The sequence below is a fragment of the Buteo buteo genome, chromosome 11, assembly GCF_964188355.1.
Source record: "Buteo buteo chromosome 11, bButBut1.hap1.1, whole genome shotgun sequence".
NCBI lineage: Eukaryota > Metazoa > Chordata > Aves > Accipitriformes > Accipitridae > Buteo > Buteo buteo.
The window spans coordinates 28,526,378-28,640,261 of NC_134181.1; the positions used below are offsets into that span (position 1 = coordinate 28,526,378).

At 56.6% G+C, this 113,884-nt stretch overlaps 7 protein-coding genes across 16 annotated transcripts; 4 read left to right on the top strand and 3 right to left on the bottom strand.

Moving 5' to 3' along the window:
* Positions 1-37,686: 37,686 nt before the first annotated feature.
* CRYBA4 (crystallin beta A4) lies at positions 37,687-50,408 on the bottom strand. Of its 3 annotated transcripts, none has more exons than XM_075041126.1 (6): positions 50,019-50,408; positions 39,007-39,052; positions 38,773-38,891; positions 38,407-38,548; positions 38,121-38,263; positions 37,687-37,948 (listed from the first exon to the last, which is right to left on the bottom strand). In XM_075041126.1, the coding sequence occupies exons 2-6, from the start codon at positions 39,043-39,045 to the stop codon at positions 37,801-37,803; spliced, it is 591 nt and encodes a 196-aa protein (XP_074897227.1). In that variant the 5' UTR covers positions 39,046-39,052; positions 50,019-50,408; the 3' UTR covers positions 37,687-37,800. The 3 variants fall into 3 exon arrangements, with proteins under 3 accessions (XP_074897227.1, XP_074897228.1, XP_074897229.1); XM_075041127.1 differs by having other exon boundaries at positions 39,007-39,055; XM_075041128.1 differs by lacking the exon at positions 50,019-50,408 and adding an exon at positions 39,260-39,848.
* On the top strand, positions 44,127-48,537 carry CRYBB1 (crystallin beta B1). The gene is made up of 4 exons (XM_075039584.1): positions 44,127-44,296; positions 45,209-45,327; positions 47,087-47,494; positions 47,776-48,537. The coding sequence occupies exons 1-4, from the start codon at positions 44,156-44,158 to the stop codon at positions 47,954-47,956; spliced, it is 849 nt and encodes a 282-aa protein (XP_074895685.1). The 5' UTR covers positions 44,127-44,155; the 3' UTR covers positions 47,957-48,537.
* TPST2 (tyrosylprotein sulfotransferase 2) lies at positions 48,996-68,344 on the top strand. 6 transcript variants are annotated; one of them, XM_075041120.1, is made up of 8 exons: positions 48,996-49,072; positions 58,430-58,498; positions 61,061-61,251; positions 61,543-62,450; positions 64,088-64,286; positions 65,566-65,616; positions 67,277-67,325; positions 68,091-68,344. In XM_075041120.1, exons 4-7 carry the CDS (start codon positions 61,615-61,617, stop codon positions 67,304-67,306), a joined length of 1,116 nt encoding a protein of 371 aa, XP_074897221.1. In that variant the 5' UTR covers positions 48,996-49,072; positions 58,430-58,498; positions 61,061-61,251; positions 61,543-61,614; the 3' UTR covers positions 67,307-67,325; positions 68,091-68,344. The 6 variants fall into 6 exon arrangements, with proteins under 6 accessions (XP_074897221.1, XP_074897219.1, XP_074897222.1 ...); XM_075041118.1 differs by lacking the exon at positions 61,061-61,251; XM_075041121.1 differs by lacking the exons at positions 48,996-49,072; positions 61,061-61,251 and adding an exon at positions 49,228-49,268.
* Positions 68,345-68,716: 372 nt separating this feature from the next.
* TFIP11 (tuftelin interacting protein 11) lies at positions 68,717-77,529 on the top strand. Its single transcript, XM_075041113.1, has 12 exons — positions 68,717-69,085; positions 69,332-69,485; positions 70,184-70,340; positions 70,877-71,004; positions 71,483-71,635; positions 72,461-72,970; positions 73,693-73,799; positions 74,031-74,199; positions 74,404-74,647; positions 75,302-75,444; positions 75,722-75,887; positions 77,080-77,529. The coding sequence occupies exons 1-12, from the start codon at positions 68,889-68,891 to the stop codon at positions 77,433-77,435; spliced, it is 2,484 nt and encodes an 827-aa protein (XP_074897214.1). The 5' UTR covers positions 68,717-68,888; the 3' UTR covers positions 77,436-77,529.
* An 826-nt stretch (positions 77,530-78,355) lies between these two features.
* Positions 78,356-80,251, bottom strand: SRRD (SRR1 domain containing). Its single transcript, XM_075041125.1, has 7 exons — positions 80,118-80,251; positions 79,992-80,032; positions 79,775-79,911; positions 79,597-79,695; positions 79,318-79,472; positions 79,054-79,099; positions 78,356-78,790 (listed from the first exon to the last, which is right to left on the bottom strand). The coding sequence occupies exons 1-7, from the start codon at positions 80,240-80,242 to the stop codon at positions 78,566-78,568; spliced, it is 828 nt and encodes a 275-aa protein (XP_074897226.1). The 5' UTR covers positions 80,243-80,251; the 3' UTR covers positions 78,356-78,565.
* A 63-nt stretch (positions 80,252-80,314) lies between these two features.
* HPS4 (HPS4 biogenesis of lysosomal organelles complex 3 subunit 2) lies at positions 80,315-97,478 on the top strand. Of its 3 annotated transcripts, none has more exons than XM_075041114.1 (13): positions 80,315-80,468; positions 81,019-81,109; positions 81,671-81,814; positions 82,872-82,979; positions 83,369-83,485; positions 83,614-83,708; positions 85,336-85,408; positions 86,122-86,155; positions 86,805-86,901; positions 87,417-88,329; positions 91,475-91,607; positions 92,516-92,624; positions 94,154-97,478. In XM_075041114.1, exons 1-13 carry the CDS (start codon positions 80,428-80,430, stop codon positions 94,323-94,325), a joined length of 2,127 nt encoding a protein of 708 aa, XP_074897215.1. In that variant the 5' UTR covers positions 80,315-80,427; the 3' UTR covers positions 94,326-97,478. The 3 variants fall into 3 exon arrangements, with proteins under 3 accessions (XP_074897215.1, XP_074897216.1, XP_074897218.1); XM_075041115.1 differs by having other exon boundaries at positions 81,686-81,814; XM_075041117.1 differs by having other exon boundaries at positions 81,689-81,814.
* Positions 97,479-97,500: 22 nt separating this feature from the next.
* ASPHD2 (aspartate beta-hydroxylase domain containing 2) lies at positions 97,501-107,867 on the bottom strand. Its single transcript, XM_075041124.1, has 4 exons — positions 107,746-107,867; positions 103,386-104,503; positions 100,573-100,686; positions 97,501-99,370 (listed from the first exon to the last, which is right to left on the bottom strand). The coding sequence occupies exons 2-4, from the start codon at positions 104,269-104,271 to the stop codon at positions 99,261-99,263; spliced, it is 1,110 nt and encodes a 369-aa protein (XP_074897225.1). The 5' UTR covers positions 104,272-104,503; positions 107,746-107,867; the 3' UTR covers positions 97,501-99,260.
* Between the last annotated feature and the right edge of the window lie 6,017 nt (positions 107,868-113,884).

Consider the following 113,884-nt stretch of genomic DNA (forward strand, 5'->3'; position numbering starts at 1 on the left):
CTGGGCTGCGCTGCTGGGCTGCTCTTTGCTGAAAACAAAGGCAGATGCAATTTGGAAGCCACCACTGGTGAAAGAGTTAACACCCGGCGCCCGATGGATGTGGTATAAACCGCAGTGGGTGAAGAGTGTAATTGCAAACACACTCTGGCTGTCCCGAAGAAAGGGCTTCCTTCATCCCGCCTGCCTCTCCGGCACCCAAGCCCGCGCTCGGTCCTCTGCCGAGACTAATTTCATCGACAGTTCGTAGCCCCAGATGCCATCACCATCCTGGGTTAAGAGCAGCCACTTGCTGCTCTCAGCAGCTGCATCTCACCCTGTTGCTCTCATTAAAGCTCCCGTCAAGTAGCTCCCGGTGCCCCGGTCCCGGTGCCCTGTGCTGGGCAAGCACGCCAGCTCACGAGCCGCGCAGGCGCCCTGGGATGCTTCTGGGAACGCCGGAGCCATTGAAAGTCGGCAGTGATCCAAACGCAGAACCACTGAAGTTTGCAGAGTTCTAAGCAAACCAGTGATGCTACTTGCAGCCTGAAGCACCGCGTGCCTAATGGCACTGCCACAGCCACACCGCGTCACCGCTGTCCCCATGTGCTTACGTGTCACTGCCCTCGCTGGTCTTGGTGCCGCTCTCGCTGCTGCCACGGCCCCTGTTCCTGGCACGGGCACCAGCACGCGGCTCCCACCTCACCTGCTGCCAGGCGAGAGCCAGCTGCCCGGTGCATGCTTGGCGCTGGCCTGTCCTGCACCCAGCTGGGGACGAGAGGGCTGCAGTCTGTGTCCCCAAAGCCCCGGGGCAGAACGGTCTGCACCAGTGGTGCCCTGGCCACCTCCATCAGCTTGTGGCCGCATGCCTGGGTCGGGCTGCAGTGGGTGCTGGTGATAATGGACATACCCAACCCACTGCCACTTTAACCCTTTCTTCTGGCCCTGCAGCTGGAGGCAGCTGGCCTGAGGGGGCGGCTCAGCAGGGCTCTTCTCCCAGCCCAGCTTGCTGGAGCCCCGTGCCAGACCAGAGCCCCCAGCTTCAGTTCGCCCAGCTGGCCCTGGGGCTGGGCTAGGCTGAGGGCTGAGGAGCTCTCATGTGAGATAAAGCGCAAGTGATGACTTTTTTTCCTGCAAATGATAAGTGCCGCTGAGGACTGTTTCCATTAGGAAAAACCCGCACAGGTACATATGCCCCCCAGAGCTGTGTGCCCGGCAGAGCCAGAGGCGGTTTGGGAGCAGTGGCAGCAGCACCAGAGCCGGGGCTGGGCTGGAGCCAGTTAGTGCAAATTATGCAGCAAGCCCCAGAGCATCTGTGCTTTTACACTCTTGTCTCTTGTATTTTTTTTTTAGTGGCAAAAACTAAATCCAATCAGAACAAAAGGCCAAGGCAGCATCTAAACAACAGCCAGTGCTCTGCAAGGAGGGCTAATAACTGTGTGCGGGGATCCTGGCGCTGGTTAAATGAGGAGTTTTCAGCCTCTGGCTTCACCCAGGGCCATGAAGATCAGCAAATCGCTAATAGGGCTGAACCTCTGCAAGCAGCTGAAGGGAGAAAATGTGCCAGAGGCTGCTCCTGCGCTGTGCCCCAGCCCCGGCAGCATCCTGGGTAGTGGCCAGCCAGATCCCCTAAACCCTGCTAGCTCTGAAGTGACAGCAGCACAGAGCAGGAGGTGAAGTTGTGAATAAGCTGAGATACAAACTGGGCAGAGGGACTTTGCAATACTGCAAGGTTAATACTGCAATTAACAGACTTTGTCTATTTAGTATGAATAATAATCATAGTTGGTTTTTCTATGGATGCCTCAATCTGTCCATCTCGCCACACATCCACGTTTGCACTGTCTCTCTCCTTCTCCTCGGACTATCCGAGTTCATCGCTCTTGCAGCAGAGCAGTGCCTTGCAGAGGGGTTCGTTAGCACAAATGGATTGTGATGCTGCATCTGATGAATAGTATCTGTAGCAGCTGCCGAGGGTATGGCACAAACAGGAGCAATTAACACAGCTTCTGAATAAAATGGTAAGCTGGGACTGCCAAAGTGAAGCTCTCCCCATGCCCTGCAGCAAAGCTCCCTCCAGCCACGCAGGATGTATTGAAGCAAGGAGAGTGGGTCACTCTTCCTCCCTCCGGGCTGCCAACTCGGCCCTCTGAGCTGCTCACCCCTGGTGTCCCCAGCCCCTGCTCCCTGGCATCTCCCAGCCGCTTCTCCGCAGCCCCACACTCCTCTCTCCCCTTTTCCCATGGTCACTCCTTGTCCATGCACCTGCGGAGGCTGAAGCCAGGTTCCATGGCCGAGCAGCCCAGCTGCCACCTCGGGGACGGACCCGAGCACCAGCGTGGCATCTGGGACCGGCTGGCTCCTGAGACGCACTGCAAGCCTGGTTAGGACTTAGGTGTCTTTAGGCAGTTGGCAATTAATTGCCAGGCTGAGGGGCACGGACACATCCCAGACAGAGCAGGTACAGACCTGCTCATCCTCATGGCCAGCATCGCTGGTTCTGCTGCACCACTGCTGGGCAGGGTCTGTCCCCCGCAGCCACCAGCAGCCTCCAACAACACAGCCCCAGGATCCTTCCAGGGGCGTTTCTGGGGCTCGTCTGCACAAGCTTTAGTAGCAGCAAGCGTCCTCCCTGCTCCCCAGGGTGAGGGAGGACAGCAGGGTGGCCTGAGGACGCGCTGGACCTCTCAGCAAATGGCCGCGAGAGCTGCGGTTCTTCCACGCGAGGGGCCGGGAGAGGCGCCTGCAAGATGAATGCCTGCTGGGGCGGGCTTCGACAGTCATGTGTCTCCATTTCATCACTAATATACACAATTAATAAACTTAATTACACGTAAAATTGCGGCAGCTGAAAAATGAGTGCAATTCTTTCTCCTCCAGCTTTGCACAAGGCCTTCGCCGAGGACGAGGGATGCAAAGGCATCACCACAGCAGCCAGCCCTCCCCCAGCCCCCGGCCCCCATCCAGCCACGCGGCCGGCAGCCGAGAGGCGAAGCCCAGGTGCTTGCGGGAGCTTGGCACGAGCTCTGCGCCCGGAGGTGGTGGGAGCTGTGCAGAGAGCCGCGCGGCAGAGCTTTTCCCTTCCTTTATACCGTGCCCTGTGTTTGGAAACCCTCCCTGGGGCCCCCTTCATCTTCGGCAAACCTCTCCCACAGGGCCCGTTTGCCGGGTCCTCAGCACCGGCACAGGCACGGAGCTGCCTCGAGTCTCTAATTTAGACTGGGCAGGGACGTTTCTTTGTGTCTGCGATGTGCTGCTTGCTGCGCAAAGTAATCAATCCCTGTTTGCTGGAGGATTAAATGAGTCCACAATGCAGAACATCACCCTGTGCAGGCAGCGCTGATCCCTGACACCCTGCGCTGATCGCTGGGGGATAGGGAGAGGAGAGGCATGTCTGTCCCGGAGACGGATGGGTGCACGTGGGGACATCGGGGCTCACCCTCTTGCAGGGCTACGATGCGGCCCAGCTCCCTCTGGGTGGGCTGTCGTGGGAATGCAAGGGGGATGCGCGGTTGTGTCACTTGCACCTCACACGGGTGGGAGCAACCCACGTGGTGCAGCTGGGAGGGTCGGGACATCGGGTCCAGAGGTCTTCACCATCCACCATCTCCAGTCGCCTCATTAACTGAAGGGTTAATGGCTCCCTTCAGTGCCGCAGCACTAAAGTTCATTACTTTTGCTAATTGCTTTGAAGTCAGTGATTCAGCAGCTAATGGAAAATGTATCTCTAGGTAATAGATTAATTGGCCGCTGCTGACCAGTTTGCAACAGGGTGTTGGGGAAGGGGCTGCAGCCCTGTACCGAGCTGCCCGCGCCAGGCCACCCGGCACCACCATCTGGGGCAAAACGTGGTTTCGCGGTGCCTGGCTGGTGCCGCTGTGCCGCAGCAGGCTGGTCCCAACCTCCAAGGCCGCAGGGAGCCGCAGTGGACCCAGAGGCTGCGCCTGCACAGGGGACACTGCGGTGTGGCCACAGCCCAGGGCTGCTGTAACGTGCAGCTGGGCTTCCTGGGACAGCAACGCGGCCGGATGCTGCACTGATGGCAGCTCAGGTAAAGGCTTTCACTCCTGCCTCGTGACAAATGCTTTCCTTTAATCTTCAAAGAATTAACATGGTGTGTGTAGAAATAATTTAAATGCAGCCCTATTAATGACACCGCCAGTGTCACCAGAGAAGCTTTACTTTCCCATATAATGAATGTGGCCGTAAGTGCTATGCAACCATATGGTGATTATGTTTAATAAAGGACATTTTCTGTAATTAAACAGTTTTATTAAAGCATTATTAGCCCTTTAAGTTGAAAAATAGCTGAACAGAGGTGTAATAAGGTGCTAGCATCTGTATTTGGTGAATAGATGGATGGGAAGCTCCCATCCTTGTGCCGAGCACCTGGTCACAGGGCCAGGAGCTGTGCCATGGCGCAAGGTGCAGCCGGCAGCAGCAACATGGGCTATCTCATGTGCTGAATGCCGGGCAACTCCAGCCACAACAGATTTTGCTCGCTGCCAGCACTGAGGCTCAAGAGCCCACTATACTCCTGGGGGGCTGTGCCACGCTGCTCCCCTCTTCTAGAGTGCTGTTACTGATGTGCGAGGGGACCGCCAACTACCACGCTGCTGGCACCCCATTTGCAGGCACGGCACTGGGGCTGTGCCGCCGTGCTCACCAGGGAGCGCAGCCTTGGCTGGGACGCTGCCACACCGGCAGGCTCTCGTTCCCCTTCCCCAGCGCTGATTTGAATAATTCAGTGTGGCCTCGTCTCGGGGGCACCGTTGTCTTCAGCGAAGGCAAATCAGCAGCCTGGACAGCCTGTTAAGAGGGCCCCAGCCTGCTGCCTTCTTCTGTAAATCAGGATTAATGAGACGGTGGAGGAAACTCAAAGCCCAGCGCAGCTCTGCTGGCAGCTCGTGCCGTGCCGCAGCCGGGCTCACGAGCGGCGGCTGCCTTCATGTCCTCGGGCAGTGGTGATGCCAGCCAGCAGCATGCCGGTAACCGGCCCTCGTCCCGCACTGCCGCTCCTCCCCGCTTCCCACGGCAGCTCCAGGTTCTCTGCTGCCGGTGGTGGGGCCATCCCACCGAGCGCAGCCTGTACCATCACACCCCCGGCAGTGCCACACAGCCGGTGATCCCCAGCACACACCGTCGGGCTCAGCATGGGGAACATGCTGTTGCGGTGCTGAGCAAGGCACCGCGCCACCGGAGCTCTCCACGGGTGGGATCCTGCATGGACCAGTTGGTGGTTGCCAGGGGGCCAGGCTGGAGCATCGTCTTTGGAAAGTGGCTGTGGACCATCCTCAGCGCACAGTGGGCTTCGGCCCCACCTTTGTACCAGGAGGTTGTGCCAGGGCCCCTTAGCAATTACTCTGCCATCGCAAAGCCATGCTCCTGCCAGATCTGGCAGTGAGGGTCTCCTTTCAGCTGCCCTTGCCCCCTCTCACTGACACTCATCATCCTCTCAGCCCCAAGATTCCACTGGGAGCAGGACAAGGATGGGGAAGAAACCCTGTGGAGAGCTGCCCGTGCCTCTGCCCTGCGCTGGCAAGCTGTGCCTTTGCATCGGAGGAGGGTTCAACAAGTGGGGCTGGGCGGGGATCCTGCAACACAGATGTCACATTTGGTGCAGTTTTCTGGCTGTAAGAAGGTGCAGGGTTTGGGTTAGACCCCACCAGCTCTGGAGCAGAGGAGCTGTGGGCACAGCCAGCTGCTCGTGCAAGCAGTGACCAGAGGGGAGAGAGGCGTGACATTGCTGGTAATGTTTTTTTCTCCATCTGAATTTGTGCGGCCTGTCCTCTAATCATTTGTACGTTATCCATCATCCTCTGCCTCCCTATCCCTGCTGTCGCACAGCTCCAGGCAATCTATCTTACAGTTAAAAAATTGTCTCTCTTACACAGGGGCTTTCAAACAAGACAAATAGAAAGAATAAGATCTGGTATTGAGATGCTGTGTACAGGGTGTGATACATAAAGCGGTGGGTAAAAGATTCCACCTGATTGTCGGGAGCAGATCTACAGCGCTGTCAGTGCGGCACAGTCCCTCCGGAGGGGGACGAGCAGGATTTGGCCCCAGCTGAGCGGCAGCATCTCCTCTCCACCGCAGCCCTGGGGGCCCAAGCAGCCTGGCCAGCCCTGGCACAGGTACCATGCAGCCGGACCAGCTGTCCTCGGTGGCTTTCCCAACACGGGAGGACAAAATCTGGCAGGCTGGCCCAGAGCCTGGCACAGAGCCCCCCTGCACCATCAACCTGCAGTTCCCAGTCTGTTGGGACTGACCCTATTGCTGTTGTTATTCTGCCTGTGACACCATTCACATCTCTGGTATTCTGAACTTTGTTATCAGCTGGTCCAAATCGTGTCGGGCAGGAGAGGCAGGGAGGGCAGGCAGGCAGCACCGCGGGCTGAGCCCATCGCAGCTGCTCCAGGGGTCGGATGGAAATCTGAACGCCGCAAACAGCTCACACCTGACAGTCAGGGTAAAACTACGTGTTTCTGGTACCAGCAGAGATGTACCCGGTCTGTGTTAAACTCTGTTCCTGCGACGGCTGAGTCTTACAGGATTTCTCTTCCTTCCGTAATGAAGTTATTGTAATCCCCATGCTCCTCCTCTTCCCTGGGCAGAGCTATCCACGTGTGGCTGATGCCACCGGGAGCAACGTCCTTGGCGCAGTGGCTGTACCAAGGCTCATGTGTGCAAACCTGATGCCGATCTGTGCAAAGGCCTGGGTGTGACTCAATTAGTTATAGTGTTACTAAAATGCTGATGAGGCCATCATCACACCATGGAAGATAAGAGGTGCCTGCAAGCACCCCACCTCCCCCAAAGGTTTTCTGCTAAAACACACCTGCTTTTGAGGTGGAGTGGATAAATACATGCTTAGAGCCTGTCAGTGTCTGCGCACACTCAGAGTAGCTGAAGAATCAGGATGAAACACTAAATGTTCCCCTTCCAGCCTGGTTCCTGGGGGTGTGAGTGCCTGGGGAGCCGCAGATGCCGGCAGGAGTCGTGCCAGTGCCGGGCTGCGCTGGCGCTTCCTGAGCCGGCGGGGAGCGGGGGACGCTGCAGCTCTGTTGCGATGCAGAACCTCGATTTTTCCTTGCTCCCTAATGAGACAAAATAAATTTACGTGGTGCCGGATTCCTCCGCCCCCCCCCCCCCTTCTCTCGCGCTAAAGCAAAGGCAGTTTTATGCTAGTTTAGACAACCTCCGCTCTCGCCTGAGCTGCGAAGCTCGCAAGCTGCCTGCATTTTTATGAGCTGACTTGTTATATGGGGTGGAAGTATGCAAAATATGTCAAGCCCAAGCAGAGATTTGAATCGAAATGACTCTAATTACTTGTAATAATTTTTGCATTCCAACATAAAACAATGTTAAAAAAATTCCATTACAATAGTTGAAAGACAAATCATTTAGCGAGTCCCTTTATTGCTTTATTAGACAATTTACTTTGCAACATTTTGAACATGTGATTGGGTGATCGCCCAGAGCTATTCCACTGTAAGCTGCATTAACGGAGAGTTCAGCCCTTGTCACTAGTCAAAAAGTCAAACACCATCACTGTAGGACCAATGGCCTTGTCAAATTAGCCACCACCTCCGGTCGTTAGCGTGGCACCAAACTGGGAGAAAAGCTGGGTCCTCTCCCTCCTCTCCTTCCTTTCTTCATCTCTAAAATAAGCCGAGCTGAGTCCTCCCTTGGAGAGAGCGGCTGGCAAGGAACACGGCCATGGGAGGTGCCTGGCCCTCCGTGAGCTCCCAGCGCTGCCCAGCCCCAGCACGGGACCTATGAGCATGGATGGACCCAATTTATTGTAACTGGTGCAAGTATCCCTGGGGGATTGATTGCAGCCTTCATCTGGAAGCTGACGGGGGCCATACCTGGATCCCCAGCTGGGGGGCTGGCCGGAGAGTGGGGTGAGGCATCCTTCACTGAGGCTCACCAGTGGCCCGAAATTGTACTTTTTGTCAGTGGAAAACTTCTCTGAGCTGGTCCTGCTGGCTACCTGGTGGGTTTGCAAAATCTCGTAACGATGCTAAAGCAGAAAGTGTCTCATTATCTGGAATAGAGCAGTGTTTTAGCAGCAAGAGAAAGTAAATAATATCTCGTTGCTGCAATGAAACGGTATCCCCTCCAGTCATTAGTGTTTGGGAGGAACCCAGCTACCGGGATGACTAATTTGGCTGTAAGCACCAGCTGATGGCCCATAGCTGCTTTTTAGCACTTTGGGGTTAATGATGCCCTAAGAACAAAGCACTGCCTGTTTTCTTTTTCTTCCTTTTTTTTTCTTCTCTTTGTAAATTTCTATCACTGCACTGGGAAGGCTGTTAAGACTTCCAAAGCCCAGCACTAACCTCTTTCTCTCTCACCGTGCCTGAACCAGGCAGTTTAGTGCTCAGCTTTTTCCCGTTCCCGCAGGCACTGATGTTTACAAGTCCAGCACCCACTGCAGAGAGCCCAAGCCTATTACATTTGCATTTTTGCAAATAACTTCCATTTTGCTGCATATTGCCTGGGCAGGGACACCCTCTCCCAGCCCAGGGAAATACTGACAGCTGAAGCAGGAGGGAGCAGCAGAGCTGGCTTGTGTGCGGCAGTGACCTCCGGACCCTCGGAACCGAGGCCTGGGGAAAGGCTCGGTCCTCCTCATGCTGGAAGACAGACATGTCCTCTGTCCGGCTGCTGGAAGACAGACATGTCCTCTGTCCAGCTGTGGTTGCCGCTTCTGCACATCTGGGCTTTCATCTGCTTGGGTGGTGCCGAAGGCGGTTAACGGAGGCACACCTGGAAGACCTTTCCCACCCGTGGTCAGGCTCGAAGCAGCTCTAACGAGGTGGGACGGACCCGCCACAGGGACTGTCCCCAAAGAAAAGCAAGAGTGGGGAGCAGCGTGGTGCAGGGTAAGCAGCCGGGCTTTGGAAACACCCTCTCCTAAGAATCTTATTAATTGTAAGCTGACATTCTGTCTAAATATTAATAAACACAAAAGGAGACGCAGAGTAAAGAGAAATAAACACACATCAGGAATGCCCGTTCTCACTAGTATTTTGGAAAATTTAGCATAAACCACAAGTACAACGTGAAGAATTTACATAAATATGCATTACATCATGCATCTCTTTTCCTGATACATTCAGTTCGCTAATTTTTTGCAACTGCAACTTGAATTTTCTTGCCGTTTGACACCGTTATGATGGTTGCAGTGTTCAGGTCCTTGTAAATCTGCATTCTGCTGGCTGTGGGATGCACGGCTGTGACACACATGGCTCCCACCCACCCCTGGGGCTGGAGCTTCCGCAGCTCCATCACTGCGTCCTGGCCCCATCACATCTTGCTCCACATGCAGTATAGTCTGCCTCAAGCCTGACCCCCACAGTGGTGGCACTGCATGGGATGCAACAGGACAGGATGGGACAGGACACCTTGCCGGACCTCACCCAGAGCCAGCCCAGACAGACTGGCTCATGTGCGATTTCAATAAGTCCAAATCAAGAAACGAGGTGACGTGGTGCAGGTGTGGAGGTGCCAGGGTTTGACTCTCTACAGCAGGGCACTCGTCAGTCTACTGCTTTTACAGAATCTGGTTCTGGTAGTTTGGGCTGCAAAAATACTAAATTTTTTATTGTAAAAGAATAATAAAAAAAGATAAGACATTGCACAAATTGCATCAGCAAATTCATGGGAAATTCTGCTCTGAAGATAGGGTTTGGGATTCCTGGGATTTTTTGGGAAAAAAAGAAGTGACCCAAAACAAGCCCCCGGCAGGGAAAGCAGGGTTGCCACTGCCATGCAGTGGTGGCCTCAGCTCCCCACAGCACCACGATGCTCAGATCACCGCAGGCAGATCCCAAACCTGCCGGGAGCTCGAGCTGCTTCCCCCTTCCTGGGTGCGAATCAATGGTGAGGTGCAGTCCCACGCACGTGCTTTCACCCCTTGCAAATGGAGGGACCAGGCAATACAGACAGCATCCACAGAGCACTGGGACAGAATTAATCTTTATCCCAGCAAGTCAACGTGCATTTACGCCAATTTCTGTCTTACTCGTGAAGTATGCAGGATAGATGCTAATGACTGAACGGATGGTGATGAACTGACCCAAGAGTGTTTTCTGGCTTTGCTGAGGTCAGGGAGCGACCAAACCTGCCTGCACTAGCCAAAGCAGGCAAGAACTTTCAAAAAGGTCTCCTGCCTTTTGAGAAAACCCTCCCCTGCAGCCACTCAGGTGTGCAGTTTCTCCAGACAGAGCTTGCTGTGCTTTGGTACGTCTTTGCACAGCACCTAGTGCACAAGGGAACTGGGCCCTCAGCATTGGGATGGTGGAAGCAGCCCATAGGAAACCTGCTCCCAATCCCAGCGGTGGCCGGCAGCAGAGCTGTGTCACGCTTCGCACAGCCAGGCAGCGATGCAGCCTCCCACGCCTCCCAGATGAACCCGGGATTTGCAGCTCCTGCATCCATCCCTCGTCACTCCGCAGCCTCCCGCTCTCCCCAGCCCCTGCGCTGCCACTGGAAACCACTGACTGGGTTTGCACCTCGCTGGGCTGCTTCACACGTGCTGGCTGGGGAGCCCCAGGTATCCTCAACCACAAGCGGGAGCCCCCTGCTCTGCGCCCACTGCGGGGCTGGAGCAAGCCGTGGCTCAGTGCAGCCGCTCGCACCGCCAAGGAGCGTTCCAGCTCGCTGCCCGCGTCTCGGCTTGTGTTTGTACAGCAAGGGAGCTGACGCACGCCAGCCATCCCACCGCTGTTCCTGCGCCGGTGACATGCTGCGGCTCTGCGCGCGGTGGTGGGGGATCTCGCTCCGGCAGTAAGCTCCGGCTGCTGCTCTCACCAAGCCGCGCCACGGCACGTACCACCTTGTGCCGTACCGCTGGTGGGATTCACACCGAGAGGGGACTCCTATGTGAGGGGAACACCCCCACTCGCCACGGCACAGGGTCTGGGTCCAGAGCAGGTGCTGGGCTGGCCCTTGGAGCTCACACACACAAGCAAGTCGAGCCCAGGTATTTCCCCCGGCTCCGCCGGCCGGAGCAGCTGGTGTAGATGGCGGAGAGGTGCAAGGCGTTTGCCGCTGGTGAGACCTGTCCCCGGACTTTGCATTCAAAGCCTTGGTGCAGGCAGCCACTGAGCTGGCGATGTGGCCTCTGGATGCGTGCAAAACCACAGGTGGCTTTCTGTGTTCCGGAGCCAGGGCAGGACCACCGCGTACTGCACAACTGCCTGTACCCACATCCGTGTCGGCAGCATCCTCCCTGGGGGCTGGCACCCACCCTGCGCCCCAGGAGCTGGTCTGGTGGATGTGACCCCAGCCACCCCGCTGCAAGGTGCTGCCGTGGGGCGGCTGGGCAGGAAGCCCTTACACCCGGAGGGGGTTTGGTCCCGTCACGGCGCGGCGCCGTGCGGACAGGGGCTGTCGTCAGGCCATGCTGCCGGTGATCGTGAGGAAGGGAGCGTTAAGCACGTGTCAGCGGCAGCCAACCCGGCCCTTCATTTAGACAGATTAAGCAAGTTGCTTATTGCCTGTGACATAATTTAGATGAATGGTGTGGGTAATCCATCAGGCAGACCCCTGCGCAGGCCCTGCGAGCAGCCGGTGGGGATCCCATTACCTTACATGTGTTAACAGCCAAACTCCTTTGTATAAACAACAAAGTGGCTCTCCTGAAAAGGCCGATTTTCCCTCATTGTCTGGGAGAGGACCGGCGGGTCGGCGGTGATGGATGGCGGTGGCTGGCAGGGCGGGATGCGGCCATGGCGCGGGTGAAGAGGGACACCGTGTGGGGATGCACCGATGCACCGCGACGTGCCGTGCCGTACCACCGCGCTGCCGCACGCTGCAACGCTGCACGGCTGCACGCGGCATGCAGCACACCGCACCACTGCACCCTTGCACTGCCACACGCTGCACGCTGCACCCCTGCACGGCTGCACAGCTGCAGCACTGCGCGCCACGTGCCGCATGCTACATGTAGCACGCTGCACGGCTGCATCACGGCACACCACGTGCTGCATGCAGCACACCGCAGCACCGCATGGCGCACCACCATGCTGCCGCACGCTGCGCTCCACACGCTGCGCCACCGCGTGCTGCGCCACCCCACGGGGCCTCCCCACAGCCGGGTGGCTCTGCCATGCAGGAGAGGAACGATTTCCAAATATTGCGGCGCACGTCTCCCCCACCCCTGTCAGTCATCCCCAGATTTGCAGAGCAGAAAGCTGCTGCTCCCCCTGCTCACCAAGGAGATGAGAGGACCCCGGTGAGCCCCTGCTGACCGCCCTGCGCCTGGTGCCACCAGCCTGCAGCAGAGCTGTTGCAGAAAACCCGGTGGGTTTCATAAGAAACAACTCTTGGTCCCGAGCGGCTCTGCCTGGGGATCTGCCCCATGGCAGGGGAAGCAGCGAGCGCCGAGACCAACGCGACAAGACATGCCGGCGACATGGGAGAACGTGAGCTGTAGTGCTTGCAGGATACAACAGCAGGAGAAGTGGCAGCTTTCCCTCTCCCACCCCTTCGGGTGTTCGATTTGGCAGCCCCATGGCCGTGTGTCCCCGGGGAGGCTCGGCAGGAGGGTCCCGCAGCCTCTGTGCTACGCTCAATGGCCCCATGGAGGCCGAGGTGTCCCCGGGCTGCAGCCGTCTGCGCATCGGTTAAGCAAGGTTTGGGGGGGGATCGAACACCGTGACTGGAGCTGGCTCAGTCCCCTGGCAACAATCAACATTAGAAATCTCATTAGGCTTTTATTAGAGGCACAGAAAAGAAGGAAAGCAGTTAGAGCATCTTAAACATTGAGTATTAAGCAAAGCTTTCAATTAACAAGCCGTTTATTTCCTTTCCCCTTGGCAAGAGCCAGGCTTCAAAAAGGGGAAAAACCAAAATCTTTCAGCCAGCACAGGAGATGGTGACACCACACTTGGGGCATTAGCCGAGACTGGCTGGCAGTGCTGCTGCTGCTGCTATTGTTGGAGCTGATCTCGCTTCCTTGGAGACAAAATAAGAAAAACACACACGAAGGGGAGAAAAACAGCAAAGAGAGAAACTGCTGCTTCGGTGTGTGGCCCCCAGCCCTGCTCACTGCCTCGCAGGTGTGGAGGGAGCAGCACAGGGACCCCGGCCTGGGGCTGCCGCAGGAGGCAGCACCTGCGGGGAGAGGAGGACAGGCGCTGGGTGGCAGGGGACCAGCCATGGCCAGGGAAGGCGCTGGACTCATCCCCCGAGAGCCAGCGATGCCAGTGAGGCATCCCCGGGCATCCCCGCTCACAGGCATCCCCCGGACAGGCATCCCTGCTCCAACCAGCCCACCTGCAGGACCTGAGGTCTTGCTGGGGTCTCGGGGCGATGCCACGGCCGTGCCGGAGACCTGACAAGGACGCTTCCCTGTACCGAGCCCTCATCCCCCAGCACAGCCAGCAGAACCAGCACAAAGTGCTGGAGCACACCCGGGGGCTGAGCCACCGAAAGTCTTCTCCATCAGAAGAGTCCCTGCCTTACTCTGGCTTTAAAACCAGCCACCAAAGTCGTTTCTTGCTCCTCAACTCCCCACCAGGAACATTATCCCTTAATTGCTGCATTTATTCAGACTTATTCTGTATATCTAACAATAATGAGTATATTAGATATGTAATTATTACTGTCATAAACGTAATAGTGACAAAACAATAATTGAAATAGTGTCTATGAGGATAATTCACCATTGCAATTAATACTGCCCTGCTTAGTTAATATGTCACGGATTAAAATAAATGCTGTCATTACTCCATTACTAATACTGTGTTATAATAATTATTGCGGTAATAATTAAGTGTCTATAGTGATCATGGATTGCCATAGATCGGAATAAAAATCACTGTAAATAACGCAGGAGAAATAGCCACCAGAGGAAGAGTTGAGTTTTAGCAGAGAGCTTGACGTGGGGATGCTCTTTGTCTGCACCGGCGCGATGAAATTCATGAGCAGCGGCTCTGCTCGCTGACCCCTGCCCGCCCCGGCATGTCAGCCGCCTCGCCGTGCCGCTCTGGCAATCCGGGCTCAGCCCGACTCCTGCCAGCATCATCCCCTAAAGTGCTCGAGCATCCTTGCGGGGCACGGTGCTGGGGAGACAGAAGGATTTGCTGGGCAGGATGTGCATCCCCATGGGTTTGTGCTGGGTAGGAGGATGCACAGTGCCCACAGCATCTTTGCTTTCCCGGGATGCCTGGGGGGGGCAGCCAGACGGCCAGAGGCATCCCGGGAAAGCATCAGCCATCCAAAACTAACACCAACTCTTGCTAACTCCCCCCGAGTCTATGCTGCATGGGGGTCTCTCTCAGCCAGATCTCTTCCATCTCCCTGCTGTTGCCAAAGCATCTGGGATGGGCACATTTCTCCAGGGAAATGTTACCCAAGCAACAGCTCTTGTGCAGAGAAGGGTCCTGCACTGTGGCTGAGCATGTGAATAAGCCCCACTGCAAAAGATGAGAGGATTAAAGACCACCAGCAACGGTGATAAAAGGCAGAACGCCTAAGCGCTGGCTGGCAAGAGTGAGGAGCAGATTCCCATGAGCATTTCCCTCCTGCACTCGTGCACCCAAAATGCCCATGGGCAGCAGCAAGCCTCCGCAGGGATGCCCTGTCCATTGGGAAGAGCTGGATGAGACTGGATTAGCTGCCGGCTTGGCAGGTTGCTCCCAACACTTGCAAGGAGGCTTTAAAGCACCCAGTGCTGCCAGCATCATCAGTTGCTCTGCTTTGACTTTTTTGGTATGGGAACTTTCACAGTGGAAACTCTCCTGGCTGGTTTGCAGCAGGGCAATGTTGCAGGAGCCTTGCAGTGGGGTCCCCTTTGCTGCTTTAGCCCCTTGCCCGCGCTTTTCTCCTGCGCCTTTGTCCAGTGCATTTTCTACCCAATGCAGGTACTTCACGATAACTCAACTTTACTGGAGTTCAACTCAATTTTCTCAGATTAAATAAAATTTCAAAGTGTCACTCACTAGCAAACTATCAGTTGGAAGGGGGTTGATTTTTCTAACCCTATCTCTGGTCCAATTACAATTTTTAATCTATATGTAGATAATGGTGAACAAAACCCCTGTAGAAATGTCAAGAGTGAGGAGGTTATTAGCTTAGTTTTAATTACTGTCTATCATTCTTAGAAAACCGCAGTAACCTGATAAATTAGGTGACAGCTCCTGTTGTAGGAGTTTAGGTGGGCTTTAAAGGAGGATAATTTTTTTTAACCAGAGGTATTTGGGGGTGGGCTGTCCTTCCAGGCGGGCAGCATTAATGTTAGCAGATTTTGCCAGGTCTCCTGATGCCTTCCCATCCCCAAGAGGGCACCCATCCTCCTGCAGCACCCTCCCTGCACGCAGGACCCAGCCCCAACGGCCGGGAAATCCCCCATCTCTTCCACTGGGAAGAGGCTGGTAAGGCAGCTTATTTGTTCAAACCATCATTTGAGGTGAGTTTTGTTTCTAAATGAGCAGGGGACAGCGCCCAGAGCTCATCTCATTGACAAACAGTGTGTCCATCGCTTTTAAGGAGACAAGCTGCCATTTCGCTCCCCTGAAAAGCACATAATATGACAGGTGAAATGTCAGAAATGAGACTAAAGGCTTGGGGAAAACATTCTTCAGCTAGGAAGTATTCCCGCTAGGAATGTTAAACTGTAGATTAAACGTAAATGTCTCTAAAAGCCTGGAACGCGGCACACTTCATCAGCTGTGCCCCGACGTGTACACACGCGCATCGCCATGCGTGCATACGTGGGGCCGTTGGCAGTCGGACTCAGTGCCCGCTCCCACTGGCTGCGGAGCTGCCGAGACGGGCCCCGGCCGAGGGCTGGACAGGGGATGGGGAAGAGGCAGTGGTCTCTGCCTCCCCACTCAGGACGAGTGCAGCTTTGGGGCAGGACAGGGCTGATGTCCCCCCCCCGCAGCAAGCACGCTGCCCTCAGGGTCTGCTCTGGAGGGTTTCCCAAGCCCTCGCCTCCAAAGATGCTGGTGGGCACACCGCAAGGCTCGGAGAGGGGCCAGGGCCGGGCTGCTGGTGCTGCTGCGGGATGTCGGGGGGATGCTCCAGCTGTGGCGAGGGGCCCCCGCATTCCCGTCCCGGGGAGGGGGCTCTGTGGGCTCGCAGGTCTGCGGGGATTGCCCTGCGTGACAGGGCTGTATCCATCAGCCAATAAACAGTTCATTGCACTGAAAGAATTATCTTTGCTGGCATTAAGGTCGGCTGTAACACAGACATTATTACTAGCGGGAGGCATATAAGTAGAGCCTGTGGCAGATAGCAGCCTGTAACTCTTTATTATTTATACCGGAGCTCCCAGGAGGCGGAGGCACGGGTCCCTAGAGCCCACAGGGATGGCTGTGTTTGTCCCACGCTTCGTGGGGACACCCAGGACAGGGCATGGGGAGTGGAGAGCTGCAGTGCTGAGCCGCAGCTCCTCCCATGTGCTGCTGGCGACGGGGTCCTGGCCCTGAGCCCCGCTTTAGCTGTGAATAACACAGGAGCGAACAAAAACTGGAAGACATTTAGGGACACAGTGGGCTTTCAGCTGTACGCTCGGCTGTGCCGGCCGCGTGTCAGTTCTGCTCGCTGCGGCCCGCTGCTCACAGTGCTGCCGGTGCTGCCGCGCAGTGAAAAGCATCCCTGTGGCAAAGCACCCCGCTGGCAGCTCGGGCAGCCGGCACGGGCAGCTCGGCTCGTGCTCAGTGAGCCGAGAGCCCTTCAGGAATTCAATAGCTGCATCCTTCATGGCATTAAGCTCAATTTTTCTCTAAATAAAACTCCAAGGAACGCATGCACGCTTACCTGCAGCATGCTGCCCGGGCTCCGGCAGCTCCTGCCGAGCCCCGGGGTGATGGTAAATGTCGATGTGGGTCAGAAAGTCGCTGCCGTCCTGGCCATCTGACATTGGCATGGAAATCCTGACGCCCTTCCACATTTCCCGAAATTAAAATGTGCCTCCGCTATAAGTTGTTATCAAAAATAGAAGCATTTTATCTATCTTTAGTACAGAACACAGATTGCACGGAGACATTCAATTTGGAGTCAATTTAAATTTCAATTGTCTGTGAAATCTAAATCAATAGGCTATAGTTCAATGGCGCTTTAATAAAACAGGACATAACAGAGAAATCATTAGGGATTACATATGATAAGAGATTGAAAACAGTGTCTGTGTAATGGTGGAGGAGCCATTAGAGAATTACCTCAAGCATTTGCAAGTAAACCAACAGCCTCCTTCTCCTCCTGAGACTAACAAGAAGACTTAATTGTGCTGCAGCAGCTAAAAATACATCTCTGTCAGCCCTTGGATTGGTACACAATTTACAGGGAAATAAAACCATCAGGGTGCTCCATGGCTCCTCGGTGCGGGTCAGCCGGCTCTGCTCCCTGGTCACCTCTCATCCCCCGCCGCCGTCCCTCGTACCTCTGCCTGGCCGCACTCTGGGAGCTGCTGTGCACGGGGGTGCGGCAGAGCTGCAGGTCCCCTTCCCGTCCCCAGCAGTGTCATCACCATCCCTAGTTAAGGGGACGGTAATCGAGGGTCTGGGCAGCTCTGGACATACAGCCAGGTATTTAGAGGTGGTAACTACCTGTGGTGATATATTGCCCCAGGTTAAACATCCCCCTGATTTATGCGGATTGTGTGACATAGAGCAGCTCCCAAACAGCATTATTTAACTTTTATTTGCATTTAATAATAATTCACTTTTCCTTAGCTCGTTGCAAATTATCACAATCAGACTGAAGATGAGATTGGATTTCATCAGCCTTGGTTTCCCACTCCTCGATGAAAGAATCATCTGCATAGAAATGGCGTTCTCAGGGTGAGAGGGGAGGACGGCGATCACTCATCTGCCGTGCGAGCAGTGCCGGCCCTGACCCGGCTGTGCCAGGTCTCCTGGCAAGGTGCAGGAGCGGGACCGGCTGTCCCGGTACTGCCTGGGTGGGTGGGTGACCCTCAGGGGCATCGGCCGAGGGGCTGGCCACGGAGAAAGAGCTAATGCTGAGCGCAGGGGAAGGGGCATGGCACAGCTGTGCCGATCCCAGCTGCTGTGAGAGAGGTGGAGGCAGCAAGGGGGGGAGGAAGAGAGGAGATTAGATGAGATGAGATTAGACTGGATTAGATTAGATTGGATTAGATTAGATTGGATTAGATTGGATGGAACTGCACAGCATTGCATCGCATTGCACAGCATTGCACGTTGCCGCATTGCGCAGCGCAGCACAGCACTGCATTGCGTTGCACAGCACCACGCAGCATCAGATGAGGTTGCATGCACTGCACAGGAGGCTGGAGGCGAGAGCGGCCCCTGCCCAGGCCGGAGGATCGTGTCCCTGCTGCTTGCAGGGGGATGCTCAAGTGCCGGTCCCCAGGCTGCCGCCCTGCTGGAGCTGACCCTCTGTGCGGCTTTGCCGGGCAGTGTCCTCATCGGCGATTAAACTAAAAGTAGTTTTGATTGCTGCAAATCCCATTTGCACTGGTCTAGGGGGGGAATCAAGGCAACAGAAGACATTGATGTAATTACAAGAGTTTTGCAAGGTTGTCAGAAAAGCCTCCACAGTCAAACCCAGCATCCCCAGCCACCACAGGGGGACACAGCCAGGGCAGAGAGATGTGTGTGTGCAGGTGTGGATGCACAGAGGAATTTGCTAGATGGAAGTTTAACATGGAAGAGCAAGGACTGAACTGACCCGGCAATCTCTGTCCCTCCTGGGCAGTGTGGAGCGGCTGCATGGGCCCAGTGCTGCCCGGGGAAGGCACCGAGGTGATGCTCAAGCTGCTGCTGGGGAGCAGAAGCTCTGCACGGCCAGAGAAGGGCTGGTTTTGCCTATTTGATACCAGCGTGATAGGGAAAAAAATCTAAACCCGAGATTAACAATTTCAATAACAAACCAAGCGAAGTTAAGGGCATTTGAAAAATGTTTTTACAACCTTTGGTTAACCTGCAGTAACAGCTGTTTGAGTGCGTATAAATAAGACTATTCTGTAGAGAAGACAGGAAAAATTGGTTTTATTTTAAAGGACACTGTTTGGCTCCCGCGGTGCAGTGGCATCTGAGGAAATATTGTGCAGCGGCAACTGCGCGTCATGTTTAATACTCAGAAATGCAGCCATGGAGAGCAATACATTTGCTGGCTCCTGACAGCTGGAAAGCTGGGGTGTATTTTAAAGCAGCTTCTCTCTCAAAAGGAAAATTTTGAGAGGGATGCAGATGAAAAAAACCCTTCAAAATAGCCAGGATGCTTTCCGGCTGTGAGCCACCTGGTCAGGGGTGCAAGGGTCATGATTCAGGGGTGCTCAGGGGGCACAGAGGAGGCTCGGTGGGGGCTGCCCGGCTCTGCTTTGCCGGCAGGGCTGCAGTCATGTCCCCAGTGCATCCCTCCCTCCCGTGCCTCAGCTCGGGACCAAGGTGCCCCAGCCCTGGGTGCTGCCACCCACCCTCCCGGCACTGCAGGGACAGGGGCTGCCACCTGCCACAAGCCCCAGGAAATACATCCCCTGGAATAACAGCCATAAAATACAAATAATCCCCACTGCCCCTTTTGTTAGAAAAAATCATGGCCTGGCTTGGAACCAGAGACATTCTTTTCTCCACCTGAAAATAAAAGTGTCACACTGCTTGCCACTTCAAACCCTGCCAGAAAGGACTCGGGAGTCCACTAAAGAGTGAGACTTTAAGCCTTGCCATTAAGAATTACAAGAGATCTGCTGGGCAGTGTGGAAATACAAGAAATACTACAATGCCAGTGCTAAAACCTAATGAGAAATGGAACAAGCTGAGACAGAAGCTTAACAAGAAATACTGGACAAGTCCCCCAAGAAAAACTACAGGCAGCAATGGAGAGGAGCTGCCAGCCGGCTCTGCAGCCGTATTGATCAGGGCCGGAGAAATAAGAGGAAGCCTTTGGAAAGTAGATAAACAGGGAGATATACAGTGGGAGAGGTCCAGAACTGATGAAAACAGGAGAAAATGCAGCTTAAATCAAAGGGCAAATACACAGAAAGAGAAAAGGTAATAGGATTTGTGTTTATGGCTAAGGAGGAGAGTTGTGGGGAGGTGATCAGACACGGAGGTAATTGAAAAGAAATGGAAAATGGAGCTCAGTATAAATATTTTCTTGGGAGAAAGTGGGCTGAAAACTTGAAATGAGCCATTATTAATATCAGTTCTAGCCTAAATCTGGGAAGACTATGTAGGGAGGTATGAGGGAGGAGGGCTGTGAGCAAGGGACGGGGAGAGAAAGTAAGGGGTTACAGTGCAGAATGGCTTCTATCTGCCCTAGGTAGCCCATCTCCAAGCTGTGCCAGGCATCAGGCGAGGAAGGTCTCCTCTGCCTGGGCAGAAGGCTGAGTATCCCCCTTCCTCACCTGCTCAAACGCTGGTGGCAGTGTCCCCCTGCCCCAGCCTGAGGCATGCCCGATCCCTGCCACCCACCCTGCAGAGAAGCGATGCTGCTGCAGCTCTGGGGGCTCCTCAGCGGAGAGCGGGGCTGCGGTGAGCTCCTGGGGCAGGGACGGCATAGCGCTGGGATGGTGTGGGGCGGGGAGGGTGTGGGGCAGGGCTGCAGGATCCTATGCCCACCCTGGGGCAGGAGACGGGCATGCAGCATGGTCCACGACCCTTCTGCCTGTGCAGGGGGATGCTGCTGGCTCTGAGGGCAGCATGGTGTTAACCCCAAAGTCATGGGGGTCCGGGGGTCAGGACACAGTGGAGGGTCCCTGTCCCTCACAGCCTCAGAGCGAGGGGTCCGGGACACACGGCATGGCCGTGCGGGGCCGGGGGACCACGCGCTGCCGGCTGCTGCCTGCCTCCACCTCCCAGACTCCAGTGCCATAAAGCAGGGAGCCGATACACAAATTCTCCGCCTCCTGCCTACTAAATCTTGCCCGACTCTGACTTGCTGCAAGACGCACTCACCAGCATGCAGAAAATATGTGCTGGGTGCGGGAATTTGCAGCCGCTTCGCTCGCTCCGTCAGCACCAGGCAGGGGTGGGAGGCTCCCATGCAGGGGGGCCGGGGGCATGGGGCCGGGGGCTCGGCCTCCTGCGTGTGCACCTTGCACGCCCAGGGCCTTTCCCAGGCGAGGGCAGGAGCAGCCAGCTCTGCCCGCTGTCCTGGGGAGATGGGCTCCACTGCATGGGGAGGGAGCTGGGGCTGGGTGTCTGCAGCCCCCCGCAGCTGCACTGGCTCTGGATGCATGCATGGGGCGGATGCGTGCATGGGGCCTCGAGCCCCACGTGGGCTGGGGACCGGAGGGGGTCCGGGTGATGGGGGACCCACGGCATCCCACCGGGTGCAGCCCATCCATCCATCCATCCCTCTTCCAGAGGGGGATCTTGAGGGGCAGCTTCACAGGGGTCTCTGTACGGGGACGGATGCTTCCCCCCGCCCTGCGCCCCTCGCAGCTCTCCAGCCGCTCCACCGCGGTTGCCATGGCAATGAGAGAGGAAGGTTCCCCTTCACCTCCCGTGATGCTCGGCGCCAGCATTCCTCCGCATGGCCATGGCCGCGCTGCCGGGCCGCTGCTGAAATATTAATCAGAGCTAATTGCCGGGAAGCCACCCCCATCCTCCATGCTGAGCGCAGCAGCTGCCACCACAGCATCATTCGCAGCCCACAGCTCGCCCTCCGTGGCACCGTGCCGTCCCTGGCACTGTAGGGAGTCCTGGCGTCCCCAAACCTGGCCTGGACCGGGGCCAGGCATCCCTGCAGTGGCAGAACATCATCGGGCTGGTCCCCCGCTCCTCCTAAATGCCGCCAAACCTCCTCACACCGCGCTGCCGGAAAGCCGATATATTTCCCACATCTAAAAAAAGTAATTAAATGTAAAGGTCGTCCTTATTTATTCTTTTATTACACAAGCCCCGAGCTATCAAATAGTCTAATTAAGTCTCAGAAGCATTTAATGAAGGCTCAGGGCTGGAGGCAGAGGCGGGGTGGGGAGCAGCGTGGGGCAGCTCCGGGGCTGGGCAGATGCTGTGGAGATGCTTCCGAGGGCAAGGGGAGGGTGGGACCCTGCAGCCCCACAGCTCTCCCTGGCCGGGAGTTTGGTGGCTGCTGCTGCTGAGAAAGAAACTCACGTTTTATCAGGTGGCAGATTTGGGAAAAGCAAAGCAGAGGCAGCAGGCAGTGGGTGGGCTCCCAAGCAAACAGCACATCAGTTCAAAGAGCCGTTTGCGGTGCAAAGACACCCACCTACACCGACGGGGCTGCCCCGGTGACGGCACTGTGGGGGGGGCACCCTTGGCACTGCAGCCACGCTGCCGGGCAGGGATGGGGCAGCAGCAGCGCTGCAGCCTGATGCGCTACCCACGCAAGAGCGCAATATTCGCAGGGGAAGAATTTTTTTTAATAGGGCCCTATGGAGACATCAGAGCAATTTCCAAGGAGGTTTGAAGCCACCGGGAAGCTTATTAGATCCGTTCTGCAGAGTTAATTTGATGTTGGTAATCAGTGAGCAAGTTAAGCAGTTAAGGAGATGGTGGCTGCTGAATGGTTTGGCTGTTTAGCCTGCTTGTAAGCAGTGGTTACTAATGAGTGGTTCATGAATATGAATGAGAGATGATTACAGTGTGGAAAGGGCAGTCAGCAAACCATAAACTTAATTTTAATCTTTTTATTATCAAAGTCACGTTATTAATAATAGACTTTACATTAAGACCAAGCTTCATCAGCCAATTACGGCACTCCCTTGCATCCCCCGGCAGCGCTCAGCACCAGGCTCCACAGGGGGCCGAGGACGGGACCCACCGCGCTGCGATGTGCCCATTACCGGGGCATCTGGTCTCTTCCACCAGCACAAGCTGGACGACAGGCAACTGTCACCCGCCCCCTCTCCCCGGGGCTGATGCTTGTAGAGTGGTACAAGGACCCTGACACTGAGACCATCCCATCCCTTTCCTCCCCCATGGAGCATGGCAGCCCTGTCCCACCAGCCACAAGCATCCCAGTCACCGCCTACACGGGGGTGGCACGTTGCAACTGAACACTGTCTTTTGCTCCCCGTAAAAGGATGGTCCTATTGTTTCCGTGTCTAATTAATTGTAATTATTTTCTTATGGTACTATCGATAGAGGCTGCTCGTGTAATGAGGCAGCAGTTCCTGTGTGAAATGCTGAAGCAAGGAATGTAGAACATGTTAAAAAATATTAATCTACAAATGAAAATGATTTTAATTGGATTCTGCCTTTGGGGTCGGGTCACTGTTACATTTTCAATCAGAGTTGTCCAGTCAGCAAAGCGACTGCACAGCTCTTTCAAATGGAAACGGCGAGTGGCTTGCAGAGGTTAATAGGAATGTTGGAAAATAAATAGGTTATTGATTGATAATAACAATAAGCTGACTCCAGTCCTACCTTGGTGACCTTCCCTCACCCAACTTAGAGAAAACTCAGTTAGCATCTAATTATGGATCGCCTTACAATCCCACGTATTAATGAGAGCGCACGGCAGCGCGGGCCAGGAGCCCACTCTCGGCAGAGGGGAGAGCCTGAGCGCGGCCGGCCGGAGCAGCCATGGCTGCTCCCGAATGCACCGTGCCCCAGGGAGATGTCACAGGGAACCCCACAGCAGGGCGGACTGAGCCTGTTCACCAGAAACCGCCCCGAGCCCTTCCCCAGCCCTCCCCGCTGCTCCGCTGCTGCCAGGGCCACCCAAATCTGCTGGGCTGGTGGGAACTGGGTTCTTGTCGGCTGGGCTTCTCACTCGGGAGTAGCCAGGCTGATCTATCACCAGCACTGATCACCCGGCTGGGCGACCAAGAGGTTTGCCTTTATAAAGCATCCCTGCCTGCCAGGAAGGCGAGGCTCCAGAAGGTGCCATGGGGTGATGCTCGCCCGGCTGGGGTTGCTGCCAGCACAACCACCCTGTGCTTTGCTGCAGGGGGGGTTAAATATTTATCCTGGTGCCCGACCAAGTCACAGCCACTGCCTTGTTCTGCAAAGGTGGAAGAAGAAAGGATGGTGGCTTTGCACGCGCGGAAGTTTGTAACTGATATTTTAATTGCTTCAAGATGTGCCAGGATCTCCTGTCTTAAGCTTCAGCTTTACTCATTATTCCACACATGGTTTTCAGCTCTGTTTGCTGCAAGATATGAAATAGTCATAACCATCTGGGAAACAAGTGGATTCCAGCCAGTCAGCACGGGTCTCATGGAAGGAGGCTCTTCCTTGCCTGGAGGCGAGCAGCCATGCCAACCGCCCGGGGGCCGCAAGGCACCCACTTAAACCCTCCCCACAGGGAGATGCCATCGCTGCCTGCACAGCGCTGCCTGCACGGCGGGTGTGCAACAGCGGGGTGATGTCTGCGGCTAACAACAGTTTTTCCATTTAAGATGCATTGGCCTTTCCCTGCTTTCCCCTTGTTTCCAGGGGTATTTCAGTGCTGACCCTCCCAGGACAGCAGGCAGGGTGACCCGGCAGTCCCAGGCACCACCTTCGGCAGTGCCCGGCTCCTGGCAGTGCACGGGTCTCTGCAGGCTTCACTCCGAAATGGGGCTTGGTGACGCAGAAGGCAGGGCATTAGCTGATGCAGATGTGTTTCCCCAGCTAGCACCACCACAGCCCTGGGTGTAAACACTGTTAAAAGGCACCCAGAAAGTTCCTGAAACAGGTTTCAATTTGCACTGTCCATCTTTTTATCATTTTCAGAATATTAACTCGGTGGAGCTTTAGTTGTGGGAATGAAAAGTGGCCAGAAATAAATTAAACCAGGAGAGAAGCACAGTTTGGGACTTCATGATTTCAATTAGCATTACTTCCACCTTCCTAATGAGGTTAGGTCAAGAAGCCACGTGTGCAGCCACATTTCAGTCCACACCACAACACTCGGGCCACAGTCCCCCCCACGCTGTCCCTGCGAGGTGCTGGGGATGGCAAACATGCGATGCTTCCCAGGATCAAGCTCCCAAGACCTGGTGAAAAACCTCACCAAGGGTCATTGCACGACTACAGCCCTGGCACAGCCAGCTGCCTCCAGCGCCCACAGGGTGAGCACTGCTCCAATTTGCCTCCCAGAGTGAAGGCAGGGAGGGGAAAAATGGAAAATTAGTATTTTTTTTTAAATGTCATTTTTGCAGATCTGGGAGCAGAGACACTGAACGGCCCCACGCAGCACAGTGCAGCTGGGACTCGGACAGGGCTGTGGGCACCAGGCAGTTTCATAGCTCCTGAGCTACATCCACACCCAGCGAGCATCCCGTGACCCCCCAGGCTCTCTGTGCACCCGCTCAGGAGATGGGTGCCAGTGGAGGGGAAGCCAGGCAGTGTGAGAGCCAGGGGAAGGGGGAGAGACCCGGGAGCGGGGGCATTTGGTGGGGCTGAGCCTCCCCCACGGCAGCAGCAGCCTCCCGCACTCTCGAGGCTCTGGACACCGCCGTTTTGCCATGTGCTGCCCCGGGACCAGCTCACTGGGCTGGCACCCCGCCTACCTCCCCAGGTCCCTCGGCAGCTCCATGGCCAGCACTGCGGCGTTTGGGAAAACGGGTGGTGCTCGGGGCTTTCACAGTCCTGCTGGCAAAGCCCTTCCCACAGGGATCCTCCGTGGCTCCCCCCCCCCCCCCCCGCAGTGGCAGAGGCGCCCGCGCCGCTCACAGAAATGCCACGTATCAATTTCACAGAATCGCTTCACAATTTGATGCAAATGAACAACGTTCCTCTTGCTTGTACACATTTTCTGTCAACACGTGTTTGAGAGACTTGCTGTGACATGTCAAAATGCTGCTTACTGGGGGAAAATAAACACGGCAGTTTGGCTGCTGCCTTCCCTCACCGCCGGGAATGGCCAGGCAAGGGGCTGGAGCTGGGGCTCCCCTCCCTGCAGCCACGGCACCCCGTGGCTGTCCAGCCTCGCACCCAGGAGAAGGCCAGGCAAGCGCCGCGTCCCCGCTCTGCGTGACCGTCGTGCCCGGAGCTGGAGCTGCCACCCTGCCCAAAAGGCCTGCTCCGCAGCTGGGGCGTCCGTGCTTCAACCCCGGCCCGTGCAAGATGCCAGCTGCCCCTCCGCCAGCTCCGGCAGGTCCCTCCCGTGCTCCTCTGCCCGCTCCAGGGTCTGGGCTGAGCCTGACCCCTCCGGGAGCAAAGCAGGAACACGCACAGGCCCCAGCGCTGCCGCTCCCGCAGCCCTTGCTTGCAGACGCGGGTTTGGGCTCCCCACGCTCCCCTACCCCCACTTCCCCGAGCCGGGCAGGAGCCTGCAGGAGCTGCCGGCGGCCGTGGGGCAGCGGGGGTGCTGGATGTCAGTCCCTTCCCGGGGGGGCCGGGGGGCTCTGCAGCACCCACACATCTCCGCCCGGGGCTGCCCCGGGGCGGGGGGGGGGGGGCGGACCGGTCGGTCCCTCTGCCCTCGCTCCTGCCGCCGTGCCGGGCTGCGGGCAGGGCTGCGGGCAGGGCACGGCCGAGCGACGGGCAGCGCTGCGGGCAGGGCTGCGGGCAGGGCTTTCCTGGAGCACGAGCTCCACCTGCCGCCGCCCTCCCGGGCCGGGCCGGGCCGGGCCGGTACCGACGGGTGCCCAGCGCCCCACGGGCAGGGCCGCCCCCCTCCCTCCCCGTGTCCCTGCGGCCCCCGGCTGCTGCCCGCCCCGGCGCCGCGCTGCCCGCCGCCCCCCTCCGCTCCGCCGCGGGGTGAACGCAGGGTGGGGGCCGTGCCCGCACCCGGCACCCCCCGGCGCGCTGCCTGGGCGAGCTGCCTGCCCTGGATGCTGTCACTTCCCCGCTGCGGGGCCATCCTCTGGCAGTGCCCGGGGAGGTGACACCCCTCCTGCGCCCTCCCTGCCCCGGCTGCCGCGGGACGAAGCCCCTTCCCCCCACACACACCCCCGGCCTGGCACCCAGGGACCGTGGCAGTTCTGTCCCCCTCCTGCCCCGACACCCCGCGGGATGCCGAGATGGCTGCGGGGAGAACAGCCTGGCCCGGCTCCCACGCGCCCCACGCTGTGCCCCGTGGTATGGTGCACGCAAGAGCTGGGGCACCCCCAGACCATCCTCAGCCCGCTCCCCCAGCACCCCACACCCCACAAAGACACCAGACTGCAGGCTGTTTGCACACTTGCCATGTTCACAGCAGACGTTACAGGCAGTAGGGACATCCTCGGGGCCGTGGGGACCCCCGGGGCTCCCACTCGCACCACTGAGGCAGCCCCAGGACCCCCCTTCCCCAGAGCATCCTCGCCCCGTGCCAGCGCTCAGCCCCGCTCCGGCACCCAGCCCCACCGCGGCCGTGCCCGCTCCCACCACGCTGGGCATGGGGTGGCACCAGGGTCCCAGCAGAGCAGGGGCAACCCTGGCCAGCTTGGGCTGGTGTGCCCTGGGCAGGTCGGTGCACCCCAGGGCTAGGCGCCATCCCCGGATCTCTGCCCACATCGCTGCTGGCGTGACCTGGCCCCACGCCTGCCATCGCTGCAGCTGGTAAAGGGGGAATCTGCACATCGTGCCCCGCTTACACTGCCACCTCCCCTCTTCAGACAGCTCGGGCCGCACCAGCGAAGGGGGACAGACAGACTGACTGACTCCTCTCCTAGCCGAGGGAAATGGGGAGCTGGGGCAGGGAGCCCTGAGGTGCTGGGGCAGAGTAAAGGAGCAACCTGGCTTTGTGAAGTCTCTCTAACCCCCACCCCCCAGCCCCTCTCTGTTCAGGAGTGGTGATTCTACAGGGGGGCAGCAGCCACCCAGTGGGCACTGGTGGCCTGTCCCCACCGAGGGGTCCGTGGGCAGCACTTGCTGCTTCTGCAGGGTCACACTTGCCCAGTGCATCCTCTGGGCCATCTGGGTGATTGGTGGTCCCATCGCTCCCCTCAGTGACCAGCCCGGGAAGGTCCCCCTGGGCGTGGGGCTGGCTGGAAGGCTGCTCTGGAGCTGAAAGGGGGATCTGTGGGGGTAGGGAGGGCAGTCCCTCGCAATGCGTGGGCTCTGACAACCCCACCTCAATGCTCATGTCGCTCCTGACCTGTGCAGGAGCCCTGAACCTCCCAGACCCCAGCTTGCCCTCCTGCCCCTGTTCCTCTCCTCATGCCTCTGCTCCACCCTCTGTCCCCAGCCCGCAGCAGCACCCTGCCTGCCCTTTCAATCAAACACAGGAACATCAGCCCAAAAATCCCCCTGGTCCCAGCTGTGCAGAGGAAAGGGAGGCTTGTGGTTAGTGGGTTACGGTGGAGGTCGGGCAGCCATGGAGCTGGATGGGGAGGGGAGCCCCATCAGCGTGAGAGCCCAGCAAGACCCCCCAGCTGAAGAACCAGGCTGTGGTCAGTGCAGAGAGGGGATGCCAAAGGAAGGCGGGTAGCATCGCAGGATGAACCTCGCCACCCAGGGAACCCTGCTCCAGCGTTGGCTTCCAACAGCAGGCAGGAGAGCTGCTGTCGGGCAACACTGAAGCTGGCCAGTGACACTGAGTTATCTGGGGAGGTCCTCGCCAAGGGCTTAGTGAACACAAGCCAAAGCCAAGAGAGAGCAGCCAGAGCTGGATGTTCTCCGGATCTGTACACCCCCTGGACAGAGCTGCCCTGACCCTTGGTTGAGGCAGCTGCCCCACTGCTGTATCGCCCCAGCAGCCATGGTCTGGGATGTCCTCATGAACCAGCCCTGTCCCGGCCAGCAGCACAGGGTCACCGTCCTCTCCTGGTGCGCAGGGCTTCTTTCTGCCCCGCTGGTCATCACAGCACTGCTGCCGGTACAGCCAGCCCCTACTGCTGACAGTGTCTTACCACAGATCACTAGCCTGCGTGCCAAATCCATACAGATGGGCCAGATGCCGGAGCCTTAACCCCAGCAGAATCCCTGTAGAGGCTGGGGACGTTTGTCTGACTGGCAGATGGACAGAAAGCAAAGCACAGGCTGTGGCCCCATCACAGACTGACAGTGCCCTGGCTCTGCCAGGCAGCTGGCAGCAGAGCCGCCCTCCACGCCCGCTGCCCGCTCCTGCCCGTTCAGCTCGTGGCCGGGGGGGGACCCTGCAAGTACCAACCCAGCGGTTAGACGCAGCCCTCGGCGCCGTGCGGTTAGTCAGGACCACGCTGCCGGCAACGGCTTCCACATGCATCAGGGTCACAAGATAAACTGTGGAGAGACAAAGGGAGTGAAGAGAGGAGCCCGGGAGAGCCCTGAAGCTGCCCGGCGCCCACGTGCTGATGCAGGGAGCAGCACGAGACCATTCCCCATGACGGGTGAACTGAGGCCCCAGAATAGCCCTGAGATTGGGCTCCGGTGGGGCTCATGGCAATAGCATCGCTTTTTGGCTGAATCTCTCTGCAAACTGGGTTTGCTGGACCTTTACGGCCATTACTGATTGTTATTTACAGTTTCTGCGTTGTCCTGTTTCCACTCAGCCTCTTTTCCTCGTTTAGCCACATGAGATTTCTCGGAAAAGAGAAGGCCAATAGGGAAATTTTCAAAGCCCCCCCAGCCTGAGCATCTTCCTTTCCATCACACCAAATAGGAGACAAAGATGCTCAGCAGCACTGAAAATGGGGCTGCTGCAGGTTAATAACCAAGAGTCCCGAAGGAGGCCACTGTTCATTTGTCATGGCGAATAGCATCCGAGAGTTAAAGTGCAAAGAGTATTTGTTAGTAGCAATAGAGAAACAAGTCAGGTACGATTAGTACAGGCAGTTAGTAACAGAAGCATGGCACAATCGGTCTGACTTAGAGGACATACATACTGGAAGAGAAATGAAGAGAAAAGCAGCAACGGTTAGTTTGTTTAATTCAGTTCAGGAATGTGTTAGTAACAGAGATCTACTGGCTTAAAAAGGAACTGAAAAGCTTCTGCTGATAAAACCGTTTTAGGCTCCTAGTCAGCAACAGACTCCACAGGCAGACCCGGGCACAGCGTGCGGGGAGAAACCCTCTCCTCGTGCCGGCGAGGGCTGCCCGCGCGGGGCAGGGGCTCCCGGCCACTTCTCCTGCCCGCTGCAGGGGCTTGGGTTGCCCGGCCCTGCCTGTGCAGCCTGTCACCGACGCAGCAACACCCGCCACTTACAAACGTACTTACCCAGCTTTTCCGTTCCCCTTTAAAGACAGCGCTGGCTCTCGGCGGTTAGTGGGAGGCGAGACAAGGCCGGTTAGTAGGGCATGCGCTGGAGCCGGTTAGTGGGTTAGTCCATTCACCAGGGGCTTCGGCAGCCCTCGGCACCCCTCGCCGAGGGGGTGGCAGGGGTTCCGGTGGGTTAGTAGGTTAATATCGGAGCACAGCGGCAGCATGCAGAGCCGGTCCCCATTAGCCCCCCCCCGGCTAGCCGGCGGAGGAGCGCTTTCCTGGGGATGGGTCTGCTTGGTTCTTGCAGAAGCAGCGGGGCTCCGGCTCAGGAGAGCAGGAGGCGCTTTTGGGCTTTGCCACTGGATTGAATTTGGGAAGATGTTAGTGGAGGGTATAGCCTGCATAATGTAACCTGCTTTCTGAATTAAATGCTTTGCAGGGATCTGCCCCTATCACCCGCGCTGGTGAGGTACAAAACACCCCAAGCAGTGTGTGCCCCCACGCAACACATGTTTCCCAGCCCCGGTACCGGTGAAGATGAGAGATGGGCTGCCGGGAAGAGAGAATCCCAGCAGTGCCGGACTGTGACATGGCATTGCAAGGTTCCAGGTTAAGGATGCTAAAGGGGCTGGAAGAAGCAGAGAGAGGGAAGGGGCGAAAGCATCGCTGGAGGTGCCTGGGGCAAGGCTATGGGCAGCTCTGCAAGAGCAGGGCTTCTGCCGAGGCAGCGGCAGCTGCTCTGCATCTCCACCAAGCTCCCACTGCCCGTGGAGGGGGGAGGAGGTCCAGCAGGGAAAACCACAACAGGGGCAGAGGAAAGGTGCCCAATACCTCATACCCTCCCCATCAGAAACTGCCTCTCCGCAGGGCTGCCTGCAGGAGTGGGCAGCTGAGGAGTGACGATTGCCAAGGGGCAGCAGGAGCAGCAACTCTGAAGCGTGCCCTGAGAAATAAGGCTAGGAAGGGGCACCCAGGGCACCCTCTGCCCTGTGTTCCTCTGGATCACCTCCTCCTGCAGCACTGGGTCCCTCTGGTCCCCACAAGGATGCTTCCCCATTTTGAACTTCAAGGGGCTGTAATGCCTGCCACAAGCTTGCCATGAGCTGTGTCTGCCCTCAGCACCCATCCCACTGCACGCCCAGCCCTCCCGCCTGCTCGGGGGACGTTTGCTGGGGCAGGCAGCAGGACGATGGTCGCACCCGCTTATGGAGCCACTGTTGGCCCTGCACAGCTCCATGGGGGCCATGCCACAGGTGCCTCGGGAGGAGGATGCGCTGCCTGTGTCCCTTCCCATGCTCCAGGCTGCTCCACAAACCAGGCATTTTCTCAAAGCAGAGTAGAGGCAGGGTCCTGCTGGGTGCAGGGCACTTTCAGACCAGAAAGCACTGGGACTTTGCTGACAGGCAGAGGGACAGGTAGGATCAGTGGGGACAACCAGGGTCCCTTTGGGCTCTGGCCATCATGTCTCCTTGAAGAGCTGGCACAGCTCCACTTGCATTCCCTTCCCCTTTCCCTTCCTTTTCCCCTTCCCCTTCCCCTTCCCTTTCCCCTTCTCCCTCCTCCTACATCGCATTCAGTGAAGGGAACAGGTTTCATCCTGCCCATGCCCTGCCCATTGCTGGGGAGGGCACACAGGGAGACCCATGTGCTGGGTCTGGCTGGGATGGAGTGGCAGGAGGGAAGGGGACCCCAGCACCTTGCAAGAAAACCGCATGCACACGCAGACCCGTGTCCTCAGATGTCACCACCGCCATCTCTTCGGCCGTGTCCCCTGGGGGTGGCTAGGCTTGTGGCTCCGGCCCATGGCAGCTGGCACTGGGTTGCTCTGCTGGGGCTGGCCCGGCTCTGGCATCCGTGTATGGGCGGCGATGGCAGCTCCCTGAGCCCCAGCTCCCCTCTGGGCACAGCCGGTCTGGACGGGCAGGAGCTGGGGCTGTGCCCCTGGGGCTGGTGGCACTGGGAAGCAGAGATGCTGTGAGACCCCGGGCAGCGCGGCAGCTGCCCCCTCCCCACTGCTGGGCATGCGTGGGGGACACATCCTCTGATGCAGGTGGCCCTGGGGATGGTGTGACCCCATGGACCCAGCCAGAGCCCGAGGAGAGCCCGTGAGGAGATGGGACCCCAGGGAGGAAGGCTGGCTCCTGGCTGCCCAGAGCCCTCCTGGGTCACGAGGGGTGAGGCCAGCATGGGGCTGGCACTGTCCATGTCCCCCTTGGGGGTCCTACCTGTGGTCACCAGCTACGCGAGTCCCGTGCAATGTCCCCCCGTCCTGTCTGGCTGCTCCGCCGCGGAGGCCACGCAGAGGACTGTGTGTGAACAGACCTCAGGTCAGTCATTAGCAGCTGCAAAAGAAAGCAACCAACGCAGCAAGGGAGAGCAATGCGGCGCCATCGTCCCCAGGCAGAGCCAAGCTGAGCTGAGCCGGTGGGGGATGCATCTTGCTACTGGGAGCCTGGCAGGAGGGCCAGGCAGGGCAGGGCAGGCAGGAATGCAGGCAGAGCCTCCCTCCGCTCCCCTGCCCTGGAACCTGCGGCTCCCCATCCCTGCAGGTTTAAAGCCCCGAGGCAGCAGCCTCTGCTTGGAACTCCACCGCTGCTGGCACTGCTCCTGGTCCCCGCAGGCTGGCTGGGCACTGCCCAAAGCTGGGGGTAAAGGAAGGGGCCAGATCCTGTGGGATAGGGATGTAAGAGATCTGCAGGGGGACATGCTGTGCCAGTGGCTGACCCTGCCCAGCACAGCTTTCCCCTCCTGCGTGCTGGGCTGTCCCGGGGAGCGGGGACCAGCCCAGGTGCCTTCCCAGCTCAGGCAAACTAACACCCCTGTCCTGGCACTGCCTTAGGGCAGCATGGCAATGCCCAGCTGCCTCCTGCAGCGGGTGAGCCCCCTGCCCTGCAGGTGCCCCCCAAAGCCAGCGCTGCCCCTTGGCGCCCGGATGCTCACAGCAGCTCCTGCAGCTTGCAGGCAGCTGGTGCTGGGCTCTGCTGCAGGCAGCAGAGGGGCAGAGGCAGGCAGGGCAGAGGCGGAGAACTCCAGCCCGTGGTCCCCGTGGGAACTTGCGGTTGCTCCCTACGTGGGTTCTGCTTGGCTGCCCGCCGCTTGCTCAGGGTCACCCCGTACCCAAGAAAATGCCACCTCTCCCCACTGTGCCTGTCCCCTTGCAGAGCCTAGGGGGGGAGTCAGACCCACCACCAGGCACGGGGGGCACCGGGAAGGACCACACCAGAAATGGTGGCAATGCCCCAAACTGCCTGTCCCTGTCTGCTGCTGCAACTCCCTGCACCAGGGTCAGGCACTGCCTGCCACTGCCACTGCCGCCTCTGCCCCTGCCTCTGCTTCTGCCACTGCCCTGCAGTTAAACTGTGTCACTTGGATCCTGCATTTGCCACAGGTGGTGGCTGTAGCGGAGCAGCCAGCAGTCACAGCCGCGCCATGGTGGGTGCTGCTCCACATCTGCAGGGATGTGGGTGCACGCAGCCGGCGCCAGCAGCTAGCCTGTGCCCGCAGCCAGCCTGCGCTGCCTGCCCTCCTCCTGCCCTGCCCGTGTGGAAAAGCCACAATGGCAGCAGGGCCCGGGGGAGCTGCGCCGTGATGACTCTGCAGTTCAGCTGCGGAGCCGCTATATTGCTTCCTGTGGTTCATTGTCACCCCACGTTGCAGGCGCTGCCTGCAGGACAGTCCCTCCCACGGAGACAGCACGTCCAGGCAGCATTTGCAAACCAGCTGCCATGGGGCTGGGCTCAGGCTCGGCAGGGGGGGTGGGCAGTGTCAGGCACCATAGATGCCATCGAGCATCTGGCAAATGGATTCCCTGCCTGGATCCGAGCAGGAGGTGCCTGTGGTGGGGCAGGGGGGACGTGCCTGCATGGGGTGACCGCTGCTGGATGGCCTCTCTCGCCCAGCGATGACGCACATCCCAGGAGGCAGCGGGGAGAAAAACAATTTTGTGCAGGCGGCACTTAACCAAACGCTCATCTTGTGCATGGCGAGCGGCAACTGCCAGCTGTGAGCTCGAGCTGCCCCTGCCACACAGGGTTGGTGGCATGTATGGTGCCCCCAGGGCTGACCACCCAGGAGCACCCGAGTTAAACAGGGGCTAAAAACCCCCTCGAGTGAGGAGGAGGATGGAGGGGAGCACAATCTCCGCTGCAGGCAGGAGCAGGGAGGTGAGGCAGCAGGCGAGCTGCCCGCGCACAGCAGGCACACCATCGCCGCAAACTGCCCGTGCGCTCCTGCCGCGCCACAGGCACAGTGCTGGCCGCTCTGCTGCCCATGCCCAGAGATGCAATCTCTGAGATGCAGCATCTGGGCACCCCCGATCCCCCGGCTCCCGGCAGGGGGGCCCATGCCCCCCTGCCCCGGCCCTGCCAGCGCTGCCCATCCCTCACTGCCACCCGGCAGAGCCCAGGCTCCAGCACAGCCCAGGCTCTGGTGCTGCCGCAGCAGTGCCGGCGCTGCCTCCCTTTGTCTGCAGCTCTCAGGGCTGGGCAGCCTGGGCAGCCCTGGGAGAAGGTGGGAGGAGAAAGTCTCCCTGCAAGCCCAGGAACGACTGAAAATCTGATGATTTCTGGGCTCCTCCTGGCTCCCCGGGGCAGGATGTACTCGCACACAAAACAGGCGGTGAGACAATGAGGGAGAGAAAATGGCTCCCCAAAAGGAGCCTGAGTAGCATCTGTCAGTTTAACTCTTTGCAGGGGAAGGGTTGTGCTGAAGCGCCCTGGAGGGGTGCTGGCCCCAGCCTCTCCTCTAATCCCCTACCTAAAATCACCAGGTTTAGGAGAAAATGGTGGTTTCAAGACAAAGAAGTAAACCAGCATTTTGGCTACATTGCCTTCCAGGAGCATTGAAAATCAGGCAAGAATCCATTTACCTGTCTGGAGCCCTATTCTTGATGAGGTTTCTGAAAAAAAAATATAAACAAGTGGTGCATCAGTTAATATTAATTTTGGTACAGGGGCTGCAGACGGTGCCCAGCGGCAGCCAGGCTGCCCAGGTGCCACTGGCCAGACCGGGCATCGCCCACCAGGCCGGGTGTGCGGCCGGGAGCACGCTGCGGATGCGCTGCTGCTCCTGTCCCTAACAAAGGCAGGGGGACCCAGGCCACCCCCGGCCTGGAACCCCTTGGGAGGAGTTGGTGGCTCCTGCCATCGCGCATGGCTTCGCGTGGGAATTATTTATAGCGGGGGAATAAGAATATATTGGGGGGTCGGGGGGGGCATTATTTTTGTGGAGACCGAGCGGCCGGAGCGGCCGCACCGGCCGGCCCCGCAGCCTCCCGGGAGCGATGCCCGCAGGACCAGCCGTATCCCGGAGCAGCATCTCTGCCCGCTCCCGGCCGTCCCTCAGGCCCCGAGGCTGGGGGGGCTCCTCCTGGTGCCCCCGCGCCCCCAAGACCCCACCAACACCCGGAGAGGAGCCCCATTCCCAGCCGGGAAAGAGCAGAGAGAAACGTTAAGGGCGGCTTTACCTGCTTTCCAGGGGAGGGTGGGCTCGGGGACCGCCGGGCTCCGCACGCTCCTGGCCGCCGTGCAGCTTCTTTGTGCTGGAGCTTTCCAGAGAGCATCCCTGAGCAAGATATTGCCATGCAAACTCCTCCTCCCCGCAGCCCCCGCCGGGCCCGCCCGGCCCTACCTACGGCTCAGGAGGATGCTGCAACTGCCATTAAATTTTAATGCTGGAAACGCGGCCGAGTCACCTTCCCTCCCCCCTTCCCCGCATCCCGCCCGCCCGCCGCCCCTCACCGCACCCTGCTGCGGCAGCCCCCGGGGACACCCACCCCTCTGCAGCCCCCCGGGGACACCCACCCCTCTGCAGCCCCCCGGGGACACCCACCCCTCTGCAGCCCCCAGGGATGCCCACCCCTCTGCAGCCCCCGCCGCCAAGGCCACCATCCCCATCCCCACCTCCCTGCCAGGACACCGTGGTGGCACGGGCTCCCCACAGCCATTTGGGGTGGCGCGGGCACCCCGTACCCATGGGGGTGGCACAGGGGACGTGGGGTTGGGGACACGGGGATGCTGGGCAGGCAGAGCTTGTGGGGAAACCACTCGGGGACATGATGCACAGGGTCCGGCCGTGCTGGGTGGGATGGCAGAAAGACCAGCTCAGCCTGGGGGGGGCATGTCCGTGGCCACTGTGCCAGCGCACGGCGGGACCGGGAGAACTGCCGCCCTGCCCGGCCATGCCCAGCAGGGCAGACCCCCAGCCGGGGCTGGTGGGCTGCTGGGGGGGCCCTCTGCAGCGTTTTGCAGCTGCTGGGCTCTTGCATTGTTCTCCAGGTCCTGGATGGGTCCCCGGGGAGCCCACTGGACCCAATGCCAGCTGCCCACCATGCCTGGCTGTGTGCTGGCCCCACTCCTGGCCCCCTGTGTCCCCCCGGGGTTCTGGGGCTGGGCAGGGGCAGGGTGGGCTGGCCAGGATGGGGGTCCCTGCCAGATGCGGCCATGGAGGGGCTGGGAAGTTCTGATCCTCCAGGTCTCGCTGACTGGTGGCCCCAGACGGGTTTGCCCTGGGGCAGCAGGAGGGTTTCACTCAGCCCATCCCAAAACTTTTTGTTTCTACTTCTATTCTGCATTTTTAATTATGATTTCCTGAGGAGAGAATCCCTTCCTGGAGAGCACTGTCTCTGATGGTGGTCCTTCTGCTGCAAATGTCAGGGATGGGACATTTTCATCACGTCAAACCTTTCCTCCAGAGCTCTTCTGAAATGAGAAATCTTTCCAAACCAGTCTTTCCCTGTCACATTTTCAGCTTCAGCTAACCGCCGCTTTCTCATGAGCTGAGGAAGATGGTTTATCAGCAGCCCCCGACGGCTTCTCTCTGCCCCAGGTTTCCTGCAGCGACAGCCCAGGGCCAGGCAGGCAGGAGCAGGCCCTGCCTGTTCCCACTACACTGCTGGGGCAAACGCGGAGCTGCAAGCCCGCGGTGTCACCTCGCTGCTCCAGGGCCAGCGGAAGGCTTGGCCTGGTCCTCTGCACCGCTGCGGGCAGAGGGGCTCCCCTGCCTCTGCCCTGGGCTGCCCGCTCTGCTCTGGGCACGGGAGGTGCTGCGAGGCTGGCAGGTGCTGCGAGCCGGCGTGGGTGCAGGGGTGTCTGTGTGGGTACAGGCGTGTGCAGGGTTTTGCACGAGTGCAGGGACGGGTGCAGGGCTGTGCACGGGTGTGGGGACGGGTGCACGGCGTGCAGCTGCAGCTTGCTGGATCCTGCAGCTCCTTCCAGCTCCCGAGCAAGGCTGAGGCTCAGCAATGGCCGCACTGTGTCCTCCTCAGCCTTGCTGGAGCTGCAGCGCAGTCCCTGGCAGGTGCTGGCAGAGCGGATGGAGTCTGCGGGGCGGCGGGGATGTGTGGTTGCTGCAAAGCCCCTGAGCCAGCAGCTGGGCTGGCGCAGGGACAGGACAGACACGGTCCTCGCTGGCAGGATGCGCAGCGCTGTGCAAGGGCTGCACTGCTGCTCCCGCTGGCGCAGTGCCCAGCTCCTCACCCCTGCGCTGGGCCTGACCACTGTGCCCTGGCCCTTGGCCCCGCAGCTCCTCGGGGGGCTGGCAGCGGGGCTGAGGGCAGGCCATCGCGCCGCATCGCAGGTCCGTATGTGAGCCGAGCAGGGGCTTCGCCTGCCTGTGACGGGGACATGCGGATGCCTGTGCTGGCTGCAGGGGCAGAAAAGGACGGTGCTTCGCCCCCACCCCATCCTTGCCCCTGCAGAGCCCCCGTGCCAGGCACGGCATCGCTCCTGGCCACACAGCCCCGTGGCACCCCCTCCCCAACTGCCAGCGTGCCGGCTTGGACAACTGAGCCTTTATTGAGCTTCGCCCCCACCGCCCCACGGGAGAGACAGTGCCCAGGGTGCGCGGCCGGCGGCATGGTGGCTCCGGCACTGGCGGTCACTGCTGGACCCTGCGGATGGACTGGACCTGGCCCGTCTGCGCGTGGGAGCCCCACTCCCGCACGTGCTTGTACTCGCCCGCGTGGCTGTCGCTCTCCAGGAGGTACTGGAAGCCCCGGTACCCCGGGTACTGCGAGCAGACCCACCTGCGACAGAGCAGAGAGCGGCGGCAGCTCAGGGCTGGCAGCACCATGAAGCACCCTGCGCTGCGGGCGCTGGGCAGCAGGCAGGGTGCCGGCAGCTGCCAGAGCATCCTCAGCTCTGGTGCGTGCCCCCGGCGCCGGGTCCTGGCAGGGTGCAAGCCCCCGGGGTACTCACGCGCCGGAGCGGACAAGGAAGGAGCCCACGGCGCTGCTGCCCCAGCCCAGGGCGGGCAGCGAGGGGCAGTCGTCGCTGAGGTCCCCCCGCCTGCCCTGGAAGTTCTCCTGCTCGAAGAGCATCAGCCTGCTGCGCCCGTGGTCCTGCCACCAAGAGGGGCACGGCATCGGCACGGCTGCCCTGCCCGGCCCTCCGGCCGACGGCCGGCGGCGGGCTCCAGGGACCAGCCCGGCGGTGGGCTCCGGGGGCCAGCCCCACAGCGGGGAGCCGGGGTGGGGGCACTCACAGCACAGGCAATGGGGCGGAAGGAGCACATCCTCTCCACGTGGTAGGCATTGCTGCCGCTCCATGCTTCCCAGCATGGGTACTCGCCGCGCTCCAGCACAAACTGCTGCCCCTGGAAGCCGCAGTGCTCGAAGCCTGCCCACCTGCCGGGGGCGGGAGGGGGGTTGAAACCCCCGCAGCACCCACCACCCCACTCACAGCCAGGGCAGAGCCCGCTGTGCCCGATGGGGACGAGGCCGTTCCCCGGAGGAGGCAGCCCCGTGGCTCGGGTGGCAAAAAGCACTGGAGACCTCCATCCTCCAACCCCCCTCCATCTGTGGGGTCCCACAGCACCGTGGGGTGGCAGCCCCCTGTGACCCCCACTCACGCCCCGCTCTCAATCTTGCAGGAGCGGACGGTGCTGAAGCCGTGCTCCGGGGTGCTGTAGCAGTCGGCGGTGAACTCGTGCTTCTTGCCCTGGAAGAAAGCCTCATCCCATACCACAATCTGGGGAAGATGGAGGGAGTCAGGGGTGCAGAGGCCCCGAGCAGACACTGCAGCCCCATGCCCGGGCATTCACGGGGCTCAGGCTGCGTCGCCGGTCCTCCCCAGGCTCCCGTACCTTCCAGAGACCGGAGGATCTCCTGCAGCGGTGGGTCATGGTGGCTCTGCTGGGGCACAGAGGAATGGAACCGTTAAAGCCCACCCCAGGGCTGGTGCATCGCTGTGAGCCTGGCCTCGCCGCTGCAGCCTGGCCAGACCCACCAGCCCAGCGCTGGGGGCCCTTCCCCGGGACTGCCACGTCCTGGGACCAGGCTTCAGGGCATGCGTTGCATGGGCAATGCAGGCAGATGGAGGCGGGAGCCTGCAGCTACCTGCTCTGCTCTGCTCAGCGGGGCTTGCTCCAGCCTCTGCCCAGATGAAACTGCCCTCGGGACCTTGGGCGAGTCCCTTTGCTGGTGACGTAGGAGGCGGCGATGGGGTTGCTCCATGCTGGAGCAGGCGCAGAGCACGGGCCGGGGCTCGGCAGGCCCGGGTGTCTGGCAGGGCAGCCGTGGCCCCGGCAGCCGTCCTCGCGGCGCGGCACGGCGCAGCACCGCAGCGCGGCGGGGTGAGCACGCTGCCTGCCCGTGCGTGGGGCTGCCCATGGCTGCCCACGCCCAGGGAGACGACTTCTCCTGCAGGCAGATCCCTGCGCCAAAGCCCCTGCGCAGGCAACCCCGGCGCAGGCGGCCCTGCGCAGGTCCGCAGGCGTGCTCGCCACGCGCAGGCAGGGCCAGCGCCTGGGGCCGCAGACAGGGCAGCGCTGAGCCAGGAGCACTGCGGAGGTGGCCGCGTGCCCACGCTGAGAGCAGCACCCTGCCCCGCTGCCACGGCCAGCGATGTCCCCCGATCCCCCCGCCACCGTCCCCACCGTGACGAGGCGGGTGACGGCAGAGCGGTGCCGCAGCCCGTCCCCAGCGGCTGCCCTCGTCTCGCGCCCCGGCTGCGGAACCCCGCAGCCCCCGGCCGCGCCGTGCCAGCGGCCTCGGATCCTCCTCCACACGTCCCAGTGGCAGCTCCGCTCACAGGGCCCAGCCGTGCAGGGCAGGAGCAGCTGCCGCCAGACTCCCGTGCTTACCTGGGGTGAGGCGCTGGTGCCTGGGGAGGTGACATGTTCAGCAGCCCTCCGGCTGGGTTTTTATAGCCTCCAGATAGAGACAGAGCCCAGGAGAGCATTACTGAAACCCCTAACTCAGCACATGGCGGGGAGGAGGGACCGGGCAGAACAAAGGCGACGCTGCAGAGAAGCTGATGAGCCGGGACGCCGTGGCTCCCGCTCCCCTGGCCCACCGGGCACGGGCTCTGAGCCCCAGCCCCACGGCTCCGGAGCTGGGACATCACCCCATCACCCCATCACTTCTGCCATGTGCCCTGCTCCAGCACGGGCCTGGGCTGGGACCATGCCCCCCCAAGTTCTGGCAGCGCTCCTCCTGCCCCGTACCTCGGCTGGGGGTGCGGGGAGGTTTTCTCACCTGCATTTCTGGGAAGTAGGAGAAAAGATGCCTCTCCATTTGTGGCAGTGCTTGCTCTCCCTGCTAGGGCAGAGCAGCTCTCCCTAAAAGCTGGGGCAGCTCTTTTGCAGGTTGAGCCCACAGCAACCATGGAGCATGATAACAAGTGGGGAGCGGGGGCACAAGAAAGCAAGGGGCAGGTGTGCAAAGGCATCAGAGGGACTAAAGATGCAGATCAAGACTTAGGGAGTGCTGCAGCAGCCTCCTGCCTCTGTGCACAGGGACCTGGAAAGAGCCCCCTGCATCCGCATTTTGGGTACCTAAACACCTTCAAGCTTTGCTCATGGTGACCCCCCCCCCCTCACCAAATCATCCTGGGGTCATGCTGGGATTGTGCAGGGCTCCGAGGGCTGGGCACCTTGCAGAGGCACCCACACAGTTTGCCTGTCAGAGGGTGGAGCAGTGGGGCAGCAGCAAAAGGAGGCTGTAGAGCGGGGTGGCAAAACCCGTGTTCCCAGGTAGTGCTGTGTTTCCGGACAGCGTTTCCAGGGAACTGCCAGGTGGCTGAGCTGGAGCATCCTCCTTCATGCAGCTGCAGCCCCAGCAGCCCCAGGCACCACAGGCAAGGCAGAGCAGGTGAGCACTGCAGCCGGCGCGGGTTCACACGCAGCCAGCTGCTCCCGGCCGCAGCGGGGCAGCGCTGGCTGTCCCTGACACCTGCAGCCCCCAGAAAATGTGCCTTTGGCACAAGCTGCCCTCAGCCTCTCGCTGTGGCCTGACCTAACCTCTGCTTGCTGCCAGCCACAAGCGCAGTGACCGCAGCTGGCTCGCTCTCTGTGACACGCTCTGGTGCTGGGACGTGGTCCTGTGGAGCCCAGGCTGCGGCTGGGTGCACTCACGGTGCCGCTCAGCACCGGGTAGAGGATGCAGCAGCGGGAGCTCTGCATGCAGCAAGACTCACCAGGGCAGAACAAACCCCTTGTGTTGGGCATGTGCCCGCGTCTGTGCCTGCCGGGGCCGAGCTGGGTCAACTCTGGCCTTCTGCACCGGGGGTGAGGGTTGGGCAACTCTGTCCTGTGTTTGAGCTGTGCATCCCACATGCCCCTCCATGCCGGGGCAGGACGGTGCAGCGAGGGGCCGGTGCAGGACGGGATGGATGGTGCAGCGCAGGGCTTTCCAAAGCGCCTGCAGCCAGTGGCAGGGATGCTCAGTGGGGATGGCAGAGATTTTGTGTCCGGGGGCTGAGGGACCACGGAGGGCAGATCCCTGCTGTCAGCCCTTCCACAGCACCATCTCACCACATCTGCGCACGCCACTTCTGGGCTGCGAAGTCCTCAGAGTAACAGCCAAAGCAGCGCGGAGCAGCCGTCAGGAGCAGAGCTTGGTCCCTCCAAGCACAGTTCTCCAACGCCCAAGTCCAAAGGTACTGGGAGCTGGGAGGGGAAGCGGAGCCAGGAGCAGCGCAGCAGAACCTTTGGGGTGGGTGAGACCTGCTGATTAACGTCCAGGAGCCACAGGTGAGGCAGGGTGGTTAAAACCACCCCCTGGCTCCGAGAGGAAGAGAATGCAGCTTAAAATAGAAATCTGTCTAACAAACACGAAAATGAATGCAAATTGAAAGCCATGAATCATAAAAAACTGCCCAGCGTCAAGGTGAGAGACCAGACTGCAGGGAGTGCCCAGGGGAAACGGAGCAGCAGCACCTGCATTCGGCCATGCCTGTGGGCATGGCAGAGCCTGCCATAAAACCACGGGAAAAGAAGGGATCAATAAATGCTTTCTGTTTGGGATTTTGGGCAATAGCCCAGAGGGTGCAGCTGGATCCCACCACTGCTGGTTGACACTTCACACTTGAGAGGAACAGAAGGTGATGGCAAAACTGAGGGCTCTGAGCTTTCTGAACACGTGGCCTTGGGTGATTTACTGCTGCCAGTGATGAACAGCCAGCCCAGAAGTGCTGGTGCTGGATGCTGGGGGTATCGGAAAGGACCGCGAGGAAACAAGCGTGCTGGTATTTACACAATGAACAGGATCACAGCAGGCAAACAGGGGGGCAGCTGATCGGAGGCTCAGTGGGAGTCAGGGGAAGATCCCCCAGAAGGTTCCTCCCGGTGCAGAGAGTAGCTGTGGGGTGCAGGAGATGTGGCACCGCAGGCTGAGCCGCCGCAGGGACCGGTGCCCAGCATGTCCCTGGCCAGCCACCCCACGGCCCCCCCCACCTGCCGTCGGTCAGAGACAGCACTGATGCACCAAAACCCCATGTGGGATTTGGTACCATGCAGTGCGGTGACGGCAAAACTAGGGCTGGTATAGAATGAGCACAGCACAGGTTAAATGGGCTAAAAACTAGCTAACGTCCATGCCAGTGGATGCGGTGAGCAGGGACACCCTCAAAGGAGGACACCATTTTCAGGGATTGAGATGGTTTGGAAAGTATCAGCTTCGATTATACCTCATTTAGAAAAAAAACCCCAACCCTGAAGCATTTCAAAACACATAAGTCTTGCATCCTGGCATCTTCAGGGCAGCACACTCAGGTGTTTGCCAGTATGGAGTGACATTTCAAGCAAGAGATTTAGTGTTTAGAGGGGAGAAATGAGCACAGTGCAGCCATAGGGCTGGGCACCATGCGGCCGCGGGGCACGGGACTGGTGCATCCTCCCCGGCTGCAGCGCACTGGATGCCCGTGCAGGTCCGGTGCCAGGGGCAGTGGGCAGGGGAGGGCAGCGTGCCGGTGCCGGCCAGGCCGCGCGAGGGCTATATATGCCCTGTCGGGGCGGCCGCACGCGGGGCAGTGGGTGCCGCCGCACGCTGCAAAGTGGCACGGTCAGGTCTTCTGTTGTGCCGCGGGCACAAAGGAAAGTGCTGGGTTCAGCAGCTGGGCACGGGGCCGGGGAGAGGCTTCCAGCTCGCCCAGCGCTTTGCAGGATGTGATGACTGGGCGGCCGCGCAGACACTGATGAGCTGGCAGTTCCTTTGTGCGCCCGCCCGGGGGTCTGCCCTTGCCAGGCTATAAAGTGGGGGCTTCGCTGCGCCCCGAAACACAAGCCCGCTCACTCCAACAAGAAGCAGCAGCTGCCCAGGTAAGAGGACAAAGTCCCCGGGCACCGGGCTGCAGCCGGACCCGAGGGGGGGAGAGGGAAATGCAGGGTCTCAGCCGTGACCACCGCTGTGGCCACCACGTCTGGGAGCACCCCGGTGCTCAGTATCCCGCTGCCCTCTGCTCCCCCGGCAGCCGCTGGTGACACTCACCCGTGGGGCCACGGGCAGGGTGCCCACCGGAGGGCTTCATGCAAACTGGGCTGTCCCCTTCCTACCCCCTCACACGCCGCCCCAGTGCCCAGCCGGGCTCTCAGGCACACCCCGTGCGGGATGGCCCCAGCACCCGGTGCAGCGTCAGACCCCGGCCCAAGCGGGCAGAGCATGGAGCGGCTGGGCACCAGTGTTTGGGACTGCTCTGGGCACCCCTGCAGAGGTGGGACCATGCTCAGGGCGCTCCTGATGACAGAAAGAGATTGTGGGCACCCGGGACCTCCTGTGGTCCTTCTAGTGAAGGCAGGACCCGGCTGCCTGTGCCTGCTTGGAGAACCTCCTGGCAGCTCCTCTCCTGGCCCCAGCCACCCACCCCGTTGCTGAGCCCTCCATCCCAATGCGACTGTCCCCAGGGCAGGGTGAGGGCCGGGCTAAGTGGTGGGTACCCACAGCCATGCATGCCCTCTAACCTGCTGCTGGCATCTCTGCCTGGTGCCCTGTCCCAGACTTGAGCCCAACACCACGATGTCTGAGACCACAAAACCCGCTGCTCCTGGCCAGGCTGCGGAGGAGAAGGAGAAGGCAGCCCCAGCGCCAACTCCATCCCTCGACCCTGCTCCTGTGGCGAACAGCAAGGGCGAGGAGCCCTCCACAGAAGCCTTCAGGGTAAGCCTCGCTGCTGCCCGCACGCAGGGACGCGGTCCGGGGGTGAGGGACGGTGGCAGCATCTCTGGGGCAGTCAGCAGGAGGAGAGCGCAGGCAGCCCAGGGGAAGTATCCTCCTTCGAGAGCAGGAGCAGAGCGCGGACAATGCCGTCCCTCCCCACTGTGTGTCTCCTGGGCAGCAGCTCTCCAGGTGCAGGATTCCAGCAGCTGCTTGTGGGGCTGCTGCAGGAGGAATGCTCTGGGTGCCAGCTTGGCTGGGAAGGCTTGTTGGGGACCACAGGCTTTGGAAATGCTCTCCCCTGCATCATGGCATCAGGGTTGGGTGCTGTCACCTGCTCCCTCTGGTCACCCTCCGCATGCAGGGGTCCTGCAGTGCTGCAGGGGGATGGAGGAGGCTGTGGGTGACAGAGCTGGCACTGAAACGCTGTGGTGACACTGGGGCAGCGTGCCACCGAAGTGCTGCAGTGAGGCTGTGGACAAGGGGTGAGCAACGCGACAGCTCCGGCAACACATTGGCACGTGGCAGGCAGTGAAGGCCACGGCATGGATGCAGCTCCTGGAAAAGCAGCTCCTTCCCAGCCCAGTTGGGACCTGATGTGGGCACGGGCGCAGGGAGATGTGGCTTTGCAGCAGTAAAACTGGGGGCAGGATGAGGCTGTCTTGAAGCAGGGAAGGCTGTCAGGAGGGGACATTCCTGTGCTCAGACTGTGTTGGGACAGGGCTGCTCGTGCACAGAGCCCAGCTTGGCTTGCCTGGGCACCAGACCTGAAAAGCTGCAGGAAGCCTTGGAGAGCCGAGGGGGACACGTGGGGCTGTGGACTTGTGCATGCAGGGTCCATGCAGGGACATGCACCACCGCCCTACCCTCCCCGAGCGTGCCTGTCCCTGTCCGACCCTTTCCCCCTGCCCCCAGATCATCGTCTTCGAGCAGGAGAACTTCCAGGGCAGGCAGATGGAGTTCACCACTGAGTGCCTGAACCTGGGGGACCGTGGCTTCGACCGGGTGCGCAGTGTCATCGTCACCTCTGGACCGTAAGTGACCCCAGCCACAGAGGGGACTGTGTCCCTGGGGATGCCCTGGGGAAGTGGGGACACCGTCCTGGGGAGCGGCCCTGGGTGCAGTGTGACATGCAGGGGCATTTCCCTGCAGCCTGGGCAGAGAGCAGAAGAGGGCCAGTGCAGGAGCGGAGCTGGGGAGCTCAGGTCTCCTTCGAGGAGGGCAGGACAGCCTGGGCAGGTGGGAAGGATGCCAGGGCCATTTGTAAAGCAAAGGGCACTAGAAGGCAAAGCCAAAGGCCAAGGAAAGGTGTCCATCAGATCTGGTGATGCTCTTAATGAAATGCAAGAGACCTGCAGATTTTAGAGAAGCCAAGGTGAAAAAAGGCGGGTGCCTTGGACCAGGCTGGTGGCCAGGGCTGCTGCAGAGACAAGGCTGGAGCAGGCAGGGGAGGGCAGGCAGGCAGCCCCCTACGCCTGCCTGCACCCAGGCAGCTGAGCAGCGATAAAGGGGCTGGGAAGGTCCGAAAGCCATGGGAACAGTCGGCACAGGCAGGGACAAAAATGATTGCCAAACTAGATAGCTGACAGACGGATGATCTTCATGTTGAAAGAGCATCTCACTGCAGCCATGCCTGGCTGGAAACGCTGTGCCTGGGAAGGCAGCCTGGCGGCTGCAGGCCAACTGGGGGGGGGGCTGGCAGTGCTGTGGGGAGGATGCATGGGACACGGCTTGCCTTGACGGCAGCCTTGAGGTGACCTGTGGTCACCTCGAATGACACCACGTGGCACCGATGACAACTTTTATTAGGAACCCAGAATATCCAACTCTTCTTGAAATGAAAGGGGGACAGAGCAGCCCTGAAGGAGCTCAGGTGCGAGTCCTGGGAAGCTGCACGAGATACAGACAGGGTGAAACTTGGAGAACAGAATACTTTGGTGCCATTGGGGTCCTCAATCCTCACAGTCTCCTTTAGAGTCACTGCTGAGACTCAGTGCCCACTTAGGGACAGACAAAAGCAAAACCAACCACGCTGAGCCTTAGAAGTCAGTGTAAGGTCGCACCGCCTGTGGTACTTGAACACATCTCCTGCCATTAGGAAAATACCTGTTGGCATCTGCAGAAAGAGCCCTGTTTTGCAGGGAAACGGGAAGCAGCAAATGCAGGGCTGTTCTGGTGCCGAGGGTTTTTGGAGCCCTAAGCCTGTGACATTCTCAGCACAGCAGCACCTCGTGGCATTGCTAAAGAGGTGACATTGCAGCTGAGTAAGCCCTGGGCGCCCGCCCCCTGGTAATGGGATGAACGCCAGAGCTGGCTGAAGCTGGTGCAGTGAAGCATGCAAGCATGCCAGCATTAGACAGCCTGGGCAGGCCTGGCCCCGGCTCCGTGGTGCAAGAGGTAAAACACTCAAAGTCCTGAGATAACGCAAGGACGAGTCTCTGGTGCGCAGCGTGCAGGGCTCCCCAGCTGCCTCGGGGCCCTGCTGGTCCCCAGGCTGAGGAAGGGGAGCACTGTGAGCACGCTGGCGTCTGCTGCCAGCTTTGGACGCATGTACCAGCGAGCACTCAGGCGAGAGCCTGCCAGCTCGGTGCCTCCCATTAGCTGCCGGCTCTGCACATGCCATAGCACCTGGGCTGGGAGAAAGTTGGAAGCAGGATGGTGGGGCCACTCCTGACACCCACAGCCTTTTTGGGTGCTGGGAGCCTGGCCCCCACGCCCCACAGGCTGGCTGAGCGGGAGAGGAGCTGCTGGCTGGCATCTGACCCGCTGTCTTGTCCTACCCCTTCTCCCCAGCTGGGTGGCCTATGAGCAGGCCAACATGCGTGGGGAGATGTTCATCCTGGAGAAGGGCGAGTACCCTCGCTGGGACACCTGGTCTAGCAGCTACCGGAGCGACTGCTTCATGTCCATGCGTCCCATCAAAATGGTGAGTGGTCCAGAAGCAGAAAGCACCCAGGTGGGTCCGGCCAGAGCCGGATCCGTGCCACTCGATGCCTCGCTGCAGCAAGCTCCAGCGCTTCGGCCGCACAACCCAGCGCCTTCCCTCTGTCTTCCCCAGGAGGCTGAGGACCACAAAATCTCCCTGTACGAGTCTGCTGACTTCAAGGGCAACAAGATGGAAATCCAGGAGGATGACGTGCCCAGCCTCTGGGCTTATGGCTTCTGCGACCGCGTGGGCAGCGTGCAGGTGCCCAGTGGAACGTAAGCCGGGCCGTGGCGGCAGCTGCCTCCTGCCAGGCTCCCTGTCCTCCCCCGTGCCCCAGCTCGCTGCCCACCAATCCCGAGCACCCGCACGGGGCTCTCGGGCAGCCAGAAAGCACCACACGGCTGTTTTCGGTGGTGTAGCCCATCACCCAGGGGATCGGACCCAGCACACGGGAGGCAGGGGGGCTCCGCCGGCTTCCCAAGAGCGTGCCGGCCATGTCACTGCTGCTTGTAGCGGCCGACCCCGCTCAGGTGCCCTCTGTTTGCTTTCCCTGCAGCTGGGTCGGGTACCAGTACCCTGGCTACAGAGGCTACCAGTACCTCTTTGAGACCGGAGACTTCCGACACTGGAACGAGTGGTCTGCCTTCCAGCCCCAGATCCAGTCCATCCGCCGCATCCGGGACATGCAGTGGGACCAGAAGGGCACCTTCGTCACCCCTGACGCGCCCTCCGACTGAGCGTGCCGCCTGCTAGCTACGAGTCCCGGGCCCCGTGGGGCACCCCCGCCTCCCCTCGCGCTCGCCTGCTCAGCACTTTCCTTGTACATTGCACATTCCCTGGATGTACTCTACCTTGTGAGGCAAATTAAAAAAAACCAGAAGACTAGAGCTGCTCGGGAGTCCGTGGTGCATTGAGCGCGGCCGTGGGATGCGCTGCGTCGGCTCTGCTTTTCCGTCCTGCTCGAGTCTCGTGTTGGAAGCCGGGTGGGACGTGGTGGAGGGTGATTTTCCTGGGGGACACCCCACCTCACCCCCCCCACACACACACTGGGGCTGCAGCGGGGAGAAGGAAGACCCCGGTGAGAGCAGGAGCGTGCACGGGAAAGGGGGTGGCAGGAGGGTCCTCCAGCCCACGCGGGGGGGGGCTCAGGGCACCCCGGGAGCGGCCAGACCACGGGGGGCTCCCGGCTCCCTCCGTGCCTGCGGGGGCTCCCGGGGCCAGGCCGGTGGGTACCCACGCCAGGAGGCGAGTCCGTGAGCGGCACGCAGCCGCGTATTCACCTGAGCGGTAAATAATTAACAGCAGTAATTGCAGTCAATCAAAGACCAATTCACTTTCAAGGAGGTTTTTTTCCCCTTGGCCGCTGTCCCCCCCCCCCAGGCGCTTCCCCCCCTTTCCCACCCCCTGTCCCCCCACGGCCGGCACCTTCGGTAGCATTTCCCAGCGCTCCCGCTGTGCTAATTAATGAGCCGACTGCAGTGATCGGGTTGCTGGGGCCCGGGGGGTGAGTGCTGCTGGCGCGGGCGGCCCCGCCCCGGAGGACCCCCTCCCCAGGAGGGGGCACGGCTGCGCGGGCACGGCCGTGTCCCGGTACCGGCTCCCCCGTGGAGCGCAAGCGTGTCCCGGGCACACGCAGACACACGTACCCCCCCCCCTTACCCCGACGCGGTGCGGGCACACGCGTGACCCCTTCCCCCCCCCCCCTTCCTCGCCCCCGCACCTCCCGCCCGCGCCCGGTGCCGCCCGCCGGCGGCGGGGCGCATGCGCAGTGGGGCGGCACCGGGGATCCCGGCCCCTCGTGCGCGTGACGTCGCCGCGTCTCGCGCCGCTCCCGGCCGGTGGCGGCGGCCCCGGTGAGTGGAGGGAGGGGGGCACCCGGCGGGGAGGGGGGGGCTGCGTGTGCCGTCAGCGCCGCTCGGCACCGGCTCCGGCACGGTGCGTGTCCCCCCCGCCGTCCCCGCCGCGGCGCCGGCCGGCAGGTGACAGCGGCGGGCGGCGCTCGGTAACGGCGGGCGGCGCGGGCGCTGGGAGCAGCGCGGGCAGCGCTCGGTGGGTGGCGTGCAAGGTGCTCGGCGCAAGGTGCGCGGCGAGCGGTGCAGGGTGCGGAGCGGGCGGTGCGCGGAGCGGCGGGGGATGCTCGGTGCGCGGGGGATGCTCGGTGCGCGGAGCGATGCGAGCCGCCCGGCGTGCAGCGCACGGTGCGCGGAGGTCAGCGCTTGGTGCACAGCGGGCGGTGCACGGTACAGGGTGCTCGGTGCAGCGTGCTCAGCGCGGGGTGCTCCACGTACCTTTCTCTCCCTCTTTCCTACCAGCCGGCACGCTTGCCTTGCCCCTCGGTCTCCCCGGCACCCCTTTGGGAGCCCAGCACCAGGCCGTGCCCCCCATCACCCGCACATCGCCGGACGGGACAGTAGTGCAGAGGGCAGGCTCGGGCACGATGCCCGACAGGAATCGCCCACGGACCGGGGCTGTCCATCCGTCCTGGCACCCGGGGCTGAACCCCGGCGTGGGGTCTGCCCTCCTCCGCTGGGGCGAGCGGGGCCGCCTGGGCCACGGCGGCCTGGGCAAGCGAGCGCTCAGTGAGAGGCTGCGCCCGGAGGGCTCGGTCAGCGTTAGCCTTGGCTTTTGGCATGAAAAATTTTGGCAGCAGCTGAGGTCTAGGCAGCTGCAGCTTCTGCTGGGCGGCCGCGGGGTGCGGGTCCCTTGGCCGGGGGTGGGGATCACAGACGAGCTCCCAAGCAGCTGCGTTGGTGCCCTGTAGCCCACCCAAAACACCAAAGCTCTCCCTGCTCTGCCCACCTGTCGCCGGGCCGTTGCCCTGCGGTGCTGCGTGGTGGGGATGTGAGATCCACGCTGTTTCCGTAGCAAGCTCGAGTTCCTTGGGACTCATGGCCAGAGTCGCGGTCCCTGGCACTGCTGGCAGCGCATTCCCGTTGCCCGCAGCGTGAGCTGGGCCACAATCTTCCATGGGAAGGGTATGGTTTGCATTGTGCGGGCCTTTGTTCTGTCCTTCGCTGTGTTTGTTTGCATGCTCGGGCTCTGTCCAAAAAAACATCTCGCAGCTTGAAACCCCTTCACACGTCTTCCTCTGCGAGTCACAGCCTGGCCCCACCAGCTGCTTGTACTTAATATATGGGCGGTGAGTCTCCCCTTTGCACAGCTGCGCTGCTCATTCATGCTCGGGGGTACCAAGCAAGGGTGAGTGGAGAGATTAAAATGATTTGTGCTAACAGGTTTCCAAATTTGACGTTGCTTTTCTGGGAACACTGCAGCGTGCTCGTGGGGAGCTTTTCAAGTGCCAACGCCGGTTCAAATGTTTCCTCCAAATGGGGTTTTGTAATAGCGTGCCTGACTGCAGCTCGTGCTTGGTGGCTGCCTGCATGTGGTACCCGGCGGGAACAGGCGTGCTGTGCTGCCTGCAGAGAGAGCCAAGGGTCTGCAGGGTGCTCACTCGGAGAAGGCAGCCCCTGAAATTGGGGGGTGATTTCCAACGCTGACCTTTGTAACTGCCCCACGGTCTGTGCGTGAACCCGCATAGGGGGGAAGTTTGAGGAAGGGGCTGGTGGATCTTGCTGGTGCACCGATGAACACCCTCCCAGCAGCTCGGTGTTTTGGTCCAGAGCGCTGAGCTTTCTCCATTCCTGCGAGTTGCTTCTGTGCCTGTGTGCGTGCTCGGCAGGCGGTGCAGCTCTCCAGGGGAGCAGCAGCTGGCTGCTGCCCGCAGTTCCGCATTTCCCAGAAGACCGGAGCGTCGCTGCTACGATCTGGCCATGAGAGCCAGTTTCCGTGCCTCAAGATCTGATGGTCTGTCAGCTGAGACTGGGCAGCCACCACCGTGCTCCAGGCACCCTGGGGCCAGCAACACTGTGCCCCGTGGTGGCCGCTCAGCCACGCGTTGTGCTGCACAGGTCCTTCCTGGCATCACCCGGAGCCGGTGCTGCAGCTGGTGTTGGGGGGCATTGCTGCAGGGGGCTACAGGCAGAATGACGCTCTCCGCACGGGCACTGGTGAGATGTTGCAGGCTGGGGGCATGGAGGCGGGAGCTGCTGCAGGTCTCTCCGGGATGTGGTTCGCTGGTGAGCTCACCAGAAGGACGGGCAGGCTCGTGCCACTGCGGTTCTCTGCCTGTAGGTTTTGAAAACTGTATTAGTAATTTCTGTCGCTATTTTAAGAAGATACTTCCAAAGGCAGTTTACATTACAGATACGCTGAGCCTTCAGGGGATGTGCGGGATGGCAGAAGCACTACAAAATGCAGTGACTGTTGAGAACGTTTCTGGAGAGAGAAAACAAACGCCCAGCAGGTGGTTTTATTTGGCACCGTACAGATGTGTCTTCTGACGAATTTGTGATGCGTTTAGGAAGCCTCAGCAGAGCATGTTTCACTTTGGATTTCGCAGCCCTCCGAGTGCAGGCAGCGAGAGCGCAGGCCGGTGGGAGAAGCTCGCCGTGTTGTCCTCTGCCTGCTTTGTTTCATACAATTTTGCAAGCCTTAGTCTGTGCAGTTCTCCTAAACCCCTGTCAGCCTCCAGTATCGCAGGGATTCTCCCCAAAGAAATCCTGTCTACTGGGGAACGACAGGGGTTTTTTCCCCTTTTCATCCCCAGTCCATCCTTTTGTGCTGGCCTCGCAGTGGGGGCGCAGGCAGGAGCGTGGGCTGGCAACGCTGCCTGGGGCTGGCCCTGCCCAGTAAGAGCTGTGCAGTGTACGGCAGGCCTGTTGAGGAGCTGCCCCGAGCCCCCTTGCAGGATCTGCAAGCCAGAACCGCTGACAGCAGCGGAGGGTTGTTCAATCTGCAGCGCTCAGAAGTTCAGCAAGCGGCTGGTTCCCATTGCGCCTTCCCAGGTGAGTGAGCTCAAACCGAGACCAGGGAATCCACAAGTGGCTGCGGCGTCGAGGTGCTTCTCCATGTAGAAATGACCGTCGGCTCCGGAGCCACTGCAATTGTGGCTGCTGTAGCGGGACAGGGAGAAGCAGCTGGTTTTTTTCCAGTGCTCCTGTTCCTGCTCTGTGCTGTGGGTGGATCCTGTGGCATGAGTGACCGGTTCTGGCAGTGGCTGTGCCCAGACACGCTATAATGGGGGTGGGAGAGCACCCGGCCCCCCCGCTCTCCCGGGCAGCTGTGCTCACAGCTGGCTGCGGGCCACTGCGGCCGGGTGACTTGTAGAGGAAGGACAGTATGCAGAGGCAGCCCTCGGTGGCCCAGCATTTGCAGATGTAAATGGCAGCAGAGGACCCACAGCTTACAGCTGGGCTTCTGAACACAGGAACCGAGCCGTGAAGCACTCGGATGTGCTGTTCAGAGTTGATTTGTCTTACGGGTCAGCCACGCCGCGCACGGAGCAGCACGTCTCGGAAGGACCCGTTTCTTCCATCCACGGTTTCACAAGAAGAGCTTTTCCCGTCCTGGGGCTCGGTGGGAGGTTGTTGCATGTCCTCGCTGGGGGCTGTGGAGGCACATGGGCTTTGCACCGTATCGAGTGGGAGGCCACGTATTCACACATCGCTGAAGTCAGTGCTAGGCAGCGCTCTGAGCCCCTCTGAGCCAAAATTACTGGCTTTGTGAAAATGCCAAACGCTTGCCCTTGTGGCAGCTGACGTGTTGAGCCCAGCTGGGCTGCGGTGGAGGTCCTGGGGCTGGTGTGTGCTTGGGACCGCGTACCCGAAGGGCTGCACCTCACCGGGAGCTGCAGGAAATGGGGCAAGGACAAGCAGAGGGGTGCGGGGAGATGCGGTACAGCCGCGTTTCTTCCTCACCTCGCTGCCCAAGGGGTTGTGCAGCGTGCCCCTCTGTCCACGTTACCCTCTCCTTAGTGAGTGTCTGCAGCTTTGGGGACGCCTGGTGTTGCTGCATGGGGAAATAAAATATTTTGATTTTGTTTCTTAAGCAAATTTGAGGTTTTGGGGTTTCTCTTGCAGAAACAACCTTTTATTTGCAAATCTTGATCTTTGTGCATGCAAGACTGGAGCTTGTTGAGACTTATGGTTTGGCACGTGGATTTGGAAAAATATTTTTTTGAAGATACCTAGTATTTTTTCTAGCAGTTCGTCTGACTTCTTTTTCTCCCTGTTGTATAGTGGGCTCTGACCATCCACATTCATGCGGGGAATCTTTGTTCAGTTTTGGGAGGGAAGAGTCATGTTTGCCCCGAGCGTGGTGAGTTAACGCGGAAGCTGCAAACTCCAGCCCCCCTCGCCCTCTCCAGTGGGGTTCCCAGGGACCTGACCTGGGCCCAGGGGTGGGAATTAGAGGGACCCCGGTCAGAGGAGCAGGAAGGTGTGGGGGAACAGCTCCGTGCTTCCCGAGAGCCTCCTTGTCCAGCTCTGGGGGGGGGAGCGGGACAGTGGGGCCACTGGTTATGGTGCAAGGAGAGCAAGGGTCGGAGTGTGTCTGTCTGTCACCCTCCGTGCAGTGGTACCCGCGCTGGCTTTGCCTTTGTCCCCCTGAGGCAGCGACTGCAGAGTAATTAAGAAAAGGTAAAGCTCTGTGAATTGGAGCTGTGGGTTGACTGAAAGTCAGAAGTGTCCCTACGAAGCGCAGAGCTCCTGTCCCATTTCGGCACAAGGGCTTCCAAAGCGGAGACCGAGCTGATCTGGCGGGTGGCCCCATCCGTCGCTGCAGGGGGTCACAGACGCCCCTCCTGCTCCGGCACCTGTCCCTCGCAGCCCACGGCACGGGCCGGCGGGTGGGTGTCCCTTCCCCACCTGTACCCCATCGCTCAGCTTGGTCCTTGCAGTGGCGGCTGTGCCTCCCAGCCCTGCTCCTTGAGCCAAGGGGGGACGTGGCAAGACCTTTCCCTCCTGGCTTTGCTGGAGCTTTGCTGGGGTGCTGTGGGTAGGGTGGCTCGTGCCAAGTCACTGGGGTGGGTGCCTCCGTCACCTCCTTCTGCCAGCAGCTTTCACTTCGGGCGTTTCATAATTAATAAGCCAGTTTGAGACAAAGGCTGTTGCCTTATGGAGAGGTTGGCAGAAGTGGATGCTGTGGTTTCCATCACTGGACGATAAAATGCCATTGCTGTGCTTGGAATGAGAGGCGGGCAGAGTGAAGATGCTGTAAACTGGTGAGATTTTTATTATTTCAGGAACATTGTAGCATTGAGCAGGATAATAAAATGTTTTTCTAATCATAACAGCCTCGAGGCAATAAACAAATAGTACATTTGTGCTGTGAAATGTCTGTTGATTCTTTGTTGATGTGATTTAGAGCCTGTTAAAGCGGGCTGGCGCACTGTGTGTGCATCCCTGGCCAGGCTCTCTGGGGATGGCGTGCTGGGGTGCTTGGCTGGGAACGCGCTGTGTGGCACAGGGCTTCCACCTCGCAGGCTTTTCTGAGGAAGAAAGCCGGTATTTGAAGCCGGTGTGTGCTGCCGTAATCCTCAGGGCATCAGATTCTGCTAGTTTATTTTTCTAGGTACTCAGCAGTGAGAATAAATTCCCCCATGTCCTCCCTGGAGGAGGGCATTGTGCTTTGGGAGAGAAAAGGTCTTTTGTGAAACCCCCTCGCCACTGCAGGTCCAAGCCAACAACCTCTGGGCTGCAGGAATGCGGTAGCTGAGGTGGTGCGGGGAGCGGGAGCTGCGCCGTGGTGGTGGGCTGTGCCGCCGGACCCTCGCGCCCAGCTGCTGGGGCGATTTCAGCATCTGAGCAGAGCTGCCAGAGCCACGGCGAGCGCCTTGTGCAGTGGAAGGCAGAGGGGATGTTCAGGAGCCGGCGTCGTTGCAGGGGCTCTGGCTGGCACATCGCGTTGAGAGTGCTGAACTGAAAGGAAACGGAGCAGGACCGATGAGCACGGCAGCGCTGGCGTGCCCTGCGGCTGTTCTGGAGGTGAGTTGAGCCGGTTGGGTGCTAAGATGCAAGGTTAAACACCCTCCTTCTGGTTTGGGGGCTAAGATGTGTGCTTAAACACTCATTCTTGCAGTCTTTTGACTATTTCTTCCAATTTTACTTGGGATGATGTCAGCGGTGCAAATGCAAACCATGGTGCTGTTTGTTCTTTTGGGGGTTTTTCAAAGGGACACATAACCCCGAAGTGGTCTAAAATCCATGTATTTTTACTGCGATTGGCTTCTGAGTCCTGTAGATGCATCTGGGTTTGTGGCCTGCAGTGCATCTTTAGCTTGAATAGGCAAAAACTGTTCTGCTGTCGATGTTGCTGTTCTCACCACTTGGTGGCCTGAAAGCAATTTCTTTTTTTTTTTTTTTTTTTTTTGAGTGCTGTAGGTGCTGTTCAACAGCTTAATTTCATGCACCTAAAAGTGGGCTCTTCTCTCACCTCCTGGAGCCTCAGGCTGTTGCTCACTTCTAGCAGAGTTTGTACAAAGCTCCTGTTCCACTGCAAGTGGCTGCAGTATCGATTGGGGCGCACAGCAAACTGCAGTGTCCGTTGGACCCTGCTCCCGTCCCTGCGGGGATCGATCCTTGCTGTGCTGGGGGTGGACGAGCACAAGCCGTGGGTTGTGCAATGTGGCTGACGCTGCACTTGGGTGAACCTCAGCCGTCCCCTTGGCTGCCTCCGTGGGTATGCAGCAGGAAGCAGAGATCGGTGCTTGCTCCGTGCTTGCTGCTTTCCAGGGCTGCTTGTTGACCTCTTGGTGAACGTTTTAAAATTTGTTGACCGGCTTTTGCTCAGGCTGCTTTGAAACTGAGAAGGAGAAACACCCCGTGCATCTGCGTGCCAGCAGCCCATCCCTTCCCACTCCTCGCCCTCAGCCCCTGCCGGCTCTTCCCAGCTTTCCTCTCCCGGGGCTCGTTTGACCGCTCTCCTGTTTGCTGCTGCCTCCTCAGGACGTGAGCATCTCTGTCCTGCAAAGGGAGAGATGCCTTGGAGTCATCAGCCGTTTTGAAACGCACATTAGGAGTTGCCACCAGGAGTGACCAGGAGAAGCAGGTCTGCCTTTGGCCGTGACGGCGCTTCTGGGTGCGTCCTTTGCCTGAGCTCAGGTTGGGACGGCAGCAGTCACCCTCGGGCAAGCTGTGTTTATTTTTGTGTTGCATGCCGCCTGTGAATTAACTGGAGGCTATCAATTAAGTAATTAAATTTTGCTGATTTGTAAAGATGCAAGCTAGATATATTAGGATATTTCTTGCTCACCACAGCTTCTGCTGCTCTTCCGCCACAAAGACGTCTGCAGTTCCTCATCCTTTTATTAAGCACCAACGATTTGAGCTAAAATTTTCCAGGCCACGCATAGGTCTTTTGGGGAAGTTACAGCTAATAGCAACTGTTTCTGGGAATGGTTTAAAGAAAAATGCATTTTTTGGATCATACGGAGCTTCTTGTAGAAACTGGTTTTGCTGTTTGTTTGTAACACTTCATTGCTTTAAAAAAAGGACTTTGATGTTGCTTCATCACCGCAGATGGTGCACGGCTCCCTTGCTCCGGCGGCCCCGGCTGCACCGACACCGCGGGGCTGCTCTCTGGCAGTGGTGGTGGTGGTGGTTTACCCGTTTCACAACAGCAGGTGAAGGAGGACGTGGAGGCTGCAGTCAGTTGGTGCTCGGTCGGCCACGGCGTTTGCCCGGCCGGCGGAGCAGCCACGCGTTGGCACGCTGTGCAGCGTCGGGAAGGAAGTCTGCAAGCGCGTGTGTTTCTCTGTGTGTGTCTGTGTGCACGGGCAAGAGCCGGAGCCGTTTCCGGAGCACGGTGTCTCGGGCTGGGCTGTTAAACCGCCGCTGCTCCGTGCCCCAGATCATTTGTGGCACTGCGGAAGCGCACCCAGGGATGCAGCTGCTGCTCCGCGGACCTGCAGCCTTCTCTGGGCCTGAAATCCCGCGGTCAGTGGAGGCCAGGCCAGGGTCAAGCAGAAAGCCTTGCAGGGAAGGAGGGCGATGCATGCGCCGCGGATAAGCTCTTGCAAAGTTTGTGCTGGGTGGAGTTTCCCTCTGTTTTCTAATTAGTGCCGAAGTGGAGGGGCCGCTTGACGTTCAGCGGCAGCTGGGGACGAGAGGAGGAGACTCTTGGGTGTCTGGAATAACAATTACATTTCCGTACGTGAAATGTTCTCAGAAACACCCTCTGAGGGCAGGATGCCGTCGTGCATCAAGGGGGAGCTGACTGTGGGAAGGGCCCAGCGGCAGCAGCCCCACGACGAGCCTGTGGTCCTGTGCACACGCTGCGAGCCTCAGAGCGGACTGCCATCCTGCCGGGTCCTGGCCTCTTGGTATGCTCCGCTGCAGCACAGCCCCCCAGGTGGCAGCTTTACTTGGAAAGCTGCAGCCCTGCTGGGACAGGTCCTCCCTGCTCCTGCCCTCCCGTGTCTGGAGGAGGGTGTCCCGGAGGGACACGGCTGCTGTACCGCTGGCAGGACACGGGCAGGACCCCTGCACGGGCACGCTGTCACCGGGATGCTCTGCGCTTGCAGGACAGCTTCAGCCGAGGTGGTGCACGCGGCTGCTGGGCTCCCCGGGAGGGGTGCAGTCCTCGTGGGCGCAGGTGTTGTGTCCTTGTGGGAAACCTGGCATTTGGGCTGATGTGCGGGTTTTGGTTGCCTACCTGATGGGGTTGGTGAGGCTGGAGAGAGCTTTGTTCCTTGGGCTGGAGCTGGGGAGATCCCTGCAGCTCCTAATGAGAGGAGGTTGGCATCCCGTGACCCCGCCTGGAGGCACGAGCATGACCTGCCAGACCTGGGGAGTCCTCTGGGCCCCATCTCCTTTTGCTGTTACTGGTTTGGGGACTCTGACCGTAGTCCCACTTTTGCCTGATTTCAGCATTTGTGCCAAAGCCTGCGGCAGGTGAGCCTGGAGCTGCTTCCTCTGGGACCGGCTGTTGTACTGGTTGCTTGTGTGCGACGGAAACTTGCCACGTTTGGACTGTCGTCCCCTGGGTCTTAAACATCCCAGCTGCTCCTGTCCCTCTTAGGCTTCTCCCTTCCAGGAGGCTTCATTTCCTAAAGGAGTAGCCGCCTTCGCGCTTCCCTCGGCTTCTCCTTCTGGCTCAGCCCTGCCGATGCCACCACGGTGGAGCAGTGCTGGTGCCTCTGGGCAGGCGGCCGAGTTGCAGGCATGCCACGTCTGGCTGCTGGCACTGACCATGAGCTGGGGGCACCAGCTCCGCCGGGACCACCTTTCCCCTGGGCTTGGTGGGAGACTGTGGGCAGGAGGGGTGCGTGCAGCAGGGAAAGGTGCCGAGAAGGAGAGCATCGCTCGTCACCGCACACACGGATGTCTGCAATAAATAAACAAACTGACATTGTGGCTTTTCTTCCCCATTAGGTATTTTCGCGGCCACCTGTGTTTCAGCATGAAGCTTGGCTAGCAGCAAAATGAATTTACCGGGGGAAGGTAAGCACATATGGATGGCATGTGCCAGAGCAGTTGATTCCCCTGTGATGCTGGGTGTGGGATGGTGAATATTTCATAGGTCTGTCCACACTGCCACTGATGCCCTGTTAATATTGTATTGCCTTCGCAAGCTGACAAGAAACGGTTTAAGCCTTGTTTATACTAATGTCTGATCAGCATACAAAATAAGGAAGACTTTCTGCCTGTAGGAGCTCTTGTGTCCTTGTTTGTCACTGCTCTGCTGTCACTTCCCCACCAGCTCCCATCTTTCCCCACGCTCTCTGCTCTCAGTACCAGCCTTGCCCTGATGGCAGTTGGGGACTGAGCCCCTGGCTGTGGGTCACAGTCTGTCCCTGTCCTGCACTGTCCAAGCTGCACTCGGGGGCTTCAGCCCGGGGTCGGCTGCTGGCACTTTGATTTCTGCTCCCCGTCACCAGCTGCAGTGGTTTTCAGTCCCTGCTGAGATGTGCCAGAGAAGCCCCTGAGAGCTCCCTAATTCCTGCTGGAGTGGAGAGCTCTCAGAGCCAGCTTGGGCATCTGAAGGACTAGAAGGTCTTCTCTGATCAGACAGCCGAGCTGCCTAATTATGCTACGATATTTTCCACCAGAATATCTGCTGTGGAGGAAATTATCCATCCTTCTTCTCTTGTAGGCTAATAAGCCCCATAAATTTGGGGAAATTCTTAGTGGAGGCTTGCAGAAAAGAGTTGAAAATAAGCCGGGATTGTTTGCGGTTGCTCAGCAGACCGCTGCCAAGCACGCTCACGGATCCTTGTTCAGCCCGCCTGGGTACACTGGGGTAATCCCACCAGAGAAGCTTGTTCTGCTTCAGCCCTCCCAGTGCCTGCGGCTCCCGTGCAGGAGGCAGAGCGGGGCTTTTCTGCTGGCAGGAGCAATGGTGTGCTGCAGCGGTGGGAAGAGTCCGGAGCACAGCGGGAGGGAGAAGCTGTGCTCCCCGACGGCAGCCGTCACCACCTGCCTCTCTGCCACTCCTGCTGCCCCACGGCGGGGCGAGAGCTTCCCCATGCTGGTGGCATTGGATGAGCAGCGGTGGGGGCTGCGCGTCCATCCTGGCCGGGCAGGCAGGATGATCCCCAGGGACATGGCAGTTTGTCCCGCCGGGTGCTGCCGGAGCGGGGCTGGTACCGCAGGCTCCCAGCCAGCCTCCCGCTTCGCCCAGCACATTGAGCGAGTCCCTTTGTTCCCTCCCGGCAGCACTCAGAGCAGAGCTGGTGGAGCTGCTGGGAGCATCTCGGTGGGAAACGCTCACTGTAAGCCGTTTTTTTGCAAAGAACAGAGCACTTCTGTGCTCACAAACTCCTTTTTAAACTGCAGATCTTTCCTGGTAATTAGCCTGCCTTGGTCTGCATAGCCGTAATTATTCCAGCTGGCCTTAAATCCTGACTACCGTGCATTGAGATGGGTCTTGCGGCATTTGCAATTATTTTTAGGGTGAACATTTGAATATATTTACATGACTGAAGCAGATCAAGATAGCAGGAAGGAGCAGAGGAGCGCTTGTCTTTTTAATGGGTCTGACTCTGCACTTGGTGCTGCAAAAATGCCAGAGCTGTTTGTTGTTCCCTCTGATTTACATCTAAACAAATGGACCAGCATTTGACTTTTTTACTTTTATCTGGTATATGGGCATGCATTTGAAACTGTTTAACCTTGGTATGCTAACTAAGCAGTTGGCCAGGATGTTAACCATGGTGCTAAAAATAATTTTGGTGGTGGTGTTACTTTAGCTGCTGGGATGGGAAAACACATACCTGGGCAGGCAGAGAGGCACTGCCTCTGTGTCATGGTAATCCGATGGGTTGAGCAGAATAAAAGCAGAGCGGGTGGAGGGTGAGCAGCCCAGCGCTTCACCGGTCTGGGTAGGTGGAGCGGGATGTCAGGGGCTGGAAGGGGAACAGAGCGAGTCCTCGAGTGTGGGGCCAGTTCTGCTGGCAGGTAGGGCAGGGGCAGGGAGGCTGCCTGGCTCCCTGCTGCCAAGGGACTTTGCACAGGCTGCTGCTAAATTTACTCTTTCATGGAGAGAGTTGAGAGGAGAAAACGTTTTTCTGAAGCAGTTCTTTGGATTGTCAGTAAAACAAAACACATGGACGTCCCGTTCCTTCCACTCCATTCAGCTCCCGCCCCAGCCACATAATCACAAAGAACTTGAAATCCCTGGGTGAGCCCAGGGGAGGATTGCAAAACCTGTACTTGCAAATGGAGCAGAAGGGGGGGAGGGCGTGGGAAGCAGTGCCAGCGTTCGCAGGAGTCCCTCTAGGGCAGGCAGCAGAGCAGGAGACTTGGAGAAACTGCAGGCTTCCTGCTGGATATCCTACTGAGACGCAGAAAACCCAAAAAGCCTTATTGCCACATGAAGTCTCCCAAGGATTTTTAGGTAAAGTCAGTCTCCGGAGGAAGGGCATTTAATGCTGACTCTGTGTGATCCTGTTAGCCTTCATATGGTTTCATTTCTTAAAGCGTTTCATTGTAACGGGTAACTGCTTCTCCTGACTCAGACCCTTAAAATTTGCATGAGATGCTTTTGTTTTTCTCTTGTTTCAGCTTTTCCCCCTCCCCTGCGACAGCACATTGAAACTAAAGAAAATGTAGGAAGGAGACAGGTGGCTGAGAGAAGTGAGAAGACGGTGGTGTGCTCAGCTCAGTTTTGGAAGGAAGGAGAACTGCAGGGAGGGTTTGGGCTTCATCTGGGATGGAGCAGACTCTCTGTAAAGATTCTTTTGAGGACTGACTGGGTATGCATGGCCCGTTCTCTCCGAAAAGTTCCCGGAGCTTTGCTTCAGCTGTAAACCAGTGTTTCTGGGTACACGAACAGTCTAGAAATGATCTCTTTGGGTGTGCTCCGAGACAGACTTTAATTACCTCATGGGTAGAAGGCACCTAGCCTGAAAGTTGCTGATAAGTGAAAGAGATTATGAAATCTTGGGATGGCGTCAGCATCCTGAAGGAGCCAGGCTGGACGCTGAGGTGCCGTCGGGCTGGATTGCGGCTCCTGCTCCTCTGACCGTGCTGTGTTTCTCTTCCAGATGCCCGTTGGGTTGAACACTTGCTAGCTGAAAGCTGAAGCGTGGTCACCAGCCTGTGCAGAGGAGAACAGGATGCGGGTCACCATGAGGAGGGTGTTGCTGGTGTTGGGCTCAGTGGTCGCCCTGATGGTGACTCTGCACCTTGGCCAGCAAGTCCTGGAGTGCCAGCAGGTCCTGAGTGAGAGGAGACACAGGCTGATGAGACCCGAGAATGAGGAGCTGGTCATGGTGGACTCCAACCACGTCGAGTATCGTTACAGCAAGGAGATGCCCCTGATATTCATTGGTGGGGTCCCACGGAGCGGCACGACACTGATGAGGGCCATGCTCGATGCCCACCCTGAGGTGCGCTGCGGAGAGGAGACCCGCATCATCCCCCGTGTGCTGGCGATGCGGCAGGCCTGGTCCAAATCGGGGCGAGAGAAGATGCGTCTGGATGAAGCGGGGGTGACGGACCAAGTTTTGGATGCCGCTATGCAGGCCTTTATACTGGAAGTGATCGCCAAGCATGGCGAGCCAGCCAGGTATTTGTGTAACAAGGATCCCTTCACGCTGAAGTCCTCTGTCTACCTGTCCAGGCTGTTCCCCAATTCCAAATTCCTCCTGATGGTTCGAGATGGCCGGGCTTCAGTCCACTCCATGATCACACGGAAAGTGACGATCGCGGGCTTCGACCTGAACAGCTACCGAGACTGCCTGACCAAGTGGAACAAAGCCATCGAGGTGATGTACTCCCAGTGCTTGGAGATCGGGCAGTCCCGGTGCCTGCCCGTCTACTACGAGCAGCTGGTGCTGCACCCTGAGCAGTCCATGCATGCCATCATGAAGTTCTTGGACATCTCCTGGAGCGACACGGTGCTGCACCACGAGGAGCTGATAGGGAAGCCCGGTGGGGTGTCACTTTCCAAGTGAGTGTCTCGGCTTCTGCCTTGGCTTTTTGAGGAGCATTTTTGTTACCTGAAGCAGATCAAGGCTAAAACTGGGGGCAAAGACATGTCACTTGTGTTTATGCATGCTTTTCAGGGGCAGAAGTGGCAGCACATCCAGTTTTGCAGCCATAGGTTTTGTGCTTCTGAGTAAAGACGGCTTGAATACTAGCAATCTGTTGTACCCAACAGAGAGGTTTGTCAGGCGAGGGTTTTAGGAGCAGGCGACTGCTTTATTCATCTGTCTTGACACTGCAGAAATTATTTTGGTCTCTAATTTGAAAAGAACTGCTTGCTCTGAAATGTGAGCTCTTTAATGCCTCTCTTCAACACCTGTCCTCAAATACCTCCTTACCGCGATTAGTTTTGCTGCTAATGAATGGCTTTCAGTGGTGAGCAGCAATTCTTTCAGCGGTGAGCAGCAATTCTTGCCAGGTTTGGTGCTGGTATTGCAGAATAAAAGAAATACCTGTTCCGTGGAGACACACCCCAGCACTCCTTCCTTGCTGGCTGTAGGTGTCTGGGTGCAAGGGCGCTGCTTGCCTTCTCCCACCTTCTCCTCTTTTAACCCTCTTTATTTCCTAGATGGAGGCTTAAGCCTAACTTAGCAAAATTTAATCAGTGGTGTAAGGGAACCACACAAGCACTCTTTGTATAAATTGCTCGTGCCCGAGTGGTGAGGGCAGCTGTGGACACGCAGCTGCTCTGTTTCGGCCGTGGGTCTGTGGCCGGGCTCCGCTTCCCTCCGCCCTGAGCCACTCTTCCATAGGAGGCTGTGTGGCATTGCCTGTGCCTTAGCCGTCGGTAACTGGGACGCTCTGATGAGGCTCAGGATCTGCAAAGATCCATCCCTCTTAGGATGCCGCATCACCCGTGCTGTGCGGAGTGTGGTTTCCTTTGGCTGGAGCCGAGCAGGTGGCTGCTCACCCCGGGCCAGCATCCCACTGAGCACAGGGTGCAGAGGCTGTACCTGAGAGGTCCTCGCTCCTCGAGGGGCTTGGAGGGCAGGGAACGTGGCCGGCGGGGAGATGTCCCAGTGCCCTTACCTCAGGCGAACGAGGAAGGCAGCTGTGGTGTAGGATAGGGAGATGTAGGCACCTTGGATGGCTGATGTGATGATTTCTCCAGGGCTTTCAGCGCTATTTGCTCAGAGTAAATTTTTCTGAGATTGCTTAACAGATAAGTTTTTGGATTTTCAGTGGGATCGTGCGGTGTATCTGTGATACAGACCACACATCTTTCATTGTTTTCCTGTAATAAGCAGAGGTGTCCTGCTAACACCCTGACCTGGTACAGGATGGATCCCCCCCTGTACACAGGGACCCAATCTCTGGGGCTGTGGAAATCCCTGCCAGGATCCACTCCCCCAGAGCAGGGCTGTGAGCGGGAAGGGTCTGCCCCAGGGCTGCCCCACTCTGCCTAGCGCCAGCTCTGCCCCAGGCAGACCCAGCATTTGTGCGCTGAGCGTTTGTTCTGCACACGTGTCTTGGGCATTGGAAGCAAAATGTTGAGATGGCAGTGAACGCTAGCTGAAGGCTCTTCCATCTGAGCCCAGTATACGTGTGAAATCCAACTTTAGTGTCTTGTTTTGTTTTTTTTTCTTTATTATTTTTCCCCAGGATAGAAAGATCAACAGACCAGGTTATCAAGCCGGTGAACACGGAGGCATTATCTAAATGGATCGGGCACATCCCAGGGGATGTGCTGCAGGACATGGCCCACATCGCACCAATGCTTGCCAGGCTCGGCTATGACCCCCACGCCAACCCACCCAACTACGGCCACCCCGACCCCTTAGTCGTCAACAACACGCACAGAGTGAGTGTGGCTGCCGTCTGCCTGTGGCGCTGCCACGGGGGGGGAGTGCTGACGTGGGGCTGTGGGTTTCTGCACCCACAGAGCCCTCTGGAGCAGAAGAGGCTGCTGAACCAAATCTGGAAAGAGCAGGGGAGAAACAAATGCTCTCTTCCTTTTGGGAGGCTGGGAATGACAGACACGCGGTTACACCGATATGATTTCAAAACAGATGCATGCGGTAGATTGAGTCTGGCGTGGCTCAAACTGATGATGTTCCCTATGATTTCGTGGTGGTGTTCGTTTCTTCTGTTGTGGCAGATACTGACCTCTCCCTTCCTGATCTAGCTGCGCTCTCGAACCCAGGCGTGGGAGTCGTGTGTGGATCTTATCTAGGTGCACAGCTGTACGCACTAGACATGCCGGTCTGGGGGACGCGCAGACTGTGCTGTGTCAGTGGGGAGCTCGCCAGCCACTCCTGCGGTCCCGTGGGGAATGCGAGTGGAGGCTCGTAATGCATTTGGGCAAAACCAGAAGATTTTTTTTTTTAGAATATTGACTCATGTCCCTGGAGCAGAACTGGAAGGAAGAAGCTGCAGAGCCACAGACAGCAGTTATTAAACAGAGGGAGTTTCTTGTGTTTTGGGGTGGATCGGTTTCTCCCCAGCCTGAGGCTGGACTCTGCAGCCCCCCCAGCTTTGCATGTGCTCCCCGTGACGGTGCCCTGGGATGGGGTGTCCTTTGTCACACTGCTGGGAGCAGGGAAATGCCCGTGGGTGGGACCAGTCCCCGTGGTACTATGTGCAGATCGTGGGCAAGCAGGCAAGTAGCAGCACTGACCTGGAAGGTCAGAATTGCTTCCCTTGAGCTGGTCTGTGCTCCGAGTGCTCTGGTGTTCTAGGACACAGGTGATTTGGGTGAACATCTGCCCTGGGCAGGGTTAGGGACTCTTTGGGTCTCTGATGTGGACCTTTCTGTACTTCTTGGGATGAATTTGGAGAACTGGCACGATGGTAAAGACCGAAATACTCTCCCCTCCCAGGCTAAGGGAGGACCAGAGAATTGCTTGTGTCAGTTCCCTGCCCCTGCAGGATGCTGCTCCCTGTCTTTCCTTACAGTCAAGGAGGAGGAAACCTCCTGCTTTTGCCCCAGTATAGCACCATGAGGTAGAACAAACGCCCATCAGGGAATTTCAGCTGGTTCAGGTATACTGGGACATAGGATGCAGTTAATGAGGTGGACTTGCTGATGTTCATAGAGCCACTACCACAGAAGGGTCACTCCACTTTTCTCTTTTCCATAGGTTTTAAAGGGGGATTATAAAACGCCAGCCAATTTGAAAGGTCATCTGCAGGTAAGAGTCTGCTGTCCCTTTGAGGGCTTTGCCCTGTTCCGTTAATCCTGGGTGCCTGGTCCCTTGCTCCCTCTTATGGGCATTTGCAGGTTGGGCAGCCAAGGGTGGGAAATGATCCATGGGGCTGATGTGCCTGTCCTTCCTGCTGTGCACCGCTCCCACCCTCCACACTTTCGTTGTTGATGTCCTGTGTATTCTGGGCTCCTCAGGACCCTGCTCATTCATCTCTGCCACCTCCTTCCTGGTCTGGTCGTGTGTATGGTTTTGTGCTGTGGAGTTCAGTGGAGCTCACGCATCAGAAACTTGTGCTCTTCATTCTCTTACTTTAAGACACTTTCTACCTTGCTCTCTGTTCCAAAACTCATAAAGTTTTCGTTACCATGGGTCTTGCCTGCCTTAGGGAAGGGTGGCTTGTCTGACACATAGGTTACAGCTAGGTCTTCTAGTTCTTGTATGATTGTGTTCAGGTGTCAAAAATACACTATGGGGCTCCCTCCCTAAAGAGCAGTGCTTGAAAACAATTAATAACCATCTTTTGTAATGCAGAGCAGGCCAACAGCCACTGCACATTGTCATGGTTTAACCCCAGCCAGCAACTAAGCACCACGCAGCCGCTCACTCACTCCCCCCCACCTGGTGGGATGGGGGAGAGAATTGGGGAAAAAAACCTCATGGGTTGAGAAAAGAACAGTTTAATAGAATGGAAAGGAAGAAACTAATAATGATAATAGTAACAATATTAAAATGACAACAATAATAATAAAAGGAATGAAATATACAAGTGATGCACAATGCAATTGCTCACCACTCACCAACCAATGCCCAGTTAGTTCCCCAGTGGCGATTCCCCCCCCCCCCCAGACCCACTCCCCCCAGTTTATATACTGGGCATGACGTCACATGGTATGGAATAGCCCTTTGGCCAGTTTGGGTCAGCTGCCCTGGCTGTGTCCCCTCCCAATTTCTTATGCCCCTCCAGCCTTCTTGCTGGCTGGGCATGAGGAGCTGAAAAATCCTTGACTTGGTCTAAACACTACTTAGCAACAACTGAAAACATCAGTGTGTTATCAACATTCTTCTCATACTGAACCCAAAAAAACTGCTATACCAGCTACTAGGAAGACAATTAACTCTATTCCAGCTGAAACCAGGACACACATTTAGAGCCTTTAAAAAAAAAAAAAAAAAAAAGACGACTTCTTGACTCTCCAGAAAGCGCTACCTGCACAGTATGGAGAGGCAGGAGATTGGTGTTGATGTTTCAGTCAAAGGTGCCAGGTTTTACCTGCTCAACACGTGGCCTCCTAAAGAAAGCAGGGGGATTGAGCTGCATCGCCAGTGTTGGGTGAGAAGATGCAGAGCCCAGTCCTGGACTGAGGAAGCAAGCCCGCTGGTGAAGTGAGTGTGTAGTGGCTTTCACTGCGAGAGGTGTTGCTGGCAGTTCCCGGATGGCTGCCCAGGGTGGTTCGTGTTGTGTGAATGGTAGTGAAGCAAGAGGCTGCAGTCTCGTGGCAGCATCTCCTGGCTGCTGGTTCTCTGCCTTTGTGCTGCTTTCTGCGTCCTAAACATTTCATTTTCTTGCTGCTGGGAACACAGCAGGAATGTTTTGAGTTGCAGATGGTGGTTTAAAGCTGACCCTTCTGTTTCTGGGTTATTCTAGGTGACTCAGAACACATCATCTTCTCACTAAGAAAATTAATGATTTCCAGGTAAGACCTTGTACTTCATTCTGGGACTCGGGCAAATCTGCCTGCTTTGCTCCAGGGGTAGCATTTTGCTTGTGTAATTTCTTGTGCCTGTAGATTAGCCAGGCTGCTCCAGGCACGCTCGTTATGCAAATGATCCCCTTCACAGTTGCTGTAGGTTTTCAGAACAATACTGTTACGTGAGACGATTTGTCAGAAAATCTTTTTCTGAGGTCTGAAAAACGGCTTACTTTGGCAAAATCAAAATCAGCCACTTGGGAGAGTTATTACTGACTGTCCCTGTGGGGAGCATTGAAACAGGATGTGGAAATGTGTAGATGAGCTGAGCTGCTCCCCAGCTGTCTTCTAGGACGTGCCGTGGACCCATGGAAGGGAAGATAAAGCAGTTGCGTCTGCTGTCAGTTTGGAAAAACAAGGCTGCTCCCCTGGGTTTCTGCTCCAGATACAAGCGTTGATATGTTGGATGTTTTTCCATCTCTCTTTTCAGCTAGCCTCTATGCTGAAACATAAAATGTCATTTTTCTTAGTAAAAACGACCCTTTAAAAACTAGTTTCTATGTAAAAGCAGTATATTGTGCTAAAAAAAAAAAAAAGAATCGGAAGCATTGCATGAGAATAGAAGTTGTGTGCCCATCGTCCTGGAGCTGGGACTTGGTTTCTTTCTTGCTATTTTTTTCTGTCCCAGCCACTTCAAAACCATTAGTTGGGCACCTGCTGTGCTGGCATGACCGGATCCTGCGCCTGAGTCTGTGTGTTCCTCTCTTCCAGAATGCTGCAACTGGCCTTTTGTTGTCCAACAAAGAAGAGTTTGCAATGGCACCAGTGGAAATCGGTTATCCAAGCATATTGCTTGCTAATACTATTGCCAAAATGACTGCTATACGAGGAATGTATTTGCATTTATTTGCAAAGGCCAAACGTTTTACGCATCGTCGTCCGCCTTTTCCCGACGAAGGATCTGTGGAAACCGCAGCCGGCGTGGGGAGGAGATCGTGTATGCCGTGGCCGTGGGACTCGTTAAACCGCGTTTAAATGTCTCGTAACGCTGTTCTCTAATCCGCGGGTCAGCAATAGGTGTCCTGACCTTGTAGAGCCTTTGTCGTGCGAGTGACACCCTCCCCCCCGCCCCCCCCAGCCCTTCACTGTGACTTACAGAGGCTATTGCAGAGTTAATATATGAGCCCACCTCCCCCCCCCGCCCGCCCCCGGCCTCCTTCCTTTGTTGCACACCATTAAAATGTTGTTTTAATAGCGCAGGCTCTGCCCTCCCTTCTCTGCTCCCGGGGGGGGGCCCGGCCTCAGGCCTCCCCCCCAGTGCAGGCCGTGGGGCGCCTGGGGCCGGGCCGCCAAACCATAGAGGAGCTGCTGTGCGTGAGGCCCTAGCGGGGCCGCTCCTTCCAGCAGCTCTACGGTTGTGGGCGTGGCTCAAGCGGCGCCTGGAGCGCGTTACCGGAAGGAGGCGATTTAGTTCCGGGTGGCCGCGGCGTACTGGGATCGGCGGGGGGGAGCGGGGCCGGGCTGGGCCGCGGTCCCCGTGTGTGGGCCGGGGGGTGCCCGCAGAGCGCCATGTCGATGTCGCACCTCTACGGTACGGACGGGGAAGATGGCGTGGAGATGGAGAACTTCGAGGTGTCGGACTGGGACCTGCAGAACGAGTTCAACCCCCACCGGCAGCGCCACCGGCAGAGCAAGGAGGAGGCTACCTACGGCGTGTGGGCCGAGCGCGACTCGGACGAGGAGCGGCCCAGCTTCGGCGGCAAGCGGTACGGGCCGGGGACGGAGGGAAGGGGCCCCCGGGTCGAGCCGGTCCCTCTCGGCCAGGCCCCGGTTGTGCCGTACTTGGCGGGCGTGGGGAGCCGGGTGGGCAGGGCTCGGGTGGCTGCCCCTTCTGGTGGAGGTTTTCAGGTTGTAAACGCCTTCCTGAAGAGCCCAGCCTGGGAGAGGGGCTGCCCTCGGGGCGGGCTGGTCCGCTGGAACAGAATTGGCTCACAGGTCTGGGTTTGGTGTAGCTCCAGGGATTACTCGGCCCCCGTGAACTTCATCAGCGCCGGGCTGAAAAAGTCAGCGGCTGAGGATGCATCGGAAGAAGACTCCGATGAAGATGAAAAGCCTGTTAAGCAGGAGGAAATCCCTAAAGAGTTTGTGCCGAAGAAGTTAAAAACAGTGAGTTATCCAGGAAGTTTTCAATTCTGCGTCATGTATTTATGAAACCTAGACTGTAGTCAAAGGTGCGGAAACAATATAGAGCGATAAAGAAAGGGAGAAATAATTAAACCCAGAGAACCACACGTAATGGCGTGCAGTTAAGGGACGTGTTTTCTCTGTCATCTGTAGCCATTCTGAGGTATTGTTGTGTGTCCTTGGGAACATGAGTCATTTGGGGCCTTTTTGTCTTCCATAATATTCCCTTTGGTCAGTTGAGGTTAAAATAAAAGAATGTCCATGCTTTGCTGCCTTTCAAAGATTTTTTTTTTTTTTTTTTTTTTAATCTTGCAGAATAGTATGATGAATCTAGGCATGTTATTGATTAAAAATCAAACCCTTATTTTCAGTTACCAAACAGAGAAAGAATCAGGAAGCAGCTTCAGCTAAAGTCAGTGGTGGAGCCTCGTAACTGCCAGGTTGTCACTCTCCTGGTTGTCAGGACTTTCCTTTTCCATCTAAGGAATTTCAGGAAACTCCTCAGATGTCAGGCAGCTTACTTGGATGCACAAGTCATGATATAGTGAGCTGTGCAGTGTGATGACAGCTGAATCACTTCTGGGAAGAAACTTTGTTTTGAGTGAAATTACAGAGAGCTTGATTATTATGATGCCTTAAGGTCATGTGGGGTTTTTTTGTTTGTTTATTTGTTTTAACAGGGTGGTAATTTCAAGCCTAGTCAGAAGGGCTTTGTAGGGGGGACAAAATCTTTTGTGGATTTTGGCAGCTGGGAGAGACACACTAAGGGAATTGGGCAGAAGCTTCTCCAGAAGATGGGTTACGTCCCCGGAAGAGGTCTCGGGAAGAATGCTCAAGGTACTGTGATTGTGTGTCTGGTTGTTTATTGTTAACTAGTAATTTGGATAAGAGATTGGATTCTTTGAAGAACTGCCATTTCCAGGTAGCTTACAAATTCATTCTTGTTTTCTTGCATCTCTTGCAAGTGATCTGGGTCCTCATGATAAGATTCAATTGCACTTAAACTACCGTAGGCCAATTTTATGTTCTTGTTATTTTGCAAGAGAAAAAGAGAAAGAAAAAAGGGAGATAAATTCCAAAGGCAGTCAGCCCATAGAAAAGGAGATGTTATTTTATGTGACGGAATAAAAAAAGGCGGTGAAATGCAGATGTGAATAATACTTTGCTTTGGTTTTTTTGGTGTGTGCTGGAATTAAGTGATTTTTATAGCCACTAAAATTAGTGAAGTGGTAGAAGATACCATAGCAATAGAGGTAGAATATGAGGCTGGATGTTTGTGCTGATTTGATAACTTAGGGTACTGTAAGAAAAACACTCACTGTTCTCTCTCAGTAAACAAACTGTTCTTTCTGATCTAACTATTGCTCTCTTAGGTATTATCAATCCGATTGAGGCAAAACAGAGAAAAGGCAAAGGAGCTGTCGGGGCATATGGCTCTGAAAGAACCAGCCAGTCTTTGCAAGACTTCCCTGTTGTGGACTCGGAAGAAGAAGCTGAAGAGGTATTTGTATAATTCTTGGTATGTCTGTTTCCCCGTTGTGTTGTATGTACAGAATTCAGTTCTGGTATCAGCTTCTGTGTTTGGGCTCATTTTAGATAAGAAGCTAAAGACATAGCACGTGAATTTCATTTAGACACATTTTTCTTGTCACTGTAATGTTCTTTTTGTTGTTTCTGGCTCACTTGTTCCAATAGTCTTGCTAGAACCCCACCTTCAAAGAGTCACCCCAGGCAAATAGTCTTTGTCTTTTGTTTACATTAAAAAAAATACTAGAAATGTACTGCTAGCATTGTGAATAGGGTGGTTAACTGGACCACAGCATCTGAGCCAGTTTGTCACTAAGCTTTACCGCTTTCCCAGTTATTTTGCTGTACAGCATTCTTCCTTGATCTGATGGTTATTTTCCTGTAGAAAATGGAGGCAAATTTGGGGGCATGACAAGTAGCAGTGACCACAATTCCTCTTTGTTGCTCTTTAGGAATTTCAAAAAGAGCTCAGTCAGTGGCGGAAGGATCCTAATGGAGGCAAGAAAAAGCCCAAATACAGCTATAAGACAGTAGAGGAACTGAAAGCCAAGGGTAGGATCAACAAGCAGCTTTCAGCCCCTCAGAAGGAGCTGTCTCAAGTCAAGGTAAGGTTGATAACCTAAGAGGTAGCATCTCTGGGAAACAGTTTGTCTGCTTTGGTATTGTGAGTGGTTTTTAGCCAGCGGTAACCTTAATAACAGTTCGAAGAACTGGCTGTCTGCATCCTCATGAAAATCAAGTCCTCAAACTCATGACTGAATTATATAAGAGACCCCTGTGTCACTTAGGACATTGGATTTGTTTTTAAGCAAGTTCTTTGGCCTTAGAAAAATGCAAATTAGCTTAAAAGTGGGTGGTTTGTGTGGTTTTTTTTTTTAATTGCAAGTTAAGTTTAATTGTTTCACATTTGCTGTAGATAAAACACTCATCCACTTCTGAAAGCACAGTTGTCCTTATTGGCATTGTGCAATTAAACACATAGTTTGAACAATCTTCTACCTAAAAGGGACAGTAAGGGATTTGTCTTGTACATGCTTAATAAAATTATTCATTTAAAATTAATGTGTCTTTAAAGGAAGTGTCAAAGTACCTAAGACTTCCATGCAATAATGAATAGTATACTACTTGCATCATCGCCACTTGTAGAATTACTCAGCGAAATGGTAAAACTGAGGTCAGAAGAGGAGACTCTTCCGGCTCTGATTCCAAATTGTTTCTTATTCATTCTAACTCTTCATGTCAGGAGTAGGCCTTTTGGATGCAATCCCCAGTCACCTCATTCAGAATAGCAGAGTGTATTGGTAGCCTCCTGGAGTAATTAAGAAACTTGGAAATCTCCAGTTTTCAATTCGGAGCCAGGCATTTCCTCCTTTTTTAAACACGAGATACAGGTTTTTTTTAACGAAATATTTGTTCTTGTTTGTTGGAAGGTTATAGACATGACGGGCCGGGAGCAGAAGGTTTATTACAGCTACAGTCAAATTAGCCACAAGCACAATATCCCAGATGACAGTCCTCAGCAGCCACTGGGCAAAGACTCCAAGCCCCAGGGGTTTGCCTTGCCTGAGCTGGAGCACAACTTGCAACTTCTCATTGACATCACAGAGCAGGAGATCATCCAGAATGACCGGCAGCTGCAGTACGAGAGAGACATGGTTGTCAACCTGACCCATGAGATCCAGAAGATGTCTGAAGTTCTCTCGCATGAGGAGACGGCAATTAGCAATCTCAGCAAGGTGCTGGGGATGGTGGAAGAGTGTGAGAGACGGATGCAGCCCAGCTGTGAAAATCCCTTAACCTTGGACGAATGTGCAAAGATTTTTGAGACGCTTCAAGACAAGTACTATGAAGAGTACAGAATGTCTGATAGGGTAGACCTGGCAGTAGCAATAGTCTATCCTCTCATGAAAGATTACTTCAAGAACTGGGATCCCCTCAAGGTGTGTATTAGTTTCATTTATCTGTGGTTCTTACTTGATGGCTTATGTAGTCTTTATTATCTTGACTTCCTCCTCTATGCCCTGCCCTTTTGTCCCAAATTCCTATCAGTCTGGAGAGGGAGAGGGAGAAAATGCTCTTTCCTCTTGCCTAGCAGGGGAGAGGAAGGTTCCAGAGAAAACTCCTACTGTTCGTGGCAGAGTGAAATAAACGTGTGCAAAAAGATGGACCCACTCTGCGCCCACTCTCAGACATTTGCTACAGCAGAAGGCTACTGTTCTGCAAAGCAGTTAACAGTTTAGGAGCTTGTAAGGTTAAAATCAACCCCTTTCATGGGTGTTGGGAAGAAAAAGTAGATGAAAGCTAAGTCTCTAGTCTTTTTTTTTTTTTTTTTTTTTGGCAAAACCAGGAGAGGTCTGTCTTTCAAGTAGTCAGATCTGTGCTGTCTCTTCTTAATGCCATTTCAGGTGTGATAGGTAAGAGTCTGAATTCTCTCTGTACACATGAAAAACTTCAGACTATCCTATTCCCCACCCCCCCCCCAGAGGTATGTTAAATCCATAAAGTGGGATTTTCCTCTTGTGGGGCTTTACTAATCATGGCTTGCCTTTTGAGTGGGTGAGAAAGCTGTCTGTAGCCGAGCATACCATCAGCCTGTTCTTTGTACATACCAGCTGAAATTAATGAAAAAGGATAAAGGCCGCTTATGCCTTATCATTTCCAGGACTGTACATATGGCACAGAGATCATAGCCAAGTGGAAGAGCCTTTTGGAAAATGATCAGCTGTTATCACACAGTGGGCAAGACCTGTCAACAGATGCTTTTCACAGGTAAAGGGCAAATGTGCTTTGTGCAGCGTCTTCAAGTGCTCCTTCCTCAGGGATGGAAAAGAACAGATACAAGTGTGCTTTCCAGATGATTCTCTTGATGTGTCTGTTAAAATCCAGCTGTCAGCTATATAAAAAGAAGTAGCTTTTAAATAACAGTAACCATTTGGTTTATTTATGTCTGGGGCTATAGCTTTAAGTATAACTTTGATTCCCCCCCCTCCCTCTCTCCAGACTGATGTGGGAAATCTGGATGCCATATGTCAGAAACATAGTGGCTCAGTGGCAACCGAGGAACTGTGGGTCGATGGTGGATTTCTTGGATAGCTGGGTAAACGTTGTTCCTGTTTGGATACTGGATAACATTCTGGATCAGCTCATCTACCCCAAGCTACAGAAGGAGGTAAGACGAGAGCACTGCGTTAGAATGAAGCCATGCTCTGAACCAGTATTTGAATTTCAGTCAACTAGAACTTCTAAAATACCGGTTTGCTGCCTCTGCTGATGCATTTAGGCGTTAGGGGGTTGCATGATGGCTCTTTTTGCATCTGGCAAGACTTACTGCTAATGGATGGGCTTATTTTAATCTCTTCTGTTTTACCTCAAGGTTGAAAGCTGGAATCCTTTGACAGACACAGTCCCAATCCATTCGTGGATCCACCCCTGGCTTCCTCTGATGCAGGCACGATTAGAGCCGCTATATTCTCCCATCCGAAATAAGCTGGCAAATGCACTGCAGAAGTGGCATCCCAGTGACTCCTCTGCCAAACTTATCCTTCAGCCCTGGAAAGATGTGTTCACACCTGGGTCATGGGAGGCTTTCATGGTCAAAAACATTGTGCCTAAACTAGGTGAGATGAAACAGTGCTGAATTTCTGGAATCTGCTTGTTGCCACCTTCCCCCTTGCACCTAGAAAAGACAGGTGTTAACATCGTTGCCAGTGTTACTTCAAAGAATATTATTAGTAAGTTTGGACCAAGCTTGCATCTTTTTTTCTGCTACTAGTACCATGCCTTTTTTTCAGATGTTTTAGAAAATGTGGGGGAGTGCTCTGAGTATTCTCAGTGTTTTCTGTCTTATTTTTCTAAATCATCTGATTCGTCTGTTCTTCAGCTGACAGGAATATCTGATAGCTGTCGGATAGTACCAAGCTATAAAATGTCTCTCTGTTACTCCTGTATTCTTTGATCTATGCTAATGCTTTCACCGTGAGATTTTGTAATTCACCCTTCAACCATGCAAACTGGCTAAAAGGCTCTGTAGTCTAAAAAACAGTTGAACTTTTTAAGTTTCAGTTCTGGCAGCAAATTGTAATCACTGGAAATGGAAGCACACTGTTTTGGTGGCGGGGATCAGCCAAACAGTTTAAAGATCCTGAATGTCCCTCAGGCTAACATGTAAAATAGGTGCTCCTCAAATCGGGTGTGTTGCTGGTGAAATAGGTCAGGGCGCTGGTAAAACTGTGAGCCAAGTTCTTTTCTAATTCTTCTCCCCCTTTTCCCAGGGATGTGTTTGAACGAACTCATCATAAACCCTCACCAGCAGCACATGGATGCCTTCTACTGGGTGATTGACTGGGAGGGGATGATTTCTGTCTCCAGTCTTGTTGGGCTGCTGGAGAAACACTTCTTCCCAAAGTGGCTGCAGGTGAGAAACTGTCAAGGCTGAGTAAACAGGCTTGATTCACTGTGAAGTGTTTTAGTGACTCCTGCCTAGTAATTGCTGCCCCAGTGCTGAAATGGTTTAACTACCAAACGGGGTGATTGCCTCTCATAGTTCCATACACATCAGAACAGACTGTTTCCTAAGACTGTCACAGTCCTTTCTTTTACTGAAAGCTCAGCAATAAACTAAGTGGTAATAAGGACTCTCCTCCGTAAATGTACCTGTCCTTCTGCATTTGATCTGTCATGTTGTTTTGCAGGTGCTGTGCTCTTGGCTTAGTAACAGCCCCAATTACGAAGAGATTACGAAGTGGTACTTGGGTTGGAAGTCCATGTTCTCAGACCAAGTGTTAGCACATCCATCGATCAAAGACAAATTTAATGAAGCTCTTGATATCATGAACCGGGCTGTCTCTTCCAGTGTTGGTAGGTGGCTTCTGGTGATGGATCTGTTTACTGTGATGGCAGTACAGCAATGTTTGGTTCTTGTGAGTCTGTATTTAGGCATGGCCCTGCTAATCAGCATTGTAGCAGCTCCCATGAGCAGTGAAATTCAACTTGTGTTTTACCTTGCTGTGTCCGTAAATAATGCCTGTAAGGGGCTACTTAATAATTGTCTGTGCTTCACTGAAGCAGAAACAGGTTTTTGGTGACTGGCTGCCTGTGCCATTAAGCAACTGATTCTCTTTCAGCCTTGCCTGATTATAGTGTATTTATGTCTCTCGCTGAGAGACCATCATTTAAAGATATTGACTTCTGAAGCTGTAATTTGTTGGGGTTTTTTTCTTCATGGCGAGATACTGGTTCTTCTCCTTAGCTTTAGAGCAGTGCCCTTTCCACATGCCTCTCCCTGTCACCTAAAAGACTTTGTTAGGAATTTGCTGGGAATTAAACTGTATAAAAGAGAAGGCAGTGCCTGAGACTTGCCCTGTCCTCCAAGGGCGAGAACTCCTTTCCTGCGTTCCTCTTGCCTGCTTGCTGTACCGTACAATGGAGAATCTGCATCAGAAACATGGAGGATTCCTTGAGGCCCATTTTAAGTGTTAGGTTTATTTCTGTGGTAAAATGATACAACTACAGGCAAGCATTGCAGAAGGAGGAATTCACCTATTGAGAAATTTGTGACGTGATAGTCATGCAGCCAAAAAGTGAACTGGGGACTGATAGTGAAAGTGCTCCTGATGCAATGCTGCTTCCTGCAGTATGGTGCTGCTCTGTCCTCAGCCCAGTTTTGCAATAGCCACTGTTTGTAACCCAGCAGTGGCAAGTGGAGACCACAGGCTAGGTTTTGGATTTCAGGAGTGGGGGGTTTTTTTGTTGTTCACATTTTCCCTTTGCCAGTAGCAGTGGAACATCTTCCTCTCCTGTGCATGCTCAGGTACAATTTGGGATTGTATCAAATCCTGCTGCTTCTGCTGCAGTTCTCAAATTCACCTAGCTAGTCTACGTTGTATTAGCATTAACGGCTTAAAACTTAATCAATTAGAATGTGTAAAGGAGGATTCAGAACATTACAGATTGACTTTACTGTGTGTGTCCTGGACTGGAGTTTACCCATAGACCTTCCACCAGAAAGGGACTGGGACCTTGTTTTCACATCTTTTGTCTCTCCAAACAGGTGGGTACATGCAGCCAGGTGCTCGAGAGAACATCGCCTACCTTACTCACACCGAGCGGAGGAAAGACTTTCAGTACGAAGCCATGCAGGAGCGTCGGGAGGCTGAAAACATGGCCCAGCGTGGCATCGGCATGGCTGCCAGCTCTGTGCCAATGAACTTCAAGGACCTAATTCAGACAAAAGCAGAGGAGCACAACATTGTTTTCATGCCTGTGATTGGAAAGCGGCACGAAGGGAAACAGTTGTATACATTTGGACGGATTGTCATTTACATTGACAGAGGTGTTGTGTTTGTACAAGGAGAAAAGACTTGGGTGCCAACCTCTCTCCAGAGTCTCATTGACATGGCCAAGTGAGTCCCCTGCTTTGAACTGTGAAGACAGTTTTGCTAATATTTTTAGTGTAACTGTTTTAGAATAAAGAAGTTACAGATTTGTAAATAGAGTGAAACTTTAGCTGTATGCTGGGATTTTTTTCTTGGAAGAGCTGTTCAGGCAGCGTCAAGAGATGAAATGACACGTGGAAGTCGGCACTAAGGGAGGAACAAGCAGTTTGGATGCTTGTGCAATTGCTGCCTATGACAGCAGTTTATCAGTAGGTTAAAAGGGACCACAGGAGGTGATTCTCTGCTCCAACAGATGAGCGAGGGCTGGTCTAGCCAAGTCCTGAAGGTCTCCAGCGACAGAGATGTCACAGCTTCTGCTTGCCTGCTGCTCTGCTCTGGCAGTGAGAGTTACTGTCCTGAGAGTGTCCCTCATGCAGCAGGCTCCTCTCTACTGTGCACAGCCGGGACTTGTCCCACCCCTCTTGGGGTGTGCTGGTGGCTCCTTCAACCCAGTACCTGCCTGCCTCCTCTGCCCTGTCAATGCAGAGCTGGAAGGGAGCTGGTTTTTTCCAGCAAATTCACAGAACATGTGCTGTGGGACCACAGCAGTTCAGGGCACAGAGGTGAGGGAGGGAAACGGAGGCTTTTTTCCCCTAGAGGGAGATGACCTGATTCTTAACAGAAGAACAGACAAAGAGCTGCTTTCAGTGGCACTGGACAGCTGAAGGCCACTGCCTCTAAGAAAGCTTTTATAAGCCTGCATTTGGAACCAGACACCAATACCTTCAACTACAAACCCCTCTCAAGTAATTCCCCCTTCCTGATACTTCAAAGTGTACACAGTACACGCAAAGGCTTTGAATTCTTCCTGAAAGGGAAGATCAAGAGAGCAATCATTATGCAGTATGGATGCTTTAAAAGACAGGTTTTAGTTAAATTTGTTCGCTGTAGTTGAGTGAGTATAAGTCAAAGCACAGCTTTACCTTTTATTAAATAATTAAGATACAAAAATATCCCATCATGCTCAAGTGTTCAGGTGTTGCCGCTTTTGGTGGAGCACAACGACTCTGTCGGTGCTTCAGCTACATCTTGGCTGCGCAGAAGCTGCCGTGGGAAGAGAGGCAGCCCCGAGCCCCCCCCCCCCACTGCTGCTGAGAGTGGTCAGGACTCGGTGGCAGCAGGACTGCACCTGTCAGCTCTGTCGTCCTTTCTGATGATCTCCAAGTCGTCGCAGTCTTGGTACGTTGGCTCCTCCACAAAGTCCCAGACCTCAGGGGAGAGTTCCTTCAGTTTATGCAAGGGAAACCAGTGGACGGAGGTGTCGTTAAAGGTGTCGAGGTAGCGAGGGTGAGCGGGGAGCGCCACCTCCTCTGTCCCTTTCAAGACCTTAAGAGCATTTGGGGAAAAAGTTACTGTACAACGCAGAAGAATTTTTCTGCAAAGTTCAGTTCAGGGTCAGTGAAGATGAGGATGGTGTTACATTAAGGCAAACCCCTGTGTGCAGTGTGTTCTGCAGATAACGTAGAATGATCCTAAAGTGATTAATTTTTATATTGTGGCCAGGAACAAAGGTTTTAACAATAACCTTTCTCATTAGAAGGTGCTTTGTCAACACAAAACAATAATGTTAAAAAACTAGTGACTCTTACCTTTGCTATGTAAGAATAATCTCTCTCCAATATTCCTGACAACACTCTAGAATAACACAAGGTAACCAGTGTTAGACGCAGTGAACTTACACAACTTTTCTGAAGAGGGGTGGGGGACAGAAAAGGCAGGGGGTGGTTGATGACTGCCACTTGAAAATGAGTGAAACACTGTCTGAAGCAATAGAAAAAAAGGAGTAAAGGAAGCAAGGAGAGGAGAACGCTGTTGGAGGCACCAGCCCCCTTCCCTGGCTGGCCTGCACCCACCTTTCCTCCATTCCTTTAAAGCTGTTCCCGACGATGACCATTTTCGACAGAGTCCCTTCAGACCAGTTCCTCCACAGCAGGTTGTTGTACAAGGCTTTCCCGCAGTGCACCATGTAAAACAGCGTGGCCGATCCCTCAATGCCGTGTTTCCCCTCCTGCGCGTAAACCAGACGGTAACTACCCCCAACCTCCCGGGGCCAAGCCAGCCGGCAGCAGGGCAGGGAGCGGGGTCCAGCCCCTCGGTCCCCGTCCCCGTCCCCGCCCCCCCCCCGCCCTCACCTCGTTGTCCGGGAGGAGCCGCAGCCCCAGTTCCCCCAGCGCGGCCGCCTCCTGGGCGGAGAAGACGGGGTCGAAGAGGGAACACCGGTCGGGGGGCACCTGCGGCGAGAGGGGCGGCGGTGGCGGGGGCTGGGGGGGAGCGAGAAGCCCCCTTCTCACCCCCCCGCCCCCTCCTCACCCCCAGCTCCTCCAGCAGCAGCAGCAGGAAGGCCAGCTGGTGCCGGGCGGCGGGGCAGCCGCTGAACCGCCCCAGGCCGTAACAGACGCAGAGGGCGGGCGGCTCCGCGCCGCCGCCCAGCGGGGCCCGCACGGCTCCTGCGGGCACGGAGAGAGGCGTCAGGCCCGGCGGAGGGCGGCCCGTTCTTCCCCCGCTCCCCCCCGCTCTCCGTACGCACCGGCGCTCGCCGCCCAGAAGCCGGAGCTCAGCAGATCGTCCCTGCGGGGAGAGCGCAGTGTCAGCGGGGCCCGGCAGCCCCCGGGGGGGGCGGGGGTAGGGAGGGAACACGGGGCCGGGCCCTCACCGCGCCTCCCGCAGCCTCCGCAGCAGCACCGCACTGCCCTCCTCCGCCGCCGCCTCCCCGCCCGGCCGGCCCCGCCGCCGCCGCCGCCGCTCCCCGCCCGCCATGTGCCACCCGCCCGCCGCCATGCGCCCCGCCCGGCCGCCGTAGCGCGGGCGGTCACGTGCCGCTGTCATGGGACTGGCGGGCCGCCTCCCGGAAGCGGCGGCAGGAAGTCCGGCCCGCTCAGCCCCGGTGGCGGCGGGGCCCCGCCGGAGGGACTAGCTCCACTCTCAGCTCCTCCTGGCGCGGCCGCCGTGGAGCCCCGACACCGATGGCCCGCCCTGCCGCGCCGGAGCCCGGCTCGGCGCCATGGTGAGCCCCTTTCCCCTGGGCCTCCCGCTGCGGCGGCGGGGGTCTCCCGGTCCGTCTCCCCGGGGACGCCGTCGAGGAGATACCGGCGCCGCTCCTGCCTGGCCGGGGACCGCGGCGCTTCCCTGGGGGGCCGCGGGCCGTCCCGCGTGGTAAACAGTGCCCGGTAAAGGCGCCTTTATGGGGAGGGCAAGGCTTCCCCCCCCCCAAAGCAGCAGGTTGTGGGAACTGTTTGGATTGCGTGTGGTTAGTGCTTAATGATAATTATTCGCACTGATAGGAGAATATCTCACCAGTTCATATCTCCTTCCTCGTGTCTCAGCTGCAGAGTTGTAGAATCTATCTTAAACCCACAAAAGTGGTCAGATTTAATAGTACAGGACCCTTTTAGTGCTGTTTTCATGTCTAAACTTAGTGTGATTGGGTAAGAACCACATTTCTGTTCATTTGTAATAAGCATTTTATTGGTCTACCTGAAATAATAGAAAGGAGAGGAAGAAGCATAACAATTTTCAAATATACAATAATTTTTACTAATGCTTTGGTTTTTTAGGTGGAATTACTTTTTCCTTTACGATGGTTCAAAGGTTAAGGAAGAGGGAGATCCTACAAGTGCCGGGATTTGTTATTTTTATCCTTCTCAGGTAATGTCTGCTTTTATTTCAGTGCCTGTAAAAGAGTGCCTGTGTTGTGAGTCAGTGCTGATATTCTGGTTCAGGAATGGTCAGGCTTCCAGGTGGAGCTCTGGATTAATTCTTATTTAGTAGTCAAAAAAGTTTAAAGAAAACTCATGCAACTAGAACCAGGCGAATTAGAGTGGTGTTCCACCCAGCTCAGTGTACAGAAGTCCTCGGGCTTCTGAAGCTGGGCACAGTGGTGTTGCACTCTGCTCCCTCGCTGTGGGTTCTGGTCAGTGGAGTCATCCAGTGGAGTCCAGGTCTGTTCTGGTGATGTGAATAAATACACGTGAGGAATGAAAGTTCCCCTAAATAAGCTCTAGGCTCTTGTGCTGCCTGAAAAAAGCAATCCAATTATTTTTTTCCCTAGAAATTTGCCTGTGCTACTGCATTTGACTTATAATTGAATTGAAGTTATAATTAATTTTTATTAATACCTGAATACAGTAGTGATTTTTTTCCTTTCCCAAGTCCTTTTAAAGGCAGGGGGGCGGAAAAAAAGTCTGTCTTCCCTGCCTTCCTCAACAGACTCTCCCCGACCAGCAGGAACTGCTGTGCGGACAGATTGCTGGAGTGGTGCACTGCTTGACTGAGATTTCTGGAATTCCTCCAAGTCTCATTCGCCTAAGGAAGCTCAAGTTTGCGGTTGTAGTGGATGGAGACTATCTGTGGGTGAGTTCAAGAGATGTGGAGGCAGTCACAGACCGAAAACAGTGAGAGAGTCTGAACTACTGTATCAAACAAAGAGGGCTTTTTTTTTTTTGCTTTTTTTTTTTTCTTCAGGGCATGGGCTGCACACAGATAGACCTGGGGAGAGCTAGGGTGGGAACTTGCAATGCACAACTTTTCATTGCAAGGTAACTTAAATTTTCTTTACTGCAGCTTGCAGCTGTGTGTCATGGCAGTCACTTGTTCCTGTTCACATGACAGTCAGCTGTTCCTGTGAAAAGCTTCATGTACCTCATTTGTGTGTCCACACCCAACGTGTTTTCTTAAGATGTGCCTGGCAATGGCTGTAAAGCATTGAGCTCTGCATCATCACGTGTATCCCTGGGTTTCTGGCAATGGCTGCAAACAGGATTCCATGTGCTGCAGTTATTAATAAGGACTTAGTCTCCCTGTTTGGTAGTCCAATTGTTCTTTCCTTCTAACCCTCAGTATTCCCTGCTGCAGAGCTTTGTCAGTGTCAACAGACATTTAGTATATAAAGAGCAGTGTGCGGCAGAGTCATGACGAAAATGCCCCAGACTATCCCCTGGAAACTGGGTTGAGACCAGTCAGACCTATTTAATAGGCAGTGCTGTTCAGGCTCACTGGGCTCTCTCTGAGGCAGGAGGCCTGACGCTTCTGTTTCTCTTGGCAATTCAAAAACTAAATGAAGCATCTTCATCGCTGTACATAAAACAATTTGAATATTTTTAAGTACTTAGTTTCAGGAAAATGTTCTTAGCTATTAGAGCACCAAGCTAGGTCATCTAGCGTGGGAAGGGAGTGTGTCTAAAACGCTGGATTTCTGATAGCATTTATTTATCCTGTCTGTGCCAGGGCTCTTCTGTGGGTATTTTTGAATTTCCTTTTCATCTGATTTGTGAATCCAGGGGATGTTTGCCTGCTGCAGAACTGCTTGCATGCCTTTGATGCTCATTTGAAAGCAATAGGAGTTGTTCTCACCTGCTGTGCCTGGGTTTTGTCTGTAAACATTCTTCGTTCATGGCTTTCTGTATTGAAGGTTCTGGGTTGTGCCGTTGAGCTCCCTGATGTCAGCTGTAGACGGTTTCTGGAGCAGCTGATCAGCCTCTTCACCTTCTACAATGGACCTGTGCACCATGCGTACACGGTAATTAAGATCAGCAGCCGTGATGTTTCTGCCTAGGAAGAGATCTTAAACGCTTCCCATATTGGCTGAGCTCTGCCCAGGCACACGCGTGCTAGCATGTTCCCTTATACTACATTCCTACTTGCAAGGGTCAGAGCAAGCTCACGCATCAAAGAATTGGGACCTGGGAAAGTGTGCAGGCCCATCATCTTTATTGCACTGAGGTAGCGTGGGTGTCTACTAAGTTTCCTAGATGTTCAGTCTAAAGCAGTTTCCTCTCAATATCATCTTACTCCTTAACTTCACAAGATTTTCCATGTATAGGTACTGTCCCAGACTGATTGCATCTAATGTCCTGAATGCATTAAGGCCTGTGCAGTGACAGCTGTGTGGATTTTTGTTGTCTGCAGGCACTTTCTCGGGAGGAGCTGAGCAGGCAGTGGGACAGATACATTGAACATATCCAAAAAAACACCAGTGACCTCCACAAGATCTTCAATTCTCTCTGGAATCTGGACAAAACCAAGGTAAAAGCCTGTTCTCTGCAGTGTCTGGCTCTAGAGCTGCCTTAGTGCCAATGGTTTTGTGTTTATTTCCTGCATTGAGCATTTGCCAGGATTCTCTGGCCTAACTTCTTGTGGTTCTCCCTTTCTAGGTGGACCCCCTGCTTTTACTGAAAGCAGCTCTCATCCTGCAAACTTGCCAGCGGTCTCCCCATGTCTTGGCAGGCTGCATTCTCTACAAAGGCCTGTAAGTAACAAGGCATTACCTAAAGGGTTAGACTGCAAGTTAAATCTACCCCTTCCTAGGGCTGTGCATCTAGAGAGCAGAGCAAGGGCACTAGTTGTACACACAGAGCTGCTGTTTGTTATTGGCAGGAACATTAATGCTTCAGGTAAGGTAATCCCTGTCTGCTGATGTATTTCACAGAGGATGAATGGTTATTTGTGTTTATCAGTGGAAGAAATGGAAGCATGAAGAAATTAAAGGTTTGGGCTTTAGTAGTAATCTGCTGTCTTTATGATATTCAGCAGGATGTGAAGACTGAACTTCTTAGGCTTTTTAGGTGGAAGTCACCAAGAAAAAGAAAGTTGTGTGAATATTCCTCTTTCCCATTAGTGTTCTCTTTGCAGCCTTGCAAATACAGTGCACGTGTGTGTCTGTATGTATTTTTGACTGACTTGTTGGCCAGGACCACTGTCTATACTGATAGACAGTGCGCAGAAGGTTGAGCCAGAATTTCCCGTGAGAAATGCTGGCTTCTTTCAATCGAAGATTAATCATAGCTGAAGATGCTGCAGATGTGGCACTGAATGACATCAAGGAAAGCCTCAAAGGTGGCCTTGAGAGACAGGAGGTGGGGAATCCTGGGAATTTCTTGGCAGTAACATTTAAGCACCTTCTTCCTTTGGCATAAACTGTTCCTGTAACACCTTTTATGAGCACTGGAAATACGCCACAATGTCTGCATCTTTCCAGGTCTGACAGAGGCAGGCCAGGCATTTTTAAGGGAGTGATCTCATACGTGCTAGCAGGGCACTGAGCATGAGTCACTGCAGCATCTTAAAGCTGGCAGCATGTTGTAGTGGAAGCGGACGTCTGACTTGAGAATGCAGTCTTGTCCTGCATCTGCCTATCACCAGTGTGTGTGTCTCTATCGCTGGTCTGTCTGGTAGAGATCTTTTTTCACCAAATGTCATCAGAGTTCTCTGAACTCTGAATCTTACTACAACACTGCAAAGGGCTTTGTACCCGAGTTAAACTTCCCCTTCTTCAGAGTCTTTTGAGAATCTCCAGAATGTGGATCTCAACAAGATGTAAACGGAAAGACCAAGAATACCTTTGGAAGCCCTGTCCAAGGGGCTTGTGCTGCAGTACTTTGAGTGCTAGTCTTTCTGAATCTTCTCCACTGCCCACAGCTCTCCATGGGGTGGCAAGAAGCCTATATGGATTGGTCTGTCTTAGGTCTTGACTCAGCAAAAACAGATTTGTTGGCCAAAAGGAAATACCAGCAGGCGGTTTTCCTGAGTTTGGAGTGGAACTGACTCAAAGGAAAGAAGATAACAAGAGTCCTGATGGTCACCCAGCTTATGTTCCTGTTGTGGGGGATGTGTTAGCTCCAGCCCATGTCTGGGGTTGGCCCTTCAACCCTTGCAGAGTGTCTGGCAGGACCAGGAGAGGTGGGTGCGGTGGAACCCTAGAGATTCCCCCAGAGATCTCCCAGCTGTGAAATAGGGCCCTGCAGCACTCAGTTTTGCTCAGAGTAAAAGTAACAGTCTGGTGTGAGCATTACTTCTGGCTCTGACTGATGGGAGTCTACGGCTGAGCTTCAGGAAATGACACTCTGCTCATGGATGACTTTGTTTTGTCCTTTTAGGATTGTGAGCACCCAGCTGCCACCTCCTCTCACTGCCAAAGTTCTTCTCCAAGGCAATGAGTCTCCAGGCCAGGTATGTTGCTAAACATGTTCCCTGTGTGCAGATAGCCACTTGTAAGGATGTGGTGTGGGAGTTTGTGTCATATAGATCTTACATGTGCTGTTCCTGGGAAGGCCAATTACTGATGCTGATGCTAAAAGTTTTTATTAGTTATGAATGAGTAAGGTTTCAAGACTTCTGCACTAGGAATTTGCTTTTTTTATGGTCTTTTAAGTTACTGAATTCATGAGTTCTCATCTATGTGGTGTTTTGATTGGCTTTTTACCCAAGTTTAGGTATTTAGTGCTAAATTTACACACAATGGAAGTCTGAAAGTGACAAATCAATTTTCATTTGCATTAAAACTTGTCAAAAGTAATTATTTACATGGTTCAAGATCTACAAAAAAGCAATCAAGAGCCAGATATGAAGAAGTCCTCTGCTCTTACTCTGGTTGAGTAAACCAAGCTTTTGTGCCCTGAGCAGGCAATAATGGCAAATTGTGGTATATTTGTCCTTGCTTTCAGGTGTATTTTGGTTCATGGGAAGTCCCCTTGACTTTGAGGGCTACCTAAGGAAAAAATCACTGCCCAGCATGGTAAACCAGTCACAGCATTTGCTGAAGGGGATGGTTTGGGGTCTGCTGTAGTCACAGGGAGGCTGAGGAGGCTGGAAGAGGTGTCTTGGTGGCACCGGTGGCAAGTGTTGAGTCATGCCACGGAGCTGATTCTTGGCTTTTCTTTCAGAGTGAGCCTGGAGGTGAGGAGCAGCGGGAGCCTGGTGAGCATCCAGCTGCAGAGTACTGGTTGCCAAGTGCACAACAGCAGCATATGGGCAGCCCTCTGGGGCTGCATTCTCTGCAGTGAGAGCATGAGCTGGTTCTCTGGGATTCACGTCAAAGCTCTTGCTGGATGCAGGAGTATATCCCTGAGGGTGTTGCTGCCACTAGTCAGCATGTGCCAGTGGGTGTTGTGTAATCAGAACTAGTTCCTTCCTTTGGCTAAGCAAAGGATTTTGCTCTTTTGGGTTTAATTGTCAGTTCTGCAGATTCCCAACATGCCTGCTTTAATTCCAGTTACCCATGTGCCTACTTGGCCACTGATGGAGCCCTGAAAACAGATGGCTGATGCTTTCAGTCCAAACCTTCAGTTGTCGTTTTTGAGCATCAGTTTATAGATATTCTGCCAGGACAGTTAAGAAAAAAAAAAAAATAAAGCTAAGGGAAAATTTAACTCTGTCAGGCATTAAGTGTATGAGGAGGATGGGAAAATGCTGCCTACTCAGATGTGGTCAGTTTATGGTGACCCAGGGTACGGGATGATAGCATGCTTTCTCCTCCTGCAGAAGCCTTTGGGCTGATGGAGTCTGGCTTCTGTTTTTTATGCTGGGGCATGTTAATTTAATCCTCAAACCTCCTTTGCTCTTGCAGATTCTCCATTGCCGCATGGTGTCCGTATCATCCCTGTATTCCTAATGGAAGATGAAGTCTCAATGCTCCGAGACTTTCCAGTGGAGTGGATAACTAGGTAGGAAATCAATCTGATGCATAGAGAGGCTTGGACAGCAAGAGAGCTAACATATGGTGCTGTGTCCTCGCTAGCCATTGCTAATGTTTTCTCTGATACTAACTCAAACTCTGTCATTTGGCTGTGTAGTGGTTTAACCCAGGACAGGGTGTTAAAGCCGCCTGAGGTCTTTCAGGTTGAACAAAATTTGTGGTGTCCGTATCTCTGTTGTGAAGCAGCCCAAAGCAGAACTGTTTCCCGAGACCCAACTGCAGTCTTCTGTTGTTTCTCAGCTCACAGTGCTGCCTTTGTGCTTTTTAAGTAAGGCAGTGACGTTCCTGGGAGTCTGCAATGCAAGAGGCCCATGCTTTTCACCTGTGTTAGGCCTTAGCCATCCTTTTCTGAGGTAGATGCTCTTTGTAGCAGAGAATAGATCAGCTATTGAACGCTACCAAGAGGTGATAGCATTACTAGGTATGTAATGACTCCAAACAGATCCTACTCAGTAGTTTAATCAACTTGTCATCTCCCGCTAGGTCATCTGTGTCCCCAGCAAGCCCTAGAGGAGAGAAGAATGCTCTCTGCTCCCAGGCAGTTTCAGAATCAACAGGAGACCTGAATAATTTCTCTGTGCAGGAGTCCCCTGAGCAAGCTTCAAGCACAGCTGCACCAGAAGATGCTGTGCAATCAGGCAGCCTTGCAAACACAGGTCCTTTGAAGGGCTTCCCCAAAATGGAAGCCAGTACAAAGAATTCTCCAACTGCAAAACTGAGCAGCCCAGACAGCAAAAGCTCAGAGCTCAGTAGAAAAGCATCTTTTCCATCAGAGAGAGACACGAAGCAGCTGCCAAGCCCTTCCACACTCCATACTTCTGAGTATGCTCAAACTACAGGTCCATATCGGGAAGGTTTTTGCTTTCCAAACCCTTACACCCGGGAGCAGGAGAGTCAGAGCATGGGGAAGTCTCTTGTGGACTATGATGTTGAGCAACACAGTTTCCAAAGTTATGCAGCCGGTGGTAGTCCAGCTATATGCTCTCCTGCCCAAGAGTTGAGCAGAAGGAAGGCAAGTGAACAAGATGAGCAAGGGACTCTGAGCCAAAATAGTGTCTCTAGAGAAAGCAGCAGTGCAGCTGGTGGCAATGTGCAGGGTTTGGATTGTCCAGCCACTGCTGTACAATCAGAGCTCCAAAGCAGGAGTCAGCTGCCAGCTGTAGAGTTTCAGGAGAGTCTGCTCGGTGACCCAGCAGAGAACACGCACTGTCCCAGGAGCGAGGAGAGTGCCTGGCTGCCTCAGGTGGACAGTCTGGGAGCCCAGGCTGGTGTGGAGTCAGGCAAACAGTGCAAACCGGTTAAGATGAGCTTGTATGTTCACTGCATTAAGGGGCTTTTGCTCTCCCTGCTGGCTGAAGATCACCTCCGAGAGGACCGGAGCTCCATTGAAGATGTGGTAAGTGGGAAAGCTCTTCCACACCTGCAGATACACTCACTGCTGCTTGGTGGTGGTGGTGGTGGGGAGAGGGGTTACAACTGAAGAGCGAGTGTTGGATCGCTGTTCCCATCTCTTTCCTCACCTGCTCTGTGTTGTGCAAGGCAAAGCCATTTGGCTTGGGGTTCATCACCACAACCAAAGCTACGTGGGAGGTTGTTTGCAAACGTCAGGCAGTGAGCCTGAGAGGTGAGAGCGTTGTCTCGCAGGCGACTCCTGTTGCCTGTTGTTGTCTGTCAGTGCCAGCGCCGGAGCAGAACGTGTAGGTGTGACCGTCAGACAGCCCCGCAGGCTGCCAAAGGCCTGTGCTGGATTTGGGATTTGCTGGGAAACCCTGTCAGTTTCACAGTGCTTTTTGGAAAGCAGGGTTTGTTCGCTGTTTAACCTCCACTTTGCATGTCACAGCTTCTCACTCTGGAAGCACCAGAGAGACGTGTCTGGCAGTGAGTCCCTGAAGCATTTCCTTTCTACGTGAAAGTCTGGCTGTCTGCGTCCCCAGCCTGCTCTCCCTGGCACTGCTCTCCAGGGGCCGAAGCGAAGGGTGTCATTTGGGCACTGCGAGTAGGTGCTGTACCAGAGCAATCCCAAATTACTCTGCTGTGGGATTTGGTTCGGTGCGCAGGCTTCCCTGCCAAGTGGCACGGTGCAGCTAATGGGGCTGCGGGGGAAGGACGTGCTGGCCCCCGGCGTTTCGCAGTGAAGCATTAGTCTGCAGAGCTGCTGCCTGGCCTCTGCTTTCCTACCAGGGAGCTGAGTCAAAGCTGCAGAGGCCTGTTTGATATGCCAGTTGCCATAGGAACAACCTAATTTCTTTAACTGTCAGACTGGAAGGTGGAGGGAAGTTCAGACTAATGCTGGCTCCCAGCATTAGCAGAGCCTCAAGGTTACTCCATTTACTTTCGAGCTCTGGGACTCAGAGGCTGTGGCTGTGACAGCCCCCCCTCCCGTAAGCAGGGGGATGCCACTTCTGCACGGCATGTGAGGATTGGCATGTCAGGGAAAGAATTGCTGCAAAATCAGCAGAGGCCAGGAGGTGCAGCCTTGGCATTTTGCGCCAGACATGGCACATGGCTCTGTCCCCTTTCTGCTCATTCCAAACAGGCAGCTGCACAATGGCTTCCTCTCTACCATGTCTTCTCTGGTTGCAGGGAGAGAGGGGGATGCAGGCAGGTAGGAACTGATGCTCTTGAGAGCTGAAGGTCATCCTCATTGCACAGGTACCCTCAGCTCTGGGTTTCCTCTGGTTGCAGCTCTGGTCTAGCTGGCAGGCAGTGCAGCCCTGCTGTGTTCGGAGGCGGCATGGTTCCCAGCAGCCCGTGCAGCACCTGTAGTTGGAAACCAGCCTCTGCTCTGCTTCATGTCTGACCTTGTGTGAGAAGGAGCGTCTGAAGGATGTGGCTAGTGTGTGAAATGTCTTGTTGGGGGGGGGGGGGGGGGGAGGTTAGCTCTGCTAGTGACACGTTGCACGTCCTCCTCCCATCAAATGCCTGGGCAAGTCCAGCAGTGGGCCCAGCCTGGCTCAGTTTGTTATTCAGTTCATTAAGTCTCAAGATCAAGTGCCTGATGCTGGTGCGCCACATTTCAGTTGATTTTACTTTATGTATTGCCCTGGGGTTGGCAAAGCCCTGTTCCATTCGCATTCCTCTTTTTCCCAAATGTGCTGCTTCCATCTCGCGTACTCCTGCTTTGGATCTCATCTTAGCAAAACTCTGCTTTCATACAGCTTGGATTTTGACTGTGATTAGGTTCTCCTGACTACGCCCTTCCTCTGGGTGCAGGTGTTTGTTATCTCTTAGGAGAGATGCACTGCATGTCCTGTCATCCCAGGAGGAAGAGTGTTGTTCGAGGAGGTAAGAAACGGGCTCTGCTGCTGGCATCATGGTGGATTTGAGGCGTAACCTCAGTTTTTCTGTTCCTTTGTTTATCTGTAGATTAAGAATGACCCTCAGCTCTCAGGGATGTCAAAGCTTAGTTATAATTAATGTTTGTTGAATGCTTTGAGGCCCCTGAATGACACCAAAGAAGGGTAAAATATGCTACTTGCGGAGCTGAGAACAGCCGGCAGTACTGATCATCCATCTAGGATGGCAGTTTCCAATACAGGCTTTCCCTGCAGAGCAGGAGGCTTTGGAGGCTTTCAGGATCACTTCCTGCCTGTCTTTAGGTCTTATCCCTTCATTTCACTGCACAGAAAAGAAAATCTGCTCCGTGACCAGGGAGGTCAAGGGTAGGCCAGGCTCTGCCATCCTGCTGAATGGAGACTTGATCCTCTCTGTGGCAGAGGAGAGCACACGGGCAGGCTGCAGGATTATGGAGTTAATCTTCTCAGCACTGCCGGAGGGTCCCTCAGCCCTGCCTGCTGCCTGGGAGCCTCAGCATGGCCAGGGAAGTTGGCTACTGAAAGTCCAGTCAGCAAAACAGCTTGGCTTTCATGTTAGTACATTGTTGTGTGAATTCTTTGCTCTGTGCCAGGCCTGTCGTTACCCCACAGGTGAGGCTATTTCCTTGGCTTTTCTTTTTTTCCCCTCTGGTGATAGCCCAGTGCCTGCAGTCTGCAGCTGGCCAGAAGCTCAGCATGGAGGCTGGGTGCCCATTAGAAGACTTACTCATGTGTTGAGAGGGTGCTGTGGGAAACGCTGCAGGCAATTAAATCCAGCCCAAGCGTGTAAAGCTGCATCCTGTATTGTACTGTCTGGTGTAATAAAGGCTGGTAAGCAAAGGAATATTCCTTGCTGCAGCTGAAAGTCATGGCCAGAATGTGAAAATGAGCTCTGGAGAGTAATGTTTGATGGTAAATTAATGGAGTCTTGCATTTTCTTGTAATTAATAGCATCAGGTGGTTTAATGGCTTATTTTCAGGTTGGAGTGCTCTTTTTCTGAGTCCCCATCTCACTGACTTGTAAGCTGGGAGGCTCATCTGCTTTCCTGTGCCCAGGTTTCCCAGCCATTCCTGGTGGGAGCCTGGGCAGCAGCAGCAGAGCATGGAAGGGTCCAGTCCCTCTGTCATTGACATCGGTCACCCAAGCTCCCTCCGGTACCTCCTTGGAAGCCTAGGTGAAGCAGAGCTTCTACTCTAACACTTGCCTTTTTTTTGCCCTGTCTGCAGTACCACAGCAGTCTGGCTTCTCTAAATGGCCTCGAGGTTCATCTGAGGGAGACTCTGCCCAAAGACTCCTCATTCTCAGCCAAGACAACCTACAGCTTCACTCACTATGACTGCGTTCAGAACGTACTCACAGGTAAGCCTTTGTCTTCTGGAACAGCAGCCACTTCGGAGGACAGAATGAGAACAGGGTTTATGCTAACCTTTTCTCATGCTTCAGACAACTTTTCAGAAACATTGCTTGCTGTAACTCTTACAAAAATAGCCTGGATATAAGGCCCTATTGAGGAAGCTTTGTGTTTTCTGAGTTTATAATCTGCTGAAGGCTTGTTGATCACTTTGTTTGGATGAGAGCCAGAGGCTGCTGGGAGATGGAGCAGCTGCCACTGGCTCTTTGCTTGGAATGATGTTACTTGGGCTTCTGCTAAAGGCTAAGTCTGAGGACAAGACTCAACATCCTCTTCAAACCCACCCGCTCTCCCTCCCCCCAACTTCATTCATTACACACTGGTGTGATGCCTTTTGACCCACTGTACAATAGAGTGTTTGTCAGTCCTTTCTGGCTACGAGAAGCAGGAACTGGGAACAGGTAGTAGCCAGCAGTTTGGAGACTGCTGCCCTGGATTCATGTGTAGACTATCAACATACAGAGAGCCCCATGCATGTATTGCCTCAGTTCATTCTAATGTTTCCCTTTTTCTGGCAGCCTCACAGGCAGTGTCCCACCTCTCTCTGTCTTAGAAGTGCTTTAGGAAAAGAGACAAACCCCAGTGATTCTTGGTAACCCAGGTCTCAGGCCTTCTTGTCACCCCTGTGGGGTGGGAAGGTACACTGGGCTTTTTGTTTGTGCATGGCTGAGCATGGTGCAAGCTGCTGACTAATTTAATTGAAGTGATGCTGGAGCTTAGGCTGTCACTCAGTCTCTGTTCTGTAGATATCCAGGGTGTGTAGGAGGGGTCCACAGCCTTTTCCTGCTTGGTAAATGGGGGCACACTCCTCTGTAGAGTGGGCTGTTAACACACACCCCTTACTCCTCTTCTGCAGCCAACCTGCCCCATACTACTGGCCCTCTGGATCGGCACTTCCTGAGAGCTGCTACGCTGATCCACTCCGACTTCAACCAGCTTCCGACTGCTTCAGAAATTATAATTAGGTAAGGTGTGCTTATAACTCCCCCCTCTTCCAGGCACAGGAGTGCTGTGTGGCACACAGAATAGGCAGAAGGGGGAACCCCTTTTCTAAGCCTGGCTGAGGTTTGGCACGCATTGTAGTCCCACCGGTGTGGGCTACTTAATATTCTGCCTGCAATGTGATCTGGGTGTTGAGAGGCTAGGATGGCACCAAGGCAAGTGAACTGAAGGCAAAATGAGTTGTGCCACAGGTTTGGATTAAGATATAATTAGCTAGAGTATTGCCGGTTCCTGGCACCATAAGGTTCTAAGATGCAGTTTTAAATATAGCTGTTCCTAATAAATTTGTGTCTCGGCTGGGAGCCAAAGGCGCCCAGAATTGGCAACCTAGATTTTGTTTTCTTGCACGGCTTGTTGGGTTGGAAACACACTGTAATGTGCGTGGCAAACTCAATTGTAATGCGCCAGGCAAGATGGTCTTATCACAGCCAGAGCCCTTCCACACAGCTGTGGCTAAAGCTGATCTTGTGCTACAGCACTTCCCCCATTCCTGTAGCTGATCTCAGGGAGGATGGTGATACTGTGAGTGTGCAGAGATTCTGCTTGGTTGGCCGTGCTTGTTTGTCCAAAACATGATGAAATAAAGATGCTTCTGGGAATTACACTGTTTCACTTCTCTGACACAGCTTGCCAAGGGAATGTGAATCATACACTTCAATGCTGGAGAGCTCCTTGTTTAGCATTAGTTTGACTGGTTCCTTAAATCTTATATCAGCTAAGCTGGCATATTCTGTGTTGCCCCAAAAAAAGCAACTCCATGTGTGAATCAGACTGAGTAACAAGATGACTAAAACTGCTTTCTTTTATGGAGAGTCGTCACACAAGGGTGTCAGCAAACATATCAGTTGCTTCTTTCCTCTATCAAGGAGGAATACAGAGTCCTTTGCTTTGCTCCCTGCCAGCCCTCTTGCAGGTAAATACTGAGTGGTGGTTTTTAATCAGTGACTTGAGCTTTTGTGGTTACAGTGTCTGACTATTGTCTGAGCTTCATCACACATGTGACTAAATAACCTCGTATGATTCCTGCTGCAAGGGTGCTGTGCTGGGATTTGCTTATGGACAGCAGCAGCAGTGAGATAGGTTCCTCCAGGAAGGAAGGAGTGTTAGACACAAGGAGTGTTTAACTACTGACTCTCGATGTACTGGGCTGGTCTGCCAGCAAGGGAAATTCTCAGAGGATGGCCACACGCATAGGTGTTAATGCTGCTGAGTCAGTCACAGAGGATGAGGCATATGACACTTTTTCTTTTAGGATGCCAGGACCCGTGAGAAGGAGGGTCTGGTTTCCTGTGGCCTTCTGACAATGGATTGCAGGGTTTGGGTGCCCATTTTAGCTCTGTGTTCCTTTGCTCTGCTGAGAGAGACCTAAAAGTCCCCCTCAATAGCTGGGAGTCCAGTGCTGCAAGCACCCCAGTGCCCAGCCTGGTGAGTTGAAGTGGATCTTGCACAAAGCTGTAAATCCTGACCACTGCCTACTCTTCTGCCCTGCTAGGAACGCCTCCACAGCCGTGTACGCCTGCCGGAACCCCGTCCAGGAAACCTACTTCCAGCAGCTGGGTGCTCCACACCGCAACTCAGGTGTTCCCAACCCTCACGACAGTGCATTCAGCTTGCCGAGCAAGGCTAAGCAAAAGTTGCTGAAGCATGGAGTGAACCTGCTTTGAACTGATGCACTGAGGCAACACGTCTCAGCCCATGCTGAAAGTTAGTTCATCTCCAATCAGTAAAGTCTCAAAGCCATTTATTCCATAGGAGGCATGAGGCTCTGTGCTACATCTATGGGGTCTCCAGCCTGCCTTGGCCCAAAGAAGGGGCACTCCTATTGCCCTGTTCCTGCAGCACATTTTGTGCTAGTGAAGGGTGTTGTTGACATTAGCACTTACCAAAGACTGAAGATAGAAAATAGCTGTGTTGGGGTGCTTGGTTTACATTGGCTCTAGGACTATTCATGGTGCTCTGCCACCACAGGCAGAGACTCCTGGGGTGCCTTCACCTAAAGTAAAACCTCTTATTGCTCTAAGCTACATAGGCACTGGGCTACTGGGCTGTACTGGCTTTCAGAGATGTCAGTCAGACACTGCCTCTGCCTGGAGTTCTGTGCCTAAACTTGCCCTGGTCAGACTTAGGCTTTGTTTATATCTCTTAATCTATAGAAATGATCCCCTGCCATGGCATAACGCCTTACCTTGATTAACAGAGCCTGCATGTTCTCAGACTAACTGGAATAGAACAAGTGCTGCAAAACTCCTAATCCTCCTACAGGTGCTGTCAGGAGGTTTTTATACTGTAGCTGAATCTGAGAGATCCTTGTCCCTCCACGCCTGCCTGATCAGTGACTGTGCAGCACAGCACTGCCTTCCCCGCTGCCCGCCAACACAGCTGTAACCTGCCAGCCTCTCACAGGGGCTGTGGTGGTGGTATGAATGCACTACACCTCCTGCCTGCTCCTCAGCCTTCTGCTTCCTTCCCTCGCTCCTGCTGGAGGACCTTGTTTCATCTCCTTGCTCTTGCTGCTCAGTTTGTCTACATTCTGTTGACAGAAAAGGCAAGTGACAGCCCCTTAAGCTAATGGGACCAAAGAGGCCTTGTAGCCCCTTGGCAGCTGTTCTCTTTCTGCTCAGGCAGACGGTGTGTCCCCTATCAGTGCCTGGCTGGGGGGGGTTGGTGGTGACGGCTGCTTAGACCCGAGTGATGGATACCTGTGTCTGACTGTGCTGTGTGTTTCAAACCCTGCTGCTGTTATGTACACACGCATCACTGTGACTGTGAAAATAAAAGAGTCTCCAAGACTCACCTAAGCACTATGTCAGCGGCCAGCATCCCACTTACTGCTTGGTTGTCATGTTTGTGATTCCTGGTGTGAGGGTTTGGGGTTGGGTGACCTGTTAGCTCACTGCTGAGGGCAAGTTCCTGCACAGTGGGGTTGAACAGGCAGTGCCTGTTGCTTCCATCACTCCTGCAAAAAGTAGCTACTTGCCGGGGTCTTAGAAGATTTGGAACGTAGATGTGTTACAGGCTTTACTGTGAAATGGTGAGCAGAGTTGTGTCAGTGTTAGGAGGGCACCCCCAGGAGCTGGACACAGTAAAATCACCATCGTCACAGCTTCTTGTTCCCCTCTGCCAACTGCCAATGCCCAAGGTAGCTCTGCCATTGCAGGGCTCCACTGCAGACCTTGAATAGGAAATTCGGTGGACTCCAGGGGAAGAGCCAGCTGCTTGCTCAGGGGGTGGCTGGGCAGATTGCCATCTGGCTTCCAGCACTGGCAGTTGAGGAGGTGTTTCAGCAGCAGGAGAGCTGTATGGCACTGCGCCCTGCTGCTGCTGTCCTCCTCGTGGGGACTATAGCAGTGATGCTACTCTGCACTAAAGTACTATCAGTTGCCTGTCGGCTAATGGCAGTGTAGATGTGAAACCTCCTTGGAAAGCCTGAGCCACAGCCATCCAGGAGACCTCCAGCCTTGGCGATACCCACACAAAAGGGGGCACAGAGTAAGGCACTGCTTCCCTGAATTATGGACAAGCTGCTTTGGTTCTGGAGTGCAGCAGAGAGAGGTATCATGTAGGTGAGGGATGAGGTGGTGGGAGAAGGCAAGAAGGAAAGATGGTTGTGTGCTCCAGCCCTCTTGTGATGTTCTGGGCTCCTCTGACATGCTGAGCTGAAGAGGCTCCCTCTGTTAGATGCTGCTCTGTCTGTCTCCTCTCTGCACACTCAGCAGCTCTGATCCAGGTTCCCTCTGTGATGCTCAGGAGGCAAGGAAGCCTCGGACTGCCAGAAGGAGCAGCGAGACAGCAGGCAGGGCTTTGAGGCAGCTCCAGACTGCTCTGCTCCCCCAGGGGAGATCCTGCTGTCTCTTAACTGGGTGTTTTGGGAAGTGGTTGTGTGCTCTATCAGGAAACATGAAGAAGTTGAAGGAAAAGCCTGAGAGGGACAGGAGGGAGTTTTGGCACAGCAGCAAAGCACAGAATAGATGCTTTTGCCTGCTGTCGTCAGGAATCTTCCACTACAATCTGCTCTGCCGTCTGTTGGCAGTGGAACAGCTGGGGCGGCTTCATTCCCTTTTGCTTCTTGAACTGCATCTGGCCACCAAGACCTAATTCTGTCCTTTGATCGTTAAGAGGAAGGTTGTCTTGGAGTAGTACAGCAATGAGCTCCAGGCCCTTGACTTAATGGTTGCATTGTAGAGAGGATATTTAAAAATTGGTCATTTCAAGTATAACAAGATGAGGAGCAGCTGCTGCATGGGCTGTGTCCTGTCTTGAGTGCATGAGAGTGCTGCTAACGAGGGCCAGGGGCCTGCTGGGGGGCAATTTCTTGCATTGCCAAGCTGGCTCTGTGCTCGGGGCGATGTCAGGCACTGGCTTTTGGGTGGTTGGGCAGGAATTGAGTGGCAGTCCAGCACCCTCCGCCTGAGAGCTGCTCCTGAAGCTGCCTGCTGCCTTTGATGTGTCAGTGCAGGCAGCTGGAAGCATTTTCCAAAATGGTTTGTTTGAAGCCTCTCTGGCAGGCTGGTGGCCCTGGTGCAGAGCCTGGACGCAGGCAGCACTGCTGTAACCTATGGGCTCTGCATGCTGCCTGGCTCTGCAGGGCCTGGACCGGAGGGGTATGGCAGATCCTGGGAGATGCAAAGCAGATATTCCATGTGCTCCTTGTCAGTGTGGGCTGCGGGTGAACTCCAGGCCAGGGAGGCTGTATCTGGTCAGGACAGAAGTGCCGCGGGGGGGTGTATTTTAAAGCACTACCCTTGCACACCGTAACACTTGCAAACTCAGTCTGGGCCCATCCCCTCCTGCTTCTCCAGCGTGTTTTTCTGGACCAGCAGCTGGCTGAGCTGCTGGGGCCAGCTGGGGTGAGCAGGACCCAACCCCTCAGTGTTTTGCTTGACCCTGGACTAGTTACATCAGCAGGCAGAGCCCGTTCTGTTTTCAGCACAACTGTTTATTGATAATCTTTGCTTATCCACTGTATGAATGTTACCAAACTGTTAAGACAGTTACCAAGCCAGCCTGCTTCCTCAGGGTCTGGTTCCAGGTAGTCAATGCGTGTAGAAATCATGCACTTCAGATATTCTGTAACAAGACAGGTGTAAAAAATATCTCGGATGTATTTGAAATCTTTGCCTTATCTTGCAATCTAATCACTGAAAAATCTGTAAAGAAATCGTAGGGGAGCGGGGCTGCGTTCCCTCCCGGGCAGGGCGCAGAGGCGAGCGGTCCCCAGAGCTGTGCCGAGGCCACCGAGGCTGGCGCAGCCGCTTCCTAACCAGAGGTGCAAGGACAGCGGTGAGCATCCACGACATGCTGTGCTTCACATGTAGCATGTTATAAACTGTACGGTAGCTCTGTACCCTGAAATCCCCAAACAAACCCTGGATGCTGGGTGACTTCAGGAAAAGCGTGTTGGTTGCTGGGCCAGCAGGAGTCCCGCGGGGTAGATGGCTCGTTCCTTGGGCTGCAGAATTAAACACCCCCTGCTTTTGGAAACCTTTCCTTTGCTGTCAGGTATGCATGAGCTGCCTCTCTGTACACTTGCCCTGGCTCGAGGAAAGGAGATCGAGCAGCAGAAGGAAGCGTGAGCTCCTTTCTTCCTTGGCCTTTGTTTTACAGACAAACAAAAGCCCTGCGCTGCATTCCCAAACAGTGTCCCTGCCCCTGCAGGGGCTTCCCAGCTTGAGCTGTGAAAAACCGAAGGTTGCAGGTAAAGCAAGGAGGGGATTTGGCAATTGATAACGCCCTTGGTCAGACTAAAGAGCGGGGCTCAATGTGTGCTGTCCCCTCGACAGGGTGTACGTCAGGGTGCTCCTGGGCTTGTTGCCTTGCTGGGGCTGGGGGCACCCGCAGCTGCGAGGGCAGATGGCGTCCTGCTCTTCTCCCTGCCCCTGCGGCAAAAAGGTTTTTCGCGGCAGGAGGGCTGGGGAGCCATGTGCCGGGGCCCTGCTGGCATGCGAGGGAGGAAGCGGGAGCCCCTGGGCTGGTGGTGCAAGAGCTCTCTGCGGGCAGAGCGCTGCCCTGCCTGCGCTGCCCTGCCTGCACCGCCCCATCTGCCCCAGCCTGAGCAGTCCCTGCCCAGGGGGTGCGTTGTGCCCGCTGCAGCCCCTGGTGTCTGTCCGTCCATCTGGGGACTGCAACCAGGACAGGGGCAGGCTGAGCGCAGTGCTGGGCTGTTTGGCTGGTTTGCTGATTTGTGTGTGTGTGTGTGTGTGTGTGTGGTTTTTTTTTTGATGACCACAAGAAGTTTTACATTATTACATTCAAACAAACACCCTTGGTTTTGTTACTCTACTTCTGAACACCGCAAAACACAGTAGCAACATAACACATACGAGAGTGGTGCTGCAGCTAACCACGGCAGGAAGGCGATGCGCTGTCATGTTGGAAAATAATCCCTGAAGCCAACGATGGAAGGAAAGAGATGGGCGTTGATACACGTCACAGTTTCCATTTACAAGAGCCCCGGGAGGGAGGACCGCGAGGCCGTGTGCTGGGAGGAAGCTTCCAGTGCGGCGGGCGTCCACGTGCGGCGCTGGACCCGCTGTGGAGCTGAGCCAGCATGGCTGCCTGCCTGCCGGCTGCCCTCAAACCCATGACACCGGGCAGCGCCGTCATCGTCCAGGGGCAAAGATGAAGTCGAGGGCTTGGCGCTCCGCGGCAGCGACGTTGGGGTGCCACAGGTCCACCATGAAGACTACGCGGGGACCCTCCTCCGGGGAACCTGGGTGGGATGCAAACAGGGGGTGAGGCTACGCTCCCATGGCAGAGACCAGTGCTCGCCCCGGTGCATGGGTGATGGGCTCCACCCTGGGAGGCTGCAGCCTGCACCCCGGCAGAGCGTGCACCCAGTAGCAGGGCCAGCCTGCAGCTGCACTGGGCACCGGGGAGGCGTCTGCCCAGTGCAACCCCAGTAAACACCTGAACTGCTGCTTACTGGGAGCCCAGTGCCTCCAGCAGCCAGCACCAGGCAGGGTCCTCCCTGCCGGGGCTCCAGGGTCGCTTTGGGCAATCAGACCTGAAGGTTTCCTGGGCGGCAGGCACCACGCTGAGCTCGCCCTCCTTGCAGCTGCGTCTCAGAGCTGTGCAGGGAGCTGCTGCTGCATATTCCAGCCTTCCCTGGCCCCGTGGCTCTGCACTGAGCTGCGCTTCCCAATCCCACAGCAGGGTTGATGTGGGAGCAACAGCTTTTGTTCTCCCACTCTCTTCACATGCTCCCCTGCGTAAAACAGCTCTGCTTGATGCTTTTATGCCATCGGTGACTAATGCCGGTTAATCCAGGAGAGCTGAAGGGGAACAGCCTCTGTCAGCGATGGAGAGAGGCAACAAAACAGGCCGGCGTGAAGCTTTTCCTCCCTGCACGGGAGACAAAGGTGCCTCTGGCACATCAGCACTGAGCTGCTGCCTTGCAACGGGGCCGCTGCAGCCAGCAGTGCTGCCGCGAGCAAGGGCGAGAGGATGCTGAGGCTGTCAGCGTTGGAGCTGGAGCTGCCCTGCAAAGCTCTAGGGGACGAGGGAAGCCTTTCCGTGCTGGCTGCCGTGGCAGGGAGAGGATCACCGGCCCCCATGCTGGGCTGGCAGTGCTGCGGCAATGCTGGAGGGCTGCAGGCAAGTCAGGATGGCAGGCTGAGGAGGGGACTCCAGGGGCTGCACTGGGATGCTCCACCACCCTGAAGCAGCATGGAACATGCACAATAGGCGAGCCCCACCGTGCCAGGACCAGGGCTACTGCCCTCCCTGGTGCAAGCCAAGGGCAGCAGTGGCATAACCCCCACGGGATGCAGGTGCCTCCAGTCCTGCAGACACCTTGGCAGGAGAAGGGACTAGGCGCAGTCACCCTGCCTGCCCGCTCCTCCCCGGCCCCCCAGCACGGGCGTCAGTGTGAGATGAGAACGCGAAGCCCCACGAGCTGCATGTAGGGCTTACCTTCGTGAAACGCCGTGTGCAGGAAGGAGTCGTCGAAGAGCAGGCAGCGGCCCTCAGCCCAGCACTGAGGCTCGCCCCCCACCACCAGCTCGCAGTTGCTGGGCGTCTTCAGACCTTCAGGCACAAAGAGAGGGGATAGGGAGGGTCAGGCGGTGCTGTGCTCCCTGCAACAAGGGAGCAGCCCTGAAACGCAAACGGCGAGCTCCATGCGAGCTCCATGCTGCTGCCGAGGGGTTGCTTCCCTCCAGAGAGCAGCAGCGGCAGACACCGCGCTGAGCTCAGCGCATGACAGAGTCCAGGGTTCAAAACGTGCACAAAGCTGGCACTGCATCTGCAAGCTGAACTCTGGGCCTGATGCAGCCCAGCCCCTGCCTGCTCCCTTGCCCACTCCCTCCTGCCCGTCTCATCCCCAGCTGCTGCAGGGTACCCCCCTGCAGTCGCTCGCTGTACCCCAACAAGCTCAGAGTGGTGGGCACTCTCTTTTCTATCTGGAACAGCTGTCAAGTCCCCAGAGCCCACAAACACAGGGTGTACATAGGAAACCAGTTTCCTGGTGCATTTTCTAGCTTCAGGACCAAAGGCAGATCCTGCCTTCTCCTTCCTTCCTCCAGTTCCACTGCGATTACCCTGTGCACCGCAAGGCTGGGGTAGGAGGAAATGCTGCACTGGGACTCAAGGAATGGGCTCAGTTCCTGGCTCTGCCACAAGCTCCCCATTTGACCTTGCATCACTCAGCACCTGCCTTACCACTCAGTCCCCCACCCGAGATGCTGCCACACGGTGACTTGCAAGGACAGAAATTCACGGGAGGGTCACAAAACCCTCGTAGGGAAGAGGCTCTGTGAAGGCCACATGAGCGAGGACAATCCTAGAAATAAAATGGGTCTTTTCCTAAAATACTAGTGCAAGTCAGGCCCGTTTGATGAGGGTCGATCCCATCACCCCCTGCAGCAGGAACGTCACCCCCCCCCAGTGCCGGAGACCGCCGGAGCTGGTGCAGAGTCAACCTGCCCCGAGGATGCAGCCGTGGCAGAGAAAGGGGTCAGGGCTCACGTGGCTTGCAAATGGTAACGATGCAGCAAACGAGCAGGAACCGATCTCAGCAATGCCAAAACCAAGCAAGCGCAGCAGGGACTCCCAGATGCCCACGAGAGCTGGAAGCACAAAAAGCCGCTCTGCTTTTCTAACGGGTGTTTCAAAGCCTACAAAACCCAAAGCCATTTCCCTGCACAACGGCCTCAGCTGGAGACGCTCCAGCTGGAAAGGGGGGGCTGAGCAGCCGGGGGAGGCGGCGGCCAGCAGCGCGCAAACCTTCCATCGCACCCGCACCCCTTCCATCGCATCCGCACCCTGGGGAACGCTGCCCTGTCCCTTGGAGGGGCAGAGCTGGTGCCTGTGCTTGGCCCTGTGCGTTCAGCAGAGCAGTACAGGGTTGGGGTAAATCCTAGAGAGCGACTCGGCTATGCTGACAGCTGTTCTGTCTTTTCAGAGCAAGCTGGCCTGAAAGGGCTGGTTGGCTCTTGAATGCATCCGTGCCCTGAGCACAGCAAGAACCAAGTCCCCAGCACCCAGGCGGGGATGTCGGTGAGTGCATGAGCAGCCCATCGGTGTGCCCCAGGCACAGCGCTGTGTCCTGGCTGGAGGGCCAGCAGCCGCGGAGCAGATTGAGCTGGAAAACATGGAAGGACGAGGGAATGATCCGCATCACTCATCTCCCTGGGGCAGGCGTGCTCCAGCTGCAGGGCTGGCCTCAGCTCCACGCTGCTGGAGCAGGGTGCATTTGAGCCAGCCTGGACCTCGCCTCACTGACCCCCTCCCAGGAACCACCCCCAGCTCCTTGCAAGGACAGCACATCTCCCCGGCACTTTCTCCCAGAGAAAGGGGAGAGCTGGCAGATGGGCAGTGGGCTGCCTCCTGGCACCAGTGAGGGAAGGTCCTGGCTCCCCAGCGGCTCCCCGAGCCTGGAGAGCTCCTCAGATCAGCTCTGAAGACCGATTCCCATTCTAAATAAATGGCCAGTCACCGCCTGAGTGTGTTTACCCAAGAGGAGTTGGCTGAACAAGCACGTTTGGTGTTTGCCAGCAGGGCCCGTGCGGTGCCTCCCCCGGCACGATCTGCGCCGCTTCCAGCGCGGCAGAGTCCCGACCATCTGTGCCGCGTGGGCTCTCCCCATCCCGGGTGCCCGCAGGGTGGGGGAGCACCGCGCCACCAGCCCAGCGCTCGCCCCGCCGGAGGGGATACCCCGGGACCCCCCACCCCTGATTTGCACCAAAGCAGCATCTCTCACATCTGCCTGTGTCATGCACAGAACGCCTGAAATCCCAGGAGAGGGGGAGCTGCTGGGCGGCTGGCACTGGGAGACAGCTCGGTCCCTGGAGCAGCACGTCAGGCTGCCCCGCATCCCGTGATGGGCGGTGGGGCTGCCTGCAGAGCGGGGGTCATTCGGAGACCCCTGCACAAAATCAGCCCCGTATCTTGCACCGGCAAGAGCCCGCGCCTCCAGGTCAGCGGAAGGAGGAGGCAAAATGCTCCTGCTGCTTAGCTGGGGACCCTGGGGAGTTTGGGCACCCAGGGGGACTGACCGCCGGCCTCTCCTGGGGAAGCTGCTGCCACCAAAGCCCCCAAACATCCCTCAGGCCAAAGCAGAGCAGGCACCCAAGCCAGCCCCAGGGCTGCAATTAGTGGCTGAACTCAGAGACCGCGGGATGCAAGAGGCCTTTTCTGGGCTCACGCGCCCAGGCACGGCTGCAGCCCCCCGCACCGCCCGTGGCGGGGACGCCCAGCCAGGATGAACCACCCTGCTGGGCACTTACCTAGATGGCAGCGGATGCGGATGTTTGTGGGTCCGTAGTGCTCGGCGATGACGGTGCCCGGGCTCAGCACGGAGATGCATGCATTCCCAAAGACATTGTTGCCAATGCAGGTGCGAAGGCTCCCGAGCAAGCGGTACGTCCGTGGGCATCTCCTGCAGTTCCTGGGCACGCACATGCCCTGGTTCACCAGGTAGAAGGTGAACCACTCCCCGCTGGGCGTGCTGTTCATTTTCCATCCTTGCGGGAGGCTGCAGTTTGAGAAAGCTTTGTAGAGGGTCTCAAACTCGCACAGGATGGTCTGGAAGTTGCGCTCCAGCAACTCCACGTCGTGCTTTTGAGCGTCCCGGGAGAAATAGGGCATGGTTGGCAAATCCGGCAAGAAGAAGACTTCTGGCTTCTGGATAGACGGCCGGCTGTTGAGGTAGCGGCCCTGCTCACGGATGCCCTTGTGGATCCTGCCCATGCCGGACCAGGAGTAGCGCTTGGCGTACTCCTGCAGGTTGTGGTAGAGTTTCTGGTTGAGTCCGTCGTGGTGCGTGCAGCGCACGCACTCGGGCGAGTGGCAGTAGACGTACCCGTTCTGCACGCCGTTGGCCTCGGCGCTCTGCATCAGGGCGTTGACGGTGGCGTAGGTGCGGGGCTGCTCCCGGCCCACGTGGTAGCAGTACCACACGAAGAGGACCAGGAGGCAGGCGACGGCAGCCAGGGCGGTGGCGTCGCAGTCCCGGAAAGATTGGATGCCAGTGGCGATGAAATCCCGGAGTCCATCCAGGGACCAGCTCCAGTCCATCAGCCACTCCAAAGACATGGTGGTGCAGCGGGTGGTGGGTGTGCGCAGGGGGGCCCGGCGGTCAGTCCTCGTGGTCCTCAGAGACACCCACACCATGCAGCTGGGCCGGGACGCAGGAGGAAGGGGCTGCCATGGGGAAGCGGAGCTGCGGGTCTCCCTTGCACGCCCAGGAGCTCTGCATTGGCAGCAGCAGCCGGCAGCTCCCGGGGAGGTAGGCGGCCGGGCTGCCCAGGGGTCCCAGCGCCAGGGGTCAGCAGCGACGTGCCTGGAGGGTCCCCGCCGTCGCTCCTGGGCCTGCCATCCTGAAAGGCAGCACTGGAGGGAGGCTCTGGGGAAAGAAACCCGGAGGCGTTAGGGAAGCAGTTTCCCCTTGGGGTCCCTGCGGGGGTCAGTGCCCAGGGTGCAGCCGGGGCTGCATGCAGGGGATACGCAGGGCAGCGGCTCCTCGTGGGAGGGTGATGGGTGAGGAGCCCAGGAGCCCAACATCATCCTGTGCTGAGAAAACCCCCCACCCCTCCCAACAGCATCTTCCACAAATACCCAAATGGAAGGTAAGGGGGGAGAGCCAGGCCTCTTGGCTCCTGCTGCCTGCGAGCGACCCGACCATCTCCCCTCCTGCTCTTCCCCCCCATTTCTCTCCTCCACTGCTGCCTTATCGTGTCTGAAATCTGGCTGATAAGGCAGGGGGGCAAAGCTGGAAATAGACACTTAACAGCCCTATCTTGCAGCACATCAGTTTATCCTCTCGATCTAAATGCTCTGAAATGACTCTCCCTCCAGAGATTGAGCTGACAGCCTCCAGTCCGCCCAGCAGCTCTCCCCTCCAGAGACACGGGAGCCCAGTGCTCAGCCAGCCCAGCGAGGGCACGGCGGCGATAGTGGCAGGTCGAGGTTGGCTTGTTTGATTTCACCAACTAGAGGTTACTGGCTCGCAGGTCACAGGAGCTGAATGGCTCCCAGCACCGCCCCGCAAGCCCAGCCCAAAAAGCAGAGCCTGTCCTCCCCCCCCTCCCCGGGCAGGGGACAAGTCCACTACACAACTGGCGGCCGCTGTCTTCAATGACCTCTGGGCAGCTCTGTCCTGCCTCACCGTCACAGCTCTTGGGAAAGCAGGCGAAAAGAGAAGATGCTCCAACTCCTCACAACCACGAGTGATGTTTGCTCACCCCAAACTCCATCCCTGGGCACCTCCGAGCAGGCGGCAGTGGGGGCAGAGGGGCAGGCAAGGCAACGGGTGAGAAATGGAGGGGAAACAAACCGAGAGCTACCCCAGCCTACGGCACGCTGCCAGCACCAAAGGAGAGCCTTGTAATTACTGATGTGCAGCATTTAAAGCAGCTGAACAGGAGTGCCCGCAGGTCAGGTCTCCACACCAAGCAGATGCTCAGGCTGGACATGTGTCCTGGAGCACTGAAAGCAGAGTGAAGGATACAGGCTGTCACCCCACTAGTGCTGCGCCCAGACTGCACCTCCTGGACGTGTCAACAGCTTCACAGCCCCGGGCAGGGCAGGGGGATGCAGGCTGGCAGGAGCTGCAGGGCAAGCAGCTCTCCATCTGGGATGAGTGAAGCAAGGAGGGTACAGGTAAGGGGGAGGGAGATGCTGTGGGAGCTCATCTGTAAGAGCCCTGACTTGAAGGAGGAGGATGGGTTTAGTAGCCAGGGAAGCCATCCAAAGACTTCCCAGCCCTCCCTGCCAAGGTCCTGCCGTCTGTTAATGAATGTGCATTTCCCTATTGATTGCGATGGTGATGTGCTTCAGCTGGTGGAGCTTCGGCTGGGACCTGACCCTGCAGCTGTGGGCCTTGCGCAGGGCTGGGGACACAAGCTTCAGGCAGCTTTACACCCCGGGGAGGGACATCCGCACAGCCGACCTCCCTCCATCCTACTTCCTTGTGGCACATTGCCTGCGTGCCCTGTCCCGGGATCTGCAAGCCACGTGGCACATCACAGCCTCCTGGGAATTTTAAGATAACTTTCCTCCATCCCCACCGGCTGGCATCCCTCCAGGCACGCTGACTTCTCCAGCCCAGGCCTCGGCTCCGGGTGTGCAGCCATAGAGCCGGTCCCAGGGGTGTTCCCTGAGGCCGGCACAATCCCCCCACGCTCCTCCGTGGTGCCAGAGCATGCCCGGGAAGGCAGGCAGAGCCCTGCCGTGATCTGTATTCAGGGTGGCTCTCGCCCTGACAGGCGAGCAGGGAGCCGCCTCAGCGCAGCAACCCGGCTCGTTCGGAAGCCGACTGACAAAGCGAGTGCGCAACGGGGGCAGAGCTGGGGGGTCCGACAGCCTTGGGGTCCCCGACCTGCAGCGGCTCACATCCCTGCCAGGGTGGCACAGCACAAACACGGCCCCACTGCTGCCCCGGGGCTGCCGTCAACACCTCAAAGGGGGAAAATCAGGGGGGAAACCGTCAGGGCAGTAAGAGATTAAAGCCCCCGTGCCCACGTGCAGCCTGCCTGGCCCCAGAACCTCGCAGCCAGGGAGCCCACGGGCTGCTGAGCCCTGGGCTGCACCAGGATGCTTCAAGCAGAGCCTCCCGCGGGGATCCAGCCCAGCGGCCGCCTCCTGCACCGGCACAGGCAGCCCCGCTGCAAACCTGCCCAAACCCACCTTCCGCAGGGGCTGCGCCGGCGGCGGCAGAGCAGGGCCCCAAATGCCGGCGGCACCGCTCCCGGCAGATGCTGCGTGGCCGGGACCTGCTACCAGGCCGGTCGGTGCCGTCCCCATTCCAGCCCAGCTGCAGGCAGCACCGTGGCCCTGCACCGAGGCAGGTAGTTGCATAAAGCACCCCCGGCCTGAGATCCAAGAAAAGGCTCGTCAGCTAATAATAAACAGCAGAGCCAGTCGAGAAGAGTGGAAATCAATTCCACATTGCACCGAAGTTGTGCAGGACGTGGAGGCGAGCACCGTGCCAGGCAGCAGCGGCGTTACATAATGAAGGCAGAGAGGCTTCGATGCAGCAGAAAGTTGCATCTCGGCAGCTCCGCGGGGGCCCCCGGCACCTCCCGGAGGAGGCGGGTTTCGCTCAGCCCGGCCGGGATGCCCAGGCCGCGGGCCCCGCGGCGACGAGGACGCGTGGCGGGACCGTCCTCGGCACGGCGCGGGCGGCGTCGCCTTCGGGAGCGGCACGAGGAGCCTCTTCTGGATGGGGCGCGTCGGGGCGAGGCTGGGTGCCGCCTGCTACTACGGAGCTGGAGCGAGGCCAGGCAGGCGCGGGCGCTGGCTTCGCCCTTTCCTCCGGCGTGCCACCCCGGCGGCGGTGTCACCGGGGCGGCCCGCTGCTCTCGCCCGGCGTGACGGTGTCGCCCGGGGTGGCGGCCTCAGCCGGTGTCCCCCGGGGCGGCCGCCCCAGCCGGCGTGGCGGCAGCGCTGCCGGCCGTGCGGGTGTCACGTCCCCCACCCGGCGTGGCGCTGGTACCCGCCGCCGCGCCGTCACCCGCCGCGGCCGCCGCCGAGCCCCGCTGCCCCCGGAACCGGGCTGCGCGCCCCGGCCGCGGGCAGCGCTCCCCGCCGCCCCCCCCTCCCGCCACGATGCGGTGCGGTGCGGTGATGCGACGCGGCGGTACCGACCTGCTGCCCGGGCCGGGGCCGTGCGGGGCCGCTCCGCTCCGCTCCCCTCCGCTCCGCTCCTCTCCGCTCGCCGCGGACCACAACTCCCAGCAGCCCGGGCAGGAGGGGACCGCGCCGGGGCGGCAGCCTGCGGGCCCCGGCCGAGGCACCGCCCGTCCGCCCGCCCTCCGCTGCGGGCCGGCCCCCGCCCCCGCGCCCGCCCCTCGCCGCGGCCTCGGGGCGGCGCGCCGCGCCCCCGCACCGCGCAGCCGGCGGCTGGGCGGGAGCGGCGGGCTTGCGGCGCTCCTGGTGGGGGTCCCGGGGACGGAGCGGCTGGGAGGCGGGGGGTGCTGGTCCCCGTTCAGCCCGGCTGCGGGCACCCCGGGCCTGGGGGGACGCGGGAGTTTGGGGCTGCGGCAGCGGGGTGCAGGAGGGGCAGAGGCAACCCCCCACCCCCGGTGCCTCCCACGCAGGAGGAGGTGCAGGGAAAGCCCGCTCCAAGGGTACAGGCGCTGGGGGCTGCAGCAGTCGGGATGCAGGGGTTGCTGGCCCCGGGGTTGCTGGCCCCAGGGGTGGGAGCGCCCCAGGGATGGATGGGAGCGCCCTAGGGAAGCAGGCACCCAGGAGACAGGATACTGGCTCCAGGGACACAGACTGTTAGGGATGCAGCAGTTGGGATGTGCGGGACGCTGGCTCCAGGGATGCAGGCACCCAGGGATGCAGGGAGTACTGCTGCAGGGGTGCAGGCACCTGGGGATGCAGCACCCAGGACCCAGCAGGGGTTGCTGGTCCCCGGGGATGCATGCGGCTGGTATGCAGGGGACAGGAGCAGCCAGGGAGGCGATGCCCAAGGTGCAGGCAGCCAGGGGATGCCTCAGCAAGGATGTGAGGGTGTGCTGCAGTACCTGGGATGGGGGGAGGCTGTTCCCAGGGCTCCTGGCTGCTGGGATGCAGGAGATGCTGGCCTGGGGGTTTGGGGGCACCTGGGGAGGCAGCCGCCAGCGATGTGTGCACTCCCAGGGGTGGCAGAAGTGTATGAGGCCCCCCCCCCCCCCACTCACAGCCAGTTCCTGCCCCTCCAGTTTGGAGGGTCCCTTGGTTGGTAAATGACAACCTGTCTGCTGGTGTCTCCTGTTCCCATTCCCGCTGCTCCGAGGCGCTTCCTCCCTCAGCTGCGGGCAGTGTAGGCGCTGAGGTTCCTGGGCCGTGGCAGTTTCAGCTCCTGGGGGTTCCCTTTGAGAGCCCCCAGGCAGCGGGTGCAGGAGCTGCAGAGCCCCAGCAGACCATGGCCGTGTCTAACAGCAGCAGCTCAGCACTTGGAGCAGACAGAGTGTAAGTGCAGCTGCCCCACACACGCTTGGCTCCAGCTAGTTCAGCCAGCCCAAGGGAGTTCACAAAATGTTCCCTTTCTAAGCTGACCTTGCATGCATCCAGGCTTTGGCCCTATGGAAAAGAGGAGACCAGCTTTGCCGGTTGGCTGTAGAGGTGGCTGTAGAGGAAGTAAAATTTTTAGCAATTTGTGGTCCCCCTTAACAACTCTTAAGTGCTGGTGGAGAAACCCTTTGTCTTGAGCCTTTCTGCTTCCTGCTTGCTTGCTTTTTTCCTCACCAGCCCCTTTCCCATTCACCTAAGTGAATCCTGTCAAATCCAGGGGCCCCAGGAGCCCCAATGGTCCAGCCCTCCCTCCACAGTTCCCCCGGTGCCAGATAAGCTGCTGGGCTGAGCTGACTGCAGGCAGAGCCCAGGTGCAGGCAAAGCCCTGGCAGCGCTGCCCTGCCCTGTGGCAGAGTGCCACGGGGAGCTGCGTGGGACGCGTGTCACTGCTGCCAGCGCGGGGGAAGCCCTGCTTTGTTTTGCAGTTTTTGCCATCCGGTGCCTGTGTGCAGCAGGTAGCCAGCCTGCGTCTCCTCCCCCCCATCACAGCTCAAGCTGGGTTTTAGAAGTGAAAGAAGGGATGCTCTTCTCAGCCCCTCAGGTGTGTGTGCTTGCTCTGGAGCAACCTCATCCCCCGCTACTGCAGACCTAAGATGCACCTTGTTTTCTGTCTCTTGCCTCCTGCCTTCTCCTGCTGTTTCCCTGTGCTCCCAGGAGCACATTCCCCAATGCAGCCCCCCCACCGCCCCACTACCAGTTTGCTCCTGCAGGGCCCTGGCAGCGTTGCGTGCCGCAGGGTGAAAAGAGGGTGAGTTTATTCCTTCCTGCTCTTTCCCAGACCCAGCTCAGCCTCAGCCCGCACCTCCTGCCTGCTCTTGGCAGGCAGCGCATCCTTCTGTCGGCAGTCACAGAGTCTGCTGGCTCTTGGCGCTGGGCTCTGGACTCTCCCATCCTTTCTCCCCTCTGTCTGCCTTCTGCTCCCTGCTCCCTGTGGGGCCCCTCCAGGTCCTGCTCCTCAGCTCTGCCCCTCATCTCTTCTCTGCGGGAGGAACTGCCCCTCTCTTTCCTCTGCCTTTAGGGTGTTGCCTGGTGCTCTTCACCCTCCGGCGCAGCAACCCCCTTCTCAGCAGTGCACCTGCTCCAGCAACCAGTCTGCTGCGCAGCTTTCCCACAGCTCTGGGGAGAGGAGGAGGAACTGGAGTTCTGAAGGACTGGGGTCTCATCTTGACTCCCTGAGGTGCATTTCCCCAATAATACTAAGCCCACAGCATGCAGCACAGAGGTTTCTTGCAACACGTCCTGCACCACCCATGCCTGCCCCATGCTGAAGGTGCAGGGACCCGATGCCTCTGCTCTGTGCTCTTCTGAGGGGCCGACAGGGATGCCGTGAGAGTTAATCCTGCTGCCAGCCTCCTCTTGGGTTTGTGGTCCTCAGGTCCCTCCTCTGCCCTATCAACTCCTCTTCTCTTGTTTGGCCTAGGTGATTCACCCAGCCTGGGGATCTCAGGGGAGATGTCATTCCTGTGAGTCAGGCAGGCAGGTTCTGGGGCTGGGATGGCTCAGCTGGGATCCCCTGGAGCGGTGCAGGCAGGACCCCAGCCTGCGGGGAGCACCCCGAGCACCCACCCCGCAGCCCTGCCTCTGCAGTTCCCGCCTCGCTGCTGCCTACAGCCACGGGGCGGCTGTGGGATGGAGGTGTGAGCCCAGCCCCGCTGCCAGCACCTGGGCACCAGGAAGGGTCGCTGGGCTCGAGGCAGGGATGGCAAGGGTCTGGCAGGGGCCAAGCGGGCAGCGAGAGCCAGCACAGGAACCGTCCCGCGGCAGAAGGGCTGGGAACAGCCCTGGGATGCTCTTGGCACGGCTCTGCCAGTGACACCCTGGCAGGAGCCCTGTCTGTGTGGCAGCCTCCTGGCTCCAGTGGTTCCTTCTCGCTTTTCCAGAGATGCACTCCTGGGGCAGACACCGCCCCGTGTCCTTCCCTGAGCCGCTGCCAGGACGGGGCTGCAGCCAAAACTAAGCCTGTGGTCTGCCAGGGCCAGGATTTCCCAGAGCGTTGAGGCTGGAGCTGGGACAGTGATCCCAGAGGGGACCTCCCTGTGCTCCTCGAGCTGAGGAGACCTGCATCACGCAGGCTCCTGTTCCCTGAGTCCCTGCCAGAGCAGCTTATGCCCAGGAAATATGCAGGATCCTCTGAGCATGGCTTCATCACTCAGCCCTGCGTCCCTCCCTTAGCATTTCTGCCTCTGGGCATCGCTCTGCTGCCAGCCTAGCCCTGAACTCCCCACTTTTAGCTCTTTAATCATATACCACCCTGCTGCTGTTTTCCAACTCTGCACTGAAGGGTGCCAGCACCAGCCCCAGGGCTCTGTCACCACTGACACCAGTGACTGTGGGCACCCCGCGGCCAGTTCCTGCCTCCCAGCACCGAGCAAAGCCCTTACCAGAGGCGGGGGGCTGGGGGCCAGCCCCTGTCCCAGCCCTCCATCCTTGGCACGGCTCCCCCCAGGCTGCTTTTGGCTCCTGCTGAGAAATAACCCCATGATGGGGGAAGGTGCAGGAATGCAGCCAGCCAAACAGCTGCATGAAATCCTGGGGGGGAGCGCGAGCCCCCGCACCGGGGCAGAGCATCCCTGGGAGCTGGGCAGGGATGCTCTGCCTCGCCATCCTGCAACGCGGCTGGAAAGGAGGCGAGGGGTCCCAGCTGCTCCGTCCCCAAGCCCGGCTGGGTGGGTGCAGGGGTCCTTTGGCTACGTGACTGCTGGGGGACGAGCACGCTGCATCCTCCCGCTCGCACCCGTGGCAGGGGAGAGGTGGGTAATGGCTGTGGCTGCTGCGCCCAGACAAAGCTTAATCCGCGGCACAAAGCGCAAGGCCAGAGATTGGCTCCTGCTTTACGTCACCAAGGAGGAACGGCAGCATCAAGATTTTTTTTTTTTTTTCCCCCTTCATTTTAATTCTCTTGCAATCTCTGTCCAAAAATAACCCAAGCTTCCTCCCCCGGGAATGCTCTGCATCAGAGCCTTGGCTCCTTCGCCCCCCTGTGCATTAGCCTGACAGCTGCTAAACAAAGCTATTATCTTATGCCATATCACAACCTTTTTTAAAAGCACATTTGCAGAGCGCAGAATTATTTTATTGTTTCATGTGGGGAGGCGCAGGGATGCACAAGAGGCCCCGGGTTTCCTGGCAGGGCAGCGGATGCCCCGGGAGAGGCCGTTTCCCAGGGCGCTGGGTGGGCTGTGCATCCCCATCTGTCCCTGCCAGCCATTGCCACTGCTAGGGAAACCTGGGACTCCGCAGGCATCGGGAAATGGTATTTAACCTGGGATTTCCCAGTGGCCCTGCTCCTCGGTGAGCCAGTGACAGCTGCCAGCCCGCCACAGTGCTCCCAAAGCGGGGCCGTGCTCAGGGCCATCCCACAGGCACCCAGGGGGTCCCCCCCATGCAGGACCCTGCCCTGCGCACGCCTGATGTATTTCATACTCCCTGCTCCACAGGGATGTGGCAGGGCCCGGTTGGCTCCCGGAGGGCTGCTTGGGGGAAATGTCCTGCGGGCAGGGGGCAGAGATGAGCCCCCACCAGAGCAGCTCAGCCCCGAGAGGCTCCCAGGCAGCAGTGGGAGGATTTTTCCCACCCAGCCCTGAGATCTTCCCCAAGCCAAGCTGTGCTCCTCTGCTGTGTGTTGCAGCAGCGCAGGATGCGGCTGGTGTGGAGCCGTATTGGAGGTGGGTGAAGCAGCCCCCCCCACCAAGTTCTCCCTGTGAATTTGGGGGGCTGCCCTGCCCCACCTGGCACGTGTCCCATGGGAGCTGCCAGGTGATGGTCATGGGTCATCAGGGCAAGCAGAGCACAGGCAGGATGGGTCCCCAAAGGCCCCCTGCCCTGCGGGGCTGTGCTAGAGGGGCTCCCCCAAACCTTCTGCACATCCTTCATGACATGGCCTTGGGTCTCCACTGCGGTCCCAGTGTCTCTGGGCAGGACCCAGACCCCCATCCACCCCATGAAGCATCGCTGCGGCTGGGCTGGCATGGGTGATTCTCGGGGAAGGGGTGAGGCTGGGTTCGGGAAGGTGCAGGGGGAGCTGGCACTGGCTCCCACAGGGCATCCCACAGAGGAGAGATGTCCTCAGGGCCATACCAGCTCACCCCATGTCCCAGCAGGGCTCGGCAGGCTCCATCCCATGGGAGCAGGGGGACACTATGGGGTTGCATCAGGGCAGGATCTGGCCCCTGGAAACCACACTCAGAGCCAAGCCAGAGTCATCAGGCCACCATTCTGCAGCGAGGCGTGCGACGTGCCCAGCGCTCATCCTCTCTTGCACCACTGCAGCCCCCGCACCTGTGCAGCAGGCCACACCACAGGACCAAGTCTCTGCAAACTGATTTCAGACATTCAAAAATACAGAACAATTTGTATTGAGGTTATACTGAATGCTAGAGCTTCCCACGGAAGTAATTTATCATGTTCAAAAATATTTAATCCCAGCAATTTTCACATTGTTCTTATAAAAACAGACATGTATGAAGGGAAATGAAATGCTTAGTACATTTTTGGCACATTTTTTTCTTCTTTTTTTTCTTTTTTTTTTTTTTAACCTTTACAAATTACAAACACACATTCATTGTTTTTAAAGGAAAAAAACTAAGTCTCAGCTGTACACTGCAGAGATGCACTAACCATCCTGAAACTGAACCAGCCTCTCGTGGTTACAATTGCTGTTCTACAAGGGCAAAAGAAAGACACCAGCAGCCAAGGACACATTGGTGGCTTCGCTGCCCTCCACAGG

Coding starts and splice junctions, on each gene's coding strand:
- ASPHD2 (XM_075041124.1), bottom strand. CDS start 104,271: ATGGTGTGGGTGTCTCTGAGGACCACGAGGACTGACCGCCGGGCCCCC. Junction 100,687..103,385: donor CCGCATCCGCTGCCATCTAG/GTAAGTGCCCAG, acceptor TTGTGCCTGAAG/GTCTGAAGACGCCCAGCAAC. Junction 99,371..100,572: donor GCACACGGCGTTTCACGAAG/GTAAGCCCTACA, acceptor CATCCCACCCAG/GTTCCCCGGAGGAGGGTCCC.
- TPST2 (XM_075041120.1), top strand. CDS start 61,615: ATGCGGGTCACCATGAGGAGGGTGTTGCTGGTGTTGGGCTCAGTGGTC. Junction 62,451..64,087: donor GGTGGGGTGTCACTTTCCAA/GTGAGTGTCTCG, acceptor ATTTTTCCCCAG/GATAGAAAGATCAACAGACC. Junction 65,617..67,276: donor ATTTGAAAGGTCATCTGCAG/GTAAGAGTCTGC, acceptor GGGTTATTCTAG/GTGACTCAGAACACATCATC.
- CRYBB1 (XM_075039584.1), top strand. CDS start 44,156: ATGTCTGAGACCACAAAACCCGCTGCTCCTGGCCAGGCTGCGGAGGAG. Junction 44,297..45,208: donor CCTCCACAGAAGCCTTCAGG/GTAAGCCTCGCT, acceptor CCCTGCCCCCAG/ATCATCGTCTTCGAGCAGGA. Junction 47,495..47,775: donor GTGCAGGTGCCCAGTGGAAC/GTAAGCCGGGCC, acceptor CTTTCCCTGCAG/CTGGGTCGGGTACCAGTACC.
- SRRD (XM_075041125.1), bottom strand. CDS start 80,242: ATGGCGGCGGGCGGGTGGCACATGGCGGGCGGGGAGCGGCGGCGGCGG. Junction 80,033..80,117: donor CGGAGGCTGCGGGAGGCGCG/GTGAGGGCCCGG, acceptor CTCTCCCCGCAG/GGACGATCTGCTGAGCTCCG. Junction 79,696..79,774: donor TGCTGCTGGAGGAGCTGGGG/GTGAGGAGGGGG, acceptor CTCTCGCCGCAG/GTGCCCCCCGACCGGTGTTC.
- TFIP11 (XM_075041113.1), top strand. CDS start 68,889: ATGTCGATGTCGCACCTCTACGGTACGGACGGGGAAGATGGCGTGGAG. Junction 73,800..74,030: donor TCAACAGATGCTTTTCACAG/GTAAAGGGCAAA, acceptor CCCTCTCTCCAG/ACTGATGTGGGAAATCTGGA. Junction 74,200..74,403: donor ACCCCAAGCTACAGAAGGAG/GTAAGACGAGAG, acceptor TTTTACCTCAAG/GTTGAAAGCTGGAATCCTTT.
- HPS4 (XM_075041114.1), top strand. CDS start 80,428: ATGGCCCGCCCTGCCGCGCCGGAGCCCGGCTCGGCGCCATG. Junction 86,156..86,804: donor TGAGGAGCAGCGGGAGCCTG/GTGAGCATCCAG, acceptor TTGCTCTTGCAG/ATTCTCCATTGCCGCATGGT. Junction 92,625..94,153: donor GCTTCAGAAATTATAATTAG/GTAAGGTGTGCT, acceptor CTGCCCTGCTAG/GAACGCCTCCACAGCCGTGT.
- CRYBA4 (XM_075041126.1), bottom strand. CDS start 39,045: ATGACCCACCGCTGCAGGAGATCCTCCGGTCTCTGGAAG. Junction 38,892..39,006: donor GATCCTCCGGTCTCTGGAAG/GTACGGGAGCCT, acceptor CATCTTCCCCAG/ATTGTGGTATGGGATGAGGC. Junction 37,949..38,120: donor TTCCTTGTCCGCTCCGGCGC/GTGAGTACCCCG, acceptor GCTCTGTCGCAG/GTGGGTCTGCTCGCAGTACC.